This window comes from Mixophyes fleayi, chromosome 11, assembly GCF_038048845.1.
Source record: "Mixophyes fleayi isolate aMixFle1 chromosome 11, aMixFle1.hap1, whole genome shotgun sequence".
Classification (NCBI taxonomy): domain Eukaryota; kingdom Metazoa; phylum Chordata; class Amphibia; order Anura; family Limnodynastidae; genus Mixophyes; species Mixophyes fleayi.
Genome location: NC_134412.1, coordinates 39,752,035 through 39,885,836, shown reverse-complemented (window position 1 = coordinate 39,885,836; position 133,802 = coordinate 39,752,035). Strand labels below are relative to the sequence as shown.

The 133,802-nt window shown below is 41.5% G+C and overlaps 3 protein-coding genes across 3 annotated transcripts; all 3 read left to right on the top strand.

The window, feature by feature from the left end:
• The first annotated feature begins 15,560 nt into the window (after nucleotides 1–15,560).
• Nucleotides 15,561–19,927, top strand: LOC142106607 (uncharacterized). Its single transcript, XM_075189609.1, has 4 exons — nucleotides 15,561–16,563; nucleotides 16,883–16,966; nucleotides 17,446–17,525; nucleotides 19,913–19,927. Exons 1-4 carry the CDS (start codon nucleotides 16,059–16,061, stop codon nucleotides 19,925–19,927), a joined length of 684 nt encoding a protein of 227 aa, XP_075045710.1. The 5' UTR covers nucleotides 15,561–16,058.
• An 8,412-nt stretch (nucleotides 19,928–28,339) lies between these two features.
• On the top strand, nucleotides 28,340–113,261 carry IZUMO2 (IZUMO family member 2). The gene is made up of 8 exons (XM_075191053.1): nucleotides 28,340–28,862; nucleotides 65,030–65,154; nucleotides 76,340–76,414; nucleotides 83,203–83,289; nucleotides 89,835–89,855; nucleotides 93,265–93,345; nucleotides 105,726–105,849; nucleotides 112,611–113,261. The coding sequence occupies exons 1-8, from the start codon at nucleotides 28,858–28,860 to the stop codon at nucleotides 112,669–112,671; spliced, it is 579 nt and encodes a 192-aa protein (XP_075047154.1). The 5' UTR covers nucleotides 28,340–28,857; the 3' UTR covers nucleotides 112,672–113,261.
• MPV17L (MPV17 mitochondrial inner membrane protein like) lies at nucleotides 53,334–58,720 on the top strand. The gene is made up of 4 exons (XM_075191052.1): nucleotides 53,334–53,836; nucleotides 54,126–54,196; nucleotides 55,156–55,185; nucleotides 58,254–58,720. The coding sequence occupies exons 1-4, from the start codon at nucleotides 53,530–53,532 to the stop codon at nucleotides 58,461–58,463; spliced, it is 618 nt and encodes a 205-aa protein (XP_075047153.1). The 5' UTR covers nucleotides 53,334–53,529; the 3' UTR covers nucleotides 58,464–58,720.
• Nucleotides 113,262–133,802: the final 20,541 nt, after the last annotated feature.

Sequence of the window (133,802 nt, the reverse complement as noted above, 5' to 3'; positions counted from 1 at the left end):
TATAGGCAACATCTCCACTTTTCAAACCCGCTGGAAACTCATTTACCCTCTGGTCTTTTTTGTCAGGGCGAAGATTAATCTCGGTATGAAATATCTTTAACCTGTTAATTGATATACCAAGTACATTCTTTGCTACTCGCCTTGCTCTTGATAATCTGTAATTAAATATCATCCTATCTGGTGTGAGTGCTTTTGAGGGGAAATGTTTAAAAAAATTAACTTGTAATGCAAACGCTTCATCAGCCACAAATACAAAATTAAATTCTAATTTTGTTTGGGTACGTTTCTCCATTGTTTTTAAGCTTGTCATGGAAGGGCGTCTGTTCCAATGCCCCACCATCAGACGCTATGCCATTTTTTCCAATGTTCACAAAGATGAATTCATGTTTTGCGTCCACTATGGCCATCAGGATAATACTGAAGAATCCCTTGTAATTGTAGAAATAAGAACCTGTTTTAGAGGGTGGCATAATTCTGACATTTTCCATCTATGGTCACATTTCCGCCACAATTTGGGAAAATCCACATTTCTTAAATGCTTGGATGTGGAAAGCAGGGCAGAGTCCAAGCATTTAATTATGGAGGTACTTTAGAACGCCAACAGAGAGTGAAACTCCCCCAGTACACAGGGTTGACAGAGTTCCCCCAAACCATATCTAAGAGTTCTATTGGCCTGCCCCATTCTATCATTTGCCGCTACCTCCCCACAGGCAACATCAATTCCTGGAAAGATGGTCCAGTACTCCTCATGTATATAGGACTTCCACAACAAGCAGCAGTGCCAGTATGTTGCAATATAGTGGAAGTCCTTCATCACTGGAAAATATAGTACCAATATGAGCATCATTGACTTTTATTTTTATATTTATTTTTTTAAAGTTTGAGTTCCGTTTAGGCGAGTTCTAGAGAGCTTATATGATGGCCTCACAGGCCTCGGGTATGATCAGACCCATATCTTGAGGTGAAATAGCTGTGCTGTTCTTGAGATCACCCAGTGTCTTTCCAGTGGCCAAAAACATTACGGTAGCAACAAATCTCTGCTCTGCAGATATGGGTCTCCTTAAATATGTGTCCTCCATTTGTATGAGTGAGGTGACCAGTCGCAGCCGCTCCTGAAAAATAGGATCATTTATCTGCAGGATATTCCTGAAGTCGTCAGGATTATTCTCCCGTATCTCCTGTAGCAGTGGCATATGTGAAAAGGACTCTGTCCTCAGCAACCAGTCCTTGGTCCAAAAACTGCAGTTTTTGCTTCTCCTTTTTCTCCAGTTTATTATTTCCAGTATCCTCTCCATAGCAATAAGCAAACAATCGTGCAATTTTCTTTTATATGACAGGCTCATTAAAACAATAAACCTTGCATGTGCACAGTTCTGGAGGGAGTGACCCAAACTTAAACTATACACAAAGAAAAACAAAGCAATGAATGGCTATGATTCTATTTCCTCTTCCTGGATGTCTGTGTGAGTGTTTGTGTGCGGTGAAGTTCTGTCCATTATTTAAATTAGGTTTGCATTTTACTGCTGGGTAGGCAGATATCTGTGTAAGGAGTCAAAATCTTTTCAGCAGATGGTTATGAAAGATACAGAACTCAGGGTAAATCATGCAGGTGTGTCTACGCATGAATCTGCACAGGGCCTGATTAAAGGTTCTGGCCGCCCTAGGCTAATACACCCGTAGCAACACCCCCCTCCCACCCCCCACACACACACCCCAAATCATTAAAGAAAAACTCAGGCGTACTAGCCAGCAAAAAAAATTTAGACTGACTCTCTTACCTGTTTTTGCTGTTCTTTCTTACTTGTTCTTGCTGCTTTGTTGTCGTTTAGTTGTCTTCTGGAAAGTTTGGGTTCTGTTTTGAAAATGTGCAAGCATTACAAACCCTGAATGCTTGTGTGGCATCCTCATGAACGCCACACAATACAGTGATCACGACCCCCCCCTTGTGGGGGTGGGGGGAATTCAGCGGCCAATTCATGACCCTCTTCCCCCCCAATCATTGGATCACTGTTCCCCTTATTCCACTTCTCCCTCAATACACTGTGTCCTTTATCGCAATGTCCCCCTTGCAGCACACTCTGTCCCCCTCAGTATACTGTCTCCCTTGCAGCACACTCTGTCCCCCTCAGTATACTGCCCCCCTTGCAGCACACACTGCCCCACAGTACACTCTCCCCCTTGCAGAACACTCTGCCACTCAGTACACTGCCCCTCTTACAACACACACTGACAATTAATACAATGCTCCCTTTGCAGCACACCCTGCCCAATAATACACTGTCCCCCTCAGTACATTGTCCCCTTGCAACACACTCTGTCCCCCTCAGTGCACTGCCCCCCTGAAGCACACACTGCCCCCTTTCAGCACACTCTGTTCCCCTTAGCCTTGCAGCACACTCTGTCCCTCTTAGTACACTGCCCCCCTTGCAGCACATTCTGTCCCCCTTACCCCCTTAGTACACTACCTCCCTTGCAACACACTCTGTCCCGGTTAGTACACTATGCCCCTGCATAAACGCAAATCTTTATTTTCAGTTCATATCTGTCATTCCACAGTTTGGGACCGGGTTGTAAATTCTTTCAGTTCATATCTGTTCATATGATCCATATTGTTAATAGGTACAGCATTATATCCTTCAAAAATAAGGTAGATTATAAGTTCATTTCAGTTCATTTCTGTTCATATCTTTTAACAATCTGGATCATATGAACAGATAAGAACTGAAAGAATTTACAACCCGGTCCCTAACTGTGGAATGACAATATTTGAATTCATCATTGTTGTGGACAATATTGTATTTATATATTGCTCTGCACATGTGCATAATTTATATTAACCATATAAAAGTTAACACGTTATATTACTTTGCTATCTTTATCCAGATTTTTTCCACTACGTGACCATTAGTGTGATATATCTAACCGCACAATCCTTTATATTTAATCATATAATTATTAGGCTTTCACACCCCTAGTAACATTATAGACACCAAAGTACTGGTTACACTAAAAACAAAATCGATATCCTAACGCTGGATTCATTTTGACATATTTTGCAAATCTTTACTAACCTGGCTTCTTGTTAGCAGTCAGTTCTTCACTGCAGCTCCTCACTGACACTGTCGGAACGTGATGATGACATCACACCCGTCAGCCAGTGAGGAGGGGGGAGGAGGAGAGGGGAAGAGTGGAGAAGGGGAGGAGGGGGAGTGAGCATCAGCATGGTGTCGGCATAAGAGGCGACTTGGGTACACAGAATCAGTAAAAAAAAATAAAAATCTTAAATGCTGCCGGAGCTGCGCCCCCCAAGGTCCCAGGGCCCCAGGCTGTAGCCTGAACAGCCTATTGGTTGCTCAGGCCCTGAATCTGCATGATCTGCATGATCTTCGGGACTTTGTCATTGGTAAAATCGTTACCCAGCGATACATTGAGGTGTGGGAATGTTAAATTAACAGGGTGTAGACTGTTAATTTAACAGTTTTCTGACAGTTTTCTGTGGAACAGGACCACCAGTACTGTAGAGTAGAAAAAACGAATGGCTTGTGAATGAGCCGTTGCTTAGGGTGTCAAATATTTTGCGCCATCAGGCTCCAAAAGCATAAATCTGACCCCAATTAGTAGAAAGTACAACCACTGAACTGTAATTGTGTCTCCAAGCAACACCTTGTACTCTTGACTATGGTTAATCTTATCATATCATTGGAATAATAACCTTTGCACTGTTTTGTAAATATTTAACTCAGAAATTAAACAATGTAATGTTTAAGCGGACAAAGAGTAAATACATGTAAGGCTTTTAGACAAATTTACTTAAGAATATTGGTAAAAATATCAGCTTTGTCGTACCAATAAAAAGTGCAATATTTCTCTTGTAGCAGCCTCATTGCTTTATCTATGATGGACTTTGAAAACAACAACCGACTAAGCATCCACAAATGTCACAAAATCATTATGCACTTTTATAAAAACATAGGTACATTTACACTATATAGTATAGTTTAATGAACAACAAATAAAAATATACATTTAAATGTTTAACTCCTACGTGTATCCTGTTTTTCCCTTGAATAGAAACCAAGCCCTTGAATTCAAATAATGTTTTTCAAAGCATAAAGGGATGTATTGAAATATGCTGGAGACAAGCTTACTTTTCACAAACGTATGTTACATTACAGGAATCCTGAAAGCATGCCTAAGGAATAAGTACTTAATAGTTTTTTGTAACAACAACAATGCTAGTTGAAGCGTAGGCAAAACCTTGTGTTTATCCTCACTATAACATAGCATTAGAAGTGTGTTCATTAAAGCATCTAAAAGCTTCCCTGCAGAATAGTGTAGTATGCACTTAGATTAGCATTTCCAGAGAACTCCATTGTATTTGATCAAGCTTTTCAACACTGCAGGAAATTTTGAATTTTCCGCAAGGTGAACACGCATCACAATGTGCGTGTCCAAATCTGTTTGCCTACATTATCCTTTGTATCCAGGGGCACCCACGAGTGTGGTGGGGGAGTGGGGAAGTGGTCCACGGACAGTGTGTAATGACTGTGTGTTATCACACACTGCCCAGCAGCCTGCAAAGTAAACCAGGAGATCCAAATCTCGCGAGATTTCATATTTTGAAGCTCCTAGCTTGCTCTGCAGGACGTTGTCTGTCAGCAGCATAGGGTGCATTATATATCTGGGGGGTGGCGTGATGGGTGATGTGGCAGTGGGTGGCGTGATGTAGTCGGAGGGGGTGAAAGCAATATTTTATTATAATATATGTATTATATACTGCATGATCTGTGTTATGTATGGTGTTCACTTATTGCTTGCTTTTCCATATTTACATTTACCAACAGCTCCCAACACTCCAGGATCCATGGAAGACTCCAGTACCAGGTTGAGAAAGCTGCAACAGGTAGGTGAGAGTAACACCATTATAATGCATAATTGGGAAATTCAAATAGCCGCAAAGTGTCTCCGGGAATGGCCGTGAGACACTTTGCGGCAGAGATTTGACAGAAATCTCCTCCCATTTTTCCTTGCACCTCTATGGGCTGCAAGAGAAAAGGAAAAGAGATTTCTACCGTAATTGCCGCCAATGTGCACAACGCGATGTCTGCGCTTCACACCGCCGCGCAATTGAATTTCCACCAATATGTCATGTCTAAAAAAGTGCAGCCAGGCCAATGTGGCCATGCCCCTTTGAAGGCACCGCTGCATGGCGGCATACGGCACCCTGGCTGCTCGCCTGTGGGGGGGGAAAATTTACTTCAAAATTTACTGTACCGGAGCGCCGAATTATCTCTTGTTTGTATCATCAGCATTAAATGCTCTTTTACAGGCTTTGAGAACACGTTTAAGAGTTTAAAATACTGCCCGTGTGTAATATCCTTTAATGTCATATGCAACATTTCACAAATAACACTATTATGACTATTATTAGTAGTACATTCAGAGCAGTAACTAAATTTTAGCACCTGGGGCGAGAAAGAAAAAAACACCTTCTCCCTTGCCCTCAATTTTATCCAAAAGAACCTAAAACATTCATAAACTGTGCCCTGCTCAGCAGTGCGCCCTGGGCGGTCGCCCCTATGGAACAGCCCTAGTTACAGCCCTGAGTACATTAGATGGCTTTAAACATAACTGAAATAGTAAGTAGAACAAGATTGGTAAAAATATGTTTGGGCTTGCTTCAAAAGAAGACATGCTGATATGCTGATTAAATGTGCCATTTTTGTATTTGTAGTTTTGTAAATTGAGAGAAGATGGCACAAAAGAATGAAACAACTAGCAAGAACAATTGAACCTGTTGTATTATCCAAGCTGTTTGTGTTACAAGAGCCTGCATGTCTCAGTGAAAAGTACCAGCATGAGATATCTTACCATTTTCTCAGGCCCTCTGGCTGTAAAGGTGGTTTAAAAACGTATTAAGGTAAATGATGTAGTTTAATGAAGGCAGCAGCAGAGCAAAATGCTGAACTTGGAGTGTTTTCTTCCATAACCAGAAAGTTGCTTGGGTAGCTGTTGTAATTTGTTTTTCTTATTCAAGAGTGCACTGAAGCATGCTAACCCAATTCAAATAAGCAGAATATGGCAAAAAGAAAACAAGGTTTAATGTATTCCTGTAATTGCCAAATGTTGGATCTATTCCACATATCTATACAGGGCCAGATGAAACTTGAATGCACATGCGCCTAAAAATGCATTAAAGCGGATCTCAAGAAACGTTTCCATTTGAATATGGGTGGAAGTGCACTCTGGCTATACGTTACTTGTCAGACTTAACACAATGCATATGTGCAATTTAAAGTGCCATTAGAATGCATGCACAAAAAAAAAAAAAAAGATCATAAAATGAATTTACAACTATTAATACTATAATCATTTAGAACAATTTTTTATTTACATGAAATACATAAATCAAGATGTTCTTAGTGAGTACTATACAGAAAATGCATTTTTATAGTCTCTCTTACTTGTAAACGCGAGCTCTGGCATGCATAAGTGTCAGTCATCACCATCAGTCGGCACTTACACCTGCCCTGTAGCTGGTGCAAAAAACATGTACGTCAGTGATGCGACGAATGCGCATGCGCTTGACCTCAGCATACCCTTACTGTACATTGCCTACATGCATTTGCCCTTTTCCGCCCTTCAAGTCGTAGCCAGTCGGAAGTGTCATTTGCTTTTGCATGAGCTTTTACTACTCTGACCCTAAGACCTGGGGGCATCTGAGTACCTGTGAGCACATAAAGCTCTACGGGAAAGGCGGCTGCTAAAGGTAAAGATCTCTACACTACTGTTCTAAAAGCTCATCCTTGGTGGTCGTAGGCCATAATACACTGTCACCGAAAGTGACGTCCCGGGCATCAAGGAGACGGCCGGGACGCCAGGCAGCGATGAGAGCGAACCGCTGCAGCTATGGACACCGCCGCGGCTCGTAACACAGTGAGGGAGTTTTGAGGGGAGGTGATGACTAATAATAGGGAACATGATATGCTCTGTATTAGACATGTTATGCTTTAGGTAGTGTTAGTATTAGGATAACCACATGAAAATTGATAAATAATTGGTCATACAAGATAGTAGAGCAGGGAAGGAGCTTAAAGGTGACACTGAAGGCCAAACAGAGTCCCATCGGAGAGTGGGAGTGGAGGGGAGGATGTGCCAGAGGTCAAGATGATGAAGAAGCAGTAGCATAGGTAGGAAGTGAACGAGGAAAGAACTGTGTCTTTAAGGCCAATGGAGTGAAGAGTGTGCAGGAGAAGAGTGCGTCAACAGTGTTGAAAGCGACAGAGGTTCAGGAGGATGATTATCCAGAAGGGACCCTGGAAGTCTATAGTTGATCACATTTGTGATGGCAGTCTCAGTGGAATGATGGCAGGAGCCAAGATTGTAGAAAGCCAAGAGAGTGAGAGGAAAGAAGAGATAGGTAGATGTACATAAGCCTTTGAGTAATTTGGAGGCAAATGGGGGAAGAGAAATAGGGAGGGTGTTGAAGAGAGAGGCTGGGCCAAGAGATTGTTTGGTGGGCGTGAATTGTCTAGCATGAGGAGATATCCCGTTAAATGGTGTAAATCTTATCTTTAAAGTATCTGGTACAGTCATGCGCTGTAAGGGAACAAGCGAGAGATGATGCAGGTAGGCAGAGAAGGGAGTTAAACATGTCACAGGGGTGAGCACCAACAAGTTGTGAGCAGAAGAAGTTTTACCAGAGTTGTGCTGCATTTTTCTTGTTGATGTCTATAGCCCAATTTTTATAATGGAGTTGTGCAGTATATTTAGAAATTACATTGAAATGAATGGGCCATAGATATGTATGGATTTGCACACCAATTATCACCCCCCCTTCCCCACACACACACCAATAAATATTCAATTAATTCATTTTACCGATGTGTGATGAAAGCAGGGAGTTTCTGGAATTCCACTTTCCACCAGCTAGTGTGGGAAACTCGCTTGTGATTAGATGAACAACTAAGGAAGGCCTAGTCAATTGCTTGCTCTCTCATTCTGTGGCAGGGCTCCAAGCAGTTTCAGTGGTTTAAGAGAAGAATATCTAGCTTGAATTTCCCTTTGGATTAAAAGCTACAATAAAGCCATTGGACTATAGCAAGAAGAAATATATATATAAAAAAGGGTTTAAAGTTCACAGGCAGCTATGCAGAACCTGTAAATCCCACATCTCCTTCCTTGTTTCCCTTCTGTCTTTTCTAATTTCACCCCCCACAATCTCCCTACTTTTTCCACCAGCTTTCATGTCATCATAATTCTGGTTTAGAGCCTTGTTCTACATATCATAGTATAAATGTTTATTATGAAGATGCATTTATAATCATGTAAGATTTATACAACAATGTGACATTATATTATTATTAAATAATCATATTTATGCTAATAGTAATTAGAGATGGGCGGGCTCAGTTCCCCGAGATCCAAACCCACCCGAACTTCGCCTATCTGAGTACTGAGCCGAGCAGGCTCGGTACTCATCCGCCCATTCGGAATAGAAATCGAGGCAAAACGTCATTGTGACGTAGTCGGATCTCAGAGCTCGGCTCTCGCGATATATGAAATGCATAAATATCTGCCTACACAGCAATCCATCGCCATTTGGCAGAGGGAAAGAGCAGGGTTAGGCTGTATTAGAGCAGGGACAGATCAATAATTGTACACCTTATTGTACCTATTATTATTTCAATTCTATTCAATCCTATTATTATTCTATTACCAATTGTTAGAGCAGAAAGAGAGGAGGATAGAGGAGGTATTTTTTTCAATATTTTGCACTACAAGTGCTTTGGGGTGTCCCATATTCCCCAGTGTGAAACAATAATTTTTCTGGCTGCCAAAAGTCATATTTAGCAGCAGTATCTATACAATATTTTGCACTACAAGTGCTTTGGGGTGTCCCATATTCCCCAGTGTGAAACAATAATTTTTCTGGCTGCCAAAAGTCATATTTAGCAGCAGTATCTATGCAATATTTTGCACTACAAGTGCTTTGGCCTCATTAAAATGGATTCAAAGCAGTGCACATATAAGCAGGATCAGCAAGCAGGTGCTGGCACCAGTCCTGATGGTAGTGTTCCCAGTATGTCATCTGGTAAAGCCTATGTAAAAGTACATAGTCTTTTTAAATCGGGGGGAAAAAAACACACCAAAAATAAATTTACCATGTTGAAGCGAAAAAAGAAGTGTAACTGAGGAAAAGTTAACTGCCGATAAAAAAAAATTGCCAACATGCCATTCTACACACGCAGTGGCAAAGAAAGAATGAGGCCTTCGCCTTTCGCTATTAGTGCCAGATCAAAAAATGTTACTGAGCCTTCTTCTTGTACGGTCACTCGTGACCAAGCAAGACCAAGTAATTTGGAGTCTAAAGTGGTGCACAACTACTGTTACGCGTGAAAGCCGAGCTGCAAGAAAACAGTAAGGCATTAGAGGATAATGTATGCTCTGAATCAGAAATTACACCAATCCCTGTGGAGAGTCCACCCACCAGTCGTATGTCTAATCGTGAGCATTCTGTTTGTGTACCCATAAAGAAGGGAACTTCCAGCAGTTCGGCTGATGTGTGCCTGAACAGCCCGAGTGTAGCTGGTGATACACAAATTAAGGATGCCACTTTGGAATTAGAAGAGGATGAGGGGGAGATTTGTGTAGGTGACGAGGGCGCTAATGATAATGTTGATGAGGATGATGCAGACAGATACCAAATTGCCTTTCTCAATTTCTATTTATATTCTAGAGTCTATAACGGCTGAATAGTTTTCTGATTTACTCCTAGTGGAGAGGGGGTCTGATGCAGACAGATACCAAACTGCCTTTGTCCATTTCTTTTTATATTCTACAGTCTATGTAGGCTGCTTTTTTTTACTATTTCCTACAAGTGGAGGGGGGCCTATAGAGACAGAAACCAAACTGCCTTTGTCCATTTCAATTTATATTGTACAGTCTATACAGGCTGAATTTTTTAATATTTTCTACAAGTGGAGGGGGGCCTATACAGACAGAAACCAAACTGCCTTTGTCCATTTCTTTATATATTTAACTATAAGTGTAGGGTGTAATATACACCCAAAGATGATGGCTGCATTGCCAATAGGCATAGATAGAGAGGAAGACAATCTGGTTTGTGTGTAGAATTAATGACGGCCTACCAGGAATTAAACTGTTTTTTTCATAATTAGCTTTACAATTACCTTACTAATCCAAGAAACAGCTGGAGCACTAAATTAGGTTATTTTAGGCCCCAAAAAATTGATTTTTAAACAAAATTGCAAAACAAAACCAAACAAAACCAAGGGTGGTTTTGCCAAAACCAAAACCGGAAGGTAATCCAGATCCAAAACCAAAACCAAAACATGGGGGGTCAGTGACCATCTCTAATAGTAATCAATGTGTTGTGTAAGGTTTTTCTTGCTGGGTGAAACAATGACTAGCTTCTATCAGTTGTAATGATAGTTTGGACAACTGTTGAAACTATTTTATTGCTTCCTATGGGTAATATTTGTTTTTAGCTTGGAAGAGCAAACAATAAGACAGCTTTTGGCCATTTTGATTATCTTACTGACAGTATGTCTGATATGCATAGGAAAGAAATGCCTCTCTAATGATGAAAACTTTGGGGCCGATGTAAAGCGAGTACTTCAAGTAACCAGGACTCTGGATGTGTAAGGCTTTAAATGTCAATAAGCCACTCTTTGAAATATGTTCGCTACATTACAGGCAGGCAGTGATGGGAATGGAGAACAGGTGTTATGTGGCAGAAACAGGGATGTTTAGTTAACAGCCTAGTCACTAAAATTTTGCAAGTAGAGCAGTTCTTTTTGTAGAGTGCATTGGAGTAGTCCAAGTTTGAGGACACAAATGCATGTATGAGTGTAGGAATATTTTCTGAGGGAATCAAATGCTTGATTCTGGCTATGTTCTTCAGATAAAAGAAGCATGATTTGATCATGGTTGAAACCTGATGTTTAAATGTCAACCCATGATCAAGTACAACAATAAGATTAAACACACATCACTGTTTTGCAACTCCAAACCACAAAACATAAGCCCAGTTGTTGGCACAGTTGCAATCTTGTTATTTGGAATTGAGCTGCTATCAGAAGAGCCTCTGTGTAGGGCTTTGTATCAGTACCAAATCTCAGCCAACGAACACTCATCCACTCCTGTAGTTCAGCTAAATAGACATTTAGGACTAGTACTGTATTCTTAGTACTTGGAGTAAAAGGACAGCTACAGTTGAGCAGTGGTAATTCAGGCCATGATGTCTGATTATTGCACCCAGTGATAGCATGTATATGCAAATAGCATGGAAGATAAGGGATGCAGTGTGATAGTGGCACTGGTGCAGATGAGTATGCTTCTGAAGACACTCTCTGTGACCAGGAAGTGAAAAAGCATTTGAACCAGCTAAGGACTGTACCGTCCCATGGTCCACAGTACTAAATACTGAGAGGGGTTCAGGAGAATTAAGATTGAACAATCACCTCTCTTAGCACCACATGTACAAGGGTTGTTTCAGTACTATGTCGTCTCCCGAGTCCTGACTGGAATAGATTATAAATATCAGGGGTTAACAGACGTGTTTACAGTTGTTAAGTTTAATGCCGGTTTGTTATTAGTCATACATACTAGGTCTAGAAAAGGTTTTTTTTGAAGAGTTCTGACAATTACTTTAGTGGTTCAGAAAAAATGCCTGTCTGCAAAGAGTGATATTTAATGTTGGGAGTTAGTCCAGGGAGTTAGATAGCCCACAATCGCAAGCTCGAACTCTTAGCACTTGTTTGGCACTGTTGGCATTCCCGTCTGGATGAAGGATACCTTATCAGCAAAGAAGATGGCAAACTCAGTTCACCTTGGCTCTCCACTGTACAGAAAAGCTAAGCTGATCTGTTTGCTCCCATAATCTCATTTGACAGGTACTTCTTACGGGTGATTGTGGACGGATATTCTTCAGTGTGCTTGATTAGTTTTAGTTTGTCCTCTACCATGCAAGTTTACTTCAATCATCTGTAACCCTTCTTCTTCAGCTCCCCCTTACTGTTGTCAAACCCAAGTGGTTGGCACTGTTTGACATGGGGTTGTATATGAGCAGTAGCAACAGTGTCCATTGCGACCATCACATCCCTATTATAGTAATGGACAGGAGAAGAGTAGACTAGAAGGACTCCGAAACCCAAACTTATAGAACTCTAGACACCAACACACTCAAATGAGCAGGTTATTCCCACTGGGTGGGCTCTAAGTTTGTATTTAAAGCAGATCGTTTGAAACAAATTGCTATTCCACATCCCCTGTGGTTCTGTCTTGAGCAATGGATTACAGAATAATTGGTTGGGACTGAGGCTTCCAAGATAGGGGCTGTGTTTTCGTCTAGCTAGGTATAATGCATGCTAGATCTGATTATTATCTAAGGTCAGCAATTGTAGCAGTCTTGATTCCTATAAATCTGGCATTACAGAGGACAGACCTGATAGAACATACCAGAGGTCTGAGAGTTTTCTGGGTAATCAGTGAGGGGGTCTCTGGATATGCGGATCAGACAGGCAGTATTCACAGTACTATTCCTCTGAACCCTAGACCATCTGTTGGATACCACTGTTAAATGTCTCCTCTTTGGAAGTGAGCAGAAAGGCAAGGGACTTAGAGGGGTACAGGTGACAGGAGGTCTTCGTTCTGCCCGTCTTCCACGACTGCCCCTGTAATTTTTTAAAAAATGCCAAGGGATTAAAGGATGGAAGCAAGTGATGGATTAATAGGAATTGCAGCACTTGGTAGGCAGAAAGAAAGAACCTGGAGGTATAGGAATACATTAAGTCATCAATGAAAATGGCTTGGAGTGAGGTGCTAAAATCCATTCTTATGGGGGAAGGTATGAGAATCCTTGGTGTGAGAAACCTTTGAAGTGGACATTCCACACAACAGTAAACCCAAATTTTTGGAATTAGATAGATTTTTTTTTTTTAAATGTACAATATCCTTCTCCCAGAAATATAGAAACTGTAAATATAGTATAATAGTCTTTTACTTCAAGAGTTTTGTTTGCTGGACACAGAACAGAGCTCTGTCCAGAACAGTGTTTTTTGGAACGTGGTGGATAAAATCAGACATTTGTGATATTCAATGCACAGGACACGCAGGTTTATAGGAATCTTGAGTGGAAGAGTGGAATCCACTATGAATCTCAATGCAGAAAGTTGTCAGCATGGAGTAAATGAGGTTGAAGCCAAGTACTTGCATATTTTGAGTGATTTTTAGTAAATTGTGATCAATTTAAGCTGTTTTATAGAGAAGTCCAGGAGCATGTGAAAGATGAAGCAGCCATCTTGGGTGAGTTCCGCTGTAGATCTTGCGTGAAACTGATGTAGTTTACAAAAACAGAGAGAGTGTCCTGCGCTGAAAATAACCATCCACGATAAGTCAGCAGCTGTATCAAACTGAGGGTTGATACCAAACCCACTATAGATATCCGAATAAAAACAAACAACAGTGCTTAGTTAATTAAAAAGCCAAAGAGTTAAAATAGTGGCTCATAAAATTCCCTTTCCTATGGCAGACATCACTTGTATGACTGGGAATGGTTAAAAATAAAACATAAAAATGTATTGCTAAAATAGTGATAATTGATAACATATATAGCTCAAAGTAAACCGGTCTCATATGTGCATTAGTTGTTCAAGTTTTCGTGTCCATGCAGATATGCATGACTTGCCGCTTACGCCATCCTGCATCTAGGCCTAGTACAGTAAGAGTGTGAAAGCCATATTATATGCGGGTGGTCAGGGGCAGTTGTAAATATCGGATGATGATGATGACAATCCCCAGCACTAATGAACCGCTTGTAATTAGCTGCTTGCGATTACACTGCTGAAGCAGATTGCTGCATTCTTTGTTACTCTGTCAATATTAAGCTTTTGTGTACCTGTTGAAACAAATGTTCGTTTACATTTTTAAATTCTGCACATTTTGAGCCCGATTCATTAAGGCACGCAAAACAAAAGTTTTTTTTTAAAAAAATGCGTAAATCGGGCATACACCACATGGCCATGTCACGAACGCCCAGCCTGTCCCAGACACAGCAATCTGAACAGCTGGCCGTGTCTGGCGTCACCTTAGTCATTTAGCACTGAATACACCTTTTCTGCCACCACAAAGGATTTATTATGGCGTCCTTACGTTCACCAAAACCACTTATTAATGTTTGACACTTAAATCACATACACATGTAGAATGAGCCTCCCTGGGTTTAGTAAATTCACAAAGAATCACAGATAACACGGTAGATTGAATTTATTTAATCTGAAAAAATGTTTCCAATGCTTATTTACAAAAATTTATAACAAGACATACAATAAGTTGCACAATTAATTTCAGAACATAAAATAGGAAATAAAACCACAGTACTACTTACTAGTTAAGATTTGGTGTGTGAGGGAACACAACTGAGAAAAATCGAACATTTCAGTCTTGATACAACCCTCATGAAAATGCACGTTATTGTCTAAAGGCAGAACATTTTAAACCCTTCCTACAGGCTCTTCACCCCCACCTTAGGAATTACATTTTCAATTAAGTCAGATTGACTCCCAAAATGACACAGAGATTTCCAAAGTGAATTATCTATCACTAAGATATATGTTTGGGCACCCCAGATAATCGCTCACCTCTGCTCTGCTTGAGTGGCTAGATCAGTGGCTCCCAAACTGTGTGCTGTGGCTCCCTGGGTTGCTGCGGCGATCTCACAGGGGTGCCTCGGCCAGGGCCGTTTGTAAGCAAGGCAAAGGACTTCTTGGTAAATATTTTGTCTTAGGGGTGACTTGAAAAAATTATGGAGACCCTAAGGGTGCCTCAAACGGAGAAACTTTAGGATCCACTGGGCTAGATGGTTTATAACTTTAGGGTTCAAATTCCTCCAAGACCCTTATCTATCCTGGGCCTGGCTAGTTTCAAAATATTAATGACATTTGCATAAGTTGTAAAAACCGCCCGGTCCCTGCGCTCAGCCAATGACCGTCGCCTCTCCTCCACTCTAATAACCTCATCCCACTCCAGAATTCAAGACTTCTCCCGAGCTGCCCCCTTGCACTGGAATGACCTCCCTCGCTCCATCCATCTATCCCCTAACTTGTGCTCCTTCAAACGGGCACTCAAAACTCATCTCTTCCTCAAAGCTTACCAGCCCTCCACTTAACCCTCTTTCCATGCTCGCTCTCATCTCCTGGCTCCTCCTTTGAAAAGGGTGCGCTTGCTCCCCTTTCCTCCTCTGACTCCCTTTGTGCCGATTGTCTGTCTGCCCTCCCTTTAGGATGTAAGCTCTTATGAGCAGGGCCCTTCTCCCTCCTGTCTCTCTACCTTCTCTTCTGCTCCAACCTCAATATTTTTGCTTTTCCTGGAGCATCTAAAGTCCTGGGGCTAGATTTACTATCAGGCGTGATGCATGGCGGCTTCAAACCGCCATGCATCGCGGCGGTTTTCCGGCGTGTTTGCATTGCAAACAGCCGGATTTACTAATGGGCGCTTGTCAGCTTCAATTCGAAGCCGCCGGCGATGTCACGGCGGGATGTAATGCTCAAAGCCGCCGGCGGCTTTGAATAGAACATGGCGCTTTTGCTTTAAATGACGGCGCTTTTGTGTAAAGGCGGTTTTTTTGAAAATTACACCTGTCTCCTGGCCTGTTACTATTGGCTATTTTAAAAATCAGGAGATTTGACATCACAAGCCCTATATAAACCACTGGCCTGACACTTTTTCTTTGATAGGGGTTTGAGGAGTTTTTTGAGAGGAGTTTGGAGGATAGTGGTTTGCTGAGAGTTGGTGAGAGTTGGAGTTTGGTGGATTGGTGGAGCGATATCTGTTTGAAGTGTGAGTAGTCCTGTGGTTTTTGCCTGTTTTGTACATTTATTTTCTCATTTATTTTCTGTCTTGTATTTTTTGTATTTGTCCTTTGTCTGTGTTACTTGTGTGTGACTGTGTGGAGAGTGTGTCTGTAGGTAGTGTAGTTTGTTCTTTGTGTTTGTAAGTCCTTCAGTGTTTTGTGTTTTTCTGTCTTCTGGGTAAAAATGTCCAGAGATAGGAGGGGAGAACAGGCTGAGGAGAGGGAGATGGAGGTTGAGGGGTCAGAGGAGGGAGAGGGAGAGGTTGAGGAGACAGGACAGGGCAGGAAGACCAAGACAGGGAGGAATGTGCGCTTCTCACATGATGAGAATTGTGTGTTGGTGCACAACATCATTCCCTGCTACGAGGTCATCCTAGGGAACCTGGCAGCCCGGACTCCTCTAAGGCGGCGTCACCAACTGTGGGGGAGAGTCTGTGATGCCGTGAACGCGGTGGGCCCACTGAAGCGGACAGTGGCACACTGCCGCAAGCGCTTCTCTGATATTAAGAGGAGGCTTAAAGAGAAGATGGCCCAGGAAAGGAGGTCGACAAGGCGCACGGGTGGTGGCCCCCCACTTCGTATGGAGTACACCACGTACGAGGAGGAGCTGCGCCAGATAATGCCGGCAGAAATTGTAGAGGGCATAAATGTCCAGGACACCGACTCGCCCTCTTTTGGCCAAGTAGTTGGTGAGTTATTTGTTTTTTTTACCCTAACAGTATTTTAACTGCTTTTCTCTTTTTAAAACTGCTTTTCTCTTTTTAAAACTGCTTTTCTCTTTTTAAAACTGCTTTTCTCTTTTTAAAACTGCTTTTCTCTTTGCAAACGTTTTTTTTTTTATTTTTTGTTTTCTTTTTCAAAGTGTATATTTGCCTCTAATAGTTTGTAAAGGTTTTTTTTTCTCATAGAAAAAAAAAAAAATTGTAAACACATTTGTGCAATAAACAGTATATTTTGATTATTTTTTTTTTCTGGAAATACATTGTATGCTTTTTCTAATATATCCAGAATCGCCAGGACCGCAGTTCAGTCCCAGTGCCAGACCTACACCTCCACCTTCAGCGAGAGATTCGGGCACAGACGAGCAAGCAGGTGCGTGATTTCTGTTTAGGAGAGAAATAATGGAGTTACTTGATTTTCTGTGCAAATGTTGCTGTCAATGTTGTTTTTTTTTTTTCTTTTTATTGTTTGCAATGAGAAGTTAGGGCTACATTTTACTCAACTGATATGTTGCCTATAGAAACCCATCAGAATATACCTTTACTTTATTTATTGCATTCAACAAAATGACAGCTAAAATCTGATTGGTTGCTATAGGCAACATCTCCACTTTTGATAGCATGCACTTTAGTCAAAATAACCCAGCATGTACTACACAGTCCTAATGATAATGGGTATTAAAAGGATAATAAGTGCATCCGTAAGCAGGTAGCATAGGACTAGAAATCAGGAATGCAAACATTGTGAAAGAATCTGTAGTTGCTAAAGATTATTCTTTCCTATCCAGTGTTCAGAATGCAATATACAAACATATTATATACTATATACTTACCGTCATTTTTCATACACAGGGCCCTCTTCATACCAACCACCTCAGGCGGAGTCCCTGGAAATGTCCCCTGAGCCAGAGGATCTAACAACCATCACCCTGGTAACAGTGGATGCCCCTGTGTCTGGCCTCCAGGAAGTTTCACCTGGCCCTGCTGAACCATCACACCAGCAACCTGCACCTGCACCTATGGACCCAGCCAGAGAAATGGCGCTGTCTATTGGCGCATTCCAGCAGCAACAGACATTATTCATGGACAGGCAAACTGGGCACATGTCACAAATTGCGGCCCAGTTGAGGCGAATACACCGCTCCACGAGCCAAATCCCTGCTGCAATAAACCGGCTGGCGAGCGCTTTGGAGCAGACAAATGTGCAGCTGGCCCAAATGTCTGGGTCTGTGGACGCCATGCATTCCTCCATTCGCGAGGGGAATGCCAACGTTATCCGGCTGGCAGGCCAACTCCAGCAGGAACTGATTGCCCGCTTGCCGGCCCCTTTTTCATCGGCCTCCACCAGTGCCGCTAGCACGCCTACCACATCTCTACAGAGTACTCCTCCAAGGAGAGGTGCTCGCACCAGGGGTGGGCGAGGGAGGGGAGAGAGTGGCACCAAGCATAGCGATATGCCTGCAAAAAGACATCGCTAGCACAATGTTTGTTATTTATTAATGTTTTGTCAAGTTTCTATAACGATTATACGTTTTTATTTATTGTGTTCTGCAATAAATGCAGTTAAATTTCTATTGTGTCAGTCTTTCTTTTCTGCACATTAAACAAGAGTATTCTGAATTTTTAACAACTATGCACTAATTTCATGTAAACATTGACCTCTGACTGTCACATTCCAGGGATGTTCATATTTACCACATGAGGAGTACACACTATCCTGTTTTTAAAGGTTCCAATGTACAAAAAATTTACAATAAAATACTAAAATTGCACTCACATAAAACACATTTTTGAGCAAAAAATGTTTTTCATACTATGTACTTACAAGTAAAGTAGTTTGCAATTAGACGGTCTCTAATCTCCCTTCCGCCCTCTGTGCTCTGCACATCACCAGATGTGACACGGACCCCTTCTTCTTCACTGTCTACTGCAATAATCGGTGGGGTAAGTTGATGTATTGCTAGATTATGTATCAAACAGCCAGCCAGGATAATTTCAGACCCCTTTTCAGGTGCATACATAGCCACACAACCCGATTATTCTAGTAACCTGAATCTAGTTTACCAAAGTACAAAGGTACGCTATAACACACCTCTACTAAATCAGTAAATAAATTGCATGGTGGGAAGACACAAGAGAAAAAGAAACCAAAACAACACTGCAATTACAAGACACTGGCCTTTTAACATATACAATCCCAAAGAAAAAAAATTTGTACATGAAATGGCCCTTTTCCTTCTGTTCTGATTGCCCAAATATCAGAAACAGCACACTGTTTGAGCAATCTCGCCGCTCACAAGCAGCGCTTTCATTTTGGTCTATTGAATGGCGGTTTTCCGGCGGCTTTATAAACCCCCTAATAGTAAATCCGGCTGTTTGTATGTTGAACATTGTTGAAACCGTCATGGCGATGTATACAGAGGCGGGTTTGAAAACATCTTTTCTGGTCGTTTGGACGGCGGGTTTAGCCTTAGTAAATCCGGCGATGGCTAAACCGCCGCCAAACCCGCCGAAATTCGGCGGGTTTACAAACACGCCTGATAGTAAATCTAGCCCCTGGTGTTACTCGTTTATTGTTCTGTACCGTTATTCCCTGTACTGTCCATTGTTTTTACTGTGTTCGGCGCTGCGGAAACCTTGTGGCGCCTTATAAATAAATAATAATAATAATAATAAGTTCAAACTCATGTCATCTAGCAAAGCACTTGTTGAGATTACAGTACAAGGTTATATAAAATATTCACATGGTCATACATGAATTCAACACAAAATAACAATCAGTAATTAGATATATTACATAATCGTCACAACATCCAAACATCACATCGATGTGCGTTTGTTGAACATCTAGTTCCAAAACCACCGTCATTAATATGGAGTTGGCAGGCCAGAAATTTGACAAACTGACTTGTTCTTGATTATTCATTTGACATATGACTGTCTCACCAATAAAATATATTAAATTGATATTGTATTTATAGTGTAATAATTCCCTATATCCGTTGTAACAAAGGGAGGTATTTAGCTGGTAATCTACAGAGAAAGGATGCAAGCAGAGTAACACATTTGGACAACAGTTTAAAGATAAACAGGTGGAGGACATATGTCTGACAAAATAATGGTATAGTGTCTGATTTAACTTACATGGTTTGAAAGTGCCTTCTTCACAACTACAGTGCCTGTCTGCAGTAATAGCAATAAAACAGAAGCAGCTGATGAGAACTCCCTTATAAAGGGAAGCTGGGAATGTCACCTGCCAGGCAAGCTAGGGCTGTGGGAGGAGTGTCAGGTATAAAAACCTGTTTGCTTCATTGTTCAGGATGACCGATACTAGAAAAGCTGGCCGGTGTTTAGAGAGTTGGTCTCTGTTTATTTAGTGATCAGGGACACAAGAAACTGTATGAAATCTTTATGTTGTCAAGTACTTTACCACCCTGACATTAAAACAAAATAAAAAACAAGAAGTTGTTCATGTGTGTTTCACCAGAAGTGTGCTCTTGCCACACTGTGAATCTGGATCTGAATAATTAAAACACAGCTGTTGTGATTTGTTTCTAATTATTTTGCTATACACACCGAGTAGTCTGCTGGCAACATTCTAATTTGCCACTGAAGAAGTTACTATATGATAACAAAATGCATTAGATATAATTTGATGCAGTTAATTTTAAAAGTGCAAAGGACTGTAAAAAAAACTCTGTGAACTCCATATGAAAACAGGTGTAAAGATCCCAGCAACTAACAGATAGGGAGACCTAAGGCATTTGTCATTTTGCCAAGGCTAATTAGTCCGGACTGCTTTAACGCTGGTGCACTAAGTTTTGTGGTTTATTCTGTGGCTGCTGGGAATTGCTGCTGCTCAAAGCATTTTTCTATGCTCTTAGATTTTGCCTACAATTGAATCACTAGTTTGGAATCTGTGGTTCCTATAATTCCTGCATTTACATCTGGGATCCAACTTTGGCGATGTTGTGGAACTTTGTTTTTTCTAAAAGGTACATGTATTCTTAATATTGGAGCTAGTTTGAGTTTTGGAGTCCAGCCTCTTATATGATAGCTGCTTGATTATTGGATCTGGTGTTAAGTGCCTAAACATTTTTTTCCCCTTGTTTTTATCTGTCAATTAAAGCAAGATACAATTTGCATTTTTAGGTTCACAATTTAGAATGTAGTTGTCCTTTAAAATGTATCTGTCAGCAGAGGGAGCATTGTCTTTAATTTTTTAATTTTAATGTTCACTACCTACACCCCTCTATTTGCCCAGGAGGTACCAAATGTAGTGTAGTACTGTCTAAGAGAGTTCGCGGCAAGCTGAGCTGCCCTCCCTTTCTCTGACCAACCTCCTTCACATATGTCAAGTCTCCAAGCATACAATTCTGTGCATGTGCACTGTACTCACGCAGAAGTCTTTGAGCATTCTAGCTGTGATGTATGGGAAGGTGTCAGCCAAATAGTATAATTACAAAAACATGCCCCCTCTTGCTGACAGCTTCCCTTTAAGCTAGTGTTATTGTTATTTATGGACATATATGCTCCAAGATTGAAGATACTATCATGGGAATTCTGAAAATGAATTGTCATGTAATCTAGCCTATTATGTGTCTTTGCAGTCATATTTAGTTTTTGTAATGTCATTACATTACATAATGAAAAGTCATTGTTAAAGGATATGAGCAGAAACGCAGCTACTAGTCATTCACACCAGTCAGACAGTAACTGTGAGTCATACCGTAGGTTGTTGTAGGCTAGCAGTGAGCAGAGTAATCCATGTGAGCAAGTAACTGGGTTATTGAATACTGCTGCAAGGTCAGTAGATTGCCTTACACTGCCCTATCACTACTCACAAAGAGACCACATGGCCTTTGCCCTTTGCTTAAAATAACTAAATTGTAGGTTTAGCATTCCAGAATTGTTTGCTGTAGTTTGTCAGTACTTTTCTCTTCAAAAATCCACAGACTTCACTGCAGGTAAGAGGCCATTTAAGCTGCATTATTTAAAGATATATGTTTTTTAAAAAATATTATTAAATGAGATCTTCAAGAACCACAAAATACACAGAGAGTAAAATATATTCTTGTGTTTCCAATGTTTCCTGGATGGAATGGATCTGGCAATCCATATATAGCACCCAGTGAGGAATTACAAGGAAGTGTATTAGACAACATTAACCAGCAACCATGATGCTATGGACTTGTATTTAATGTAGATTATTGTTTTTAGGGTATAATTACCCAATAACTATTGGTATTGTGTTGCCAACTGTTAATTCCCATGGTCAGGTTTTAAAGATTTGCTACTGGAACTTTTTTGTCCCTGAAATGTTTCTGTTTTTCAATGTTGATCAACTGCACCATAACATTCCTATATTTCTCCATATTAAATACAATTCTTACCATCTATGCTTAGCCTTTAGGTCTATTTAAAATGCAACAAAGTATGTCATTATCTACATGGCATGATGAGAATTGTAGTGCTCCAAGGTCCGTCATGTTAGTATCACGTGTAACCTGCATGACTGCCACTGGTTATAAAAAGATATCCTTGGAATATATTTTTAAAAAGCTGGCAACTATGGTTTATTGTGCGACCTTTCATGTTTTACCCTTGGCCACTATAATGCTACACAACAACAACATATAGTTTAGAGGTTTAAGGGTATAGTTCTACCTTTCTGTACTATAAAACAATATATTAGTTCTCCTCTGCTTGTCACTTCCAGATACTGTGTTTTGATATAGGGAGACATCACTTTACTTTAACTCTCTATTTGTATGACTACATAACAGAATTTTCTCCATTTCAACTTTTACTGCAGCATACAAAAGTTTCATTATCAAGTATATGTTACAATTTGTATTTCTTTTATAGGCAGATTAGGTACAATTATATACATCATTAGTGCATACCTATTTTTAAAAAATATTATATCTACTTCAAGTTTTTAAGCACAGTATTTCAAATGACAAAAAAGTGCTGCATTTCTAAATAGTAATATCAGTACAATATGTATCATTTATTGTAGGCAGAGATCATTATTAATAATTTCTAAGTACCACTAAGAATAAGAAAAGCTTAACGTGTATGTTACCCATTATGATTCTGCTGATAATATGTAAAACATCTGTACTTAGATAGGACATGTACTAGGTGCAAAATAAATTATAAACCAGAGTCATGAATACAAGTATCTACAGACAGAAAAAAAACAGGTTGTCAACTGTCAACCCAAAAATTAAAGTTGTAGCATACTAACTACCACCTCTAAACACTGAAGATATTTAAAAGACAACTCCAGTTAAAATAGCAGAACTGTGTGAGCTCCTAAATTACTGTTCTCATCAACAAAAAGTAACAGTTTATAGCAGAAGTTGAATTGACACAGTAACAGTTCTGTCCATGCAGCATCTGTGTAAGAAATGAATACAACGGACACTGAATTTCAATTGTTCCAGCTATCCACCTGGAAACAGGAATTGTTGAAGTTCCGGGGCAGGTGAATTCTCAAGAAATGCAGATGTCCTTGCATGGGACCCCCACGGCTTTGCTAGTTGGGAAGGGAGAGGATGTCAACTTTAAAAAGATTAGTTTAAAGTAAATAAATAAATCACTATTAGCTTGAATTCTCCTAAAAAGATAAAACTGGGATTGTGGAGAATACTCACTAATCCAACTAAATGATACTGCATCCAGCCTCATTTTTTTGGACTGACTGATAAGAGAGAATAATAGTGTGCATTCAGGTGCATAGCAAATGTAAATACATTCTGTGAGGAAAGCAAAAGTTTAATAAACACAGATCAACCACAAGATTAAAACCACTGACAAGTAAAGTAAATAACATTGATTATCTTTTTACAATGACACCTGTCAAGGGGTGGGATACATTAGGCAGCAAGTGAACAGTCAGTTCTTGAAGTTGATGTGTTGGAAGCTGCAACAATGGGTAAGCGTAAGGATCTGACCAAAATGTGATAGCTAGACAACTGGGTCAAAGCATTTCCAAAACAACAGGTCTTGTGAGGTGTTCCAGGTATGCAGTGGTTAAGACCCACCAAAAGTGATCCAAGGAATTACAACTGGTGAATCAGCAAAAGGGTCATGGGCACCCAAGGCTCACTGATGCGTGCAAAGAGTGAAGGACAGGTGCGTGGACGGCCGATGCATGTGTGCCATTTACCTGGGGAAGAGATGGCACCAAGATGCACTATGGGAAGAAGGCAAGCCAGCAGAGGCAGTGATGCTCGGGGCAACGTTCTGCTTGGAAACCTTGGATCTTGGCACATACCATCTACCTAAACATTGTTGCAGATCAAGTACACCCCTTCATGGCAACGGTATTCCCTGAAGGCAGTGGCCTCTGTCAGCAGAATAATACACCCTGCCACACAGCAAAAACATGTTCAGTAATGATTTGAGGAACATGACACAGAGTTCAAGGTGTTGACTTGGCCTCCAAATTCCCCGGATCTCAATCCAATCGAGCATCTGTGGGATGTGCTTGAACAATAAGTCAGAGCCATGGAGGCACCACCTCACAACTTACAGGACCAAAAAGGATCTGCTGTTAACGTCTTGGTGCCAGATACTACAGGACACCTTCAGAGGTCTTGTGGAGTCCATGCCTCAAAGGATCAGAGCTGTTTTGGTGGCACGAGGGGGACCTACACAATATTGGATTTAATGTTGTGGCTGACCAGTGTATATTTGTGAAAGTTAAAGGTGGTCATACACATGGCCAAGCAGCATAAGTCACTTTCCAGTTTGGCCACACACCTGTGCTAAAAGTAATCCTGTCACTCAGGCATGAATGACAAGATCCTAACTTCGGTCTGATGATTACTTCACATATTGTCAGAGAGGGGTAATTGTAAAACTGCATTTTCTACCAGTCCCAATCAACATATAAAACATTCCGGTCAGATGTCTGCAGTGTCATTGCTCACAGTCCTGACTCCAAATACCAAAAGGGCTCTGCAGTTTTTTGGTGCATCTGGGAACAGAATTTCCTTCTGCGTGCATAGTTCTTAATGCTCTACTGATCACTATTTTGAGATCCATCCACTCACCCTTCACTGTATGTGAACACAGTGCGGGACAATACACAGCAGGTGGCTGTACAACTACATCTAAGGTATCCTAATGGTAGACATTTAATATAAGGCGACTCGAACTTTTATGTTATATCAAAGAAAAAATTGAATTTCAAGCTAATTAAGACATTGGGGTATATTCAAATCTCGGCGGAAACGCTGAAAATCTCGCGGCCCGCGCTCGATTACTGTTATTACGGTAATCGTGCGTGGAAAAACAGTTAATACGGTAATTTACTCGCTGGATTTCAGCTCGCAGCTCCCTGAGCCGTGAGCTGAAATCCCGCTACATATTACCGTATTAATTGTACTAGTTTTTCCGCAGTGCAGAAAACTAACAATTGAATATGCCCCATAGAGTTTGTCACTCAACTTTATTGACTAGACTTACTCTTTAATTTGGATCTTATGAGCATAATGTTTGCCAAATGTGTCCACTCCAATTAAAGCTTATTTAAACAGATACATAAATGAATTATGTGCAGAGGGAATGATCCTTTAGACTCCATACCCTGCAATTTGTAATGTATGTCAGAAGGAAAACTATCTACTTTCCACTTTTATGCTAGATAAAAGTCGCTGCACAAATTTACAGTACAGTACAGTACAGTGCCACTGTATGTTTTCTAAGCCAAGGTTTACCATTTGCTGCATCTGCTTTCCCAATATGTATAAACCCATATGTGAAAACACGTAATATGATAAGTACCAAGTATATAAAGTATATACAAACCAAGTGCAACAATAGCCACTTTCCTATGCAATATTTCCCGGCTTTCAAATAATATGAAAAGAACATGTCCAGCTTTACCCTAAAAGAAACATTTTAATGAATTGATAAATATTTTACAGAAATATTGATAAAATAGTCGGTGCTCACAATTCTAAGTGAATTATTTTTTTAATTTGCAGAGTTTACAACATTACAAACTGAGCTTTCTTTCATGCTGCCTTGAGAAAACACCATTGGAGGTGTGATACAACGGTTGGCTAAGGAGCATATATTATCTTGATCAGTCTGGTTGCCATACTGTAAATTATGCAATGGAATAAGGATTCCCTTTTATACTTAGACTGGAGGTTTCCCTTTTTTCTTCTTCTTTTTAAATTCCCTAAGAATGAATACTTGTGAGGATTACCAGTAATTGTAGAGGGTGCATATATAACAGTGCAACACAGCATGTAATAATAGTATTACATTTGCCATCATTTCACCAATCCAGTTAATCAACATAGAGTTTACCATCTTAACACATTGCTCTTTCTCGCCCAGGGCACTAAAATTTATAGTTACGGCTCTGCTTGTTTTTCTGCCGGATCTCTTGCTCCAGCTACAGGGCTAGTCTAAGTCCTGATCAGTAGTGATGACAATCTTGTATGCATGCTAGAACATGTGTTTGCAATCAGGAGCAACTTTAAAAATGTATTTTCTATGTTAAGTACACATTAAGAACATCCCAATAAGTGTATTTCATGGGGGGGGGGGGGGGGGTATTAAAAAAACAAAACATCTTGTTTTGTTTTTTACTGTTTTATCCCTAATGCCTATATTATTAATAGGTGACATTCATTTCATATTTTTTTCTTTTTTCTGTGGGTTCTTTTGTTCTTTTGTGAATTTATAATCCACATAGGTATTGGACGTATCATGCAGTGTCCGTTCCTTGTTGAATTTGGAAGTACACAAAGACGATTTACGTGCGTTTTCAAACAAACGCTGGTTGCGCTCAGAATGCGCGCCTTGATGAATCTGGTTAAGGGTCTTACTCATTAAGCATAATTTAAAAAAAACACAGACCCAGCAGTGTAAATACCATCTGCCCATAGTTTTCTGCAAATATTCCCAATGCTGGAGTCTGCATGTCAAAATGATGCAAATGGTGCAAAAAAAAAAAGAATCAATGGATGGAAAGGGAACATTTATGGGTCTGTCCTCTGGATTGTGGAAGACCTTAAGAGCCTTCTTCACCAGCGAAAGAACTGTCTTTTTACCAGTTCCCGGTGGGGGTGGAAACCAGGCCTCGGCCTATTCTTTCAATGGTGCATTTCTAGATATATTTCTGCCAATATAAAAAAAAAAAAATACTACAATTTTGAAATTATTAAAATGACCTATGTAATTAAGACACTCTTATTTTTTTTTTTGCGATATAAATGAAGTTTACCAGAGCAGTATTTGAGGAGAAAACAAGAAAAGTTGAAATTACTGAAGGGGTGATCCTAAAATGATGGTAGGTTGGACTTTTAAGTGATGTTTTTATGGTTTTTGCACGTACATTTCAAGATGGACCCATAAAAGGTAATGCATAGCATTGTTACAGGTGCAGTTCCAATATCCGGAACATGAGTGTGGTCCTTGTTATGTGCGAAGCGGAAATTTAGATGCATTTCTGCATTTTTAATAAATGAGCATTATTTTTGGTATGGAAGGTATTAAAAGTTGCACAACTATGAATGTAAATGAAGGAACTGACATTCCACCTAATTCTTCAATGAATATTGAAATATTCAGTAAATATATTTTACAGCTGAAACAACTGGCTGTCTGTAATTGTGATGGAGCTGTTATTTTGTTTTTGTAGAAGTGTTGTAACTTTCCAGAAATATGAACACACGTGTTTATTAAACAAAGAAAACCTTACAACAAGTCTTTTACTTTGTACCAAACAGATGCATTCTTTTTTTTGACAATAGAAGGCTAAGGCTAAATCAGGAAAAAGATGCAACATTCTTTATGAAACAATAGAACAATATTTCTTACATTACTTGGAGCAAACAAAATAAATAGTTTTACTTAACAAATTATTTGCAGCTTAAAGCCAACCTGCTCTCCCAACCGGGGAATTGCTTTTATATGGGTTCTGCATATCAGGATGCAGAGCTCAAAGGCTTGATATAATAAGATAGTGACATTAACAATAAAGTAAAAAGGACAAAATATTAAGCAAACCAACATACTGAAAACAGTCTTTATTTTCCATTGAAAGTTCCACATTTCACCCCTTTATTTTCTAGCCTGCTTGCTTGTGAGCTTAATGCGACTGCTTTAACATTTTTAAGTGGCAACCTAAAAATGCAGTATGAGGTCATTAAGAGTAATGGGTTTCCTTACAGGTGACAGTGTGGTGTGTACATTGTACGTCAGAGGGAGCAAAGCTGCAGTCACTAATGTCATGTTTGGGATTCTGCTATGACTAGCAAAATGACGAGGCCTGGTTACAAACCAAACTAGAAGAATACAATGTAACGGAACAAAGTACTTCCAATAGAAACAGTCATTGTCATCAAACCACTGGCTACGTTATCTACAAATCATTATCCAGTCACATGAAATATATTTCGTAATTAAATCAAGAACATCTGCTTCAATTTCTATTTCACCATCATCAGTTTAGAAACAGATGTTTTATGGACACAGTCCAGCATCAGATCAGTGTATATTATACATATCTCATATTGAATAATTGCATCCTATTACCTGCATGGCACTGTAGCTACCTGCATATGCTAAATGCATTATACACATACATTAGCATTTTAAATAATTGGCTAGCAAGCAGAATGCAGAATGAATTTCCGTTATATAATCATCATCAGCCAGAGATTGCAGAGAAATAGCATGTTTACCTGTTCACTGCACAGGATCCTGCCTCTGGGTAGTCTGTTAATTAACTTTCTCCGCAATAAAAGAATAAAAAGACAGATCTGCCGGCTCAGATTGGGACTTAGAACTTCTGCAATGCTAGTATGTCATTACGTCTAGCTATGAGTGGAGATAGGGCAGGGGGACTGCACTGCTGGTGCTTCTACTTCTCTGCCCCGTGGCCGGCGCAGCCCCTTGTGGCAATGAAAGACATCTACGTTACAGGCCGAAGTTGCAGCTCCCGTTACTAGGGAGCCATGAATTCCCCGGCAGGGGGGCGGGACAAACCCATACTGACAAATTAAGAGGCAGAGTGTGTGCAGTGCGAGAGGACGGACGTGACTAACAGCCAATAGGAATGTGGAAAGTGACACGGGATTGCGGCATGAGAAAGGTGACAGTGTTTTTGCAGCGGTGGGCTGGGCTTTACAAGGCGCCGTTGCACGTTGACGGGAGGTGGACGGCGGAACGCAGCTGGAATTGGACACTGAGGTTTTTCCGGCAACCGACATCTTGCTGTTAACGAGTGTGATGAGGTAAAGTGATTGTCACCATTGAGGAGGGGCGGGCTCTGTCATGTGTGTAGGTGACAGGTGTTCAGTACCACAGTGGGAAGGCGTTGGGAAAGAAGCCAATAGTAGCGCTACTGTCTCACGCCCCCTGGAACAGCAGGGAATAATAAGCCCCGCCCACTCACATAGACTCCGAGCAAGTCGTGACGTGGATGTAGGAAGCATGTTGGAATTCTGGTGGGCGTGGCCTGGGAGTTATGAATGGGGCATTGTTTAGGTTGGAGAGAGGTATAATACCATCATTGTGTACTGGACACTCAGGCAGATTCCAGAGTGTTGGAGTGGGCTGCACACGTCATGTACAGTAATTATAGGTGGCATGAGTGGCGTAGATAAGGTATTCTGGTGCTAGGTCAAAGTCAACGAAAAACAAGCAGTCCTGAACCAGTGAAGTATCTGGGAGTCACGTCTATAACCAGTAGTCAAGTCACTCCTAACTACAGTGTATACCAGTGGTGGGCAACAGGTGGCCTTCTGAGCCGTCACCTGGCACAGCCAGCTCCTTCCTGCTTTATGGTCAGATTTGTTTGTTATAGCTTGTAACACCTATTTAAAATCCATGTTGACATGTTATTACAGATGGGCGTCTCTGAATAAATGTATTATATTAACTTACTAATGATATTAAGGGTAATGTGGCCCTTTTGAAGGTTGAAAGACTGCACCATGCAGCCCCCAAAGTGAACCAGGTTGCCCATCAATGTTCTGTACTCAGTGACAATAATAATACTATTCTCTTTAATAGAATACAATCATTAGATGGTTCAGATGTGGAATAATAATGTATAAAGCAATAGTGGTAGAGTTATCACAAAATAATTACAGACAACAGTGCAGGGGCGGACCCAGACATTTGCCCTACCCGGGGCGATCTTAGGGGGGCCGATTTAGGCCCCGTCCCCTTTCTGTGTTCTAAGGCTGCCGGCGGCTGCACAGTATGTGCAGGTCCGTTCAGCAGTGAAAGTGTGCTGTCCCGCTGCTCTGATTGTGTTTAAAACACAATCAGAGCAGCCGGGCAGCACACTGTCACTGCTGAACGGACCTGCACAGTGTGCAGCTGTCCCCCCCCCCCCCCCCTGGATCCGCCACTGCAACAGTGTTATATGTATTGCAACTGCACATATCTTGACAAAAGTATACAAGTGGTGTAATAAAGCTGGGTACACACTACAGAAATTTTGACCGACTTTTTATGCCAAGCGATTTTACATGCGATCAATGGTCCGATTGCTCGGTCCATGGACTGCATACACACTAGCCTTGTTTAGGACGATAAAGGGAAGAGCGGACGTCCCTGTAGCGACTTTTTACAGCCATGTTGTCGTGAGCAATGACTGTAATTTCGTACTCACTGTTGTGGATCGTTTATGGAGCGGAAGTTTATACACACTACACAGCGGAAACGAGATTGGAACGAAAATATTAAACGGTACGACCAACCAAATGAGGCGATAATCGTCCATTTGGGCAGACTTTCGACCATCGTGTCACTGCACACACTGATCCGACTTTTGAACGAGCGGTCGTATGTCGGCTGTTTGAGCCGATTATTGGACGAAAACAGTGTAGTGTGTACCCAGCTTAAGATCTTTACATTGAAGACACATTAGCACCTGGGATCTATTTACTTAAAGTAGCTGCAGTACGTGCAGCAGGAAAAACAACTGCATGTAACAGCTCTTGGGGCTCCCTCGAGGGTGAGGGGCCAGCTAGGAGAATATAGAAATGGGCAATAAATAAAGATCACCATCTTTAAATCACAATTAATGGGGTGCGTTGGTTGGAGGACTAACCATGTGATTGATATTCAAAGCCCCTTAATTCCAGAAATTTTCAACTGGGACTCTCCTAGAGGGCATAGCATATTCCTCCCCGCAAAATGAACTAACTTTCTATGGACGCTCATTAGGTGCTGGTAATTGTGTGTTGTACTGTACTTTCAATGAGATGCCCTTTACTCTTTATAAATGTGCTTTATGGGCAGGGTAAGACTGGGCCCACTGCCCAGTCTTACCCTTAGGTGGGGTGGGTTACCTTAGGCTGGGTCACTGGGCCAGTTGAATTTTTTTTCTTTAAAATGTTCCTAATTGGCTGTTGTGTCGAGTCTTGCCCATTGGGCTAAAATTTGTCAGACCTCCCCTGTTTATGGGAAAGATAAATGAAGAGAGCTGTGAGCTGAAGACAAATGTTGGAAAAAAGAAACAGACATGATGCAGAAGGACAGGGGGAAAATGGAAGAGACATCCTTGTCTCTGTAAATCCTTGTACAGAGATGAGGCAGCGGGCAGAAGGGGTGGAGAGATGAGGGAACACAAACAGTGGAAATGAGAAATGGATGGAAGCTAAGTAGGTGCAGCACACACTATGTGTGTTGGTTGTTTTTACGGTTAGTGGCAATTTTGTGTATTTAGCCAGATAGGAGTCTGGTGCAGGAAATCTTCAGCTATGATACTGACATATTTCTGAATCCACCATTTAGGGTGGGCCATCGTAGCTGATTGATGGGCTACTCAGTTATCCCTATCCCCAGGCAAAACAGTGCTATAAGATCGTGCTAATGCTCAGTTTTTGCTGTTATTAATTGTGCTTTCTCTTTTAGGGGCACATTTATCAAAACTCGCAAAATATGAAAAATAGTTTTCAATCCTTATCACATTGATAAGGATTGAACTATTTCTCATATTTATTAAAAAAGCAACACAGGAACAGCAGTTCTGAATAACTGCTGTTTCTGTGAAGTGGAAAACATACTTACCATTCAATCTTCGTTCCCGAAGTAGCATGCGATGAACGGGGCTCCTCTTCTGACTCCAGTGCGCATGCGCCAAGTGAAACCCTCGGGCATGCGCACAGACATCTCTGCTCTCGCTCTGCAACTATAGTTGCAGAGAGCGAGCGGTGAGTGACAGGGAGGGATCATGTGATCCCTCCACACATGCGCTGTTCAGAGCACAACTGACAGCCCTGAAACTTTTCATTTATGATAATGTACGCCAGCTTGAGTTTGCGTACATTAACATGTTTGAAAAGTTAATTACATTTATTGTTAAATAGCGTTACTGAGCACTCCCCATACATTGTTATGGGGAGTGCTCAGTAAAACGATAGGAGATGCAAAGCAGCAGATATCTATGATCTCTGCTGCGATGCTACTATCATAAATAGCAAATTAGTGTTTAATAACAGTTTTCGGGGATTTTACAGGGGGGAAACCTTTGATAAATAGGCCCCTTAGTCTGAGAGAAATTTCCAGTCAGACTCTCAATCCTGCAAAAGTTGGCACAGATTGGTTTCCCATGGGCGGTTTCAAAAAAAGATGTGAGTGTGCATGAATGCGCTCAGTGACCAAATAGGTGTTTATTAGTGATGGACAACCTATTAGGGCCTCGTATGCTGCTCTCTAATATTGAGAAAGGCCACACATTACTTTTAATTTTGATAATAAGATGCTACTGTACATTAATTCAAAGAAAGAGGCACCAAGTAACAACATATCACCAGACATTCTAATGTAAGACGAACACGTGTTATAAGCTATAACAAATAAATCCAACAATTATATGTGGTCAGATTTTCCACCAGCTTTTGAAAGCTAGGTGTAAACTGGTACAGACACAAAGCAATTGAGCAGTGAGATTTCCATGCATTAACTTGTTTTATTTAATATGCACCATAATAGAGAATACCTGCTTTCGTGTAAGTGGAACCAAAGATAGACAATAACATTACATCACGTCGATACATAAAAGAGCTTGTCTAAAAATTCTTTACCTTGCTTTAATGAAAAAGCATTAATCACACACCTCTTCTCTGGGAAAGAAGGTAGGTGGCCATCTGGTGCAGACTTCATCTACCTCCTCCTCTGATCTCAGATATGCTGCTGGTGCTGAATGACCTCCTTATGTTGGGCAGAAGAGGTTACATGATCTGGTAGTTCACTGCTCTGGACAAAGAATAAGTTTAGTCTTCTTCTCTATTTCATGACCTGACAAGATTCAACTTCTGTTTTAACAACCCTTAGAGTAAAGAACCTCCTCCTATGCTGATGGTGAAACCTTTTCTTCTGTTCACAAATGATGACCCCTTGTCCTCTGTGTGGTTCTTTATTGGTATGAAAAGTTTATTAAAGTATTTTTATTGACCTCATTAAAATGCATAGTGTTGACTACCCTTCAATGCATACCCCTTTTGTTTAAACAAACCCACATATACAACCATAAAATAAAGACACGGACACCGACTTAAGTTTGGAATAAAAAAGGTCCTTTTATTACATTATTATTTGTTTTTAAATTATTTTTTATTTTATTTTATTTTATTTATCTTTATTTTATTTTATCTATCAATACTATCAAAAGCTATAAACAATTTGGACCTTTTTCTTTATAGAGGTGGCGAAGAGCAAGGGCAGCCAGCTAAAAAACCAACATAAGCCAATACGGTGGAAGATCGCCTCCTTTCCACCAACCCAGGTTAACACCTTATCTATTGGCCGGTACTATACACTATAGATTAACTCAATACCCTCTGAACTCAAACTGGTCAAGCCCTTTCTAGGCAAAACCTGATACTCCTTACTATAGTATCAACGAGTCTAATAACATTGAGGGAACCAATCTATATCGCCAACACATTAAGTACCGTATGTTTAACAACCTTATGACTGCCATGCTCTCCTGCCAAAGCCGAGTGCCCTACGGACCACGCGGCCCGCCACCTAAAGAAAGAACTAAACCCTTGAGCTCTGAAAAAATCCTCTCTATGAACAAAACCGTTCCTTCTAGCGACAAATGAACCCCATCCGCTCTAAAAAGATGCCTCTTGTCCACTGTTAACCCAGGATGACTAATGACAACCCCCTTTAAGCCCCTAATGTTCTGCCTCGCGTATCCGTTTACCTTTTTAACCACCTTTATCAATGTGGCCGGGGGAATAGATGACCTCCAGGACAACCGAGGTATTATGTTAGACCAACAAATCTTCATTGAAGGCCAACGGGCATGTATTTGCGCGAGATCTTCCCGAATGTTAATGATTAAATCAAGGGATTTGCCCTTTCCTACATCATTACCTCCCAAATGAACGACCACTATATCCGGGGTACCGTGCTCTTCTATTTCTTCCCCTAACGTGGGAATCAAAGCCGCCCATACCATGCCCCTTTTACCCAACCAGCGGATGTCAACTGGGTGTGTGAAACCGGACCACCTCTCCGCTATCCTGTGTTTCGCCGCCCAAAAGATAAACGAATGACCCACGACCCATATCCTTGTCTTCTTCACCGAAAAACCTAAAACAAAATGAATAGTCTCATCAATCATAACCGTATCTGAGAAATGATCCACCAAACAACCGTGTTAAAAAACAGAACTATATTATTATTTTATTTTTATTTCAATTTTAACAACTCGCTGAGGTATCCCCTCCCTACCAGAGGGGCCACCCCAACTAAATTTGAATATTGGAAAGGGAAAAAAGATCCTATCTTTAGCTCTAAAAGCAATTGATTTTATCTATTTTGTCTCGTTTATTGACTGATTTATTTATTTATTTTTCTTAAACTGAAATTATCTTTATTCTTTAATTCTTAACAAAATGAAATGGAAAATTGGTAACCCATATGAAGGTAAAAACCCCTTGTAAACCCCGGGAGGCACACACACTAATCAGGCCTTGCCAAGGAAAACAAGAGGAAAAATCCCTCCATGCCCCCGTTTAACACAGCGAGCAGCATAACCCTGGGTCACCAAGTGATAGATGAGAAAAGAAGAGATGAAAGCGATAAAGAACCATGAGAGACATAAGGAGAGAACATGACCATATATATATAAGAGCCCTTACAAGGCTCATTTATCCGGCCGGATATATTTCTTATAGGCCGGTGACTTCCATCTCCCTAGCGCTTGAATCTCATTGACAGATGCCCCTCTGGCTGCAGCGGCGGTGGCCGCCCCTATTCTGAAAGAATGCGTGCCATATTCAACAGGGTTAAGGCCAACCTCCCCAAGGGCCCGTTTTAACAAAGCGCTAAACTGAAATTTAGTTACTGGCGTATTGTCCAAATGACTTAACCACAAACCTTCCCCTGGGGGGCGAATTTTAGCGAATTGATTGGCCAGCTTGACCGGGCATATGAATGTTTCCTGCTGCTCCGTAATCGCTAACCAATGACCTCTGCCTAACTGATTCGTTTTGGACTTGACTATCTTACAATGTATCACATTAGTTTGTAAAATAACATTTCTAAACAACAAAGCTCCCCCTATGTCATTCTTAGATCTGGCTACCAACTCACTAACCCTAAAGGCTCCGTGATACGCCATTGAAAAAGCCAGCCCAAATAGCAAAGCCTCGTAATCATCTGTAGCTAAATTACGCAACACCGCAATCAATCTGGCTAAAATTTGCCCGTCAATCGGCCGGCGAGTGTCACTAGTTATAGGCTGAATCCTGGACCATCCCTTCAGTGCTTTAGTTATGATAAATGACTTTGTGGGATCCTGCGCGCTGTTCAACTAAGCCGTGAATGAAATACCAGCCAAAAGGGACCCCATCTTTGCTCTAGAAACCCCTTCGTTATAACACTTCCACATAAAACCCGTAATGGAGGGAATCTGACCTGAAGTGTCGCTGTTGCAAGATGCGCAGTAACTTAACCAACGTTCCCATGCCCCTTGATAACACTGTCTAGTTGTCGGAGCCAAGGACGCTTCTGCTAGCCACCTTATCCCTAAAGGACCATCTGCCAAACATATGGAGGACACTGTAAGCCGGTTAAACTTGCATGTGGAGCCAGCGATCTGAAACGCTGCCATTCAAAACGAGAAAGAGCATCAGCTATTTGGTTATCCACGCCAGGAACATGACCTGCCCGAAAGGTAATGTCAGACTCTAAACACCTCAACACCAGGACACGGAGCAAATTAATCGCCGTGCGTGAGGAGGCGCTTTGCTTGTTAATAGCCTGCACCACACCTAAGTTGTCGCACCAAAAAACCACGCTCCTGCCGCGCAACCGGACAGCCCACAGCTCCAAAGCCACAACGATGGGAAACAACTCTAACGTTAACAGATTTCGCACCAGGCCTTCGGATCTCCATGACTGCGGCCAGGGTGCCGCGCACCATTCCCCTTGGAAAAAGGCACCAAAACCTTTTGAGCCTGATGCGTCTGTATGCAAATCCAACGATGTACTAGCTACTGCGGGTGCTGGCCATACTCTTACACCGTTAAAAACCACTAGAAAACGACTCCATATGCCTAGATCCTCCCTAATCTCTGTCGACAAACGCACCTGGGAATGGGGACTACGCAAGCCTGACGTTGCTAGCTGAAGCTTCCTACAAAATACTCGGCCCATGGGTATTACTCGGCAGGCAAAGTTGAAAGAGCCTAGCAACGATTGAACTTTACGCAACGTGCAAGATGGAACAGCCAAGACCTCTCGTATCAGGGATTGTAACTTAGCCACTTTATCAGATGGTAAACGACAACAACCTTCCAATGTGTCAATTTCGATACCTAAAAACCTCAGGCATGTGGCCGGGCCCTCCTTTTTGTCTGCAGCTACTGGCACCCCCATCACACAAAATAATGCTTGCGCAGCATACAGTGTTTCCTTACAACTAGGGGAATTAGCCGGACCTATAAACAGGAAGTCATCCAGATAATGCGCAATGCCGCGATGTCCCATCCCTGCCCCGATACACCAATGGAGGAATGAACTAAACGCCTCAAAATATGCGCATGATACTGAACAGCCCATTGGCAGGCACCGATCCACATAGTAATGGTTCCGAATTCTAAAACCCATAAATTTAAAGGACTCTGGATGCAACGGGAGGAGGCGAAAAGCCGATTCTATGTCCAACTTAGCCATAAGCGCACCATTGCCAAATTCTCTCACTAGTGCTAACGCATCATCAAAGGACTGGTACACCACTGAGCTAATTTGGGGGTCAATTGCATTATTAACTGACTTACCCGCCGGGTAAGATAAATGCTGGATTAACCTACATTTTCCTGGGGCCTTCTTAGGTACTATTCCCACCGGGGAAATGACTAAGTCTTGAATGGGAGGGGATGAAAAAGGACCCACCATGCGACCAAGGCCTATCTCTTTACCTACTTTTTCCGCTAGGATGTCGGGGTGTACATACGCTGAGCGAAGGTTTCTGGCGGCAGTACCCGCCACCCCACTATTTATGGGAAGACGAAAACCAAGGCGAAAACCCTCCCTAAGAAAAGAGGCCTGCGCCGCATCTGGGTAAAGGGCCAGCCATTTGCAGAGGATTGGGAATATAATGGGGGAGTCCGCTTTAGACAGTACCCCCCGCCCCTCCCCGTCCCCTACCGACTCCGACGGAGCCCCTAGGGCATTCTTTAAGGGGATGACTTCCTCTACAATTGGTGCAGACGTGTCTATACCGGCACGAATCCCCCCTCCCGCATGAGGAATTGTTAAAGGCGAAGCAACGGTTTTTGGAAGACTGGGGAGCACTTCGTCTCCCCCATACGGAAACCTGGCTAACTGAGGGGGACCGTACCCCATGCTCACCTCCCACACCTGGGCTCTATTTAACCTTAACCAGATCTCAACATCCTTAAAAGCCAGGGGCATATAAAGCTGACCGTGCACCTTCTCGCGAAACAGCTTATCGTACAACCTCCAGGTACCTGGGCGTTCACAACTATGCATCTCATTAATAAGGTGAAGATATTTCCATACGTCTATGATTGCATCAGGCCTAGTTTCCACATAACAAGCTGAGAAAACGCAATACCCTGTCAGCCAGTTCGAAAAGTTTCTGTATGTATCCTCCCCGACTCCCCCTCGCGCGCACGCAGCTGCCAACTCTTTTTGTGCGACCTTCGTCAGCTCAAATATATCAACATAATGGCCTTTCTTAATCTTGTGTCTCATGCTGCGCCTAACTCCTATCAACAATGCCGTGTTTTCACATCTAACCAGGGGACCTCCAGCCGGAGTGGCAGACGCTGTCTCCCGCCGATCTACGCTCTTCCTTTTAGTTCCCCCGAAGTGGGTGTTAAGGATTTTAATAAGCTTGCGCTGACCCTGCCTGGGGGAAGATGGGGCTGACTCATCACTGGTGGTGGCTATGCTTGAACTGGACATATAAGTGTTGCTTATAGTAGAACCATCATACTCACCGACCGCTTCCTGCGCCTCCTGCAGATCCAAACTCGCTCCGCCCACGCCCTCCGAAACGACTTGCTGCGACCTTTGTTGCCCTGTAGAGCTCCCTGCCGCCTCTTCCTGGTGCATCTGCGACCCCGTTCCGTCCATGTTCGCACGCCCTGTCCCCGAAGATGGTTGCGCCTGTGAAACTGGATAAGAAGAAATGTTAACATGTGGAAAAGACAGATTGCCCGCCTGCTGAGTCGGGACCCCATCCGGGGCCGAACCTGGAGGGAGAACCATGAGATGACCTAGAAAACCCGCCTGAGGGGGAACCCCTTGATCCCTATCCCCCCGTTGTCCGACAAGGGAAAGCGAATCCGTACCAGAAACGCCCGATATGTTAACCCAGGCGGGTTGAGGGTAAGAATGTAAGTACTGACCAGATAAAGATGGATAAGGGGCCGACCACAAGTTCCCTGCTTCAACTACAGACCCATAGCCCCTAGTGGGGTATGGTAATGACCAAGAGGAGGCAGGTCCCCCCGCCCTGGGTTGATTACCAAAATTCTGCTGAAGCGGCCATATAACAGCTGGGTCCGAGACCAGGGGTAGGGTAGCAGAAGGACAGACAGAAGGGAATTGTTGATAGGCTGCACCCCCGCTCCCGGGGGGAAACATAACCGGGGCAGGACCCAGCAACCCAGGGGCCCTATTAGAAGATATCACTGCCCCAGCCTGAGACACAGCGTCCCCAGAAAAAAGAAGGGGGGAGGGGGAGGGGGGGGGGGTGGGTCTCTGACCTGGGAGAGGGAAAGGGGGGGAAGGGAGTTGAGGGGCATCACCCCTTGGAAAAGAGGGAGGGGGAGGGATGGGACCAGCTGGGCCCCCATATGCGTGGTATTGGATGGTTGTCCTGAGAAATGTTGGCCGGAAAAGGGGGAGGGCAAAGCACCTGAAACCACAGCCCCCTGTTCCTGTGACCCCGGGGGAACGACAGGGTCAAGAATGATAGGCCCCAGGCCTCTATATGGGGACACCTGTGCCCGCTCTGCAGAACTCTGGACTCTGTCCCCCACAGATCCCACATCATTCACGGGGATACCTGCGGTGGAAATGACTGGAGCCCCGACGGAGGGGGATACTAAAGATGGCCCCCGTGTCCCAAAGAGCGCCACATGAGCGGGGGAAGGAGATCCCCTGCCCCTGGCTCTGGCAGACAGCCTGATCCTCCGCTTGCCTCCGGACACGAGTGGCCCTGGACCTCCTGACCAGACCCGGTCCCGCCCCGCGAGTAACGCTCGCGGCGGCCGGGCCACGTGACCTGCGGGTGGCCGCACCGCCGCTAGAGCGGGCGTCCCCGCCGGGAGAACCCGGAGGTTGTAGCTGACCTTGGTCAGAGAGGGGGGTGAAAACAGAAAGGCCAGACCGTATAAAAGGGGCGGAAAGCGCCGCCGGAGGAGGGGGGAACCAGCAAACCTGGCGGGGATAGACCGAGACCTTCTGGGCCGTGATGCTGCCATGACCGTGAACGGGTGTAGAGGGGGAAATGAAAGAAAACGGGGGTGGGAGGATGAATGGATAGAAAAGGGAAGACTAGGGCAGAGAAGGAAGGAGGAGAGAAAAAGGCACAAAAACCGTACAAGAGCACAGAGAACAAAACAAACAAGCCAGATACTAAGCCTGATGCTGCAGCTTCTCCGGATCCAGGAAACAGGAAGCTCTCTCCTTCTCACACTGCTTGATGTATTCTTTCCACGACACTCCCACATCCTTCCTATTGGCTGATTCCAACACTGACTTAAAACCCCCACCCAGTGGTAAGTAACATTATCAGTTTCACACCACATGATTTTAAACTCCCTCGGCTAATGGCCTCTCTCATAAATATATTTATACATATTCATTAGGTGACATCTAAGACACTTTCTTTCCAAAGTAACCAAACTTTGTTTTTCTAAACTCCCTTTATAATTGAACCTTTTCATTCCTGTCATTAATGAGATGGCCACCTCTGAACTCTCTTGAATTCTCCTTTGTCCTACTTGCATTGAGCTATCAATGTAAAGTCTAGAAGATGAAATGTAATTGGTGGCTTATATAATAGTGAAACAAAGTGCATCACATGGATGTATCTTCTTTTTTTCATGCCATGATTTGTCTCACTGTTAGGTGCTTTGTGCTGCTACTCGGCTTTCTGTCATCTAGTATTGCTAGTCTCTTTTCCATCTAGTGTTTTCCTCAATTGTGTTCTATTTAATGTGTACTTAACCAAGTATTAGCAGAGCCTAGGTGCATAACCCATACTTGCCAACTTTCTTTAGATGGCCTCCTGGAGATCCAGGAGACAGGGTATGAAGGGAGGGTGGAAGGGGGGAGGACACGGCAAATCGCGTCATTTTTTGCCCCACCCCAGTGACAAATCTGTAATTTTGTCGCAGGACGGGGCCAAAATGATGCAATTCACAGCAAATCTCATAATTTTGGCTACCGATTTGCAAGATGTGGGAGAAAGACTTGCCTGGTCTCCCGGAAGTCCAGGAGACCTACCCGGAATTCGGGAGTCTCCCGGACATTCCAGTACAGTGGGCAAGTATGGTATAATCCTACATTTATTTACATTCACTTGTACGTGCCAATTTCATTTATATGTCCCATTTATCACTACTTTTTGTCTTTTATCCTATGAGTTTTATCCAACCAGTTCTTCACTCATTTACATACTTCAACTAGATCTAGTATTCTTATCTTGGGTACCTGGCTGTTAGGTGGAAACATATTGAATGACTTTGCATAATACAAATATAGCACATAAATTGTACTCAATGATATAATTATATTTGATAGGCATGCACTGCTAATGACACATATATACTCCCACCCACATCATTCTGAAGTGCTTTTATTTGAAAATAATGAAATAATGCTGACAATATGTTATCACGTTCTTTTCTACAATGTTTTTCATAATTATAGCCATCAGAATTTACCTGTATCTGAAGTCAGGCTCATAGGTCTATAATTTAAGTTTGTTCTACTTTTAAAGATTGGTACCACTTACTCTTTCAGCCAATCTTTCGGCACTAACCCTGATATAAGAAATAGTGATCTATCGGTTACTGGATATAGTTCCTTTATCGGTCTTAATCTTGGCTAGGGATGACTGTACCTCATTCTTTATTAGGCAAGTAACATTTTCCTCCTCTGTGAAAAACCATATTTCAAGGTTCAGCTTTCTCTTTATTGTCTAATTATTTCTCCTAGTTTTTCATTTAGTTGCTTGATATTATCAGTTTTCTTTTTTTTTTTTATATGTTTGTGTACTTGAAAAATGTCTTTCTGGGCCTGATTCATTAACAAACACAAAAGGAGCTTAATGTGATTTTTTTTTTTAAAAACGTACATACATTGGGCATACGCACGTCCGTATTCAACAAGGAGCGGATATGAAGATACATCTGTTGATGAATACAGGTCTAGGTCCGCTCTGCTCTAACAATCAAGACACTGCAATCTTTACTTCTATCTTATTTACCTTATAGCATAGCAGCTGTCCATCAAGCCTATTTAAGGCACATTTGGGTGTGGCTCACAAGCCAGCCATTGCTAGATGTAAACCCCTATATCTGGGAGGTGGGTGCATCTGATTTTAACTGCATTTTAATGGTGTTTGAAGGATATAGGTCAGTGTAGGACCTGCATATAATGAGGTGCCCTTAACGCTGGGATGCAGGCTTAAATGTTTTGATCAAAATATGAACTAATACCTCAAGTTTGCATTATGCTAGATACACATAGATATGCAGTGTTAAGGATAAGTACTGACAACTGTCTTTTTGTTTTGTGTACATATATCATCATTTATTTATATAGCGCCACTAATTCTGCAGCGCTGTAGAGAGAACTTGCTCACATCAGTCCCTGGCCCAATCGAGGTTACAGTCTAAATTCCGTAACACACACAGACTATTGTGAATTTGATAGCACCCAATTAACCTACTAGTATGTTTTTGGAGTTTAGGAGGAACCTGGAGCACCCGCACAAAGACGGGAAGAACATACAAACTTCACACAGGTACGGCCATGGTCAGGAATTGAACTCATGACCCCAGTGCTGTAAGGCAGAAGTGCTAACCACTAAGCCGCCTGCATGGGCATTTCTATTGCTATGCAGCTGGTGCCATATACAATATGGGATATACCGAGCGCAGGCTTATTTTTTCTCTGGTTTTGTTTCAAAATATTACCTTATTTTCATAGGAGCTGTCCATCAAGCCTATTTAAGGCACATTTGGGTGTGGCTCATAAGCCAGCCCTTGCTAGATGAAAACCCCTTAACCCGGGAAGTGAGTTCTTCTGATTTTAACTGCATTTCAATGGTGTTTAAAGCATATAGTTTGGTGTAAGACCTGCATATGATGAGGTACATTATATGCAGTCTACCAGCTTCAAATGTTCTCTAAGCTATACTTCTAAAACTCATTTTTGTAGCTCCAGATGTATGGAAAGTATTTTGAATACTGTCCTTTGCCTATTCCTTCATTCCTATTCTGCTATCAAATTTTCAATAATTGATAATTTGATAGCAGACCAGTGTTCTGTCAAACCACCATCATCACCATTTATTTATATAGCGCCACTGATTCCGCAGCACTGTACAGAGAACTCACTCACAACAGTCCCCGCCCCATTGGAGCTTACAGTCTAAATGCCCTAACATACATACACAGACAGAGAGAAATACTAGGGTCAATTTTGATAACAGCCAATTAACCTACTAGTATGTTTTTGGAGTGTGGGAGGAAACCGGAGCACCCGGAGGAAACCCACGCAAACACGGGGAGAACATACAAACTCCACACAGATAAGGTCATGGTCGGGAATTGAACTCATGACCCCAGCGCTGTGAGGCAGAAGTGCTAACCACTTAGCGACCTTGCTGCCCGCAAATGCCGTGTCAAACTTAAAGGGATGCTACATTGCTCTGAGATCTCTGAGACATAGACTGATGAAATGAAGATAGAATCACATATGGCTAAAATATGGGTAATGAGAAGGCACAACACAGTAAATAAATTACTGTTCCACAGCCCTATACATTTAATGACACGCACAGTAACTGACAACACACAAGCAGTGGAGAGAATGTGTCCACAGCCTTTTATTTAATTCCATTTTCCTGAACCTAAAATTCAACATTGAAAATATTACCAGTCAAGGTCTCTACATCTATCGCTTATAAAATCACACTGCTCTTAAATTTGTCTCATCGTACGTACCCCATGACATGAGTGAACTGTTTTGCTGTTTTTCCCCCTGTAGTGAACATAGAGAAATAAGGCCTAATCATAACTGCAGTGTAAATATGGTATATCAAATGAATCCACTGATAAATTGAGCTACTAAGGTGTGAAGTCACGGGGTCTGTTGTGTGTTTACTTGGCCCTGCCAGCTTCTATGTTAAAATATAACAGCACCACTTTCAGGGGAAGCTGAGCGGCTTCAATAGCCCCTGGGGTGAGCTACATCCTGACATAGGAGAGTTTTTTGACACCTAATAACGCTGTACACAGCTTGTGGTCTTACACAAGGAGACCACGTGATGATTTGCTGTATCTTATATAGACAAATATAATTCAGTTTCCAAAATGCAATTTACAGTCAATATAATTAGTGATCAACCCTATATTCATAAATAGCATGACGAGGCAGCCCCCACTTTAAATAAAACTGTCTGCCAGGCAGCGAAGGTGAGGAAATCCGTTTTGGCTCAGCTGATCCATTAGACCTATGCTGTTTGGTATCTATAACTTCGTAAATTTATGTTGCATTTATTAATAATATAATTGTGTCAGTGTCGCACTCCCAGGAAAATTATGTTACATTTTAGCACTGGGACTTAAAACAGGTTAATTGTGGTTGCAAAATGTGTCCCAGGACCCCTTTTGAGACCACATCCCAGTAGGAGGGGGAAGGTGTAAAAAAGTATCTTTAAAAAGGTGAGAACATTGACAAGAAAGGGTCAGTCTTTTGGAAGTCAAGTATCATTGATAAGCTGTCCATCTTCAAGCCAATTTCCTTTGGTGCAGAGTATACCATTGTCTGTAAGTTATACTCTGAATTTTACCCCTTTATTTTACATGTTTTGCTATGTATGTCATGTCCATTGTTTATTAATTGGTTTTTTTTTATAACCTGTAAGCATTGTACTTTTTATATATTAAATCCAAAATTTAATTAGTGATGTCCTTATTGCTCTAAACTAATTCATTGCCGGTTTAGAAGAGAAAGATTGCTTGGCTGGGTTAACCCTTTAGATACCAGCATGTGAAGTGTTAACTATTTTAGCTTCCAAAGCACAGAGTGGGCGTAATTGAGTAAATAAGTCATAGGTTTGCTACGGGCCTTATACGTAGCTGGTGGCAATTGCGGAGAGGTGTGGAAGCGTGTGTCTGTGTTGGGAAAGGGAGCAGCTAAATCTGTAGTTTAAGAGAGAGGGGAGTACGAGGTTTAGGTTGGAAACCTGTGTGTTCCCTTACAGTCACAAGTGCGCAGATTGCGGTTTGTGACAGGCAAAGGTGGTCAGGAGCTGTATCTGGATAATAATGAGGTGATATATTGTTTGACTGTGAACATATGATAAGATAATAAATAAGGGAGTGGCTAAACTTGGCTATACCTGACACTTTTTTTTAAATATATGGTGTACTTGTCATCCAAGTTAGCTCCTTGTGGATAGGCAATCGGCCTAAAAGAACTATACGCCATAAAATATCCGCGCTTCTCCTTTAAGTGTTTCCCTGCTGCTTGAATAATATGTGTATTACAAACACATCTAGTAGTCAGTCTCAAAGTATAAGCGCACGGGACACTGAGGTAAAAATAAAGTAAAACAAAAACTATGCACACATGTTTATAATATGTGTTTTTGGACGATATAACATGTTTATGCTCCTTTGATGTGTTTATATATGGCACTCAGCGGTAGAAATGAAGAAGTTCTTACCCTATTCTTTCCCTGAGTATTTCTTGCACTTAGTCTTCCTGGTTGTTTCCGGCTGTATTGCCCTTGAAAGGAGCTCCTCAGGGGGATAAATTACTCACTACTCACTCAACATTCACTTGGTGCATCCTCCTCTGACCGGAGGGAAAGAATAGGGTAAGAACTTCTACTACATGTCTACTGCCAAGTGCCATATATAAACACATCAAAGGAGCACAAACATGTTTTTTATTGTGTGTTTTTGATCATATAACATGTGTGCTTAGTTTTTCTTTTACTTTATTTTTACCACAGTGTCCTGTACACTTATACTTTGGGATTGACTAATGGGCCTAAAACTTTTGGGGGCATTAGTATGAACTTCAGTACCCTTTATACCATGTAGGCATCACAACTTCACCCATTTACACCCATTTACTTTTTTCCAATTGATCGATCATTGACCTTCTTATAGCAATGGCTAACTGCTTTCCACTAAACCTAATATAACATTTTCAGTACTGCTGGCATAATATTAAGTCTGCTATCAGAGGATACCATTCTCCTTACATTAAGAGAAAAACTGTACTGCACTATGTACTGGCTACGAATAAATAAAATATTGTGAACCAAAACAATTATCGCAAAACCTTAATCAGCAAAAAAACCAGTAATGTTTCTTAAGAAATATTCAATTTTAAAAATAAATAAAAGATGTATTCAATACACATGAGCAAAGAGTTTAAAGCAGAGCGTATAAGTAAGTTACAATGTAGCCATTTTGGAACTCTTGTGGAGCATAAATAGCAGATGAAAAAGTTAATTAAGATTGCTTGCTGAACGATGTTATAATGCATTTATATGCTCGGAGGAACATCGGCCTGTGAAAATGTGAGGAAATGGTCTCACCCTAGATACATATTATCTCCGATCCCAATGTCCCACTAGCTGCAGATTTCAGGAGTCCATAAGAAATATCCAGAGCCTGTCGTTTAAAAGTAAATTAGAGTTGTTCCACGGCATCAGCAGAAAGTGCTTTTAGCACAGAAACGCGTCAAGACATTTGTTCTTTTATACACAGAGCTTAATAACCACTCAGATCACATTGGAACTTTATTGGAACCATACAACACTGCGAAGCTGTGGAACAATTCTGATTTACTTTTAGACAGTAGGATCTTGATAGCCCTCTGAGCAGATTAAACAATAGTGTTAGGAACAGCATGTAATTGTTGCTGCAGTTTTGATGTCAGCCTGAGATTGATCATATGAACTCCTCTCACCTGCAGCTTAATCTGATACCAGCCCTGATTGGCTACTACTGCTTTAAATACTTGAATCATTGCCGGTAACAGCGTACACACGCTTGCTTCTCTGTGCTCTTGTTCCTGAAAATATTCTGCTCCTGTCGGATGCTCGGTTTTGACCTGTGACCTACTGATTGTTTCCTACTACTCCACACTGCCAAGCTGTTATTCTGGTGACGGTTGGTAATACATCCTACTGCAACTCAGTATATCTGCTCAACCTGCTCCACATGCATCCTGCATCCATGTTCCCATAGAGATCTCTACTCTGCATCTTGCTACCAAGTCCTCTGTGGTGTTCCTTCATTGAGGTAAATTATTACTACTCGAGATTGAATCCTGGGGACAAGCGAGTACCGGCAAATATATCTGGTTCCATGGGATAGGGGGTTGCTAAAGGTGAAGTTCTTCTCTGCAACAGGTTCTGATAACTCAACCAGTAGTCGGATTTCTGGCAAATCAACCCCAACACAGTATTTATTGACAGCACTAACACACACTATATTAGTTACTACATTTGAATTATGTGGTTAAAATTCTTATAAGTTTGAAAACAGCTAAATTGAGTGACTATATCTGTCAGTTTATGGCTAGTATTATAATCTTCCTCTGGTAGTGTCATCCAAGATGTCAGTCTGAATGTGTAGCATAAAGGTGTCTCTTTTGCAGTATAAGTAAACTGTGCTTGGCTAGATGTTGTGCATCACTCATAAATGACAAATGCATACAAACAATTAGCAAATTAAGCACAGCAGATTGAGCGCACATAAATGTACTTCTATCAGTGCTTTCACATACCTCCACATGTCTGATCCTGTCCAACCCAATAGAGATGCACTTTCATAATGCTGCCATTAACTATCTCTATTGAATGTATGACAGAATTATTTGCGCATCAGCAAGTAATTTTTTATTTCTAGTTATATTATGTATGATAGCTTCACAACAGGAGAAAACGACATTAATAATGGCGCCACTGAAACGTCACTTGTAAAAATATATCTTAACTTGAGAGAGAAACTTAGGAAAGGAAAGGAACTTATTGGTGAGTAGGAGATATTATTGCTTGATTTTTTTTTTTTTTTAGGTTAAAATAATCCCTCAAGTATTTTATATGAAGGCAGAGATCTGTTGACTGCTATTACTGTTTTAGCTGTCATTGCACCATTGATTCAGTAATAAATCTAGATAACATTTTTGTTGCGTTTACAATCTTTAACCTTCTCTCATGTAAAATTTGCTGTCAAAATAAATGCATGTGAATGGGAATTGGTGTTAAGCTGTAAAAATGTCCCTTTAAATGGAACATACACGTTTAACTGCAGCAGTGGCTAAGTACAAAAATCCCACTCTCTCCTTGCTACCAGAAGGGTTTCACAAAGCAGTGATAACTGGAATGCTGGTGTAGCGTCTTCCCTCGCAGCATAACCATCCTCGTTAAGTCATTTTACAGAGAATCGTGAAAAACAACTTTTTTCGCACTCACCCATCACACACTCATACAAAGGTCCAAACAAATTTATATAAAACTTGCATCAAAACCCCGGCTTCGTCTAACCCAATTTTTAACACTGCATTTTATTTTACAATTCTGGCATATTGTTATGATACTCATAATCCCTTGGTGTTAAAATATTAAAATGTTGAGCCACAAATTAAAGTGATTCTTTATTGAAAGTTTTCTTGAAAAATTTTTGAAAACCTTTTTTCTTGTATTTATTGAAGATTGACATTGAAACGTTATGGACAATTACCTAGCAATGGTATATAGCAGCTTAACACCACCAGTCACAACAAGCTCTTCTTTGCTTGTGTGGATTATGTCCATGTAATTCATACTATAAAATGAAGTTTAATTATAATTACATAGCCTTTGAAATTGTGAAACCAGCTTACATCTCTAGTGGTTTTCAGTGAAAATATTTGTTTTTGGCGTGTCATCTGGCAGGTAATCTTCTCCCTGTGTTTATTGACTCTTGTTGCTTACGGGTAATAAACTCAGTACAAATATTTTCAGAGAGAGAACTCTCAGAGAGAAATGATGAAACTTGTTGAATTGTTCACATGATTTGTACCGTAGTACTGTATTTACAGCACTGCCCTACGCATTGTGTATAAATATGACCTAATTAGTGCACCCTATATGCTCAACCCTCTCCATCACCACCGACACCATTATTTGTACCGGGAAAAATATATGATTGTAAAGACCAGTTAGCAAAAACAGAAAACCAAAAAGAAAAATGTAATGAAATTAGCATAAAACTAGTTACATTCTGCCCCATGAACATTGCTAGTCTGTGTTAGGGCTAACAGCAAATGTCATAAGCTTGTAGAACATGCATAAGAGGTCTTCACCTATAGCCATAGACCTGAACACGCTCACAGGTACTCAGGTGCCCCCTGGTCTTAAACTCAGAGTAGTACAAGCTTACAGTATATATATTTACCGTAGTGCAGGTGAGGGCCTGATGGCAGAAGATAGCATAGTCCAGAACAGGCCAAGGTCAAAGGACAAAAGCAGGCAGCAGAGTGAGGTCCAGGCAGTGGTCAGAATCGGCAGAACAACAGAATATCCAGAGAACAGGCAGAGGTCAGGGTCACGAGCAATCCAACAGAGTCCAGGAAGCAAGCCAAGGGTCATACACAGAAGAGTCAATCCAGAGAATACAGGTGTAGAGAACAGAGCAGGTCAGCAGCCAGGAACTGACCGCTATAACCGGCAGGGAGGCCAAGCCCTCCTTGCCTTAAATACAAGCAAGAGCCATTAGAACCTGGAGGGGCACAGAAGGACAATCAGCCCCAACTGGAGACTAATTGCTCCTATATTGCGCATGCGCCCAGCTGGACGGGTCGCGGCGGTGTGTGCAGAGCACCCTGGTTGCCACCATGACTGGAAGTGACGCTCCGGGCGTCATGACGACGGCCGGGATGCGTCTGAGAGGCCAGATCGAGTCGCGGCGGATTGCTCGTAACGCTCTGTGCCTAGTATTCCTGCATTGTAAATACAGAGCCCAACTTTATAATTGCCAACATTTTACCATCCCCACCATGTCTTATTTGCTGTGTTTGATAATAGTGGATATTTCACTTGCACCTACAGTTGGGGGACATCGCACACTGTGGGGGTATAGAGGGCGCTGTGTGGAGTAAGGCACTAAAAGTCTGTATAGCCTGCTCCCTCTCATCTGTGCCTCCACGGGCTATCAAAAACAGTTTTTTTTAATAGAGTCTATGGTGTATGGCACATTTTTAGTTTACTCTTTTTTATTTAATTTTTTCTTTCTTAGTTTAGGAGTTTTTTTGGGGTTTTTTCAGCGGCAATCAATAGCTGAACGCTGCGGTGTGCAGTTAGGGAGAACACTTATAGCGCTTTAGGGTCACACCCCCTAACGATTGCCGAATCCTGGTTAAAGGGTCACCTAGCACCGAAACGGTCATCTAGGACCCATCCATTGCCAGGGCAGCGTTGCAGACCACCCCGGGGTCCATGGCTGCAGCAACTGGTCTCCCAGTCTGAAGTGTCTTAGCTGATCATGAGAAAAACTGGAAATTACATTAGTGGTGGATGCTAAGGTAGCAGGGGCACATCATTGGTGAGGGGCTGTCTCACTGATTGCAGCCCTCACCTGGTTGTATCACTCTGTGGGCAGATTTCTAGAGCGCCGCTTTTACATAGGAGGACATGGGTTAGGACATGCCCCAGTTGTTTTCCCAGCATTCGGGCTCCTTAGTTGCCATTTTCTGCTTGTGATGTGCGCAGAGATTTCCCTGGGGAGAGAGAGCCAGTTAGATATCTGCTGTCAGTTTACATATTTCTGTGTGTTTGAGATCGTTGATATATATATAGTGTTAAATATATTATATAGAGTCAATTACACCCGCTTACATACTGTAAATTGGGGTTGAGATTTTCCCACGCTGTTATGGGAAAACCCCTTATACTATAAATAGACCTCGCAGCTGAGCTAAGTTCATTGCGTATCGGAGCTTGTACACTGTACAAGCCGTTTAGCGGCTTCTCATCTTTTTTTATTTTTTAACCAAGCATGTTCCGGAGTGGAATACAAATGTGAGGCCCCTCCTGGGCTGAAGATAAGAAGACTGCAATCAACAATGGGGCCCTCCTGGCCAAAATGTAGTTATGGACTTTACAAGCAGGGTCTTTGGAATTATAAATTTATTTATGGACATGGTTTTCAAGTCGGGACTTTTTAATTACACATTTACTTATGGACATGGTTTTCAAGCAAGGACTTTGGAATTATAAATTGGGACATGGTTTACAAGCATTTTTGGATTAAAAGCTGCTGACGAAAGAAGAAATCTGATTGGTAAGTATTTTGGGGTTTTCTTATTGTTAATAAATATATGTGGTATGAATGAGGGTGTTTACTGTATTTATTGGGGTTTTATTATTTTTATTAAATGTATGTGGTTTTAAAGAGGGTGTTGTGGTTTTGTAAACATTTTGTTTTGTCAAACTATTGGTCTCAGCCAGCCATGGGTGTCAGGGCATGTTGGCACTTGTGGTTCTCCAAGTGCCAGCATGCATCTCACTGACTGTGCCCCGCTGCCTAGCAACGGAACGCTCTTCCTGGTTCCGGGTAGCTACGCTGTGCCCGCATGTGCAGAGCATCTCATTCCGTCGCTTAGCGACTAGAGACTCTCTTTCTGCTTTGCGATTGGTTGCTTTTTGACCCCCGAAAACCGCTGCACAAATCAAGGAGTACTTCCCTCTATTTAAACCTCCTTCTGGCTGTATTTGGCGCCAGAGTATTGGTTCACCAGCTCCAGCCTTTTGTTCCTGTTCCAGTATTGTGTTTTGGCTCTGACCTTTGGCTTGATCTCCGGACTACTCTCTTGTGTTATCTCTGGTACCATTCTCGTCTGTTTGGTTCTGACCTCTAGCTTCCCTCTGACCATTCTTTGCATTATCCTTGGGTACTTCGCTCCTGTTTGGCTTCTGATCCGCACCGTTCGACTATTCCTGTTCCACATTACTGCACTGGTGACTAACTTGGAGAACCGCAACCTGCATACCTCACGCAGCCAAGTCCACACCTCCTTGCGGGGGTCCCTGGTGAATACCAGGGGTGAGTTAGACTCTGTGCCTCCTTGTTTAGTTGTGTCCCGTCGGCAGCTCCTCCTGCAGTCCTACCGTGACACAAACTACAGCTAGATGGATTAAGGACACAATCAGTCAGGCTTATGTTTCTGAGGGATCTCCAGTTCCTGAAGGTCTTAATGCTCATGCTACCAGATCGGTCAGTGCCTCCTGGGCAGTGTGGCAGGGGGCCACAGTCGAGCAGTTGTGCTGGGCGGCTACCTGGTCTTCTGTCCAAACATTTGCAAAATTCTATAGATTCCATGTCTTTGCTTCCAAAGACACAAGGTTTTGCCGTAAAGTTCTAAGGGCCGCTGATTCTGAGCATTCCCACCCATAAGGGCAGCTTTGGGACCACCCCACGGTGAGCAGTGTCCCACAACTGTAGGTGCAAGTGAAAATGCGATTTTTGTACTTGCCATAAAATCTCTTTTTCTTAACACAGTTTAGGGACACAGTTTGGGGACACAGTTTGGGGGACAAACTGTGTCCCCATCCTTTGTTCTGACAGTTTTGTTGTTTGTTCTGTTGGTTGTGTACGCCCTCTCTTGTGGCTTTGTTAGTTAAATAAACTGATTTTGATAGCTGGAAGGGGCATAAAGGGGAGGGGAGCAGGCTAGACAGACTTTTAGTGCCTTACTCCACACAGCGCCCACTATACCCCACGGTGAGCATTATGTTAAGTGAAAGAGATTTTACGGTAAGTACAAAAATCCAATTTTTGCATTGTAAATACTCATTTTCAATAATTAAATTCTAATTCCTAATGAATAGAGGGGGGAAGGGGGGGCTCATTGCGCAAATCTTGAAAGCCTAGGACAATCCCTGGGGATTAGGACAGTTGGTGACTATGAATTTGAGAGTGATAGATGAAAAGAAAATATAAGAAGGAAATAAAATACTGTAAATGCAGTATCATATTAATGATATGTAGACATTTAAAAGACAAATGAGAGACCTTGTATACCTTTTTTTTTAATTATTTTCTTGAATCCAGTTTCACACAATCACTACACATTAACAAAGATGTGTCACAAAAAAAACCTAAAAAACTAGACATTTGTGTTGGCTTATTTGTAACAACATGAGAAGTTGGGAACCACTCCATTACAGAAAACATTACTTATTTAGAAAATAAACATTCTCCAGGTATGGTAATATTCCTTTGTACGGTGTGATCACAATGTTACAGTGATGCTCTAGGTTTGGGAATATTCCTTTGTACGTTATAATCACAATGTTACATGGATGCTCTGGGTTTGGGAGCTGTTATCAGGGATTGGACAGACAACTGGAACCCCTCTTATCAGGTGTAGACTTTAATTTTGTTCCATCCTAAAATCAGGGACAAATTGGAAGCAGGACTTGTCACTAATGCCTGTTGACCGCGTTTCAGTTAATGTTAATATACAGTATATTCAAAATTAGTATTTACAGATATAACAAGTTTATATTAATATTATTATGTTGCTTTCCAGTGGCAATGTCATATGTGGGTGTGTAGTAAGTTCATCATGACTTCAGATGCTGTGATGTGTATATACTGTATGCAACTGGTAAAATGTACAGTACTTTGAAATTGTATTCCTATGTTGCATTGGTCAAACATCTGTACTTGTTCCTTTAGTTTATGCTTTAAATTCAAATGCAGTATTTCCACAGGATATGAATGATTTGGCTGATTATGAGCACTTTAAAACCACATGAGTAGTCTTGTATAGGGCATACAAAGAAGTTATTTCACAACACTATACATTGACACAAAGTAACACACATGGGTGGTATGTTTTAATCTTGTTATTGTTTTAGTCTTTTTTAGGACTGAAGAAAAGTTTGAATTTAAACACAGAAGAACAATACACAGCATTTTCAAGATCTTAAAAGACCACTGATATTTTTTTATTAAGGCATAAGTGTGGAAGTAAAACAATTCCTATTCCTTTAATATTCACATTCAAAATAAGCTGCAAAAATTGTTCATAAAAAGAACAAGTAATTGAAATTGGAAATTGACAGGGAGCAATTGTCACTATTGCTTGGAACTCTTAAGTTTTTGTGATTTGCAATATTTCTGTTTATTTTTCTGTGAGCCAAAAATGCGTGTCCTTGTACACTTCACAAAAAGACATCCCTGGTTGACCAATGTGACAATTTATGGCTCTCTTTTCGCTTCAGCTGATATTGTACAGCAGAGACTCTCGAAAGGACCCAATGAGCCAATTGATTTTAAGCAAACTGCTAAAGTGGGTATTGTGGGATTTTGCTTTCATGCCAATTTTAACTTCTTCTGGCTGAGATTCATAGAACGAACATTTCCAGGGTCTGCGCCCCTGAACGTCATAAGGAAGGTAGCATGTGATCAGTTAATGGCTGCACCAATAACAATCAGCGCTTTCTACACAGGTAAATTTGTTTCTTTTTTAACTACATTTTAAGCATCCCTGTGTGTATGTGTGAACTCCAAAGTGGAAACCAAACAGTCATCTCTAATTATATGATTCTTGAATATACTGGACAAGTTCATAGGTCAATATGTCCTGACATTCTGTAACTCTAAGTAACAAAATCTGGTATCTTTATTTAGAAGTCTGTTACAATGCAATGGCAAATTGTTGTCAAATATAAGCTTCTATTGAACAGTTATTTAGTTCTGTTTCATGATTACTATTAAAAGCTTGTTGTACTTTTATAGGTTTAAGTCTTCTGGATAGAGAAAAAGACATTTTTAAAAACTTAAAAGAGAAATTTTGGCCAACTTACAAGGTAATGACTTGACTGTGTACATTTTAATGATATCATATCAAAGTGTCCAAAAATCATGATTGTATAGTTTACAGCATAACTAACTATAGATTGCCCAACACCAGTATGGCGCGGCATCTGATGTAGAAATATGTTAATGTGAGTTTTTGGTTTTTTTCTTTAGATCTACATTGAAGGAAGCAAATATAGTTTTAATTTATTTACAGTTATTAGAACATACTTGCCAACATTGGCAATTAGTGCCCTGGGAGATCGGGGGAGGTGGGCGTGTTGGGGGTGGGGCCTGGTGGTGGGGGGAGGTGCCATTTGGCCCCACCTCCTTAACATCAATCTTTTCTTTTGACCAATTACAGCAGGGGGCGGGGCCATGATGATGCGTGATTCACGTCATAAGCTCCGCCACCTTACTATTGAGTTCTTAGGGAATCGGGAGGTTTGCCTGCTCTCCCGTGAGTGCTGGAGAAATTCAGGAGTCTCCCGGACATTCCGGGAGAGTAGGCAACTATGTATTAGTAGTGAAGTTGATTAATACTAAAAGTACATTGAAAATGCACATATTCCACTAGTATAGTCTGGGTTTTACCTAGTTGGTAGAAATAATACTGGTTAAACTGCAAAACAGCGCAAATACCATATCTAATGATGTGAAGACTCACACAGCTATTAAGAAGTGCAACAGATATTAAGAGATAACAAATCTTCTAACAAAATAGAAGTTACGTTAAAGTGACATTTTAATTAGGCCTTTCCCCTATATTTCACACTCAACATCAAACATTGCTGTCTTAGACACAAATCTTTGCTGCCTTTCAATAAATCTACCATGACAGCCCTCAAAATCCTATTTTGGGTACCTGACACTAGTCATACACTTATTTCTTAAATAAAATATATATTTTTTAAATAAAACATCTAATCTATTTAATAAATACAATGTTTTGTCTTCTTTCTCATCACAGACCGGAATATTGTGTTGGACAGTGTTTCAGGTAAGATCAAGAAAGCACAAAATAAACTAAGATCCTTTGACAACAGATTTTATTTGTGGTAGCTTGCTAACCATACACTGAAAGGCATGTGTACAACAGTCACCTAGTCTGGTAGCTTTGCTCATAGTATTTTTTGAAAGTGGAATAATGGACATAAAAAATGCCTAATATTGTAACCGGTCATCTAGTAATTAGTGTCATGTTATAAAGCAGTGACTGTGCAGTGTGACACAGGATTAATGCCAGAGGTAATTCAAAATAATTGTTTTCTGCATTTTATTTTTGTACAAAGAAATATTATAGATCTGATGTAGAGTGGGAGGTATGCCAGTTTGCATTACATCACTGCCCATGCCCAGAAAGTGGGCTCACACATATCCTCCTATGCAGACTTGTGTGATTCTGGCACTTACACCTGCCTGTGTCTGGAGAGGTGAGACTGGGGAGGGAAGGAGCGTGCAAAAGCGGGCCGAGTACACAAAGGCAGGATTGCGCAACTGCAACTCATGCAGACCTGCAGAGGCACGCATATACGCCTGTTAGCAGTCATATGTTCTGCTCCTGCTATAGGGCAAATATGCGCTGATGATGACTTCTCATAAACCAGGTGCATATGCTGCTGATGCAGAGGCGGACACCTCTCTAGATGCATATGGTCGGAAAAGCACTTGTTTTCTGTGCTCTTCTTTTTAAGAGTAAGTTACTCCCGTTTTGAGTACAGCTCTGCATCAGCCCCTATACGATTACAGCTCTGCATCAACCTCTATACGATTACAGCTCTGCATCAGCCTCTATACGATTACAGCTCTGCATCAGCCCCTATATGATTACAGCTCTGCATCAGCCCCTATATGATTACAGCTCTGCATCAGCCTCTATACAATTACAGCTCTGCATCAGCCCCTTTACGATTACAGCTCTACATCAGCCCCTTTATGTTTACAGCTCTGCATCAGCCTCTATATGATTACAGCTCTGCATCAGCCTATATACGATTACAGCTCTGCACCAGCAGAAGAATTTTAATTTTGTTTATATTCTCTTGCTTGCCATTAAGCTACAACAACTGTTCATTCAGAGTTTAACCATTTAGTTTTAATTTTATTAGTCTGGGATTCGGAGACTTACCACTGTTGCCTATTTCCATGTATGCAAGAGATATAGAGGAGTACTTTGCTGCCAGTAGTGTTGACAATAAAATGCTTACCTGAAATTTTTCAAATGAGTTGCAATTTAGTTCCATAGACTTAGGCAAGGATACCCTATAGTTTAGAAGTCACCATTTTTCAATTTATGGAGAGTTTGGGGACTATGGGGTAAATGTTCGTTTTTTTCAACTCGCCGGGAATCGGCGAGTTGACAGCTGGAAACTTCATCATCATAATCGTCATTTATTTATATAGCGCCAGTAAATTCCGTAGCGCTTTACAACTGGGAACAAACATTGATAAGACAATACTGGGTAATACATACAGACATAGAGGTAAGAGAACCCTGCTCGCAAGCTTACAATCTGTAGGACAATGGGAGTTAGAAATACAAGGGCATGTGCTACATCATATTGCACAATGGACCAGCTAGAACGCAAAGGTAAAAGTATTGAGTGGGCTGTTTGTGTTGCAATGTTGGTCAGAGGATTGTTGTCTTGCGTTAGCAGTGTAGAGGATGGTAATCTAGGGAAATTAAGATGGTGGTTGAGGAATATCATAACCTTGTCTGAAGAGGTGCGTTTTCAGTGAACGCTTAAAGGTTTGGAGACTAGAGGAAAGTCTTACTGTGCGAGGGAGGGAATTCCACAAAGTGGGTGCAGCCCGAAAAAAGTCCTCTAACCGAGAGTGGGAGGATGTGATGAGAGTGGAAGAGAGACGCAGATCTTGTGCAGAACGGAGGTGTCGAGTTGGGAGATATTTTGAGACAAGTGAGGAAATGTGTGTCGATGCAATTTGGTTGATGGCCTTGTATGTTAGTAGAAGAATTTTATATTGGATTTGTTGAAATACAGGCAGCCAATGTAGAGATTGACAGAGTGGCTCAGCAGAGGAATAACGGTTAGTAAGGAAAATCAATCTAGCCGCTGCGTGCAAAATAGATTGTAGGGGTTCAAGTCTGACTTTGGGAAGACCAGTATGGAGGGAATTGCAATAGTCGATGCGGGAGACGATGAGTGCATGAATTAATGTTTTTGCGGTGTCTTGTGTCAGATATGTGCGTATTCTGGAAATGTTCTTTAGGTGTATGTAACATGATTTAGATATAGAGTTGATGTGGGGAATAAACGACAGTTGTGAATCAAGGATTACACCTAGGCAACGAGCTTGCAGGGTGGGATTTATGGTCATGTTATCAACAGAAATAGAAATGTCAGGCAGGAAGCTTCTGTTTTTGGGTGGGAATATTATTAATTCAGTTTTTGAAAGATTGAGTTTGAGTTGGCGAGAAGACATCCAAGATGAAATGGCAGAAAGACAGTCAGTAACACGAGACAACACAGATGGTGAAAGATCAGGAGAGGATAGATAAATTTGTGTATCATCCGCATAGAGATGATACTGAAAAGGAGCTTATTAGTTTTCCAAGAGAAGTTGTGTAGATAGAGAATAGCAGAGGACCTAGGACTGAGCCTTGTGGTACTCCAACTGATAAAGGAAACAGAGCAGAGGTGGATCCAGAGAAATTAACACTGAAAGAGCGATTAGATAGGTAGGATGAGAATCAGGATAGGACAGTGCCTTCAAGACCTAGGGCTTTTAGCGTTTGTATGAGGAGAGAGTGGTCAACAGTATCAAATGCAGCAGAGAGATCAAGGAGAATTAGAAGAGAATAATGGTTATTACAAGGCTTTAAATTTTAGCTGTCAACTCGCCGATTCCCGGCGAGTTGAAAAAACCGGACTTTAATACACTTACCCCTATGAAATAAAGTAATCAGATCTGTTTGTCAGAAAATTAAAGCTGGAGTAATGCATTTCAACCAATACTATGCAAATAGATCTCCTTTAAAATATAATATCTGTGTTGTTTTATGATGCATTTATTTTTGTTTACTATGTTTTATATCTGTATTTACAGACAATAAATTTCAGCATTATACCACCATTTGTCAGAACTGCCTACATTGGGGTATGCGCCTTTCTATGGACCACATTTCTCTGCTATATACGGAACAGAGACATTGATCAGGTGACTACACGGTTCCTGCAGACCTTGCCAATCATTGGTGGTAAAATGACTGCCCAAACGGAAAAAGAGGAAAAAGAAGAAAAGAAATCTGCCAAATAATGAACTGATCTGATTTTTGTTGCAGCTGGACACAAATATCTATTATTTCTCAGACCTATTTTGGTGTCTCTCTTGATTGTCAGATATGTGATATGTTTCGGAAACTACCTCATTTGACATTACATTTGACATTTTAGGTCAGGTAAAAAAAAAATTGGTTCTGCACCACTGTGATGCTGAGCAGGTGTTTGTATTCAGTGGCGCTATATAAATAAATGATGATGATGTATTTATGTTAATGGTGCTATTAGTTGGCACACTTTAGCGTTTTAGAATACTGTAATTTTCTGACCAAAAAATCTTTGCATTTCAAGGCGATGATATGTACAGTCAGCATGACGTGATAGTGAATGGGGTTTGCCATCTTCTGCTACTAACGTGATTCTTCTGTGTTGTTCTCTAGTCGCTTTAATGTTACGCTCACAAAGCATCTCTGTAGAACACCATGGTTTCCTGGTCAGAAAATCTCAGCATTCTAAATACTCCTGTCTGACACTGCCCTTAAGGTTGTCTTTTGGGAACAAATAGTGAAGCGTTAATAACCATGATTGTCTAAACACTGAAATATTAATTCATTGTGCATTATGTTTTACAGCTATTTTGTGGACAATGTATGCATAAAACATTCAATTATTTTTTTATGAAAAAAGACTAGAAAACCTATTAAAAAACAGAATTGTTCATTTTGCTGTGTGTTTAATATATTTATATTACACTAGGGTGTTTTGTGGAACTGAGATAGTTCACCTGTTTGACTCTACTTATATTACCATTGGTACTCATAAATTGACAACTATAAATTGTTTTATCAGATCATTGTTTGAAGTTCTTATAGTGGTTGAAGACCATGGAAGTCTTTTGAAAGCTTCATCAACCATTGTAGGCTGCTAGTTTTGTACTTTAATTCTGATTCACATGAATTCTTTGACAAATGTTTATTCATATGTTTATTGTGACAACTACTGTACATTATGTTTTTAAATGTTGTTAATAAAGTTCAATACAACTGGACAATGTGCTGAATCATCTGCTGCTGAAAATAATAAAATAAAGACGTCCCTCTTAACTGTCCCGATTTTGGTGGGATCGTCCCGAATAGCGGAGCCCAAAGGCTGAGGGAATTGCACGTTAATAGCTAGAACTCTGCCTTAAAATGGATGACTGGGACATAGTTTGTGCAGTTAGGAGACTGGGCTTGTTTGTCCTGATGTATGAATGCTGTAAGGTATGCAAATACTATAGTCCGGCGGTTCCCAAACTGTGCGCCACGGCACCCCTGCGCTGTCACTGGGGTGCCGCGGGCCAGCCATAGAAAAAAAAAAGAAAACAGATTGGTAAGTTTCTGTTTTCTTTCTTTTTTCTATGGCTGGCGCGGGGCAGAGTGAGAGGGATCGTGGCAGAGGAGGGGGACAGAGAGCAGAGGAGGGGGACAGAGGGCAGAGGAGGGGGACAGCGTGACAGAGAGCAGAGGAGGGGGACAAAGTGACAGAGGGCAGAGGGGGCAACGTGAGAGAGGGCAGTGTGTCTGGATGCAGAGGGGGCAGTGTGCCTGGATGCAGAGGGGCATTTTTGCATACAACTAAATAAGTATTTCTGTTGTGACCTAAATACTTATTACAATTTTTTGACCCAACTACTTCTAAAACAGGACTGCTCAGAAATTATTTTGGAGGGGTGCCTTGGAGACTCTAAGGGTGCCGCGAACTGCAAAAGTTTGGGAACCACTGCTGTAGTCAATAAATAAGGCTGATGTATTCTAGTGGGCATAGCAGCGGTATTAGCAGAGGTGGAAGAATGAGAAGGAGCCTGGGACACAAACTTGCCCACTGAGGTTAAAAAGGGGGTGCAATTTTGTATAGAAAACAAGATTGGGAAAACCCACAATGCTCTCTGCTGATTCAATGCAGTTCCCCCAGGACCAACTCTATTACTTCAGTGGACTGTCAGAACAGATTATACTGCAGTTTCCTTGTTCTGCATAGGATTTGACGAAAAGAAGAGGCCAGGCTCTAGAAGGACTGTAGGTATGAGTGTGCCAGGAATGAGGAGGGGATTCTGAGTCTTCCTGCTTATGAGGCCCCTGATCACTTCTTATTCATGCAACAACTTGTCCCATTTCAACTGCAGTGGACGAAGTGTCAAATAAAAATAGCACTGGGATCTGTGCAAAATGGCTTTTAGTGAAAGTTGTGCAGTTTGGCTGGCAATGGTGTCTCTGCAACTCCTTCTAGCAATGTCTCAAGCTAAAGGGGTTAATGTCATGAGTAATGTGGCCTCATTTAAAGACAGAGCAGTATGGTACAAAGGGATTTAAGTCTGAGTCATTAAGGAGAGTAAAGAATGCAAAAGGAGTAACTTTGCACCTGGGCAAAAACATGTTGCATTGGAGGGGGAGGTAAATGTAAAATGTGGCGACAGATTTATAGTTGGGGTAGGGCAAGTCCTAGATCAACTTTAAATTTCAGTGTAAAAATAAAGCTATCAAGTATTTGTGTGCTAGATGGAAACACAGCCAGTATTTAAACTTATGTGCAAAATAAGTAACTAATTTGCACTCCTTGCATTGTAACATGGTTTATTCCCGGTGAACATGTACTCCTTTTTTTTTGTCTGACTTTCCTTAATGAATCAGGCCCTAAATAGGCAGGAAGTATGTTAACACTCCTTCACTGCACATCCCTCCCCCTTTCCACCTAGTGTAGAGAGTAGTAAGTGTAAAATGCATCTTTGCCTACATAGGGACTTACACTTACGCATTTTTCGGGCACATTAGGGAAATGCGTACCTTCTGAAAGTAAAATGGACTAGCGTCCAACTCTGGAAGTACAGTGTCATTGTTATTCAATCTGTGTATTTAAGCACTTTAGTTACAGTTACTAAAGCTATATTCAAATTAAGCTATATTAATTAGAGATGGGCGGGCTCGGTTCCCCGAGATCCGAACCCGCCCGAACTTCCCCTATCCGAGTACCAAGCCGAGCAGGCTCGGTACTCTCCCACCCATTCGGATTCGAAATCGAGGCAAAACGTCATCGTGACATCGTCGGATCTCAGCTCGGTTCTCACGATATTTGAAATGCATAAATACCCGCCTCCACAGCAATCCATCGCCATTTGACAGAGGGAGAGAGCAGAGTTAGGTCACAGGCTGTATTAGAGCAGGGACAGAGCAATTATTGTATACCTTATTCTTTCAATTAGTATTGAAATTCTGCTAGCAATTCTTCTAGCAATTGTTAGAGCAGGATAGAGGAGGCATTTTTTTAATATTTTGCACTACAAGTGCTTTGGGGTGTCCCATATTCCCCGGTGTGAAACAATAATTTTTCTGGCTGCAAAAAGTCATTTCTAGCAGCACTATCTATTAAATATTTTGCACTACAAGTGCTTTGGGGTGTCCCATATTCCCCAACGTGAAACAACAATTTTTCTGGCTGCATAAAGTCTTATCTAGCAGCACTATCTATTGAATATTTTGCACTACAAGTGCTTTGGGCTCATTAAAATGGATTCAAAGCAGTCCACATATGAGCAGGATCAGCAAGCAGGTGCTGCCTACTAGTCCTGATGGTAGTCTTCCCTGTACGTCATCTGGTAAAGCCTATGTAAAAGTACATAGTCTTTTTAAATCAGGGAAATAAACACACCCCAAAAAAAATAATTATACTTATAGGTATAAGTGTAGGGTGCAATCTACCCCAAATAGGAAAGAGACTTGGGGCATTTCTATATCACGCACAGTCTTGAAAGGCTGCTGTTTTGTCAATTTCACGATAAGGGTAGGGTGTCATACACAGACAGACACCAAACTGCCTATCCAGTTATATTGACTTTTACTTGCAACCACTAGTTGTCCAACAACGGAGCTACTTGAGAGACACTGGCCACCTCTTAGAGGCCCTTAAACATATACAGTGGGAAAATGACTTCCTAGTCCTTACATGCGATGTAGTTTCCCTCTACACCATTATCGACCATAAGGTGGGCTGTGAATACACTAGGTTGGTTTTAGATAAATTATCAGACCTTCCCCCAGATCAGATAGACTTCCTGATTGACAGCATATCCTTTGAACTTCATCACAACTACTTCTGGACCAGTGGGAACTACTACAGACAGGTTTGCGGGACTGCTATGGGCGCAAAGTTTGCGCCAAGTTACGCAAACCTGTTTGTAGCCCACTGGGAGGAATCATACATCTTCAACAACAACCCTTTTCGTGATAATGTCCATCTATGGCTGACGTATATATATAGATGGCGTATTTTGTATTTGGAAGGGAGACCACACCACACTTGAATCATTCCTCCAATACATCAACGATAACAAATTAAATATGGCATTTACCCACCACGCTAGCGCCACTAAAGTAGAATTTCTTGATCTCGAAATCTATATTGACAATGGCCAGATAGCTACCAAGAATTTTTTCAAAAAGGTAGACTGTAATTCCTACATCCATACATCCAGTAGTCATCACCCTAATTGGTTAAAAAACATCCCAAAGGGTCAATACACTAGACTGAGACGTAACTGTACACACATGGCACAGTTTGATGAGCAGGTCCTCAACCTAAAAGAGAGATTCCTAGAGAAAAAATATAGACCAGAGGACATAGAGTCTGCCTACAATCAAGTCAGGAACTTGAATAGGGATACCCTTCTTGAAAGAAAGACATCACCAGCTAACCAGAACCCAAGCAATAAACCCATTCTTCCCTTTGTCACCAAATAGAGTAAAGATGCAAAGAAAGTCGAACATATTTTCAAAAAACATTGGAATATTCTGCTGGGAGACAAAGATCTAAGAAATATCCTACCCCCGAAACCACAATTTAATAAAATCAGACAATCTAAAAACCCAACTCGTAAGCAGTACTATTGCCCCAGAAAAGAAGGGAGGAGATACCTGGCTTAATGAGAATAAAAAGGATTTTACACAGAACATTTATTGTGATATCGATATTATTTCAACATCTTATTCCGACTCTGCGGCGTTCCAGTACTTCTTCCTCAAGCACGCATGCGCGAAAAACCGGCCCTTTAATTCCCCACACTTCCGGTGGGTTCGCCTTGCGTGAGGTACAGATTAGGAGGACAAGTTAAAGAACTGGACACTTGGAGGATGGACTCCCGGATAGGGTAAGTGCACTGCCCTCGTCCTACACCACATATCTCCTAGCCGCAATTCCGGATACCGTCTAACGGCTTTCACTTCACTATTTGCTAGTCCGGTTCAGAGACTCACAGACAAGCGCCATACAGACTCTTCCGATTTCAGCTTTTGAAAACGTGACTATTTGTTTCCTAGGACTTATTAACCCTCTATGGGAACTTTTCATTCTTACCTCTGAGTTACCGTCCGTATCTGGATTCCTCTACCGCACATCTTGTTTTACAAGTACATCTATTGCACACTGTATCCAGGTATTATTATTTCCACTCTCTGATTTATGTTCCACTTGGGCTTACAGTAATTGTCTTTTGACTCCTTATTGTTCATATCCAATTTAGGTACTCAGCCGGCTGGCTTGAACACTAGGAGCTATCCACTGCCAACATTAAACGTTTGGCTACAAGACTGTGCCATTTTTACAGCAACCCTGTTTGTTTACGGCTTATCTATGATGAGTGAGTGTACCTAGTTATTATACCTGCAATAAATACAAGTACGCCGGCTGGCCTACTTGCTGCAAGATAATTTGTCTTCTGTACCTTTGTTGCTAGATCTCCCCTCCGCCTCCCTTCCCCCCCCCCCCCCCGCACCGGGGTATTGACGACTAGACACCAAACTACCTTTGTCCATTTAGTTTTATATTGTTCAGTCCATGCGGGCCGCTTTTTTTCTATTTAACTACAAGTGGAGCAGGGGGGTCATAGACAGCCACCAAACTACCTTGGTCCATTTTGTTTTATATTGTACAGTCTATGCCGGCTGAATTGTTTTCTATTTAAGTACAAGTGGAGGGGGTGGGAAGGCTGATGCAGACAGAACCCAAACTGTCTTTGTCCATTTCTATTTATATTGTAGTCTATAACGGCTGAATAGTTTTCTATTTTACTACTTGTGGAGAGGGAGTCTGATGCAGACAGATACCAAACTTCTTTTGTCCATTTCTATTTAACGTACAGTCAATGCAGGCTGATTTTTTTTCTATTTAACTACAAGTGTAGGGTGTAATATACACCCAAAGACAATGGCTGCATTGACAATAGGCATAGATGGAGAGGAAACCAAAACCAAAACACAAAGGTAATCCAGATCCAAAACCAAAACACGGGGGTCAGTGACCATCTCTAATATTAATACATATATATTCAATATATATAATTAACCATGACATACAGACTAGATTACAGAAAAGTAATATGTCACACACCTGTAGAACATTATGATGTCACAAAGTAGATTCTAAACCATGCTATAGAATGTCATATAGCAGAAACCTCATGTCTCTAAGTCATGGCATTATGTATACCATCATTCTTTATGCAAGTATTATTAATGTGGTTTCTTGCTGTTTCCAGTGTAACTCAAAAGTAACAGGTATATTTTCCAAAATCAGAAAAGAAGCTTTACCTAATCGGTTCAGAGACAGCAGGCTTCGGAACCGGTGTGAGAAACTGGTGAAGGGTATGGAGAGTAATTTTTTCAAAGACTATGCTGCAAATCATTTCACAGGCCTTATTGGTATGTACAATTAAATGTGACTATTATTAATAATACTTTGTTTTTTTGTTTCACATGTTTAATATTGTATAAAAAAAGAAATACAAATTTGGTTATATCATTCCTTTGTTAGGATATGGTAAAAAATTGTGTTTACAGAATGCCTGTACTAGACATTATTGTACAGTATATCAAAGCCTGCATGTTACCGAGCTAAATATTATACTTGATATGACAGATGCCACTTGTCCTTTCCCTTGTTATCCTTTAAAAGCAGCTTAAAATTTTAGTAAAGGTGCTTGTGTACCTGATGATTTAAGAAACTCCGTCCACCCCAGAGTGAACAGGTCAGTCAACCTGTTCAGTGATCTCTATGAACTGAGTATATCTGTGTTCACCATGAGCTGAATTAATTGTTTTTAAAATCATTCATGACCTGATTCATTGCTGCACGTAAATGGCAATACATGGTGTATATTGTGTAAAATAGCACCGCGCATGCCCAGAAACAAACCATATGCCAGAGAACGCAGCAACGTTCAATTCATCTTCGAGCGCAAAGGACACTTACTATAGCCTATGATTTCAGGAGTGGAGCGTTGAGGGGACTGGACATATTCATGTACACAATGTATAGTAAGCGAGTGCCAAGCTTTGGGTATCTGAAAGGTACTTGTTTTTCAGTCGTATCATTTGCAGCAGCTCCAGGTCTGGTGTTAGTGCCAAGTGATGCATGCTATAACATGTGTTTGCAACCAGGAGCAACTATAAAAATGCATTTTATGTACAGTACAATACAATACTGATAAATGTATTTCATGGATGGGGGGGATATTGTTTTTGTTTTACAGACATATCTTTACGTTTACTCCTTATTGAATACGGATGTGCATATGCCTGATTTACGTTAGTTTTCCGTGCCTTTGTGAATCAGGCCCTCAATGTTCAATTACTCAGTTAAGAGGATTTTTTTCATTGTAATCTTTTACTAATATCCTAAGCTTAACTACAGTAAATTACACTGGAATCTGTGGAATAACTATCGTTATAGAACAATGATGTATTCACATTTAACAAAGGACCTCTCCCATTACCCCCATTTGGTTTACGTTATAAAGGATTATCACAGTATTAAGTACGTGAGTATTAAGTTTTTGTGCATGGGTATTTCCATGTTTGAGGATAATATGTAATAGATCTGAACATGCACTTCACCGGAGCGCAGAACTCTACTTACTAAAGAGCAGTCACATTACATAATAGTGGACTTATAAAGGTTAAACTTACTTGCTTTTTAACATAGCAAATCCCGTGCTCAACCACAATGTATTTTTGTTTCAAAAGTTGCACGATTAATAAGGTATCCCTCCTTAATCATTAAACATAACCAGCAACTAAAGCATGCACTCATTGTCTTGTGTTCAGAAGGTGGTTAATCATTACTTCTAAGAATGACAGCATGTGAATACGTCTACAAATGATGATTGCAATGAGTGGAAGGACTTCTTAGAAGGTGATGTAATAAATGTCCAGATCATATAAATAATGAAATAATGCAATTGACAATATATCCTATTCTCCAAAGTTGTAACTTTCCTACTTTAATATAAATTCTTGCTTGACTTTTAATGTATCAGTCCTGAAAATGTACCCAAATGTCACAATAAAGAGTCCTAACTTCAAAGATACTGATGTTTCATAATCCTGTATACTTGTTCTGATTATGTGATGATCCAAATGATGAAGAATCCTTCTGTTTTAATATATATTCGTAGTTTAATGTGGTAATATATGGCAACACGGAGCAGATTTCAGATTCTTGGTGTATGTAATAGTCTTAAGGTATCGGTTGTACATTACTTGTATTAAAGGGTCACTATCATTTTCTTATTTTATAAATTGATTTATATGATTTATGAACAAATTCAATGGTGCAATGGTGCAAAAGAATCTAATTTTAGTGAAAATGTCCTTTTATTGTAATAACTGTTTTTTTAACTTTCTGTGAGCAGTCCTTAACTGACCTCCCCTCCCTCAATTACAAAATCATTTATTGATTTTATAAGCATGACCTCCTCTTCCACCCACAAATTGTTTAGACAGCACCAGCCATGTTTACCCTAATACTAAGGGTGACTAGCAGTGAGGTTCCCCCTGTTATAATGATAATCAGCTCCCAGACTGATCAGCACAGGGCTGGTACCCAGACGTTGCTGGTCCTGATCTAAGCGGTGAGGGTCTGGCCCATGTATGATCTGGCACCCCAGAACAAAACCTAACTGTCCCTATGGCCCTTGCCTACTGGACAAAGAATGCATTAGAACTCTGTTCATAATGCTGAAAAGGCATTTTAGAAATGAACAAAATACAAACACTCCCAATATACTTTGTTGAAAAAATCTTTATTTAAAAAAAAAAGAGAAGAAAAAGAAATAATCCATTCTTGATTCTGTGCAGCCCAGCACTGACAGGGTTATTCACCCAACTCCAAGGCAACCGTGTAAGAAAAGGCAGTGTTGTATGGAACAAAGGAAACCTCTCATTATAGTTGGACTATATATTCTAATATGTCTAATGTGATAGAGTTTGTAGTTCCACAGCCAGGGCCGGACTGGGACTAAAAATCAGCCCTGGCATTTAAAGCACACAGGCCCACGTGGGCTCCATGCACTATATTGTTGCACACTGATGCTGGCGCAGTACAACATGATGTAGTATGAGTGTGTGTGGGGGGGGGGGAGGGGGTATTTATTTCTCCTAATGACCCTCAACATTACATTATTAGCACCCCAATTACATCAATAAATACAATGACAATACATTATTAGTACCCAAATTACAGCAATAAATAACCCCCCACACACACTCATACTACATCAATCACCCCCACATTATAGCAACCGGCATCACCCCCCACATTACAGCATCACTCCCCACATTACAGCGTCCAGCATCACCCCCCACATTACAGCGTCCAGCATCACTCCCCACATTACAGCGTCCAGCATCACCCCCCACATTACAGAGTCCAGCATCACCCCCCACATTACAGCGTCCAGCATCACCCCCCACATTACAGCAACCGGCATCACCCCCCACATTACAGCGTCCAGCGTCACCCCCCACATTATAGCAATACCCTCTCCTACTTATTAGCAATACTAAGCACCAAACACACTACAACATTGCCACCAGCACGCCACCCCATACTACAGCAATACCACCAATTATACAGACGCCACTGTAGGAAACAATGTTTTGCTTTTTTCAAATCTCCCACAAAATAGCAACTACGAACAGAGTACTTACACACACATATAGGTAACAGGTACCCTTTTCCCTCAATGAAATAGTAATGGAAGAATTTTCATGAATCATTCCACATGAAATAAAACTAACATATATCTAAAAAAAACATAACTATTGAATGATCAGTTGAACTCACACGGCCGCATTAAAAGTATTTCCATCTACAGCAAAATGTCAGAGAAAAATATTTTTGTTTTACTACAGTAATTGGATATGCGTCTTTTCTATTCATTTTAAATAACACAGTATATAAATTAAGGGGGATAGAGGAGGTGGGTGAGAAATAATTGGATGTGACCCATCATGATCCATCAGTTTGATTAGATAGGAAACATTTAGATTATTTACCTGGAGACGTCTACCCCCTTGACTCACAGGCAGGGCTGACAAGTGGAATTTTGGGCCCTGATACAGCAACTTCTTTGGGCTCCCATCATATTCAACAATGAAAAACTTGCCTTTGGCAGAAGTTCATATGATGCCACACCGTAGTGTGCCCAGTTCATATTATGCCACATCGTAGTGCCCCAAGGTCATATTATGTCACATAGTATTACCCTCAATTCATATTTGGTCATGCAGAAGTGCCCACAAATCATATTATGGCATAGTAGTGCCCCCAAAACATATACCATACAGTAGTGCCCACAAATCATATTATGTCACAACAGTGCCTCCAAATCATATTATGCCACAATAGTGACCCCAAATAACATTATGCCATAGTAGTGCCCCAAATCATTAGTAAAGCTCAGACAAAAACTCATTCACAAATAAAAATTGGTACAGCATATCAGATTCTGAGTGTGAGTCCCAAGAGCAGCTTAATACATCATTTACAATGCAAACAAAAATAGATATATTGACATAATTACAGATAAAATTTATGACAAGCAATGTTTTTTCTCTTAATTAAAAATCTCTGTACAGATAAATATGCAAAAAACATTACAGCGCAATAATGAGCAATACATAGTGTTAAACATTATTGGATACGCTGTAGTGTTCCCAGTTCAAGAAAGGATGGTTAAAAACATATTCCACACGAGAAAATATATGAACTTACCTGATTATGGCATCCTGTGTTCTGTTCTCCTACTGGGCACGCTGGGCGAGGAGGGATCAGCAGCTGTCAGCTCACACAGGCAGTGGGGAGCAGGAATAGAGGGCAGTGGTCGAAGCAGAAATTTAGGAGTGGGGGTATAGAAAATATAAGTGAATGGAGTATGAAGGCTTGATTTTTTATTTTTTTTAACACTTGTCCCCTCTGTGCATTTCCATTCTTCATTACTACTTGTGTTTTATGATGGCTGCATCCCTGACATTCGCATTCTTAAGATGTCTCTCCCTTTACACTTTCTTTTACCTATGCCCCTGCACCATCTTCTCCTTAACCCCCTGCACCACCTTCTCCGCTGTCTCTCACACATCTTCCTGTACCACCTACTCCCCTGGCTCTCTCACACGTCTTCCTGCACCCTCTACCCCCCGGCTCTCTCACTCCTCTTCCTGCACTCCCTACCACCCTGGCTCTCTCACCCCCTCTCCCAGAACCCCCTTCCCCTTTGGCTCTCTCACCCCCTCTCCCAGCACCCCCTTCCCCTTTGGCTCTCTCACCCCCTCTCCCAGCACCCTCTTCCCCTTTGGCTCTCTCACCCCCTCTCCCAGAACCCCCTTCCCCTTTGGCTCTCTCACCCCCTCTCCCAGCACCCCCTGGCTCTCTCACCCCCTCTCCCAGAACCCCCTTCCCCTTTGGCTCTCTCACCCCCTCTCCCAGCACCCCCTGGCTCTCTCACCCCCTCTCCCAGCACCCCTTCCCCTTTGGCTCTCTCACCCCCTTTCCCAGCACCCCCTTCGGCTCTCTCACCCCCTCTCCCAGCACCCCCTGGCTCTCACCCCCTCTCCCAGCACCCCCTGGCTCTCACCCCCTCTCCCAGCACCCCCTGGCTCTCTCACCCCTTCTCCTAGCAACCCCTGGCTCTCTCACCCCTCTCACAGCACCTCTTCCCCTTTGGCTCTCTCACCCCCTTTGGCTCTCTCACCCCCTCTCCCAGCACCCCCTTTGGCTCTCTCACCCCCTCTCCCAGCACCCCCTTCAGCTCTCTCACCCCCTCTCCCAGCACCCCCTTCAGCTCTCTCACCCCCTCTCCCAGCACCCCCTTCAGCTCTCTTACCCCCTCTCCCAGCACCCCCTTCAGCTCTCTCTCCCCCTTTCCCAGAACCTCCTTCAGCTCTCTCTCCCCCTTTCCCAGCACCCCCTTCGGCTTTCACCTCCTTTCCCAGCACCCCCTTCGGCTCTCTCACCCCCTCTCCCAGCATGCCCTGGCTCTCACCCCCTCTCCCAGCACCCCCTTCGGCTCTCTCACCCCCTCTCCCAGCACCCCCTACGGCTCTCTCACCCCCTCTCCCAGCACCCCCTTCGGTTCTCTCACCCCCTCTCCCAGCACCCCCTTCGGCTCTCTCACCCCCTCTCCCAGCACCCCCTTCGGCTCTCTCACCCCCTCTCCCAGCACCCCCTACGGCTCTCTCACCCCCTCTCCCAGCACCCCCTTCGGTTCTCTCACCCCCTCTCCCAGCACCCCCTTCGGCTCTCTCACCCCCTCTCCCAGCACCCCCTTCGGCTCTCTCACCCCCTCTCCCAGCACCCCCTTCGGCTCTCTCACCCCCTCTCCCAGCACCCCCTTCGGCTCTCTCACCCCCTCTCCCAGCACCCCCTTCGGCTCTCTCACCCCCTCTCCCAGCATGCCCTGGCTCTCACCCCCTCTCCCTGCACCCCCTTCGGCTCTCTCACCCCCTCTCCCAGCACCCCAGAAAATCGCGGACACCCCCCCCCGAAAATCGCGGCACCCCCGCGACCCCCCCAAAAATCGCGGCACCCCCGCGACCCCCCCTAAAATCGCGGCACCCCGTGACCCCCCCTAAAATCGCGGGCACCCCCCCGAAAATCACGGCACCCCCGCGACCCCCCCCTCCCCCCGAAAATCGCGGCACCCCCGCGACCCCCTCCCCCCCGAAAATCGCGGCACCCCCCCTCTTCAGTAAAAGAAAAAACAAATTAAAAAAACAGGAAACTCACCAGTGTAACTGGCTGCACAGCATAACGGGGGAGGGAGCTGGGGAGCGCGCAGCAGAGGTGACTGGTTCCTGGAACCACCAGCCACCAAGAAGACAGAGGGAGTCGGGCCGGCCCATATAGCCATCGGCCCTTCTGGCATTTGCCAGAAGTGCCAGATGGCCAGTCCGGCCCTGTCCACAGCACATGGAGCCAGCAGGTATAGGAATGCAGTAGTGCAGTCCAAAACATGAGTTTCTTAAGAGTGTTGGCATGTAACACCCTCTTGTGGCATAAATGTGCGTGACGCCGAGAGTCTGAGCCAGCTCAATGCATGGCCTGGAGCTGGTACAATTTGCATCCAGCCTGTGACTGCAAACTGCCTGGCTAGCGAACAGACAGATGGAGGATGCTCCCGGCTGCTCCATTTGGTTTTACACATAAATCATGGCAAAAGTATATTATGATTGGCAGCGGCGCTATATAAATAATATTAAGAGAAAAGTTTCCAATTGTCAACATGCATGGTAATGATATGACGTTTCCTTGCAGCATTTGTGGTTTCTCTGGTACACTGAAAGTCACTATGTGTTATAGCTATGACCGCATTGGCCAGGGAATTAACTCTGGTAGATGCCTGTGCAGGGTGTTTGGGTGCCAATTATTTGTCTCCAGCCAGCAACTTAAAACATAAAATGATTTAACTCATACTTACCAACTTTTGGTTGGTGTGCTCTGGGGAATCTCGGGGGCAGATGGGCATGTAAGGGGGGGGAGGGGGGGCTCACCGAATTGCGCAATTCAGCTCCACCCCCTAAACAGGCAACATCATTTTAAAAAGAAAGCAAAGGAAAGAGGGTGCTCTGTGGTACTGATACAGGCAATTTCAGTATCAAAATGATATATAACTCTGTCTGATTAAACTAGCTGCTTCCAATGGACATTCTACTGCAATGTCTCGAGAAGAAGTAAACCAAATTATTGATGGAAGCGCTGGTATGTCAGTCTTTAATAGCTGATGTATTATCAACATATAACATACACAATTGAGATGAAAAAACTTATATGAGTATTATCAAGAGTAAAAATTAAATATAAAATAAATTGTAAAGATAAAAAATTCAAATATGTGCAGACCGGAATAGAGCCACCTGCTAGTATTGTATTCTGAATGATATTCTGATATAGACCTTGTTATTCAGGTATCATTGTGTTTCAGAGGGAAAGGATAATTGTTCCCAAAGGGAAATTGAATATAGTAAGTTCCAACTTGTAAAGTGATGGTGTAAAGTCCTGGGTGGACTAGATATACAGGAACAGAGGTCTGTTCAGCTCTCCTATAGATAGGATATAGTCCACTTTATAGTCTGAGGAAACCGCCACCTAGGGTCGGAGAAATGCGTTAGTTGACGTCACACATCCGGTTACTAGCGCTACCTGTATACAAACCGAAATCTATGTGAAGGAATAGGATGGAGATCGTTTATGCAATCCCTGCATCTACAGCTTAAGATAAGTGATTATTTGTTCCGTATGTGCACACACCAGCAAAAAACATTCCACGTTTTTACTATATTGGCACAGCAATAAACGGCTGTTCGACGGTGGACAGAACACCAGGATACAACAGGACTAATACCAGCCTGGCTTCTCTACAACATCCACTATATAAAGTAATTTGTGAACTATCACTTAAAGTGGATTATATCCTATCTATAGGAGAGCTGAACAGACCTATGTTCCTTTATATCTAGTCCACCCAGGACTTTACATCATCACTTTACAAGTTGGTACTTGCTGTATTTATTCTCCTTTGGGAACAATTATCCTTTCCTTCTGAAATACAATGATACCTGAATAACAAGATCTATATCAGAATATCATTCATAATACAATAGTAGCAGGTGGCTCTATTCCAGTTCTGCATATATTGCAATTTTAATTTTTTATCTTTACAATTTATTCTATATTTAATTTTTACTCTTGATAATACCCTATATAAGTTTTTTTCATCCCAATTGTTTATGTTATGTGTTAATAATACATCAGTTATTAAAGACTGACATACCAGTGCTTCCATCAATAATTTGGTTTACTTCTTCTCGAGACATTGCAGTAGAATGTCCATTGGAAGCAGCTAGTTTAGAGTCAGAGTTATATATTATTTTGATACTGAAATTGACTGTATCAGTACCACAGAGCACTCTCTTTCCTTTGCTTTTTTTATCTATCACTTTTTAACTGTCACTTTAAGTGATAGTTCACAAATTACTTTTTATAGTGGATGTTGTAGAGATGCCAGACTGGTATTAGTCCTGTTGTATCCTGGTGTTCTGTCCACTGTCGAATTTTACCCTATTCCAACAGGGTGCGGGTCCATGATGATGCGATAATCATGTCACTAAGCCCCGCCCCCACCATGTTAACTAAGGAAGGATGCTTAATGCGGGAGGTTGCCCAGCTCTCCCAAGAGTCTGGGAAGACTCACAGAAATTCGAGAGTCTCCTCAGAACTCTCTGTGACCTCTGTACTGGGCTGAGTGCAGAGCCTCTCTCCAGTCCTACCTCCTGCAAGACTCACAGCTCTTGCCAACTGTAGGTTTCTACTCAGCCACATGAGCCCCACCTGGGCTGTATCCTGGTTCTGCAGACAGATGTGTAACCATACCTTTTCAATCCTGTGGGGGAGGATCCTATATTCCCAGACCTGAACAGGTGTCCGACCAGCGCCACCTAGCTTGTAACAGCCACATAACAGGGGCTAACGAGGGATTCCTTAGAGAGGGGTTTCCAAATGCTAGGCTTCAGGGGAAAAGCAAACAAAAAAGATGCAATAATAATGATAAAAATAGAAAAGTACAATGTATATAAATGTAGTAATGCATATTAAATAAAGAAAATAAGGCATAAAGTAAGTTGTACATAAAAAACACACATTAATATTAATCTTCTTTAACTAAATTATTCTTGACCATCTTACCAAAATAATGTAATACCTTGTAAAGTAATACAGCAATAAAGTAATACTTCCAATTGAGTAAAAAAACAATTACAATTAGTGTTACATTTACTCACTTAGTGCAGAATATCACAAGTAACATAATTTTAGTGTATTTTCCTTTTTCTCTAAAGTCACAGAAACTAGAGTGAAAAGTGAGAAAAAAACACAGTGGTCATTTTGTTGAAGCCAAATTTCATTACACGCAGAGTCCCACAAATAATGGGTTTTATACTAAAGGCTATTATAGTTGTTTCTTAGTGCAAACATGAGGAGGAGGTTCTAGAAGCCATTTCCTTCTTCTAAACCACAGGGTCATCTCTACCTATTGTCTCATGTCTGTCTACTGTCTCTCTTCTTTATATGTCCTTGTCATGTATTTTGCTACATTCCCTACAGTTTATCACCCACGCTTATTTATGCCTAGCATACCTAGGTGTAATGATGTCCATGTATTTGTGATTTTGCTCACTGTACTAGTTATGTTTTACCTGTTATATTGTACGTTGAATGAAATGTTGTTAAATATAAGTACCAATAAACAATATTCAACTATTATGGGTCCCCCAGGGGTGTTCCTCCCATAAGATGAATTGAGAATCAAAATCAAGCACAGCAAATGTATCACCTGCAAAAATTAATTAATTATAATATATATATATATTTTATTATAATGGAAAGGCAGGTCCTGCAATCAGCACAATGTTAGCTATTGTATTCCTAATACGGTAATTGTAGGAAGAAGCAGGTGATTGGTGGTGTATCACCCTGGTCTTATTTTTGCAAATATTACCAGATGACCAGAGCTTGTCAGTATGTGTGTGTTTGGGTGGAAGGGCTGACACAAGTGCAGGCTTAGGCTAGGTACACACTGGAGCGTTTTCATCCAATAATCGGGCAAATCAGCCGACATACAGTCGGAAGTCGGGTTAGTGTGTATAGTAACACTATGGTAGAACATTGTTCCAAAGTGTCGATTGGCAGCTCATTTGGTTAATCGCACTGTTTAATATTTTCCGACCAATCACCGATCATGTAGTGTGTATGCACTCATGCTCACGATCTCCATAGAGTTTACAGAGTTGTGTTCTTTTCAGCCAATGCTAGCGATGAATGTCCCAGCGAATAAATGTAGAGAGTGCTGTAGAGGGAATAATTAATTTGTTCGTTCTGAGACAGAATGTTTTGTTTCAGAGTCACAGAAGTAACACAATTCATTAGGACATGTATAGCCATAACAAAGCATTTTAATCAGTGTGACAATGTGACAAGAATGAATGAATGAATATTGTGCTGTAATTCTCTGAAGACTAGAGGACCAGATGCAGGACCAGATGAAGAGCAGAGATCTGAAGGTAAATCGTGTCAGTGTGTATGCATGAATCGCCAGACTGATCGGACCTTCATTCATAGGTATAACCGTTTGAGATAACACGTCGGCCATACCTAGCCATAGACAACAAAAGGGGTAAGCCCAAACATTGGTGAAGGGATGAGTTATTATTTTTAACTGGAGACTTATTTTCTTGGATAATTGCTGTCTCGTTGTCTAATTGGCAGCCACCTTTTATTTTTCTCCCTCCTTCTCGCTCATACGTTTTTAGCAGCCTACTTGAAGTGGGAGATAAACACAACACAGTAAATAAATAAAAAAGTGAGCAATTTTTGTAAAAATATTGGTAATATTGGCATTTCATGTATTACAGTGACAGATTCACTTTCATATTTTCTAATGTTAAAACAATGTTTATCAGCATAAAATCAAAATGAGCTGGGATAATTACAAGACCTAATGAACTACTTTGACAATTCTATGATATTAATCTGATTTTTCACTGTCATCCACAGAAACATATCAGTTCAACACACTGGCGCAAAAGCTGCAGAAAGAGGCACAATATTATTTAAATGCCAAAGAAAAAGGTATGCATTTTGTCATAATATTTGCTTGCTAGTCACAATATTTCAGACTGTGGCTATGTTGACACGATTCAGCTTTAAGGGCAAATGTTCACCTTCAGCATAATTACTAACTGTTGGCAATAGTTGGACTGATATTAATTAGAATATATACATAAGTGATACCAAACTGAAACATTCATGTATAAAAATGGCTCATTGTAACCAAAATTTCCATAAGCAGTTATTTGTAATTTCTTGTTTGGTTTAATTTCAAACAATTGTTTGTGCTCAGGCACTGTTGAAATCTATAGTAATAGCACATGGCAACTTTGCCTCCACTGACCTCTACTTAGAATTGCATTGGCGAATTTTGCATGAAGTGCTTTTACACCACTGTGGGCCTGATGAATTTAGGAAAGTAAAGCAAAAAAATGAGTAACTTTGCACCTTGGCAAAACCATGTTACTTTGGAGAAGGAGGTAAATTTAAAATGTGATGGCAGATTTATAGTTGGAATAGGGCATGTCCAAGATCAACTTTAAATTTCAGTGTACAAATAAGCTATTAAGTATGTGTGTGCTACATGAAAAAAACAGCAAGTATTTTCCTTATGTGCAAAATAATAAACTCATTTGCACCCCTTGCATTGTAACATGTCCAGGAGAAAACATACTCTTTTTTTGCCTTACTTTCCTTAATGAATCAGGCCCTGTTTGTTTTATTTCTTGAAGTGCTCACTATATAGCTTGCGTTCACTCAGCATGGGTCTTTACTCAGTGATTATAGACACCGGGCCTGAGTCACAAGAATTTAACCATTTACTTTGGAAACTTGCCCTCCCTCTATTCTATGTTTTACACAGGTCTAGGGGTTGGTAGACAAGCCCCCAGGCCCATAAGCCAATCCAGACTGACCTCCGTATTTGTCAGTGAGCGACAGCCAGGACACTTCAAGGGCTTTGTTACAGGGTCCAGTGACCCATCCAAGTTCAATTCGGTGTTATAAGGTTGGGAACCAGTTTCTAGGGACACAGCCTGGTAGCGTCGGCATCCGGACCTCCCTGATATTCCCGAAAGGAAACACCCATTCCGAGTTCATTAGAACCCTTCCAGAACTTTTATACTTTTATTTATCTACTCAGTTACACACAGAAAACAGGGGAGAGAGGTTTGGTGCTCGTTGTGCCCTGTTTTTCTATTTTTGTGGGATGTCGGTTACAGCTTTTGACTTCTGGTGTGTGAGTCCATACACAGTCATGTATATGCATAGAACAATTTGGAATCACCATGTAAAAATCATGAGGTTCTCAATTTGGTGATTAAATGCTTGACAGGTGGCAACTCTATTTATAACAAGTTGGTAGGGTCAGGGAGAATTGAAAAGGTCTGCAAAAATCAACAAGTAAGGGCTGAAAAAAAATAAGCAAAAATCAAATTATAATTGACAGTGAAACATGACATTGAAGATGAAGAACAGCTTGGGATTGTAAGTCAAAGTAAGGCAATGCAACACATCTATACATGTGGGCTAACAATTGTCAAAAAAAACTGGAGCAATGCTCTGAACAAAGGTATAAATAAGCAGAGTAACAAATAACATGTGACATCTGCTGGAGTTATAGCAGGTTGCAGAATTCCAGACCAAATAGGCGGCATGGCAAAATGTAGGAATTCTGGTTTAAGTAGCTGCTGCCACCTACTGTAGACATAGCAGAATGAAAATGATTTTCTAGAATGTACTACAACAGAGGTGTTTAAACTCAGTTCACAAAGGCTAATCACAGTTCATGTTTTCAGGATGTCCTTAATCATACACAGGTGAGTTAATTTATCTGGCTGGGTCAGTAATTATCCCACCTGTTTCTAAAGACAGAAATCCAGAAAACATGACCTGTTGGTAGCCCTTGAGGCCTGAGTTAAGACACCTCTGTACTAGACTGATAGTATCACGTTAGCAGCAAGACTTTTCAGATCCTTTGCGATCTGTGTGGTTTAGTACTGCCTACCATGGAGATGCGGAATCTAATGGGGTGAAGGTATTCACCAGGGACCCCGCAAGGAGGTTTGGTCTTAGCTGCTTCAGCCCCACAGATCGCAGTTTCCCAGGCAGGCACCATGTGAGACCAGTGGATGGGCGAAGCACCTAGGTGCTGGGAGAAGCGGTGGTGACCCCCAGGTGAGCTTGCCGGACCCTAGCAAGCAGGTCTGTGGGTCCATTACGTGACAGATAGCTAGAATCTGATTGGTTGCTATGGGCAATGCTTGCACTTTTCCTTCTTAGAAGGTTAAGTAAATCTACCCCTGAAACTTTTATAGGGCCTCTTCTACCAAACCTCCATAGCTAGAAAGCCTAATGTTCTTATGAGTCAGGGTAATATTAAGCTATTATGCCCTTTATTAAAGTGTCTCTCAAAGCGGGAATAAATTTGTTTGACAAATACAACTTTGTTTGATAAATATTAACGACTAGATTGTAGCCATCTCGGTTCTACACAACTCAATCCCCGAAATGAGGGAATCAACAAACCTGAAAAGCATCATTTCCAGAATGAGCCACATCACATCATCATTACCAGGTCCCCTGCAGCAAGAACAGTGCTAGAGGTAAAATTAGCATTCAGCTTTATTTTTGGAACTGCCATCGAGTTGTCAGGTCTTTTGTATTTCTACCAAAGCAGACTATGATGACTTATATATGTTGGATCAGGGCAGATATCCTGAGCTTTGTTCCCTGGTAACCTCAGCTGACCCTTTGTGCATAAACTATGCACTTGATTATTGCCATTTTATTCATGTCACTCTGGCAAAAAAGGAACAATATTCGATTTGCAATGGAAAGTGGCCTTTTCCATCATTTACAGCTTTTGTTTCTTGAATTGGGAACTTTCTTGCCAGGGTTGCAGGTAATCAAGAATTAGCACTGTCTGGTATTGTGTTGTAGGTTTTACTTAGCCTATGATAAATTACTGTTTTGGGTGGGATATGGGGAATTGTACTTGTTGGATGACTTCTCAGCAATTGGTGGGACAAATTTTCTTGATACAGCTTTGCCAGCCATTTGCAATATGTTGTTTCATGCAGCACATTTGCCCTTTTATGCCCCTAAAAGATTTAGGTTATTGCATTATTGTAAACTTTTATCCTCATATGACCACCTTTGTGGGTGGGATGAAAGTTTATCCTCATCATCCCAACAGTCAATAAACTTGATATACAGTATAATAATGACTTCAAATGGACAGATTGCCTAACGATGGGGACAAAAAAATAGGTTTTAAAAAATTTGCCTATTGAGATACCAATGTATTGCATGGGCATTTGTACTTTAAACAGCAAAATGGCACTAAAGATACGTATATAAAAAAATATGTTTTTTTCCACAATTCAGTGCATTCTAAAGACTAAGGAGTCATTAAGGAGAGTAAAGCAAAAAAAAGGAGTAAATTTCATCCTGGGTAAACCATGTCACAATGCAAGGGCAGCACATGTGTTTATTATTTTGCACATAAAGAAAATACAGTATTTTTTGTCATGTAGCACACAATACTTGAGAGCTTTATTTTTACACTGAAATCTAAACTTGATCTAGGACATGCCCTACCCCAACTATAAATTTGTCCCCAGATATTAAATGTACCTCCCCCTCCATTGCAACATGGTTTTGCCAAGGTGCAAAGTTACTCATTTTGTTTGCTTTGCTCTCCTTAATGACTCAGGGCCTACAGGAGTTGAGATACCAATGCATTATATAGGTGTTGTATCCTTAAATAGCAAATGGCACTAATAACAAGTGCAGAAAAAAATAGAGGTTGTGCACAAGTGCGTGGTAAAAATCATACCAGTTGATATAGCAAACAATGTAGTGCCCAGGTATTTAATAAAGAAAATAAAAGAGGGAGATGGTGTCAAGATTTGGTCAGTTTGCACAGTGGAGAAAACCCCTACACAAATCTATTGGACTCCAATAAAAAATAAATTAGATTAACTAAATAGTATGTAAAGTAATAGAACAAACAAACAAAAAAGCCAAATAAAGCAATGCTGCTGTTCAGCAAGTGCACGTAGAACAGAAGTGAAGATTAAAGTAGTAACAGGTCAGGACAGCCACAAATGGTAATATTCACAGATTTTTCCCCTAGAACAATCCAGGAGAAATGAGTGCCAGGGTGAGCTTAATATATTGATTTATTATTTTTTTTTTTTTCATTCTTCATTTATTTTATTTCTCATTTTAATTTAAAATTTTACTTTTACATGTTTTTAGTTTTTCTCATGTCTGCAGCAAAACATCTCAGCCTGAGTTTCCATTTATAACAATACATTAAGCAGGCAGGAAGTGTTTAAAGTTGTTTCTAACAAATGTATTGTGAACTGGAGATATCAGCTGACATGTATCAACTGAGTTTCAACAGATACTAGTTCAAAAAATAGTAGTCAGAGCTGTCCCTCCCTTCCCTATTTACCATTGCAGAACACAGGAAACTACTACAGTTTTTTGCTTCGTTGCTACATTGTTGCAGCTCTTTGCAAAACAACAATATTAACTCTAACTATAACAGAGAAGCTAATATGTTTAAATGTTGTTTGCCATGTGTTAGTAAGAGAACATCAAAGACAGTGTATGTTGGATCAATGTATTCAATAGACATAGATATGTACAATGTATTAGTGTTACCTGACAACTTCAATTAGCAATTAGTAGTCACATATTAATAATCTATTAGTTTGCAGGAATAGATGATTCTAAAGAAATCAAGGGCCTAAGAAGGATTCCAAACCCTCTGTACTCATAGAGAACAATAGGCACATGTCAATGTAAGAAGCCTAATCCAGGGAGATGCCAGAATTGCCAAATGGTGGCAAGAAGGATTTTTTTTTCTCATTTTAAGGGAAAAATTTAATTATGCTTGTGTTTCCTTCTTTGTATCAGCAGAGGTATTTCTGCATGAAGGTTTGAAATCAATAGACATAAATGTAATATTTTTTAGCCTAAACCATTTAAGTATACAATTTTAAAGGAGTTCCAGCAGACCATCAACCCATGTGGCTAAGTAACAAATCATTTGCTAAATGGCTAAATATTGAATATATATTTGTATATATTAATGTATAAAGATGTACTGTTGGTCATTGTACATGTACAGTTTCTTAGAACATAACAACTTGAGCAAACCAGCAAGAAACACTAACTATTAAATTCAGTAGGGTTGCCATCAGAAGGCTTTGGGTTTCCTATAACCTGATAAACAGGGGCCAGTCTTGTGGATAATATACAATGCAGATTCCAGTGCAGGTGCCTAATGTACAGTTCTCTTCCTTGAGCTGACAGTAAAAAGCGGAGAAACCCATTGGGGCGGCAATTACACCATACAAAGTCATATCTGCTTAAAAGTATGTAAAACTGTTCTACAAACTGTCAGCAAAAAAATAGAAACCTGAACCATATCAGATGTCAAGTATAATGTGCTGAGCCATATCTGGTGCCACAAATAATACTGAGGTAGAGCAGGTGCCAAATGTACAAAACTGAGCCGTATCTGGACCCAAGGACAAACAGTTGAACAATACTGACTGCAGCTGCCAATGAAAACTCTCCTGCCAGCTGTTAGCCTGACCATGGGTGTAACTACTGGAGTGCAGGAGTAGCATCTGCTATTAGGCTCATTAGTTGAGGAGGTTTGATGTAGCTGATCTCACCTATTGCACTAGTTAAATACTAGGAGCTAGTGAAAGAGAGAGTTCTCACAGTCAACAGTAGTCAGCGATTACATTTGGCTGTTTTTTTACATCAGATATGGCTGAGTTTTTTTAAATTTGGCACCACTGGTCCCCCTCTATTATCTCCTCTGACTGTTGCACTCAGGACCGGATTAAGGGGATGGAGGCCCTGGGCTAAGGTGGCCTCCATTTCCCCGTGAGCTGCCCCCCCGGAGCGCTTACCTGCTTCCGTTCCTCTGTCACTCCCGGTAGTGCTCCCGCGGCGCGCAGTAATATCCTTACTGAGGAGATTATTGCGCGCCGCGGAAGCACTACAGTGAGAGGAGGCAGCTAACAGCATAACATTTGCTGTTAGCTGCCTGCCATTCTCAAGCTGACAGTCAAAGCCGGGGGCGGGGATGCCCCCGACCCGATGAATGTCGACGGTCCCCCCCAGATGCCTGAGGCCCCTGGGCTTTAGCCCAGTCAGACCTCGGGTTAATCCTGCCCTGGCTGCACTCATAGGAGAAAGCATGGTGTCAGTGATCAACATGGAGCTTATTAAGCTCTATAGAGGGCTTCAAATTCTGCTGAATGGGGAAGGGAAGCAGTAAGGCGTAGAGTGGTGCAGAGAGGAGACTCTTGTCTGGCCAGCAATGGAAGTGAGGAGAGGGTCTTCCTTTATAGAAACTTTGTGGGCCTGTTCAAAATGTTTCTGCGCATCCACAAATATCTAGTGACACCCTGCGGAGCCTGTCAACAACCGGTTAAAGGCTGATATCTGGGAATAGAGGGGAAAAGGCAGGAAGAAGGTGTTTAATTACTAGGAGCAGTCTGCTAAATGGTTATTATAGCCCTGTCAGAAGTGGGGCATGGTGGTATAGACCTTAGGAACACAGAACACCCTTCCCCAGATCTCCTCTGTTGCATTGAAGTAGAGCCCCATAATTTATCATCATATTCACATTTGTTTATAAACATTTCTTTTAAATATACATTTCTTAACATAATTGTATTTCAACACAATGATAATCATCTTGTTTAAATATGTAGCAAAGTACAAATATACATAGTGTTTATTAATCTACAGTTTATTTTCTTTTTCTTTTTCAGACCAAGAATATCTTGATTCATTGGTGACTTTAAGAAAAAAAACAACATTAGAATTAAAGCAGGCTCTTCAGGATTACCATGATAAAGGTACTATACCCTACTATAGATGAGAATATATGGGTAATATAAAAATAAATATTGAAAATGGCACAAAAAATAAAATAATTGTGTGTGCAATGCTTTAAAACACAATGCTTAATTAAATAATTCATCCTCAAAGCAAACTCACTCTGATTACACTGTTGCTGGTCAAAATGGTTACACAAAGCAATGTAGGGTATATGGACATTGTATCAGAGATGGAATTCCATATCACAACACAGTCAATAGCACATCAGCATAATAGTTAATTCCATTTATTATGAAGCAACGCTATCTATGTGCATTATTGTCATCAAGTTAATAACTTAATAATTTAAAGTCTTGCTATTTTGTAAAAATAATATAATTCCCCGAACCAATCTTCTTCCTTAGTGTTCCCTATTACGTGTTTCAAAGGAAAGATTCTACCTCCTCCTAAGATCCAGATCACTCTGAAACGTATAACAGGGAACACTGCTGCACTACAAAATACAGTATGTAAAACACTAAGGAGATAATAATGTACCCGGAATGCCAATTGAGTACTCTTACCACAGAATAAACATGAAATTAGCCTGCCACTAGAATTTCAGCATTTAAGAACCATCAAAGTCAGCTTTTTTGTGATCTGCGAAAAATAGCAGAATAATTCTGCTCCTTCAACTACTTAGGTGCAGTACATCCAGGTTTGCATAAGGCTTCATCTGCTATTGATTAATTCCTAAAGCTGGGTACACACTACAGAAATTTCAACCAACTTTTTATGCCGAGCGATTTTACATGCGATCGATGTCCTGATCGCTCGGTCCATGGACTGCATACACACTAGCCTTGTTTAGGACGATAAAGGGAAGAGCGGACGTCCCTTTAGTGACTTTTTACAGCCATGTTGTCGTGAGCAATGACTGTAATTTCGTACTCAAAGTTGTGGATCGGTCGGAAGTTTATACACACTACACAACGGAAACGAGATTGGAACGAAAATATTAAATGGTACGACCAACCAAATGAGGCGACAATCGTCCATTTGGGCAGACTTTCGACCATCGTGTCACTGCACACACTGACCCGACTTTTGAACGAGTGGTCGATTATTTCATCCGATTATTGGATGAAAACTGTGTAGTGTGTACCCAGCTTAAGTACCTGTTGATTACCATGCCTATCTCAAAGTCAATAGGTCACTCTTAATGCTAACATCTTAACTGCAAGCTGTTAAAACATTGAAGTCAGCCTCAGACGCTGGTTCAAATGCACCCTGCAAATTTTCATTCAGAGAAGAAGAGAGATACACCATTCAGATGATATCTTTGTTCTGTATAATGTGCAAAAGAGAGACTGACCTGCCTCTAAACAAACTATCACCAAGTGGATTAAATCTGTGATCCATCAGACTTACACCAGTGCGAATCAACCTGTTCCGGTGCTTCTGCTGAACATCTGTGCAGGGCTGCCACATGGTCGTCAATACACACTGTTACAAATACTATAGGTTTGACACTTTTGCATCCAGAGATGCTTCTTTTGTTGCAAGTTTTTATGCACTGTAGCTTTGGGACATCCCCATTGTGACTCCTGTGGCCCCATAGGATTGTCACGGACTTACCTGATCCCCGCCGCTCCGTCCAGCCGCACTTCCGCATTCAGGACCATGTGACCGCACCCGGAGGCGGTCACATGACCACAACCCTAGAGGCGGGGATTTTGAATCCCCTTCAGTATAAAAACCTCACTCTGACACTCGCTGAGTGTCAGAGCAACACTTACCTGTTCCTGGCTCCTGCTCTTCGTGGATTGCAGTGTCTTCCAGTTTCCAGTGTCTTCCTGTGTGCTGATCTCTGCCTGTTTGACTTCCCTGGCTCTCCTATCCCTGTGTACCGACCCGGCTTGCTGACCATTCTCCTATTCTTGTGACCCGTGTACCGAACCTGGCTTGTTGACTCCGAGTTGCCTTCTGATTCTGCCTGACTCCATTCCTGTGTACCGAACCGGCTTGTTTGACTCCGCTACCACCACTTCACTCCGCTGTACTACATCTTGAGGCGAACCTGGGGACCGCGACCTGCGACTCCTGGCAGAGAAGCCCACCCCGCCTTGCGGCGGTTCTTGGTGAACACCGAGGAGTTTGTTAGACTCCGCACCTCAGGTAAGCCAGTGCTAATCAAGATTAGTAATATAGTATCCAGAATCTGTTACAAGGATGTGAGAGAAAATGTGATTATATGTACGTACGTATGTAAAGTCTTTTTCTCCTAATCCATGGGGGACACTGGATGCCTTCCTTATTTCCCTTTTTGCGTTCTGCTTTCCTGCTCTTCTTGTATGGGTTCTATGTGTTATAGAACTTTTCTCCTCTCTCTCTCTATATTGGTTGTTTCACTAGATAGACTATTTTGAGGGCTTTGTTAATTAAATTGAAGATATTAGTCACTAGAGGTATAGAGAAGAGGTGCCTGCTATTAAAGATTTATTTAAAGTGCCAGAGCTCCTCACACAACTTATATACCCCATTGGGACTCCAGTGTCCCCCATGGACTAAGAGAAAACGGTTTTACGTAAATACCAAAACTACAATTTTTTCGCCCTTTTTGTGGCTGGCTATTCAAATCTGAGCCAATGAGGATATTTTCGGGATTTGATCTGGGGAGGTGGGGATTGTCAGCTTCTGACATGATTTGTCCCCTATGGGTAATCCACTCTTCCCCACCTTAAGACTTGCAAAGCCTTTGCCCTTTGGCTCCAACGTAATATCATTTTTCTAAATGAATTAACCCTTCTGGGTGCCTTTGAGACATTGTGGACCTATAAATCCACCATTTTTACCACTCTAGAGGGATGCAGATATCCACCACATTGCAATCCTTATTTTATTTCAATTCCACTTTCAATAAATGTATCTCTCCTCCAAACACAATCAAATCCTTATTGTATGGGAACAAAAGATTGGGATGGATTTAGATCCAGAGTCCTGGGAATCTATCTGGCAGAATTTAACTAAATCTTCAATTTGTATCTTGATTAAAGAAATGCCTTCAAGCTTTCCAACAGGATCAAGGCCTTCTTCCCTACCTACCCTAGTTTGTGCTGGAGAAATTGTATCCAAGTTGATTCCTTCTGACATATGTGGTGGTCCTATCCCAAACGTCCATTGTAATGGTCCAAGATCAAAGCCCTTGTTTACTCAGTAACAGCTATTGTTACTCTTAGCTCGTCATAATACCTCCTGCTTTCTTTTATCAGTCCCTGCTACCCCCAAACACTCGTGCAAGATTATCCATCACATTACCATGGCCGCCAGATCCTAACTTGCCTAACTTGGCTGTTGCTGTTTCAACTATTAATCAGACAAAGCACATGGAATACATTATGTGAATTATTATTACTAGTACTATTATCTTAGTACCCTTTGGAACTTTGTGATCTACTTCACCTGAGTCTGGCAGCAGTCAGTAGATTACTTTGATGCCATGCTTGAAGTTTGAAATCTCTTGAGCTTTTTAAACCCGGTCTAGGGCTTTTACCTTTTTTATATTTTTTTTTTCAATTCCACAGTACTTATTTTTAGATCTTTGGCTGACTCTTTTTCTGCATTTGATCTGGAACTTCCCAACTCTTCTGGGATGGGGAGTTTTAGAGAGTTACACTTTGTGTCCCAACAAAGAATAACACAGCATCAGCTATAGAACTAGATCTTCAGATTATTTCAGTTTACTAGTTCTCTGATGTGGTTTGGTTATTGGGTACAGAAAAAGGATACGCAACCTGAGGGGGAGGTAGTACCACTGTTTAAATCGGTGATGCAATCAATAGGATGGTGTAGAGGCAAGGTTTTAGCTTTTACAGACATCTGCAAATTTTGAACCATTGGAGGATTGGGGATCTGAAACTGCCAAAACAATAAATAGAATAGGCAATAATGAAAGACATAATTAACTAAATCTGAATTTAATCTATCTAATCTGAATTTGGATTTCATTGTGTATTAAACACTGACGCAAGACGCAGGTCATGTGGGACTTTTTACTGACATGCCTGTATCTCCAGTGGCAAACAGAAATATACAGATGTGGCATGTAAAAAAATTGTCTTTTAACACTGAAACAAAACTTCTGAAATTGCATTGCCCATGCAGCCAGATTTCTCCAAGCATAATATTAATGTTACACACCAAACCATTAATAAGTTTGATGTTGTTACAGCAAACGGCTAGTGATATAAACTTCTAGAACAGGTTATAAGTGGTCTTCACCTATAGCAGCCACCTTTCCCATAGAGCTTGTTGTGCTCACAAGTACTTGGATGCCCCCAGATCTTAACTCTAAAGTAGTAGAAGTTTATATACAGTACCATCACGTAGATATAGGAGGCAGCAATCGGAACAGAGGATGAAGTCAGGGTCAGTCCAATTTCAGGGGTTCGTGGCAAGTAAGATAAACAGGAACAGGCTAGAGGTCAGGGCTGGTAGCAGACAAGGAGAGTCCAAATAGCAAAGCCAAGGTCAGGGGCAATCAGAGTTCAAGCAGGGTCCAGAAACAAGCCAGGGTCACAACAGGAATCAATAATAAACAGGCATCCATAGCAATGTGAGGCACACAGAACGCTATAACTGGCAGGGAGGCTAAGCCCCCTCTGCCTTATATAGTGAAGGTGGCCAATCAGGAGTCTGGGGCATCAGCCCTATTCATTAGCCATAGAAGGCTGTATAATCAATTACGGCTTCTGCTCATGCGTCCAGCTGTCAAGCTGGCGGCGGTGTTTGGCAGAGTGTCCTGGTGGCTGCCCCTGTGACAGCCGGGATAAAGGGGCTGAAGTGACGTCTGAGCTGTAAGGGAAACAACCGGGATGCGGCCTGATATACAGACAAATGACAAAGATCACCCTACTACAAAATCACCCTACTTTAGAAGGCAATTTGATGTGCTATATCTGTATATTATTTTTACACCAAGCATGTATTATTTGATTTGCTAAAAAATCTTCATATGTTCAGACATTATAAACACAGTTGGAATAAGAAAATGTGATGATCCAGATTTCACCCTTTTGTCACTACATAGGCGATATGGGATGTGCTACTTGCTTTTCATAATGAAGAGGGCGTAATCAAAATGTATTTTTTAAGTAAGGTTGCAGTAAAATCTCTTTACTTACCATCTGAAATGCTCATGCCATGCTTTACATATCAACCATTCATGGTTTTATGTAGCATATGCTGTAATGTGCAGACACATATAACTGGAGATAACAGAATTGGAGCTACTTTTATTAGTCCACTCCTTTGTTGGAAGTTCAGTAAAAGACACTTTTTTTTAGTTTTTCGTTTCAGTTTAAAGTCAGTGGTCTTATATCTATGGAAACATAGCACGTAGCAAAAACAACAGTAGGATACATGTCCTTATGGTGACAACGCATCTAATTGAAAAAAAAATAAATATGTAGATCCCTATATCAACAAAATGTGATAAAAACAAGTCTGCTCTGTCTGTAATGATTAATAAGACATAATTGCTTTTCCAGAGAAGGAAAAAGTGACAAATGATAATATCATAATAAAAAAAGATGGTGTGATAACAATTTAAGCTCTATCATTTAGTCATATTTATCCCAAGAAAACAATAATAAAAAATTGATTATTGCTTAACAAGTAAACCATAAGAATAGAGATGCATTTGAACAATTTTAATGTGATTTCTGCACAACTTCACAAGGGCAACAATTCTAATTACTAACAAGACAGAGAGATAGTCATGACCACAACCATTAATGCCATATTTTAATTTTGTTTAATTATTTGAGTCTTAGAGATTTTTAGAAAATATATTTATATATACATTGGAAGTGCTAGAACAAATTCACAAGACTTTGATATAAATCAATTTAGGTCTCATTCTTGTCAACATATTATGCTTTACACACTAATGGGGGAAATCATTTTAAAATGGCCATTTTCCAACACAAAATATTGATTTGCCCATCCAATGTGGGAGAGACTGACGTCAGCACCAGAAATATTGGAGACACCAATCAAACAATGCAGTGAGCTGAAAAACACAGGCGGAACTGGGTACTATAGCCGAACAGAGGTCAGGGCAGGTTACCCAGTGTTGTTTTTGTTTTTATATTAAATGTCATTTAAATTCATCAAGTAGAAGGCTCAAAGCAGGTTCCCTGGGTCAAAGTTCTGCCCAGTGTACATCAATGGGAGGTCCGGCCAGGACCCTAACCCTCATGAGGATGGTTCTGGTTTCTTCCAAGAGAGAGCGATTTGGCTTTTCATGGTGCTAAGGAAATAAAATCTTTGTTGGTTTTTCAGGCAACGATAGTTTATTAAGTACTATCCGCTGGGGGCATACATATAGGAGGACTGAGTGTGCGGTTTAGTAATCACTGACAGAACTTTGTTCTGGCCCAGCATTTGGCACACATAACACTTATATGCTTTTCATGCTAACGTGTTACATGTTAATATTTGTCTTTTAATTTTTTCACCACTGCTTGCTAATTCTTAACACTAGACTACTATAATTATACTTTTTTTTTATCTTTTGCAGCTTGCTCAGCAACTGAATGTGGTAAGTCATTTTAACTCAAGGTTAGCCTCCAAGTGATATTTACATAAGATAATTTATTTACACTTGGAAGGTGAACTGTATTGTCTTTGGTTTAGAAGTTGCATACTAAATACTGCTATATTTATGTGAAAGTTCATTCACTTTAATCAATAAGTAACCTGTATCGCTAGTAATGCTGCATGCGTTTTACTGCTTTTACAGAGTGCATAACTAGAGATGCTCAGGCTCCGTTTTCTGAAAACCGAACCCACACGAAATTAGGGGATCTGAGTAGGCTCGCGAACCGGCTCGGTACTTTTGCGCATCCTCGGATCTGAATCGAGGCAAAACGTCATTGTTGCATTGTCGGGTCTAGCGGGTTTTGGATTCCATAAGTACCTCCCTCCCCAGGAGATCCAGCACCATTGCTCACACAGAAACAGTGGTAGCAGTGTTCTTGTCACTCTCCATTCTCCAGTGACATTGCTCAGTGCCATTGCTCATACAGAAACAGGAAGGTAGCAGTGTTCTTGACAAAAATTGACTGGAAATTAATGTTATTGGGGTTAATAATAATAATGTAGGAACAAAAAGAGAGCCAAATTATGTGATATTAGCAAAAAAATAGGGTTTTTATAAAAAAAAAATAGGGATCCAAAACCAAATCCAAAAAACGCAAGGGCGGTTTTGCCAAAATCAAAACCAAAACACGAAGTTAATCCAGATCCAAAACCAAAACCAAAACACAGGGGTCAGTGAACATCTCTATGCATAACCCACTATTTAAAAACCAACCTAAGAAGATCAGACCAAGATTATTCAGTCTTAGTTCAGTTTTAACATTATAAAATGATTAATGTCAGTATAAAACAGCCATTAAGCTCTCTTAATGCAAAATAATATGTTCATCATAAGACTTTACTTAACTCCATTGTGTAATAGCTCTAGGGCATCTAAGTAGGGGAATAGGCAAGGACGTATTAGGTAATTTGGACATTATGAAATTAAAGGTAGTCTAACTATGTCAGGATTCAAATAACACCAATCAGCCAGGAATAGTTCATAGCAACTAAATCAATACTTATTAAAACCTACCTAGGATACAGTCCAATAATAAAACATTAGTTAAAATGAAAATAGTAACCGGTATTGTAGTATTGCATACAGATTCTTTAAAACCCGTTAGGAATAGTTAATGTTATTATAATGTTGATAGAAACACAATCCAATAAAGCGGTATATTCCTCCTCAACAGATCAGTTGTGAAGGTATTAATTTTCTCTTAGTATATACATTACATTGTTAGCTGAGCACAATCCTTTACCACAAATGTCTGTGCATTGCATTCAAGTTACAAGATTCCACAGATGTTTGGGAAGATTTGATTTTCTGCCCGGTGGCCACAGTAAAATTTGGTAGTTTGAGCAAAGTTTTTACCAATTGATCGGATATCTGAAAAGATCCAAGCAAAGACCAGGTACATAAAATTCCATCTCTCTCCCTCTCCCTCTCTCTCTCTCTCTCTCTCTCTCTCTGTGTGTATATATATATATATATATATATATATATATATATATATATATATATATATATACATATACAGAGAGAGAGAGAGAAAGATATTGTGGTATACATAGTTGTATAATGTCCTATACATAGTTGGTTCAGAACCAATATGGCCTAATAATGGTACCAACTTGATAGCAATTCCCATGGTAAAATCACTACATGGAGTTGTAGGTGATTAATATAACAAATTACTTAATGAAACATATAAATCAAAATACATGCAAGTTCATGATTTAACATAAATGCAACATTATTGATATATATAGTATACATTACTATTATTACTATTAATATGTTTTTATTGATATAGCACTGACATATTCCGCAGCGCTGTACATTGAGGGAATCATCAGATGACACAAACAACTTACATACAATGACATAAAGCAGAATGTAAAGATGGCACTCTCCAAATGAGCTTACAATGTAAGTGGTGTGGAGAACACATGATACAAAAGGTAGCGGAATAAGAATTTGTGGGGAAAGGTGGCTATTGTTACTCATCAGCATTATTGTGTTTTATATGCATAAATTGTCCCTTTGGCAAATTGATCTTCCAAGCCTTATAGTATGAAGTCTTATAGTATTAATATTTATTGGCATCAACTGTTTTTCTATAGGTTTCCGTAATAATGATGGCATCATTGGCCAATATGGAAAGGACCAGAAAATCAATGGAGGATTTGTGATACTTGTGCACAAACTTTAAATTATTATCATTATTATTAATAAAAGCAGCAAATTGTTGTGCTCAGTCAGTGTTTGCCACCACTTAAATAATAAATACATCATCAATATAACTTCTATAGAGAACCAGGTCTGTCCCAAAGTCACCACCCCAGATGAAGGAGGGTTCAAATTCTCCCATGTAGATGTTGGCATAACTGGGGATGAACTTGGTCCCCATGACTGTTCCCATCACTTGTAAATAATAAGTATCAGACATGTGTAGATTTTCCCTTTGAATGGAAATCTTCTTCCTAGCTGCAGTCCAAATAGAAATACCAATTAATTAATGATGGACACATCTTCATATACTGGCCACAGTAATGAATTAACTACTATCAATGGGACGGGTAAAGAAGCAATCAGCCAAAAAGAAGCAGCTAGCTAATGCTGGAGATCATCATCATTTTATCACGTTCCCTTCAGCACCCGTAAGAGATATGCCTCCTGACAGAGAGATGTGGAGGTGTTCAGGCCTATCTCTACTCTAATTATTTGAATACACCCTTACTGTACTTGGCCTATGACTGCTTGCCCCTTGCCTCCCTATTTCGCCTCTGCATTCATAAAGGGTTGTAATTGTACTATGCAACCAAATCTGCATATGGATATATGTATGCAATTTTGGTGAACATGCACAGTACGTAAGTGTGTATTCTACAAAAATCAGACATCCAACTCTACATGGGCCCCATTGTCTTTATAATTAATAGTATTTATAGCACCATCTGTGTGTGTATATTTTAATGTATATTTTGATGATTTCTTTTGTTGCTTTAGTAAATCATATAAATACAGTTGGGTGGCTTACAACTTTGAGTGCCATATATTTGTGGGCGTGTCCTAATATTATAGAGTAGGTGAAGAGGGGGCTGACAGAGCTCCTTAAGTATAAGTAATTATAGCCTGCACATAAGTATGGCAAATAGCTTGTTTAGCATATGCTTCCTCCTGTAGGAGGCACATTTAAGCAAAAAGAAGTATAATAAACATTTGAGAGTACAGTGCTTTTAAAAATTACATGCCAATGTTTAACTGAAAACACCTATAAAGTTGGGATTCTGATCTAAAATATTCCACTGTTTGCCTGTCACTTTTTAATTAGCTCTGTCTTTTATTCTTCAATCTGTTTCAGGCTGGCTGAAAATGAACGTATACAGCTGTACCATGTGTACAACTGTGCCACCATCATGCTTAAGTCGCCTACTTTGCATGGGTATGTACTTTATTTGTGCAATTGAAAAGCAACTTTTATGGGAATGAGATTATGTGTACTGTAAAAGATAAGAATATTAGACTTTACCAAGGATTTCACACACTAATATGCCTTTCAGCATATTACGTTTCAGATGACTTCTTCAAACATGTTTACAAAGAGACATATTTAAACAGAGATAATGTTATGTATACCCATTGGCTGATTAGATAGATCCTTTTCACTGGGACTTCACCTTTAGCAGCCACGTTTCTTATAGAACGTTTGTTTTCATCAATACTTGGTTGCCCCTAAGACTTCATCCTTAGTAGTAGGGGCTCATCAGCTTAGGGTATTCGTAAGTGTGGATGTAACTCAGCAGGATACCAGCAGGAAGTGGCATAAAGGCAGAGCTAAATACAGATACAATGAGAATCCTGGTGCAAAGACAAGGTTAAAGACAAGGACAAATGGAGGAACACTGAGTATTCTGGAGCAGAGTACAGAGGCAAAGCCCAAAGACAGGGACAAATGGGACACTGAGGGTTCTGGTGCACAGTGCAGAGACAAGGTCCAAAGAAAGGGACAACAGGCTGAGGATAGATGCTGGCAGTAAACTGAGAGAGTCATAGCACTTGCTATGGTCAGGGCTGGCAAGATCCAAAACAAAATTGTGGAACAGGCTGAGGTCAGCGCTTGTGGCAAACTAAGGACAATCTAGGAAATCAGGATCAGTAAACAGTCCAAGTCAAATGCAAGGAGACAAGAAAATTCTCTCTATCTGTTTTGAAAAATATGCAGCAGGATTTGCAGAAATAACACACACAGGGTCACCAGCCAAGGGCGAGACTCGACTCAGCAACCTTTTAGGAACATTTTAAAGGAAAAAAATTGAATGCAGCCCAGTGCCCCAGCTCAAGGTAGCCACTATGGGACTGATCCAGGGGGCAGATGCCCCTCTGCCCTCCAGCCAAGCCAGCCCCTGTCACCAGCATAGTTGATAGGGAGAGAGGTATATAAAAGTTGAACAACCAACAGGAATCAAGCACTCTCATAGATAAATTAGCCTGCACCTGTGCTGAATAGAACTAGACAGACACAGGAAAATCAGTGAGCAGAACTCACACTACCTAACAGATATAACACAGATATTCACTGTGATTGAACACTGTCAACCAGTTTCCAAATGTTTCTCATTTGTTCTAGGTGTTTATGTTATGTGTGTCAAGCTCCAGGGATTTTTTAGTGTGCTTGTAAAAATGGGTCTTTCCATGTTATTAATAAAACACAACATGGCATGGCTCCAGGACATGTGGGGCCGGAGCTTAATCTCCAAAGATCAATTGTACATTACACATTATTACAGGTTTACAATGCCTTGTGTATTATAGCCATTAGTAACCAGTATCACACCCAGTAGTTCCCAGCATGTCAGAGCCACCAATACTCAGTACACATATATAATGCTTAGCAGTGTACACCTTGAAATAAGCAGCATGTAAGCCCAATCATCAGGGACGGAACTCCTCATCGCAGGGCCCCATAGGAAATTTTGGGTAGGGGCTTGGTAATGCTGATGTATCCTCCCAGGCCCACAGCTCTACTATGAAAAAAGCAGATAGGGGACTTCTTTTGAGCATGCATAGTTGGTGTATGCACGGCCACAGTGTGAAGAGTTCTCCATTCCTCTCTGCTCTTTTCAGAGCAGAGAAATAGCAACATAAGATGGTGTGGCGGGTGCGGGGGATCTCCCACTGGGGCATTAGAGGGCACCAGCATTGCTGGGGCTCCTATGCGCCTCATAGTGGCATGGTAGTTCTGCCACTTACCATCATAGACATATCCATTACCATACAATTACTTTCAGTCTCACAGGGAATTTTGGATACATTATTATCTAAATGTATTAACTAGCTCTGACATACTAATTATTAAGTTAGTAAAAACTTCAGTATAAAGCATAGATAGAGCTGAGAACATCCACTGATTAATGATAAAAGACAGCATGTTGTTATTGATCACACATGACTGCCACATAAATTATGCAGTACCATATGCTCACACCTACACAATATCCTACCATTCAAAAATGCATATGCATAATCTTACAGTTCAGGAAATAAGTCATACATGTAAAACACATAATCTGCCTTTTCAGATTATGGATGTGCTTTTTGCATTTTTTGTGAAGGAACTGCTATTTAAAAGAACTGCATTGAAGTTTCATTATCAACAGAACTGCCAACATTGGGGTAGCCAGCAAACCCTCATTGATATAGCTGTTGTAATCCCTTTTGAAGGCTGCTGGTAAGGTATGGGACAGGAGTAGAGCTGCAAGTTCAGTGTCGTCTGCTCCATGTTCCCACAGTGGCTGCTACCACATGCTCTCCTTTGTCCAGAGTGGGGTGGACTTCCGGACCTATTTAAGAATTTTTGCATTTTTGCCCTGTTAAGTATCTTCTGTCATCACAAATAACTTTACTATATAAGTCATGTCATGACAGCGTATCTGATAGGAGGCTGTCTTAGTGATGATGGGTTTGTTAGAGTTGCCATTTGCATTAAATAGCACAGACGAGAGCAGTAAAACTGTGGAAGAGGGATCCGAAGATACCCCTCTGGAGATTCTCTCTCCATAGGATTGACTAGCTAACACCATAATCCAATGGCGTTAGCCATAGTGGTCAAGCTCTGAAAAGCTAAGCTTTTCGGAGCTTGATAATATTGCCCATTGAGTACTATGGAGACTACTTTGCATAATGCAGTAGATATCTCCAATATCTCCTGTGTTTGGCTAGTCTTAAATTACCATTTTCCTTAAAAATGTCTAAACAATACGGTAAAATCTGTTATCCGCATGGTTTGGGCTTCATAAATAGGCCCCTTGGTCAGCCTAACAGAGGCGACTATAAAAGGTCAAGCAGTACAGACAACCAAGAAGTCCAATGTTAGTCAGGTTTGGGGAAGAGAGTCAACTCCTCCCAGCATGCAGAAAGGAAGAACACCCAGCATGTGGATCAGTGGCAGCTCTGTAGTGCTGTGTCTGTTGAATGGTGTGAACCTGCTGAAAGAGGGGAGACATTGATGGGGTCACTGCTTTCGGCATAAAGGCATCCCAAGATTTGGTTGGCTGCTCCTGTGGCTGGTATGGCTGCCTTCCTGATCTTTAGTCTTCAGTCAAAAAACCTGGGTTGTTACAATGTAGCTTAGAGTGTGGTCAAAAATAGCCTAATAATTGTAATGAGGTATCTGTGTTGTGTTATGTTACATAATCTTAAATAAATGTTCTGTTTATAAATAGTATACCTGCCGAGGTGTGAACCTTTGTTGTGCATAGTTTGGTAGTCAGGGACAGTAGCCTCATTTAAGGTATCTTTTTTCCAATGTAAATAAAACATTTTTTTTTAACCTTCTTATAATGAGGCTGTCTATCTCTGAACCCTATTGGGTTCTCCTATGTCCTTCTTACATTGAGTTCCTAAAATTGTACTCCATATTCAAGATGTGGTCTAACTAGTCACTAGTAACTAACAGTGATAAAACTATGTTTGCATCATGTGCAATTATCCCCTTTTTATGTATAACAAGATTTTGTTCATCTTTGCAGCTGCTACCTGATGGTTCTCAGATTCTCAGCTTTCTAAGGGGTTGTTGCCTATAGCAACCAATCAGATTCTAGTTTTCATTTATTTAGTGCATTCTACAAAATGACTGCTAGAATCTGATTGGTTGCTATAGGCAACATCTCCACTTTTTCAAACCCGCAGTTTAGTAAATATACCCCTAAGTCCTTAATATCAGATATACTGGATATACACAAATAATTAATACTAAATGCCATTATTAGGTTACATCCTTAAGTATTTGTCACTTTGTTTCTTTTATTTCCACTGTACGAATATATTTTTAACAAAAGGCTATTGGATATTTTTTTTTTGTATAGCCCTAAAGTTATTCCTTCTCAGGTATCATAAGAGATAATTGTAATCTATTACTAACATCAGACAGTAGAAGCCAGTTAAACTCTATCCAAATATAAAAAACTGTGGTGATATATAGTATATATCAGAAGTACTACATGTGTGTATTATTTATTTTACTAGAATATACAGTATAATGTAAGCTTATAATATAAGCTTACATTATAAAGAGGTATTGATTATACTGTATATTCTAGTAAAATAAAGAATAATACACAGTCTATTTCTAACAGCCCAATATTTAATTTTCAAACTTCTTATCTAATCTACTTCCAGTACAACATCATCTAGAAATTTGCAGATATTCACATATCCTATCGGTTTGATGTCTGAACTATAGAGTATTCCAATACATGGCTTCATACATATAGTCACCATGCATTAATTTATACATACATTAAGTAACGTAAATGCCGATATATGCTGTATGCACTGTGCATGCAGAAATGAACTATATGCTAGAGAACGGAAGTCTTCTAGCGCAGAGGATAATTAAGACACACTGCGATTTTATGGCTGTAAGGTATTTTCAATCATATCATTTGCTACAGGTCAGATGTAAGTGCCGAGTTATAGTGATAACGGTTGCGCATGCATGCAATGTAAAAATGCACTTTTTTAAAATGTTTTTTCATTAATGACTATATTATTAACAGGTGAGAGTAAGTGAATATCATTTTTTTGTGTACGGTCTACTGGGACTTTATATGTATTGTTTGTATCCTGCTGTGTTATGTCTGTTAGAACAGAGTGTTCTTAGACCATATTCAACAAGAGACATTTCTTCAGATCAGCATGTAGTTGAATAGGGATGTGCATATGCCCAGGGCTGCCAAGAGAAATTCAGGGCCCCAGTACAACAAATTCATGGGGCCCCCCTTATAGCTGAGAATACAAATGTTTTTGTACGGCCAAAGAAATTTTGTGTGGCACTAAAAAAAGAAAAAAAAATTGGTACGACCCCAAAAATTTTGTGCGACACAAAAAATGTGTACAATTGGAGAGGGGGGATGTGGCTATGAATCACTTGGCATGCCCAGGAAACCATCTTACAGAAAAAAAAACTTGCATTGTTGTGTACACTATTGAACGGTCACCAAAAATTGGGATTGTCCCACTAGACCCACAATATTTCACACACTCTCCTGCTCTCTCCTACCTGTTCTTCTCACTTTCATCACCTGTGGCTGCAGGTTTCCTTAGTTGCGGCTTGTCTGGATCCTGGAATGTTGGGGGCCCTATTTTGAAAAAAAAATGGGTACATTTAGAAAATTACAGCCAGCCCCGGGGTTAAATCAGTAGCACCCACGATTAATAATTAGGCCTTCCTCCAGCCCCAACATTAATATAATAGTCCTATAACATCAAAAAGACAGGGGCGCTTCCATGGTGTAAAATCCAAGTAAAATGTTTATTCCCAAAACATAAAAATACACGTACCAGAACTGAGAAGTTTTCAGGCATAAATCAGTATTAAAGCATCCAAGTGGGGATATCAATTCAGTGTGATCCTCACAGATATTCCACCATCACCTCTACGCGTTTCATCCTTGAGGACTTCGTCAGGAGTTTAATTAATATAATAGTATTCACATTTAATAAATAAACCTATTTCCCTGCCTACAAACAGCCCCAGCAATAAATTAATACTATTTACATTTCAGAAATAGACCTATTTCCTGCAACCATCGCTAACATTAAATAATTCATAGGCACATTTAATAATGAGACCTCATTCTCCCCCACATTGAGTAGCCCCCAAACCACCCCATCTTAAATTAATAGTCAACACAATAAAATTGCCCAACCATTACCCCACAAACAAAATTGCACCCATTAGTTAGCCACCACCCACCTCACACTACATTGCCACAAGCCCCCTGTGCCATCACACACATTACTGTGCCCCTTAATCACCATGTTGTGCCCCCTTATGATCACACTGTGCCCTCCATGCTGTTTTTCCCCCTTCATCTGGCCCCCCATCATCACACTGTGCCATGCTGCTTTCCCCTGACTTCATCACACTGTGCCATCCTGCCCCCCTCTCCTTCATCACTGAGCCATGCTGCCCTCCCTCTCTTTCATCACTGTGCCATCCTGCCCCCCTCTCCATCACTGTGCCATCCTCCCCCCCTCTTCATCACTGTGCCATCCTGCCCCCCCACTCCATCACGGTGCCATCCTGCCCCCCCTCTTCATTACTGTGCCATCCTGCCCCCCTCTCCATCACTGTGCCATCCTGCCCCCCTCTCCATCACTGTGCCATCCTGCCCCCCTCTCCATCACTGTGCCATCCTGCCCCCCTTCTCCATCACTCTGCTGCCCTCCCTATTTCTCCTCATACTGTGCCTCTCTCTCCCCCCCTTTTTCTTCATACTGTGCCTCTCTCTCCCCCCCTTTTTCTTCATACTGTGCCTCTCTCGCCCCCCTTTTCCCTCATAGTGTGCCTCTCCCCCCCTTTTCCTCATACTGTGCCTCTCCCCCCCTTTTTCTTCATAATGTGCCTCTCTCTCCCCCCTTCTTCCTCATGGTGTGCCTCTCTGCTCACTTTTCCTCATACTGTGCCTCTCTCTCCTACCCTTTTTCTTCATACTGTGCCGCTCTCTCCCTCTTTTTCCTCATGGTGTGCCTCTCTCTCCCCCCTTTATCCTCATGGTGTGCCTTTCTCACCCCCATTGTTCCTCTGTGCTTTTCTCCCTTTCTTTTTTCTTTTTTACTTACCTGCCCCCCCTCTTCATCACTGTGCCATCCTGCCCCCCCACTCCATCACTGTGCCATCCTGCCCCCCCTCTTCATCACTGTGCCATCCTGCCCCCCTCTTCATCACTGTGCCATCCTGCCCCCCCTCCATCACTGTGCCAACCTGCCCCCCCCTCCATCACTGTGCCATCCTGCCCCCTTCTCCATCACTGTGCCATCCTGCTCCCCTCTCCATCACTATGCCATCCTGCCCCCCTTCTCCATCACTCGGTGCCTATCTGCTGCCCTCCCTATTTTTCCTCATACTGTACCTCTCTCTTCCCCCTTTTTCCTCATACTGTGCCTCTCTCTCCCCCACTTTTTCCTCATATTGTGCCTCTCTCCCCCCTTTTTCTTCATACTGTGCCTCTCTCTCCCCCCTTTTTCCTCATGGTGTGCCTCTCTCTCCCCCCTTTTTCCTCATGGTGTGCCTCTCTCTCCCCCCTTTTTCCTCATGGTGTGCCTCTCTCTCCCCCCTTTTTCCTCATGGTGTGCCTCTCTCTCCCCCCTTTTTCCTCATACTGTGCCTCTCTCTCCTACCCTTTTTTTTCATACTGTGCCTCTTTCTCCCCCTTTTTCCTCATGGTGTGCCTCTCTCTCCCCCCTTTATCCTCATGGTGTGCCTTTCTCACCCCTGTTGTTCCTCTGTGCTTTTCTCCCTTTCTTTTTTATTTTTTACTTACCTTGCTGGTTTTTTTCTCTCTTCTCTTCTCTTTTCTTCTGTCTTCTCTCTTCTTGCTTCTTTCTTGGTCCTCTCTGCGCTGCTCCTCACTGACTGTCAGGCGTGACTTGATGACGTCACGCCCGGCAGTCAGTGTAAAGAAAGCAGAGAGGAAGGAGGAGGGACGCCGGCGCCACGATCACGTGAGTATCTTGTTTTTTTTTTTACTACCCTGCTCCCCCCACCAACGAACCGCCGACCACCATCCCCCCCCTCCCCCGCACAAAAAAAACCTAAAAAATAAATAAAAACAGGTGAACAGTGAGGGCCCGGGCATGAGTAATTAGTACCCACTCCCCCCCCTCTCGGCAGCCCTGCATATGCCCAATGTACATGTGTTTTAGCAGTGTTAACCATTTCATTCAAATTCAGAAGATTTAGTTAATTTGTGATTTTCTTTAGTGTGTTACTTCAATTTCTAATAATGCATCTATCATGTTTAAATGCTACAATTTTGTCTTGCTTGGTGAGACTTGGCAGCAGGATGGTTTACATAAGTAAATATAGTACTTTTTGGTACTATTCTCCTTCTGGTGAGTGTTTGGAAGGCTCAGCATTGAAAGTAGACCTCCCCTATTACTTCTTAAAAAATATATTGATTGTTAAAAGTGTTAAGGAGATATTTATAATTAGTCATATTATTTGTGAATATAAAGTCAATATGACAGATATTTAATGATGAATTGCCTACTTTGGTGTTGAAAGCAAACACACTTCCCATAAGTGTGTTTTGCTTCCTCTATAATATTCTTGGCTTTTTATTGAATTACTTTTCTCTTTATCTGATTCACTCTGGTTTTCAAAAGTTTGCAGGATGCCTAGAAGTGATTGGCATTTTTACATACAAAACATAAAGGTGTTTACATTGTGGGCTGTAGTTTTTAATAGGGATGCTCAGGCTTGGTTTTCCAAAAACCGAGTACCCCAGGGCATCCCAAATCCGAGTATTGATCAGAGCCAGCTTGGTGCTTTCAGAACTGCAATCGAGGCAAAACATCATTGTTGCATCGTCGGATCTCGCAGCTTTTGGATTCCATAAGTACCTCCCTCCGGCGCCATATCTCAGACAGACAAAGGAGGGGTAAAAGCATTCTTGGCAGTCTCCAGTGCTATTGCTCAACTCCATTGCTCACACAAAAACAGAAGGGGTAGCAGTGTTCTTGTCACTCTCCAGTCTCCAGTGCCATTGTTCACACAGAAACAGGAGGGGTGGCAGTGTTCTTGTCAGTCTCCAGTGCCATTGTTCACACAGAAACAGGAGGGGTGGCAGTGTTCTTGTCAGTCTCCAGTGACATTGCTCTGGGCCATTGCTCACACAGAAACTTAAGGGGTAGCAGTGTTTTTATCAGCATCCAGTCTCCTGTGCCATTGCTAAGGGCCATCGCTATGGATCATGATCAGTCGACAGAAGAGCAGGAGCATCAAGTTGGCACCAGTCATGATGATAATAGTCATCTACTAAAGCCTATGCTCAAAGGCATAGTGGGTTTAAGTCAGGGAAACTGATATCCAAAAAACAAACTTTTACTTTGGTAAAGAAGCAAACACCTCTCTAATAAAGGGAAAGTTTACTGTAGAAAAACATAAAATTGCCAACATGCATTCCACCCAAAATAGCAACAAGCAGTACAGAATCGGCTAGCTCCCTTCTCTCAGCTAGATCCCACCATCTGCACTCTACACTGTCATCATCCTCACCCTCACCTCACCCTCATCAGTGTGTACAACATCCTCACACTATATTAATTCATTCCCACTGAAATTTACCATTATAGTAGTCTTTGTACTATGGTGTAATTTCTGGTAAAGGCCTCATTCGTGGAATTTGTAGTTCATTTTACAGCAGAGCATGATTTTTTGCCATTTCTTTTACACCAGTCCAGATGTCAAAATACTGTGCTGATTCATCTGCATCACCAGTGGGTCTCTTGGGAAAGTTTTTTACTAGCAGCAGTTACCTGAGAAACTGAATGAGGTGACATCATTGTGCCATGTACCACTTGAGCTGTCAACTAGCTCCCCGGGAGCTCATTGCACCTCTTCAGATCTGGGTCAGTTGGAAAGAAAGAGAAGACACAGCTCTTAAACCTAGGATCAAGCATAATACCAAAATGTAGTGATCCGATTTCAAGATGTTGATAAGTTTTGGATCCTGGCGAAGTGAGTAAAGTACTTGATCTACAAGTCTGACATACTTAGCGTAATTGCTTTGTTTCATCTTCTCCTTCAATTTCTTGAACTGCTTTTCTAAAAATTCTAATTAGGGGAATCAGTTGACTTAAGCTAGCAGTGTCTGAACTCACATCACAGGTGACTACTTCAAATGGTTTCAGCACCTTGCACAACGTGGAAAGTATTCTCTACTGCGCTGGACTAAAGTACATTCCCCCTCCTTTCCCAATGTCATGGCTTGTTGAGAAAGCATGAATGGCTTTTCGCCGTTCCCCCATCCTCTGAAGCATATAAAGGATGGAATTCCACCTTGTTACCACTTCTTGCTTCAGTTGGTGGCAGAGCAAATTCTATTATTCTTGCAGCTGCTGCAATCTCCTACATGGTTTTGCAGAATGCCAGAAATGTCCCAAACTATTTCTGGATACAGACAGCATGTCACTGTAGTTTTTAAAAAAAAGCTCTGTACCACCAAGTTTATTGTGTGAGCAACACAGGTAATGTGATGGAATTCTCCCTGCTCTAATGCTTTCATTATATTGGTGGCATTATCAGAAATCACATATCCTGAGGAGAGTCCAAGCAGGATAAGCCATGTTGCTATGACATCCCTTAGTTTTTCAAACTGGTTGTCTGCGGTATGCCTTTTAGTGAAGCCGGTGATACACAGATAAGCCTGCCTCTACAAGATCTTGGCGTTGTTTGTTAGATGCTGCTGCTGTTCCTGCTGCTGAAGGTGATTCACCAACCTAGTGGGCTGTCGCAGTCATATAATCTGTAGTTTGCCCAGTTCCGCTTGTCCACATATCTGTGGTTAAGTGTACAGTGGGTAGAATGGCATTTTATAGCCCAATAATCATCTTTTTTGTAACCTCCTGGTACAGGTGAGGAATTGCTTGTCTAGTAAAATGGTGTCGAGGTGGAAATTGGTAACGGGGACATAGGACCTCAATTGACTGTCTAAAACCTGCTGCATTGGTGGATATTGGACGCAGATCTAATACTAGTATAGTCGCCATTGTTCCTGTGATCCGCTGTGCAACTGGGTGACAGCTGTCATACTTGCTTTCTTTTGCAAAGGATTGTTTAACAGTCAATTGTTGTTTTAAACTACTAGTAGTCTTCTCCGTGGTCTGCTTCTGGTATGAAGATCCACCCCCAGCAGCAGGAGCAGGAGCAGTGGGCCTAATGCTCAAGGATTCTTCTGAGGATTCTTGGGTAGGGGAGGAGTCATCTACACTTAGTAACTTGGATGCAGGACTAACTCCGATCACTAGTTAGGATATTGATGATGAAGGTGTTGGTGGTGTAGATTGCAGGTGCTGGGATCTAGATGAGAGAAGGGAGCTAGCTGATGTTGGACTGCTTGTTGTTATTTTTTTAGCGTAAGTTTCTGATTTTCCGAAAAGCTTGCCATGAACTATCTTAAAATGGAATAACATGGATGAGGTTCCTAGATGCTTAAGGTCCCTACCTTTACGGACTTGGGCTTTACAAACGCTACAAATGGCTAGACAACTGTTGTCAGTATTTGGGTAAAAATAATTCCACACATAAGAGGTGGATTTTTTGGTCTTATGCTCAGGTATGACAATGGCCTTTTTGTTATCACTGGCAAGAACTGCTTCCACTGGTATATGACTTGCCACTGTAAAGTTCTTTGAGAGGACTGTTGGGCTTAAGGCAGCTAAGCTATTGGTAGCTTGTTTTGTGTGGGCCCAAACAAACCAAGCACTTCAGCCACAAAAGTGTCACTCCTTGTCGCTGAAGTGCTTGGTTTGTTAAACTGTACATGTCGTTTTTAACATATGGGTGGGAGGGTAGGCCCAAGGACAATTTTTCCTAGAGGTGCTATGAACTGCCGTGTGTTTGTACCGTTGCTCTGTATCCAGCCAGCTCGCTGAAGTCTTTGGCTGAAACTGGATGTAAATAATATTGTGACCTGTGAGGTGGTCAAAATTGACTGGAAATGACTGCGAAGTAGTGTTATTGAGTTTAATAATAATGTAGGCAAAAAAAGAGCAAAATTATGTGATTGTAGCATATTTTAGTAATTTTTTAAAAAACATACCAGTGAGGATGGTTTTGCCACAACCATATCCAAAACATGGGGGTCAGTGAACATTTCTATTTTTAACAGTTTAGGCATTAACAACCAAGGACTGGATTGAAGCTACAGACATCAATGTGATACATAAATTTGTTTTGTGCACAAAGAGACCAATCACAGCCCCGGGGCAGTGAGGCAGCAATCGTAACCACTGTGCCATTGTGCTGTCATACCTGTCTGGGAGACTACTGATTAGTAGTTATGCTACCTGAAATTATTTTATTTCTTTTCCTATGCATTACAGATACTCCACCACTTCTAAGGTGATTCTTATATAGCCCTGTATATAGTTTAGTCTGGTACAACCTTTTCCAAATATTACAACATATTGTTTTGCTCCTTTGTGTACTTTTTGTAGCTTCCGGTATATATATTTTTTGGTTTCACACTTGCATATGTACACAATCATTGTCTATACTAAGAGAGATTGTTCTTTAAACCTTTGATCTCTATCTATTGAACGATTAGTGCTGTTGATCTTTTCTCTTGCATATAACTTCTATGTACCTTCCGTTTGTCTTTATTTAAAATAAAATAGCAGAGAATAGTTTTTGCACATCCAAAATAGTAAATATCGGTCTAACAGTTTTATTAAAAATATATTTAGAATAAAATAAAGTAAAAATAAAGAATATTTTCACTTATAAAATATAATAGTTTTTATACTCTTTTTAAGTGGACAAGGAGAAAAAAATATCACTCAGGTACAAGGATGAAGAAGAAGCATCGGCATTGCTTCGCAAGGGATTGCTGGTTGTAGGGATTTCTGCAATCATTCTGTTTTTAACATTTCCACTTCTGTAAGTATTAATTTAGTGCATTATTTTAATTTTTTACCTTATGTGTTTGATTGAAATAATGGGTCCCTGCTTCAATATTTTCTTCTTTCACCACATTACTACGTTCCTTTTTCCTCTGTCTTTTTTCTTGTATATTCAAACTATAGTGAATTTATCTAGTAGTGAATGTATGCCACATCTCAGCTGCTCTAAAGTTTGCTAACCCTACTGACTGCACTCTGGTTGCACTTTCCAGAAAAGTACTGTTCCTCTCATAAGGATTTTCAGGTTTGCCCACTGTTTCTGCCTAGTCCTTTCTGTATCCAGGGTCCTATTTTGCAGCCTCTCGGTCAAATGGTTTTGCTGCCTAAACTGGCAAATGTTCCTTACCACGTGTTTCCGAGATCCTGAACTTTTTTTCTATAAGATGAACATTTACCAAAAATCTGTATTCTTATGTCTGCATCTAGATATTTGTGTATCGTTAACTTGCATCTCCTTAAACCGTAGGTGGTATTGGGGTGGGCAGAGGTGGGAAAACGTAAGCTGAGTACTGTAAGGGCACGTTCACATAATTGTAATATAATTAGATGTGGATGCATTATTAATGAGTCAAGATAGTTTTTTTTTTTTCTCTTCTGTATAACATGGGGTGCCGGGTGCACTTTTCTGTCATCAGAGTGCACCTGGCACTCCATCCACTTGATGGATACAATAGAGATATTACATTTCGTTTGTGTTGTTTCCATCAAGTGGACGGAGTCCTGGGTGCACTCTCATGACAGAAAATATATATTTTTTATACTAATTATATCATATGGTATTTTGTATTGCATGATATCTTTATTATTTCTTATGGTAGTGTATACAATGTCAATTATGTGTGCATTAAAACTACTTTTTTAATATTATACTCTCTTGGCATCGTGTTCATCCTTGATTAGTCTCAGTGCTGTCATATAGTTTTTATTCTCTGCACTTTAATTATGGCTTTTCCAGGTTACACGTCTCTCTATCATACTCCTTTTCAGTTTTGAGCTCCTGTCAAATTGGTCCTTGTTGTCACAAACCCTGTTGTTGTATAAATGCTTGAGAAGCCAAATTTATGGTTCAACAGTGAAGAACTTTATTGTAGCACAACACACAGGTGATAATCAGGGTAGTGGAGGCCCAGTGGCTGTGAGTAATGACAAGTGGACACGGTAATGCACCACAATGTAATAATAGTGTCTCTGGATGGAGAGTACAGACTATAACAGGAACATGGATATCACAATGATAGTACAGTCTCTAAACAGCGCATGATGGTGCAGAAATTGTATGACAGGGATAAAGAGGATGGTTCTGGAATAATTAAAGCACTGAAGCATAACTCGCAGAAGTGCGTGAATCACTGTGGTAGTAGAATCAACTGAATAAGTCGGTGCCAATGTAATAACTTACATAGGTGCTGTAAAAGCCAAGAATCAGAAGCACAAGATTGTAGAGTCACCAGAACATAGGACTGGACAGGATCTCTAAATAACAGACAAGAGTTGATAGCACTATATACTATAGGTTAATTGGCTACTGACAAAATTAACCCTAGTTTGTGCGTATGTGTATTCTCTGTACAGTGCTGCGGAATTGGTGGCACTATATACATAAATGGTGATGATGATGATGATAGCAGGCTGTGGCTCAGAGCTGAATTCTTTCCAGGAAGACAACAATGATTTGGCAGAGATTGCAGGGTCAGCAGGTGCTGATGGTTAGGCTGGGACAAAATTAAAAATTTTCCAAAGTAGCAGCACCTCTTGTAGAAAAAAAGGTACAGCAACAAAAACTTCTGTTTTTGAAAGACCCCTGCAATCTCATACCCATACATACACCCTTTTGATGGAGCATGTGTATCCATGTGATGGCCCTCCTTATTCTGCAAAATGTAGCCTCATCTCTGTGCTTATAAATCCTTACCTGCCCAGGACATGCCTCAATATTTCTTTTCAGGAGTGCATGTCTGCTCCATTCATAGGGTTAAATAACATATTCCCGGGGCCTGATTAAGGGTTCTGGCTGCCCTAGGCTAATACAGCCGCAGCACCCTCCCTATAGATATGCATGACAGTCCCCCCCCTTTCCCTCCCTATAGATATACATGGCAGTCCCCCCCTTCACTTACCTGTAGTTGACTTGTGCTGACCAGCATCGCTCCTCACTCCTCAGATCAGCAGACAGGAAGTGAAAACTTCCTGCTTCCTGTCTGCTCCACAGCAATAAGCAGCCTAGCGATTGGCTGCCTGTTGCTAACCACTGACCACCAATGCTTTTGATCATCGCCACCTCCACCCCCCCTGCAGCGACCCCCCACCCCCCGTGGTAACCCCCTCCCCATTCCCCCACACCCCCCAAAAAAATGAATAAAAAAAAAACATGAATGGAAAAAAATATGAATGAAAAATAATAATAAAAAAAAAAAATACCCGAAGCGCCATGCCCCCTGGGACCCAGTGCCCCAGGCTGCAGCCTGGTCAGCCTAGTGGTTGATCAGGCCCTGCATATTCCCCATTTTCCCACAGTGCTGCAAAGCTTTCCCCCTGCATCCAACTTTCAGGAGACTTTCCAATACTGAAAAAATGTACTTTTTATTTTGAGCCTTTTTGAAAGGTTTTATATAGCCATCTGAGTCACCAACAAATTGGAGAAAGTCCAAAGGATTAATTAGGAAAATAGTGTCTTCCGTTAGCCCCTGTCTTTGATTTCTTAGAACTGCACCAGAATCTCCAGCCTCGGATGCCTTCCTCTGATGCCTTCAGAGGGTTTCAAGCCTGTTCCTCTACTGCCTCCAGAGGGTCGATTGCTCTCTTCTGTCCTGACCTTAGGGTTTGAAGGACAATTGCCTTGACCTTCCAAAAATTCTCTGCTGGTCTCTGGGCCTTCTGACAATTCTGTCCTGTCCTTTGGGCCTGTAAGTTCCCAACTGCTGTTAATGCTCCACGGGGACACCCAACTTTTAGTGGCATATAGTAATGACCACAGTGATGTCCAGCTACCAGTAGTCTGTGGTAGCACCCAGTTGCTAGAAATCTGTAATGATGCACATGCCAACACTCCATCTGAGGATTCACGTGTCTGTGATGGCACTTAGCCCCTGAGTTTCTGTGCACTCTACACCATATCACAAGTTGACTTTGGAGTCCTTACTGTTCTCTTGGTAATGACTCTTCTTTATCCTGTTCTGTTCAAGAAAGTCTGTACTTCAGCTGTTTTTTAGTCTATTTTTATACCTAACACATAAACTGGTTCACAATTCAAAGAGCAATCTCATAGTTCATCTGTGTACACACTTTAGCACAATAATTGCAGGTATACAGTCTTTAAAGAAGCTAACTAAAAAAGGTATGCAAGTGCAGTTAAAATATACCATACCAGTCAAACAATGAAATGTATTAGCTGATTAAAATTAAAAATGATAAGAAAATATTTTCCAAAAAACAGTAACTGCAAAGCTCAGAACTGGCTGGATGTTATTCATTTTAAATGTGTGTGGAATCCCAGGAAATGAAGTACTTCCTCGTAGTACTTATGATCATTAATGTACACAATTCGCCATCTGCAATACAGCAAGTGCAGTGATAGTCAAGGGTTTATGTGCAGCCCTTCAGCCTTCAAAAAAAACCACACAGAGGAAGAAAGGATTGCACTCTGTGCAGAAGCGGTCATGCAATGTGGTATTCGGCTGCTCCTGTTCTGCCTCATTCAGATCAGGAGCAGCTGACTGGGAGGCTACAGGTGAAGGCTTGTTGGGCCCATGGGACATCTGTGTCCATGGCCGCCAAGAGGAATTTGGGCTCCTGGTACTATTTTGGGGGCCCCCTATATAGATGAGCAGGAAAAGGATTGTATGGCCACACAGTGTTGGGGGCGTGGTCAACATGGGACTTTAAACATGACTCATTTGACATGACATATTATTAAAACTGTGTATTAAAACAGTGTTCCTCTCACCTACCTGTAATTGCTGCTTTCCCAACCTGGTACTGGATACTTGTCTGGATCCTGGAATGTTTGGACCTGTTTGGAAATTGTATAGGTACATAAAATATGGAAAGCCAAGCAAAGTGAACACAGTTCATAGCACAGATGACACAGTATATTATACATACATAGTATAAAATTACATTTATCAGCGACATCACACCCTCCACAGCCACATCACGACACCACCCCCAGACACATCGTGACACCCCCACCCCAGACACATCGTGACACCCCCACCCCAGACACATCGTGACACCCCCACCCCAGACACATTGTGACACCCCCACCCCAGACACATTGTGACACCCCCACCCCAGACACATTGTGACACCCCCACCCCAGACACATTGTGACACCCCCACCCCAGACACATTGTGACACCCCCACCCCAGACACATCGTGACACCCCCACCCCAGACACATCGTGACACCCCCACCCCAGACACACTGTGACACCCTCAGCCCACTGTAATTACCTATACTGTGCTGGTGCTGCTGCCATCAGGGTGGGAACTTCCTGTAGTGTGAGCATGGAAGCTCTTAGTCTTGCGAGATTACCACATCTCATGAGACTTAGAGCTCCTCCGCTTGCTCTGCAGGCTGTGTCCTATCCGGGAACTAGGAGCAGCTATCAGCTCCCTCCCCCTAACTCGCACATTGCCGGATGAAGTGGAGGAATGTAATTTGAAAAAAAATGAAATACTGCTTCCAGTGGAGGCCTGGGCCCTGGTACTTTGTACCATAGAAACTTAAAGAATTTCTTGCCCAAGCAAGCAATAAGTCAGGATACCCAATAAAATTGTGTATAGATAATGGGACAGAATACACAAGTGACGAGATAAAGCAATTATGAGAAAGGAAGTTCTGTTCCAGACAACTGTACCAACTGTAGAGAGAATGATCATGGGCCCTATATGAAGTATAGGAGATTCTAGGTAATGTTAATCTGCAGACTGAAGTGAGTGTATTGAATCAGAAACTGATTCAAATATACAGTGTCGGACTGGGGTATGAAGGGCCCACCGGGGGACTGCAATACTAGGGACCAACCAGAGGGGGTGTGGCCAGCTATCATAGAGGCGTGATCAGACACTAGAGGGAAAGTGGTCAGCCCATGAAGGACAGCTAGCATCATAGTGTAGTATATTAAGAATGCAGTGTGTATAAAGAATACACAGTCTGGACCTGCCCCTTAGATTGGGCAGAACAGTCACTAAAAATCAGGATTGTCCCACTAGACCAGGCTTGGCTAACCTGTGGCACTCCAGGTGTTGTGAAACTACAAGCCTCAGCATGCTTTGCCAATATATAGCAGCTTATTGCTGGAAGGGTATGCTGGGACTTTCACAACACCTGGAGTGCCACAGGTTAGCCAAGCCTGCACTAGACTCAGAACATTTGACAGACAGTCCTACCTATTCTTGTAACTTTTACCACCTGTGGCTGCTGGTTTCTTTAGTTGCGGCTTGTCTGGATCCTGGAATGTTGAGGGCCCTATCTGGAAAAAATAATGGGTACATTTAGAAAATTTCAACCAGCCCCAGGGTTAAATCAATAGGACCCACAATTAATACGTAGACCTTCCTCCAGCCCCAACATTAAAGTAATAGTATTCCCATTTAATAAACTTATTTCCCTCCCTCCAGACAGCCTCTGCAATAAATTAATTGCAATTACATATAATAAATATACCTATTTCCCGCAACCGTCACTGCCATGAAATAATTCATGTTCACATTTAATAAATAGACCTCATGCTCCTCAAACTCAGCCTCACATTCAATTAATAGCCCCCAAACCACCCCCATCTTAAATTATCAGTTCCCACTATAAAATTAAATTGCTTCACTCTCTGCCATGCTGCTTTGGCCCCCCTTCACACTCTGCCATGCTGCTTTGGCCCCCCTTCATACTCTGCCATGCTGCTTTGGCCCCCCTTCACACTCTGCCATGCTGTATGCCATGCTGTCTGTGCTCCCCCTTCACACTCTGCCATGCTGTTTGTGCTCCCCCTTCACACTCTGCCATGCTGTCTGTGCTCCCCCTTCACTCTCTGCCATGCTGTCTGTGCTCCCCCTTCACTCTCTGCCATGCTGCCTTTACTCAACTTCACTATGCCATGCTCTCCTCTTGCTTCCGTTCCTTCACTTACCTTTTCTATCGGCTTATTTCTTCTCTTCTTGTCTTATTGTCTTGTTGTCTTCTGTCTTCTTGCCGACTCCTCTCTCCGGTGCTTCTTACCGAACGTCGACGTGATGACGTCACGCATGATGACGTGTGAAGGGGGGCTCATCTCATTGCTTAGCCATATATTTATTGCCAGGTGAAGTGCAGTGAGGTAGTAGAAGACAACCAGTGAGATCATCTTTTAGTAACCCTTCTTTCAGTCTATTGCCAACTGCATTCAGTACAGCAGCAAATAGACAACAAGCTGGATTATGAACTTAGTTACATATAGAGTTGCATTTCACACCACAATCTTCCCACGCCAGTTTGACAGGGGCCTCACATCACTACTCTGAGGTGTTAGGGGAATCTGCTCTTTTTACTTCCTAACTTTCAGTTTGTGATTTTCTGCATGCCTTCTCCTGAAATACTCTATGCTGCTGTGAACATTTTGATGGTCAGATTGGGTACAGGTTATTCTAATCCCGTCACAGAAGATAAAGATTTGTTGCAAAAATATACTCAGACCTTATTTCATGCACCTTTCAAAAAACTGCTAACATGGAATATTAACATTTTGTATTTATCTTTTTCAGGGCTTACAAGTACAGGAGAAACACCAAATTACTTACAGATAGAACAATGGAAAGCATATGATCTCTGAAACATAGTTAAGAGAAGATTGTAATTGTGGCTAAACACGGTATACTGCTTTCAATCAGAATTTGTTAAATCAATTAAAACTTCATGGCAACTCCTGCTCCTATCGTTGTGCTTCTGCCTTATTGCATGAGGATTAACAATTTTGGATATTTAAATTTTATTTCATGTATATAAACCTCATGACCTACAGACCCTAATTCTGGAGGTTACTATACTCACCCACTGCACAATAAACATTCTCACTTTGCTGTTCTCATCACACTTGGTTTCCCCTAACTCCAACTGGTAGAACTAATAATGTCTCATAACTGGACTTGGTGAACCCATTGATTAGGATACCTGATTTCCCCATTCTCTTGAAGTCAACTAATGCTCCATCATGAAACTTAATATTCCTCTTTCTTCTTTCTCTTCACATCCCTGCCATAGATATATAATATTCCCACCCACCAACAAGAGCATACCTGACATTTCTATCTCTGTTGATAACATGACCATAAATCCCACCCATAATGCTCGCTGCCTAGGTGTAATCCTGAGACTCATAACTATTCTTTGTTCCCCACATTGACTCTATATCTAAATCATGTTACATACATCTAAAAAACATTTCCAGAATCCGCACATATCTCACGCAAGACACTGCAAAAACCTTAATTCATACACTTATCATCTCCTGCATTGACTATTGCAATTCCCTCCTTACTGGCCTTCCCAAAAACAGACTCAAACCCCTACAATCTATTTTGCACGCTGCGGCAAGATTGATTTACCTTGCAAATCGTTATTCCTCTGTTGAATCACTCTGTATGTCTCTACACTGGTTGCCTGTTTTCTACCAAATCCAATATAAAATATTCTTACTAACCTACAAGGCCATCAACAAAGCTGCACCAACATACATCTCCTCTCTTGTCACAAAATATCTCCCAACTCGGCAACTCCGTTCTGCACAAGATCTGCGTCTCTCATCCACACTGATTACATCCTCCCATTCCTGGTTACAGGACTTTTTCCGGGCTGCACCCACTCTATGGAATTCTCTCCCTTGCACAATAAAACTTTCCTCTAGTCTACAAGCTTTCAAGTGTTCTCTGAAAACCCACCTCTTCAGACAAGCTTATAATATTCCTCAACCACCCTCTTAACCTCACTACACTACCCTATTACCACCTGTTATACAACTACCCCTTGACCAACATTGTTGTGTGACAAGATCATTTAGCTTATGAGTCACTTTTACCTTTGCAGTCTGGCTGGGCCGACTGCAAATGTAGACTTAACCTCATGTGTCAAACTCCCATTGTCCAATAGATTGTAAGCTTGCGAGCAGGGCCTTCTCACCTCTTTGTCTGTTTTACCCAGTGTGTTTATTAGTTTACTATGTTTTGTCCCCAATTGTAAAGCGCTACGGAATATGTTGGTGCTATATAAATAAATGATGATGATGATGATAGAAGAAGTGACACCCCCACTCCTCCACCATTAGAACTGTCTGGTGCTACATTTTTTTTTAATCAAGTATTTATAATGGTATTTCAAAAATACAAACAAACAAAAAAAAAACATAAAAAAGAAAAACAATCGCAAGTATAACACAATCAGAGTGAAGAGAATTACATACAGAAGTACATAGCAAAATTACATCATATGTGCTAATCTCATTAAGGAGCATGAACCATATATGCCCAAGCATGATTATCCATCCAGGTACAAAAAAAGAACCTGAGTGATCTTAACCAGGATGAATTGAGCCTTATTATTTTGTATATCCAGACCAAAATCAGATACACCCAGGGCCGGATTAAGGGAATGGAGGCCCCTGGGCTAAGGGGCCCTCCATTCCCAGCGAGGCCCCCAATGTGAGCCGTCCGCCGCCCCCCACCCCCCGCGAGGACCCCCCCAAGCACTTACCTGTCAGTGCAGTCCTCCGTCCCGGCGCGCTGTAAGCTCCTTACTGAGGAGATCTCGCGAGAGTTCATGAACTCTCGCGAGATCTCCTCAGTAAGCAGACTACAGCGCGCCGGGACGGAGGACTGCACTGACAGTACTCAGCAGCATCGATCGGGCCGGGGGCGCCCCCGCCCCCGACCGATCAATAATGCTGCTGAGGAGTTTGAAGGGCCCCCTGGATGCCCGAGGCCCCTGGGCTATAGCCCAGTTAGACCTCGGGTTAATCCGGCCCTGGATACACCTCTACTCGTTGGGCATTACACGGAGCCCAACTGCCTGGCCAAACACAGCACAGCATCTCGGTCACGGTAATGCAGGAGTTCCAGGTGGAGGTGCCTGGGTTGGAATAGGATGGGCTCGCTTCACCGCAAATTGGGCTGTAAATGAATCTGTGCCAAACAATTGGATTAACCACTTTTCCAGGAAAGACGATATCCATGAGTTTTTGCTTGAACAAGGAAACTTGAGACTCCAAACCCTCAAACTGACTTCTCACCGGTGCAGAGGTGTCCTCCAATGTCGATATAAATGGGCCTCCACTTTGCCCACTGTCTCCCTGATTTTCTGCATGTCATGCCAGAGAAGGGAAAGGTCGGCCTACACCTCTCCAATTTTTTCAGTCACTCTTTTTCAGTGGTTCCAATGGCCTGTAAGACCTGTTGTAGCGTGATCTCTGGGTCAGCCGGAGGAGCTGGCAAGAGGGGGTGGAAGCGGAGGACCGCAACGACACTGAGTGCGGTGCATTTTCCGGACCAGAGGCAGTGGTGGAGGAGCGAGCAAAATACTCCAATCTTCCAACTGCGCGCATTGGCCATGCTTGACTATAATTTTAGGAGAGAAGTAGTTTAGCTCTTGAAGTGATGCAGAAGCTTATTTATCTTACAGTCTTTTATATAGCCAAGCTCCAAGCCTGAAGTTAAACAGGTGTCTGTGTGTCAGAGGTTGTAATGCTGGCTGTAAATTTGGTTTGTCTCAATATAACTTGCTGCTCTTCCATTATGGACATTTTCACTCACTAGTAGGAGTTAATCTCTGCTAGAGATGGTCACTGACCCCCGTGTTTTGGTTTTGGATTCGGTTTTGGATCTAGATTACCGTCGTGTTTTGGTTTTGGTTTTGGTTTTGCAAAACCTCCATTGTGTGTTTTGGTTTTGGTTTTGGTTTTGTTTGGTTTTGTTTTGCTATTTTTTGGGAAAATCCATGTTTTTGGGCCTAAATTAACCCAATTTAGTGCTCCAACTGTTTTAGAGACAAGTAATCTAATTGTTGAGGTAATAAATCATCCAAAAAAACAGTTTAATTCTTCGTTGGTAGGCCTATTCTACACACAAAACAGATTGTCTTCCTCTCCATCTATGCATATTGGCAATGCAGCCATCGTCTTTGAATGTATATTACACCCTACACTTATAGTTAAATATGTAAAGAAATGGAAAAAGCCAGTTTGGTTTCTGTCTCTCAAGGCCCCCCTCCACTTGTATAAAATACCCAAAAATTCAGCCATTATAGACTGTACAATATTAATTGACATGGAGAAAGCCAGTTTGGTTTCTGTCTCTCAAGGCCCCCCTCCACTTGTATAAAATACCAAAAAATTCAGCCATTATAGACTGTACAATATTAATTGACATGGAGAAAGCCAGTTTGGTTTCTGTCTCTCTAGGCCCCCCTCCACTTGTATAAAATACTAAAAAATTCAGCCATTATAGACTGTACAATATTAATTGACATGGAGAAAGACAGTTTGGGGTCACTCTGTCTCTCAAGGCCCCCCTCCACTTGTATAAAATACCAAAAAATTCAGCCATTATAGACTGTACAATATTATGAAAAATGGACAAAGCCAGTTTAGGGTCACTCTGTCTATGACACCCTACCCTTAAGGATAAATTGCCCTAACAGCAGCCTTTCAAGATGGTATGTGATATGGAAATGCCACAAGTTTCTTTCCTCTTTGGGGGTAGATTGCTCCCTACACTTACATAGAAAGTTTTAAAAAGATGTTATCGTCATCATCTTCAGCTTCATCCTCACCCTCATCAGTGTGTACGTCATCATCACAGACTATCAATTCATCGCCGCTTGAATCCGCCATTAGAGAACAGTCAGTGCTTGGATGTCTTGGATGGTGAAGGCCTTCCTCGTGGAAGATGTAGTTCGTTTTTATAAACATCATTTTCTCCACATTTTTGGGAAGTAACCTTCTACGGCGATCACTGACTAAGTTCCCTGCTGTGCTGAACACTCGTTCAGAGTACACACTGGAGGGTGGGCAGCTTAGGTATTGCAAAGCAAGTTTGTACATGGGTTTCCAAATGGCCTGCTTTTCTTCCCAGTAAGGAAAGGGACTGTCTGACATTTCCATATCAACTACCTCTTGAAAGTAATCCTCCACCATCCTTTGCATGTTTATACTCATATTGGATGGAGTTATGGGCAAAGTGACACATTTTTTTGAAAAATCCTTCAAACCAGCCCAGATGTTAAATTGTTCTGGTCTGCCCCCTGTGTCTTCCCTGCTTCTTTTTTGGAAATTTAATTTTTTACGAGCAACAGCTTGAGAAAGTGAAGGAGGACACGTCGTCAAGCCGAGGCCCAGTTCAGCGGCCAACTTGCTGAGCAATAGCTCCTTGCAAAAGTTCACATCTCGCTCATTTACAAGTAAAGACTCAATGTAGGTTTTAAACCTTGGATCAAGCACAGTGGCCAAAACGTACTGATCCGAGTTCAAGATCTTAATAACTCGAGGATCATTGTGAAGCGAATTAAGTACTTGATCGACAAGGCCAACATACTTTGCTGAATTGCTTGCTTTCAGCTCCTCCTTCATTTTCTCAAGCTGCTTTTCCAATAGTCTAATTAAAGGAATGACTTGGCTCAAACTAGCAGAGTCAGCACTGACCTCACATGTCACAACTTCAAATGGTTTCAGCACCTTGCACAGCACTGAAAGGATTCCCCACTGTGCAAGAGTGAAATACATCCCCCCTCCTTTCCCAATGTCATGACTTGTGCAATATGCTTGGATGGCTTTGCGCTGTTCCTCCATCCTCTGAAGCATGTACAGGGTGGAATTCCACTGAGTTACCACCTCTTGCTTAAGTTGGTGGCAGGGCAAGTTAAACTGCTCTTGGAGCTGCTGTAATCTCCTACATGCTGTGGCTGAATGCCTGAAATGGCCTGAAATTTTACGGGCCACCGAAAGCATCTCCTGCACCTCACGGTTATTTCGTAGGAAGCTCTGCACCACCAAGTTGATGGTGTGAGCAAAACAGGGAATATGTTGGAAATCACCCAGCTGTAATGCTCGCACTATATTGTTGGCGTTATCTGAAATGACATACCCTGGGGAGAGTCCGAGTGGTATAAGCCATGCATCAATCACATCTCTCAGTTTGCGTAACAAATTGTCAGCCGTATGCCTGTTAGTGAAGCCGGTGATACAAAGAGTGGCCTGCCTGTGACAAATGTTACGTAGTGGTGTACATGCTGCTGCTGTTCCTGCTGGTGAAGGTGAATGACCAACCCAGTGGGCTGTCACAGTCATATAGTCTTTGGTTTGGCCACTTCCACTTGTCCACATATCTGTGGTTAAGTGAACAGTGGGCAGAATGGCATTTTTCAGCGCAATCTCTACATTTTTACACACTTTTTGGTATAGTTGTGGAATAGCTTTACGGGAGAAATGGTGTCGCGATGGAATTCTGTAACGCGGACACAAAACCTCAATTAACTGTGAAAAACCAGCTGCGTTTATTGTGGAGATTGGACGCAGATCTAACACTAACATTGCAGCCATGGCGTCTGTGATTCGCTTGGCGACTGGGTGACTGCTGTCATATTTGCTTCCCCTCGCAAATGATTGTTTCACAGTTAATTGCTGAAATGTAGGACTGCTCATTTTATTCACCTGCCTCTGGGATGACTATTCACCCCCAACAGCAGCAGCAGGACTAACGCTTTCTTCAGAGGAATCAATAATAGTGCCGGAGTCATCCAGTCTTAAGTGGGATGCCGGGCTAACTCCGAGCGCTACTGAGGATATTGATGAGGATGGTGTGGTGGGTGTATTTTGTAGCCGTCGGTATGTCGGTGAGCGGAGGGTCTTAGCTGATGAGGGAGTGCTTGTATTCTTTTGGGAAGAACTTTCAGCTTTTCCCAACACTTTGCCATGAACTCTCGTTAAATGGCGTAACATAGACGAGGTTCCAAGATGGTTAAGGTCCCTCCCTCGACTGACTGTGGCTTCACATACACTACAAATGGCTATACAATTGTTGTCTGGATTTGGGTAGAAATAATTCCACACATAAGAAGTGGATTTTTTTGTTTTATGCCCAGGCATGACAATGGCCTTTTTCTTGTCACGTGCCAGAACTGCTGCCACTGGTGCAGGACTTACACAAACAACCTCATCCTCATCAACATCCTCATTAGCGCCCTCGTCGCCTACACAATTCTCCCCCTCATCCTCTTCTAATTCCAAAGTGGCATCCTCAATTTGGGTATCACCGGCTACACTCGGGCTATTAAGGCACACATCAGCAGAATGCTCACGATTAGACATCCCACTGTTGGATGGACTCTCCACAGGGATTGTTGTCATTTGTGAATCAGAGCAAATATTCTCCTGTAATGCCTCACTGTTATCTTGCAGCTCGGCTTTGACGCGTAACAGTAGTTGTGCACCAATTGTAGGCTGGGTAACTTTTTGGGATCTGCCACTAATAGCCAAAGGTGAAGGGCTCATTCTCTCTTTGCCACTGCGTGTGTAGAATGGCATGCTTGCAATTTTTTTTTTATCGTCACTTAACTTTTGCTCAGTTACACTTCTTTTTCGCTTCAATACAGTAAATTTTTTTTTGGTTTTTGTTTTTTGCACTAATTTGAAAACACTCTGTTGTTTGACATCGCCTTGGCCAGATGACGTACTGGGAACACTAACATCAGGACTGGTGACAGAACCTGGTTGCTCATTTAGATCATATGTGGACTGCTTTGAATCCATTCTGAGCGCAAACCACTGGGGAGTGCTAAAAATTATTTAGTAGATACTGCTGACAGATATGACTTTTGACAGCCAGAAATATTAATGCACAATTAGGGAGGACACCCCAAAAACACTGAGGAGTGCTAAAAATTATTTAGTAGATACTGCTGACAGATATGACTTTTGACAGCCAGAAATATTAATGCACAATTAGGGAGGACACCCCAAAAACACTGAGGAGTGCTAAAAATTATTTAGTAGATTCTGCTGACAGTTATGACTTTTGACAGCCAGAAATATTAATGCACAATTAGGGAGGACACCCCAAAAGCACTGAGGAGTGCTAAAAATTATTTAGTAGATACTGCTGACAGATATGACTTTTGACAGCCAGAAATATTAATGCACAATTAGGGAGGACACCCCAAAAACACTGAGGAGTGCTAAAAATTATTTAGTAGATACTGCTGACAGATATGACTTTTGACAGCCAGAAATATTAATGCACAATTAGGGAGGACACCCCAAAAACACTGAGGAGTGCTAAAAATTATTTAGTAGATTCTGCTGACAGTTATGACTTTTGACAGCCAGAAATATTAATGCACAATTAGGGAGGACACCCCAAAAGCACTGAGGAGTGCTAAAAATTATTTAGTAGATACTGCTGACAGATATGACTTTTGATAGCCAGAAATATTAATGCACAATTAGGGAGGACACCCCAAAAACACTGAGGAGTGCTAAAAATTATTTAGTAGATACTGCTGACAGATATGACTTTTGACAGCCAGAAATATTAATGCACAATTAGGGAGGACACCCCAAAAGCACTGAGGAGTGCTAAAAATTATTTAGTAGATTCTGCTGACAGATATGACTTTTGACAGCCAGAAATATTAATGCACAATTAGGGAGGACACCCCAAAAGCACTGAGGAGTGCTAAAAATTATTTAGTAGATACTGCTGACAGATATGACTTTTGACAGCCAGAAATATTAATGCACAATTAGGGAGGACACCCCAAAAACACTGAGGAGTGCTAAAAATTATTTAGTAGATACTGCTGACAGATATGACTTTTGACAGCCAGAAATATTAATGCACAATTAGGGAGGACACCCCAAAAACACTGAGGAGTGCTAAAAATTATTTAGTAGATACTGCTGACAGATATGACTTTTGACAGCCAGAAATATTAATGCACAATTAGGGAGGACACCCCAAAAGCACTGAGGAGTGCTAAAAATTATTTAGTAGATTCTGCTGACAGTTATGACTTTTGACAGCCAGAAATATTAATGCACAATTAGGGAGGACACCCCAAAAACACTGAGGAGTGCTAAAAATTATTTAGTAGATACTGCTGACAGATATGACTTTTGACAGCCAGAAATATTAATGCACAATTAGGGAGGACACCCCAAAAACACTGAGGAGTGCTAAAAATTATTTAGTAGATACTGCTGACAGATATGACTTTTGACAGCCAGAAATATTAATGCACAATTAGGGAGGACACCCCAAAAGCACTGAGGAGTGCTAAAAATTATTTAGTAGATTCTGCTGACAGTTATGACTTTTGAGAGCCAGAAATATTAATGCACAATTAGGGAGGACACCCCAAAAGCACTGAGGAGTGCTAAAAATTATTTAGTAGATACTGCTGACAGATATGACTTTTGACAGCCAGAAATATTAATGCACAATTAGGGAGGACACCCCAAAAACACTGAGGAGTGCTAAAAATTATTTAGTAGATACTGCTGACAGATATGACTTTTGACAGCCAGAAATATTAATGCACAATTAGGGAGGACACCCCAAAAACACTGAGGAGTGCTAAAACTTATTTAGTAGATACTGCTGACAGATATGACTTTTGACAGCCAGAAATATTAATGCACAATTAGGGAGGACACCCCAAAAACACTGAGGAGTGCTAAAAATTATTTAGTAGATACTGCTGACAGATATGACTTTTGACAGCCAGAAATATTAATGCACAATTAGGGAGGACACCCCAAAAACACTGAGGAGTGCTAAAAATTATTTAGTAGATACTGCTGACAGATATGACTTTTGACAGCCAGAAATATTAATGCACAATTAGGGAGGACACCCCAAAAACACTGAGGAGTGCTAAAAATTATTTAGTAGATACTGCTGACAGATATGACTTTTGACAGCCAGAAATATTAATTCACAATTAGGGAGGACACCCCAAAAGCACTGAGGTGTGCTACAAATTATTTAGTAGATACTGCTGACAGATATGACTTTTGACAGCCAGAAATATTAATGCACAATTAGGGAGGACACCCCAAAAGCACTGAGGAGTGCTACAAATTATTTAGTAGATACTGCTGACAGATATGACTTTTGACAGCCAGAAATATTAATGCACAATTAGGGAGGACACCCCAAAAGCACTGAGGTGTGCTACAAATTATTTAGTAGATACTGCTGACAGATATGACTTTTGACAGACAGAAATATTAATGCACAATTATGGGGGACACCCCAAAAGCGCTGGGGAGTGCCAAATATGAAGAAAAAATAATAAACCTCTATCCTCCTCTCTGCACTAGCGATTTTGGTTAGAGCAATTGCAAGAACAATATTGTATTCTCTGTCCCTGCTCTAATTAGCCTATGACTACACCCTGCTCTCTCCCTCTGTCAAATGGCGATGGATTGCTGTGGAGGCGTGTATTTATAAAGTTGAAGTATCGCGAGAACCGAGTCCCGAGATCCGACAACGTCACAATGACGTTCGGCCTCGATTTGGATTCGGAATGGGCGGGAGAGTACCGAGCTGCTCAGCTCGGTACTCGGATATCCAAAGTTCTGGTGGGTTGGATTCTCGGAGAACCGGACCCGTCCATCTCTAATATATATATAATAATTTCGTGTGATGGTGATAAGGGGGCACAATGTGATAAAGATGGCTCCATGGCACGGTGTGATAAAGGAGAAACTGTGATGGAGGGCACAGTGAGATGAAGTAGCAGTGTGATACAGATGGTACCGTTACAATCATGTTTTAATTTGTTTCAGTGAGTTTTATTTAAAAAAACAATTCATTTTTTATACAGCTAGCATGTGACAGCTGCATTTAAAGTACTTTGATTCTATGGAGGCTTATTACATAAAGATCCTTACAAAGCCAGACCGTGAAGAATGGGGAGGGTGGGGTTTCAGTGCGGTCTAAAACTTGTAAAGCGCTAGCCACGCCCCCACAGTAGGTTGACCACGCCCACTCGACTATTGACACTCCCACTTAGATGGGGGGCGCCGGTGCCCTGTCTCGCCCAGGGCACTAAAATGTCTAGTTACGGCACTGCACATGTGTCTCTCATTATTTATGTCTGTTCCGTCCCATGTACCATGCTGGTCCTTGTTGTTGTTATATGGTGCTGTGCTGTTCCTTGTTGTGCTCCTGAATCACCTGTTCCCTAGGATTTCTACAAACTACCTGTTCATCTGCATTTGCTTTCTGCATCTCCCTGCAATCCCAGTTCTATATCTACACCATCCTGTTTGTACCATACTGCATTTTCTGGAAACATATCTGCAATAAATATTGTGAACACAAATGGATAAAGTGATCTTCTTCAAGCACTTCTACAGACTGCTGCCTTAATATAACACTGAGGGAACCACCATGCCTCTATAAGTATTATACAACTTTAACAATGTGTATATTCCAGGCGCAAGTAGAATAGATCTCCACTTATACAATATTCAACATACATCAAACGTCAAACATATTAAATAGTCCAATATTGTCCATAATCATAAGAAATGAATGAATGTATCTTGATTTCCTTGTATCCTTTAGGCAAAAGATAAATCTTGTAAGGACTTTTCCAATATTATTCACAAATATGGGTGTGGGAAATTAGGAAAAGAAATATTGTGTATTTCACCATATTCCGGGCTCCTTAGCTGTGATTTTCCGCATTGAAGCGTGACACCATCATTCAGAGGCCTGGTATGCAGTTCCTCAGTCCTGGACAATATGGCACTCAGAGCATGGACTGGCGGTAAAGGAAAGGGCGAAAGAGACTGCAAGCAATCGACTCCCCCACAGGTGTTCTTCAGAGGTGGACAACGCTGATAGCATAGGCAGCCCTCCGGACCCAGTTGGGGAGCCCTTGTTACAGGAGAGGGTAAGTATTTGTGAGCATATGAGGGAGCTGCCTTCAGGTAGCCTCCATGCCCTCTCTCCAACCTGGCAAGCACACAGGTGGAAGCCAGCGAGTCCAGCGCCAGGAGTCACAGGGATCGGATCCGATACAGGTAAGGGGTGCAAAATAGTTGTTTTTTGGTACACACGTGCTTCCCCGGCCTCCCGCTTCAATTACCACCACACAGGCAGTGCTCCGACGGAGGCGGAAGATATCTCTCTCAGGTGCTGAAACCAATATTACCACAGGTCCGCTGTGTCAGCAGCATGTCAGGAGTCCGGTTCTGTGTCCAAACTTTCACCTCAGCCACAATACAGGAGTTTACCAGGATATATGGGCTGGAGAACATGCAACGATACGTGCTACTCCATGTTTGTTCAGGCCATGACGATATTACTTAAGATTCTATATATTTGAATTATAGCACGAATATTACAGCACTACTTATTCTTTCCTTTCAATTTTATCTATATATGATATCATGGTCTGGGAAAGTGAAAGCACATCTCCCTGTCTCAGCCTTAACAATTAATAAGGATTCACACATAAAGTTACAAAACATTATTTCATACATACAGTGACAATATATCAATGTATACATACAATGTTTGCTTAAAAGCTTTCATTATAGGTAAAATTGGATAAATACATCAAAGTCTTGTGTTACTTATATAAGCTTACTATCACTCCTGGGTATATCCAAATAATCCCAATATAGGTGCTGGAAAGAACTCCTTGTTGCATTAAACCAGTTAGTGTTTCAGTCAGGCTCTCATCACCAGTTGATAAATTATTTTCATTCTCAATTAAAGCTAGACCTTTGGGGGTATATTTACTAAACTGCAGGTTTGAAAAAGTGGAGATGCTGCCTATAGCAACCAATCAGACTCTAGTTACTTATTTAGTACATTCTACAAAATGACAGCTAGACTCTGATTTGTTGCTATAGACAACATCTCCACAGTTTGAAACTCGCAGTGTAATAAGTATACCCCTTTATCTCAAGAATGTCTGTGTTCTACTCTTTCTTTTAATTTTATTAATAGACAGTAACAAGTTTTATTCATCAGCACCAGATGAAGAGACAGACCTAATGTTAAGTCTGTGACTTATAATTCAATTTTATTAGTGACTAAGACTCAGTGGCTATTGCACGCTTCTTTACTATAGAACTGCAGAAAACACATTAAACAAAAGATAGATTCATACACCAACTATATGCAGCACAAATAAAATTCCAGTGTAATCCTCCATCGATTACACACACAGTAACAGGAACGACATATATTATGCCTAATATACCTGGTGTGGGGTTTTCTCTTTGAAAGCTCACTTTTATTCATTGACGTTTCCAGTTCATCATAGGCCTGCTCAATGGAACTTCCACATGGACTGGAAAAGTTAGTAAAACCCTACATCTTTCATTGCCTAAATAGATTACAAGTTGCATTGAGTGCATCAAAGCAAATATTATCAAACCATTTTAGAGTTTAGTTAAGTGGTCCAGCTTAAAATAATGAGCCAGGCTAAGTTTGGTCCAGTGTGGGCTTACCCATATAGGTGAGTAGAAAAACAGGCCAAGATAAATCAAGCTCTCGGCGGCCCAGATTCTACATAAATGTGTCACTGGGAAAGGAAAACAAAGATCCCAATCTGAATATCAAAGGATCATAAGCATTTGTGTATGAGTCAGCTGTCAAGAAGAAATTAGACAAACTTGTTTTACATTGGAGGTAAAGAAGAAAGAAGCCTTTGTTTTAAAAAAAAACCTCCCAAACAAACATAAATGCATGACTTTCTAGAGCTCATCTCAGAGTGGATAAAGTTTGGACATGTTCAGTGTTCTACATCAGCACAAGCCTGTGGCCTGTTCTTAAAATCCTGTGATTAAAATACTGATTTGAAGAATGTGAGAAGTCTATTGTCCTTCTGCAGTGTCTTATTTGCATATTATCTGTATAGAGTTTGTAGTTCGTATGTTCTCCATGTTTTGCGTTTGGTGCTCCAGTTTCCTCCCACAGTAAAAAACAGTAGATTAAAAGCTTCTGACAAAAATGTACCTGTTAACATACCAACATCGTGGGAACTCAGATGTAGTTCCCAAAATATTGATTGTGCTAGTTAACGCAGGCGACCTTTCTGATATACCCAGCATCAGAATTGGACATGTCCCATTGAGTCACTATTGTCTGACAAAAGTGTGTCCATGTATGCTGTGGAGGGGAAAGTGTATATACTCCACCACTGGCCATTGGTTGAACTGCAGGCTCATACACGGTTTTGGTTATTAGACCTTCAGAAGTCCTCTGTTGTGCCATAGAGCCACCTAGGTCCTCAGGGTGCCAGAATAAAAGGGGATCACATCTGCCCTCCTAGCTACACATAACTGATAGCTAAAATAATTAGCGGAGGCTCTGCTTATAGACTGGATGACAGTGAAGATGAGTATGTTTTTTAATCACAGAAGGCCTAAATTCTGATATAGTGCCTCTCAAAATAATTTCCAAAAAAGTGATGGACAGAGTGATGGATCCAGAGTACTGAGAAAGGAAAGGTGAATACAATTTGAACATCTTCATATAGAGGTAATAAATCTGAGATGAAAGGACATGATGCGGAGTTCTGATTCCATGCAAACAAATGATATAGTACCCAAAGGTTTCATACACTGCGTCACTTGCCAAGGCTTGTTTGCAAGACAATACAGTGCGACAAATCCAAACCAAAATTTTAATGACATGACTGTTAGGAACTCCAGCAGCCAATACCACAAAACCCGGAGTCTGCTCCAAAAGTCTGGTGTTCACTGTTGCCCCTAGTGGTGGGGACAGACTTGGCTGCAGACTAACGGAGGGTCGTGGAAGGAGTTAATCGCTTCAGAGGACCAATTACCAGGATCTGCCCCTTTTCTGGTGAGAGCAACAATGGGAGCCACCAAATCGGAAAAACCATGGATGAACCTTCGAGTGTAGTTTGCAAAGCCCAAGAACCTTTGTACTGCTTTTAGAGTAACGGGCTGCATCCAATCCAGAATAGCATGGACTTTACTTGGGTCCATAGAAGAACCGGAAGCAGATTTAATACATCCCAGAAACGATACATTTTGAACTTCAAACTCGCATTTTTCAACTTTGGCAAACAAGTGGTGGTTCCGTAATTTATGGAGCACTTGCTGAACATGAAGCCGATGCTGAGACAGTGAATGGGAATATATCAGTATGTCGTCTAAATACACAACCACAAACTGATTGAGGAATTCCCTGAGAACTTCATTAATGAGGTCTTGGAAGACCGCTGGTGCATTCCAGAGACCGAACGGCATAACTAAATATTCATAGTGACCGGATTGAGTATTGAAAGCCGTTTTCCTCTCATCTCCTTCTCTAATGCGGATGAGGTTATAAGCCCCGCGTAGGTCAATTTTGATGAAGATGGTCGCACCTCTGAGTTGGTCGAACAAAACCGAGATAAGCGGAAGGGGGTAGGTATTCTTAATAGTGATCTTGTTGAGGCCCCTAAAATCAATGCACGGACGTAGCCCACCATCCTTTTTAGAGACAAAGAAGCAGCCAGCTCCGACGGGTGATATTGAAGGCCTAATAAAGCCTTTCTGCAAGTTTTCTTCAACGTATTGTTGCATGGCTTTGGTTTCAGGGCCTGAGAGTGAGTACAGCCTCCCTTTCGGTAACCTAGCGCCAGGAATCAGGTCAATGGCACAATCGAAATCCCGGTGAGGAGGCAAAGCGTCCGCTGCTTTCTTAGAGAAGACATCCCGGAATTCATGATACTGTGGAGGTAGTAAATCAGGAGTGGACTGCAACATCCGGAGGGGTAAATTCAAACAAGACTGAGAACACGAAGGCCTCCACTGAGTAATCTCCCCTTGTGCCCAATCGATTACAGGATTATGAAGTCACAGCCAGGGATGCCCTAGTATCACTGGTACAGATGGACAGTGAATCAAGTAGAAAATCAGGGTTTCTGAATGGAGGGTTCCCACTGTTAGATGTAATGGTGGCGTTTCTTACACAACCTTGCCACCTGGGAGAGATTCTCCATCTAACCCACATACAGTAATAACTGTACTGGTATTCCGAAAAGGTATCCCTGAGGATTTAGCAAAGCCTATGTCTAGAAAATTCCCAGCGGCACCACTATCAATGAAAGCTGAGGTGTCTGCAGAATAGGCACCATAAGTGATGTGTGCGGTAACCAACAATGCATTTTTTAAGGAGATGAATTGTAGACCTAGGTGAATCTCCTTCTTATCTCCTAGGCCAGATCTTTTCCCGGCTTGTTTAGGACAAGAGCGAGAAAAGTGTCCTTTGGTGCCACAGTAAAGGCACAAGCCTTGCGTTCGTCTTCTGGCTTTTTCTTCTGCAGAGAGGCAGTAAGCCCCTATCTGCATCGGTTCTTCTGGGTCCAATGGTACCGAAGCAAATACAGACGGTAGGCCAGACAGTGTCTCTTTCTCCGCTTTCCTCTCTCTGATCCCCCTATCAATTTTGATGGAGAGTTGCATCAGGCCCTCCAATGATGTTGGCGGAAGGTATTGTACTAATGCATCCTTGATATGTTCCGACAGACCTAACCGAAGTTGGCTGCGAAGCGCAGGGTCGTTCCATTCACTGTCAGTAGACCAACGTCTGAACTCGGCACAGAATTCTTCAGCAGAGCGTCGGCCCTGTTTTAGAGCCCTAAGATGAGCCTCAGCTGAAGCCACTCAATCTGGATCATCTTAGAGAAGGCCCAGCGCATCAAAGAATGCATCCACAGAGAGAAGCGAAGGGCTGGCAGGCGGTAAACTAAAGGCCCAGGACTGGGGGTCATCTTGGAGAAGGGATATAATAATCCTGACCCATTGTTGCTCTGACCCAGAAGAGTGAGGTCTTAGACGAAAATAAAGCTTGCAACTTTCCTTAAAATTGCGGAACAATGACCTTTCCCCGGAGAAACGGTCTGGCAAATTCATCTGTGGTTCCGGAGCAGGTACCAACGAACTTTGTTGGGCTTGCGCAGTCCTGGAAGCTTCCTCTTGTACCGTTGCGACAATCCCTGGACCATCTGAGACAGGGTTTGAATCTGTCCAGCTAGAACTTGGGCTGGAGAGGGATTCGTCCCACTTCCGTCCATGAATAATCCTCTCCAGTGTTTCACTGGCCGGTTATAATGTTAGGAACTCCAGCAGCCAATACCACAAAACCCAGAGTCTGCTCCGAAAGTCTAGTGTTCACTGTTGCCCCTAGTGGTGGGGACAGACTTGGCTGCAGACTAACGGAGGGTCGTGAGATGAGTACCGGCTGTGGAGAACCCAGGAATGAGGAGTAATGGCAGACAGCAAATCCAGGCACACTGAACGCTATAACCGGCAGGGAGGCTAAGACCTCCCTGCCTTATATAGTAACATGGGCCAATCAGGGCTTATCCCTGTGGTGAATGACAAGGTGAGGGGCCAAACAGATAAGGCCAGATTAATAGTCCACAGGCAGACAATTAGCGCATGCGCCCGGCTTCAGCACTTGCCGGGGCGCAGCGCTTCTTACACTCGGCGTCCGGCCGTTGCCTTGACAACGGCCGGGCCTGAGAAACAGGAAATGATGTCCCGGCCATCTCCCTGACGACCGGGAGGCTCGCCGGGACCAGAAGTGAGTCGCGGCAGTGCCCACGGCCGCCACGGCTCCTAACAATGACAAGATGAAATTTTATTCACAATTAAAAATGACAGATGAATCATACAGATGGGACAGATTTCTATAACCGTGTTGGGTCAGATGTGGGCAAACATGAGTACATCTGTCAGAAACTTAGAGAGATGGGAAGGTCGCTGCCAGAAGAGTTACCCTTATTGAGAAAATGGGAGACTAAATCTATGAGACAAGAATGAATGAGCTAACATCGTCTGCTGCCTTAAAAACTCAAGGAGTCACAATGGAACATGGCTCAGCTCTTTCCTTTCACTGAAGAAGATGTGAAAAACATAGCAGGGTATTTACTTAAAAACTGGACATTGGTTACAAAGGTCACCCTGGCATAAGCAAACTTATTCAATTTAAGAATGGAAAGGGAAGTTTCCAAAGTGTTGTTACGTTTTTCTTTTTGAGATTTTCATGATGACGTTGCTCTAGTGGTTTCTGAGCTTGAGTAGAAAATATGCCGCCACTTCACAAGTATTGACATCTGAGGAAAATCAGTTAGGAAAAGCTCTAATCCTGCTATCAGCAGCAATGCAAAGTGCAGTGGAACTGCTTGCAGAGCAGCATGAAGAATATGGAGTTACCACTGAAAATGTCTACATGTTTGCAAGACCAGCTGCTTTGTCACATTTCAGAGGTTCAGATTGTATACTCCGCTCTTCCACTAAGTTTCAAAAGCATGTTGCTACTATCAAAAAATCTCAACTTAAATTATACAGACTTTGATCAATTGGCAGACAACTCCTTTGGGCACGACTGTAGGGTGCACCTTCAATATTACAACCTCCCAGATGGTACCCTCCAGCTTGCCAAGATCAGCAAACTTTTAATGGCTTTTGAGAGGGGAAGACTTTCTGAATTCAAAGGCAGGAATTTGGAAGAAATTAACATTGATCCAAATGGTAGGTTTGAAATATCATATCAAATATGTGGATTTGATTTTTACCTTTCAAATTGGCCAGAATCAGGGGATAAGCAACCCTGAACCAGAGAAATAAGGAGGCTGTCATGATCTGCTTTAGGCTGCAGCTCAGTATCCCCCCTTTAGATGCTACTCTACCTTCCTGATCCTGCCTGCAAGGGGTTCAGCCTTAATCATTACTCCTGGATCCTAATCACCTGTGTCTGGCCTTTTAGAGACCGTCTTTCCCAGAAATCTGGGCCAGTTCATCAATTGTCACTGCGGATCCTGACTTCCTCCCTGGTATTTGGCTCCTGCTTGTTTCTACATTCTGCACCTCCTCTTGTGACCCAGACCCAGCTACTGCTTACTCCCTGGTATTATTGTGGATCTTCCGACTTCTGCCATGGTTCATCATGTGCCTCCAGACATCTAATATCTGCAGTAAACTGTCTAACTTGAAAAACCAGCATCTCCCACTTTCCAACTTCACATAGCAATCCAGACATCCTATACCTGCAGTCACCTGACAAACCTGGAATACCAGAGTCTTTAACTTCACAGCTTATCCTGTTAATTCAGACGTCCTATATCTGCAGTCACCTATCAAACTTGGAAAACCATAGTTTCCCACTTCCCAGCTTGACCTGCAAAACCAGACACCCTGTATTTGCAGTCACCCGTCATACTTGGAAAACCTGGATCCCCAGCTTCCCAGCTAACCTGGTTATCTTGACAACCTGCACCTGCAGTCATGCTGTTGTGCCTGGTCTCCAGCTTCCCAGCCAAACCTGCTTACTCTGTCTAGCCTGTACCTGCAGTTAACCTGTTGTGCCAATTATCCAGTGCTTCAGTCCATCCGCTGTTTCACTGTTTCTATGGACTTGCGTTAGCTGACTTATCATTTATCACATCTCATTTTTACCTGTGTGACCTGTGTTGAAAATAGACCACATCATTTCATTCACCTATCTCTCCGTGATGTTCATACTAGGAATCCTGACACAGGCAAGTATTCTGTCAACACTTTCTTTTCATAATGGAGATGATGCAAGAATTTATCAATGCAGAACATAAACACAACCAATGCTATCAAAGGTGGTGTAGCACAATATTTTCTACTTAAACTATTGTGTTTTCTCTAATTCATCTTTAATGGACAATTCTACTTTCTTTAAGGTCATAAAGAAGTGAAGAAAAAACCCAGGACAGAGAGGAGGTCAAAGCTGTGGAGAAGCACATGATGAAGTTTATGCAGGCTAAGGGAATGCATGAATGTGTTGCATGCATCATGGCTGAACCATCTGCACTGAAAGATTGCAACTGGTTAGCTGTGGAATTCCCTATAAAAGAATTGAATAACAACTATAAGGAGAAATACAAAAAAATGAATCATGCTGAATATTCACCTTAAAGAACTAGTATAATCTATTTGACTAGCCAGGGTTAGGTGTGTGTGTGTGTGTGTGTGTGTGTGTTTATGGATGTCCTCAGATGGACAGAATACATGAAACTGTCTCCACAGGTAGTGAAATGTCTATGTTTTGTCTTAAGTCAAATTAAAAATTCCATGTGATAACTGTGGCTACAAACCGCTCCTAACAGAAATATTTGATTGTCTTGTTAATAGGGTATTAACAAAGGGGTATATCTGTGAGGGATATTGCAGACTCACTATATAATAAAAACATGTGTGAGCATCCACTTGTGTGGTAGAGACAAGTGGGGCAAAGGCCAATGTGAATTATTCAATACATTTCTGGAAAATGCTATGTTATATGGTGGTACTTTACACGTAAATGATAACAATAATAGTGAGGTCATCTGTTTGGTGATTCACCAAGTTGACCCGAACAACCTTTGTTGAGATGAGGTGTCTAAACAAGGACAAAAAGAGGCCGTTTGAAGGTGAGTATTCTGTGCCACTACAAACCTTTTCATACCCAGGTCCCAACACACAACCAAGTTTGTGTGTTTAATCCAACATTTTGGGACACTTAGAGGGAGATTCAATTCAGCACGATGTGTCTCCAGAACGTTCACGGCAACATATTGCACCGATGTTATGGCAGGAACCTCTTCTCATTTTTCCTTGCGCCCCATAGAGGTGCACAGAAAAATTAACGAAGATGCCTACCATAATGGCTGGCAATGTGCGTTGCTGGACATTACGGTGATGTCCACGCAGCACATCGCCAGCAATCTCCCCATCACTATCCCTTTATGACGGTAAACAAAACAAGTAAAACAGGCTTTTAGGGGTAACTCCAGTGATTAAAAGATTATGACCACATTTGGTAAATGACACATAACTTATAAGATCAATCCTAATTTCCAAGCTAATGGATAAAAACCACAATAAAAATTAACAACATGTTCTTTTCATACCCACAATGACAATGAGAGAAGAAAAGGTAAAGAGACACAATACACTGACATAAAGAATTGATTACAGATAGATTAGTGTAGGTCCCATATGATAACAAAAATAGAAATAAACAATCCTTATTCACCTTATTGAAATGGTCTCATGAATAATCATGTGATCAAATGTCAGCAGGACTATTGGTATTAACAAGACCAATATCAAACAAACCAGAATTTTGATCAATATTCATTATAAATGTACAAATATTATGCCAAGTCCTACAAAAGGAGACAATTTTCCCACAGCAACCTATTTTGCCATACAAAATAATATATATTCGCTGTGCATTGTCAGCAGTCCAGTGGATTAGTCCATAAAAACCCTGTATGACAAAAAAACAACCATATTGATGCTATAAAGTATGCCTCTTATAAAGTAGTATACCCTTACAGCCCTAGTATAATGATGAAGAGGACATAAATGTTAAAGTAAAATACAATTTATGGCATTGATAAACAATCAGTAGCTATATACCATTTATCACTTGTTCAAAAGACAGGAAAGGGAAATAAAAAGAGTAAAGCCCCTAATTCATATCCAACATGTGAATTCAGTATGTTTCCCAAAGCATTAGCATCATGTCATGATCACCTTCTCCATGCGGTTTATAAACTATACCTCTTAGTTCATGGACTTGAAACCTAACAAAATGTAAAAGGTTCAGCTACAGGTTTACTAACAATAATATATTAATATTTTCTTCTTGACTATATTTAATCCAACAGTATCAAAATACTTTGGCATCTCTTTATGTTTGTGTTACATGATGGTAATATCTCAACTCGTTTAAATTCTAAGCCTACCAGTGGGAAATCAATTTTTTGTGTGTGTAAGCTTTGTTTCTTGGATTTCCCAGCTGTGGGAAGGAGAGAGATAAGTTTTGCATAGTTCTAAATCCTTGAACTCTAACCATTGAAACCAGGTAACATGAAAAGATTCATAATTGTCACCTGCCACAGAAGTGATG

Bases quoted from the DNA above. Each gene is read 5' to 3' on its own strand.
- IZUMO2 (XM_075191053.1), top strand. The intron at 76,415-83,202 runs GTATGCATTTTG...TTTCTTTTTCAG, and splicing joins TTTAAATGCCAAAGAAAAAG to ACCAAGAATATCTTGATTCA. The intron at 89,856-93,264 runs GTAAGTCATTTT...AATCTGTTTCAG, and splicing joins TTGCTCAGCAACTGAATGTG to GCTGGCTGAAAATGAACGTA.
- MPV17L (XM_075191052.1), top strand. From the start codon at position 53,530: ATGCGTGTCCTTGTACACTTCACAAAAAGACATCCCTGGTTGACCAAT. The intron at 53,837-54,125 runs GTAAATTTGTTT...GTACTTTTATAG, and splicing joins AATCAGCGCTTTCTACACAG to GTTTAAGTCTTCTGGATAGA. The intron at 54,197-55,155 runs GTAATGACTTGA...TTCTCATCACAG, and splicing joins AATTTTGGCCAACTTACAAG to ACCGGAATATTGTGTTGGAC.
- LOC142106607 (XM_075189609.1), top strand. From the start codon at position 16,059: ATGTCCAGAGATAGGAGGGGAGAACAGGCTGAGGAGAGGGAGATGGAG. The intron at 16,564-16,882 runs GTGAGTTATTTG...TAATATATCCAG, and splicing joins CTCTTTTGGCCAAGTAGTTG to AATCGCCAGGACCGCAGTTC. The intron at 16,967-17,445 runs GTGCGTGATTTC...TTTCATACACAG, and splicing joins GGGCACAGACGAGCAAGCAG to GGCCCTCTTCATACCAACCA.